Below are 144179 nucleotides of genomic sequence, written 5' to 3' on the forward strand. Positions count from 1 at the left end.
TCAATGGAGTGCAGGGGGTTGGCCGGCTGAATGGAGGCAGGCTGGTTTTACTTTCGAACTTGGTGTTGTTGGAACTTTTTCCTATTGTTTTGGCCACTGAGTTGTGGGGGGACTGGCTTAGGAATCGGCGGGTGCGTTTTTACTGCGATAACATGGGAGTTGTTCAAGCAATTAACAGTCAGTCGGCTAATTCACCGCCTGTGTGGAATTTGCTGAGGTACTTGGTGCTGAGGGGTTTGCGATTGAATGCTTGTTTTGTTGCGGAGCATGTCCCGGGAGTGGATAACTCATTGGCCGATTCCCTTTCTCGTTTTCAGTGGGAGCGTTTCCGCGGCTTGGCGCCGGGTGCCAAAATTCGGGGGTTGCCCTGTCCTCAGTGGCTCTGGAGCGTGGCCTTGGGGTGTCAGCGGGCCTGATTAGGCGGTCACTTAGTAACGGTACGTGGGCTGCTTACTCTTCTGTGTGGTCTTTGTGGGAGGAATTGATTGAGCAAGTGGGGGGTTGTAGCTCGCTGGAGGATTTTCGAACGTTATTGGTCTTTTGGTTAGGAACGTTTTATGCTGCAGGTTTATCTTTTTCGGTGGCGTCAAAGAGGTTAGCGGCTGTCGCCTTTTGGTTGCGGTTGCGAGGCATGGCCGATGTGTCTAAGTGCCGTTGCGGGGTACGGAGGGACAATCGCAGGCCGGTTTCATTTGCGGTGTTGCAGAAGTTATGGGCAGAGGCGGGATCGGTGTGTATGTCGGCATTTGAAGTGTGTTTGTTTAGGGCGGCTTTTTCTCTGGCATTTTTTGGAGCGTTTCGCATCTCAGAGTTGGTGGCAGCGAGTCGCACGAGCACTGGGGGGTTGTTATGGGAAGATGTTGGTTTGGTGGATGGTGTTTTGCGGTGTTGCATTCGCAGGTCAAAGACGGACCAGGAGGGTAAAGGGGTTGTTTTATGGTTGAGGCCGTTGGGAGGGTCAGTGCTTTGTCCTGTGCGTTGTGTGGAGGATTTCTTGGAAGTGCGGCCGAGTGGGAAGGGGACGTTGTTGATTCATCAGGATGGGTCGCGGTTGTCTCGTTTCCAATTTGTCGCTGTTTTCAGGAAGTGCTTGTTGGCTGCTGGTTTGCCCGCTATGGAATACGCATCCCACTCTTTTCGGATAGGGGCCGCGACCGAGGCGGCTAGGTGGGGCCTAGGTGAGGAGGTTATTCGGCGTATAGGAAGCTGGGAGTCGGATTGTTTTCGGTCATATATCCGGCCCCATTTGTTGTGAATGTCTGGTTAAGGGCTTTGAAGGGGTGGGATGTTGCTAAAGTATCTGACAATTTTGGATGTGGTTTTTAATTGTGTTTGTTTTGTTGCAGGGTCGGCGCCTTGTTTGGCTTGGATATTCGGGCACTCGTATGTTCATTGGGGGGCCTTGCGTGCGGACGTCAGGCGGAACGGACGCCAGTTGGGTTTTTCGGCGGAAGACATGCAGATTAGGTGGATTGGTTTGCGGGGGCTTCTTTGGGGAAGAGTTTTGCCGGAGATTTATTTGAATGTTCAGTTGGATCGTCCGCCGGACGTGTTGGTTCTTCATGTCGGCGGAAATGATTTGGGGGTCCGTCGGTCCCGGGATGTGATACGGGATATTAAGCTGGATGTGTTGCGTTTGCTGGCGGATTTTCCTGAAATTTTGCTGGTTTGGTCGGAGGTGGTGGCGAGAAGTAGTTGGAGGTTTGCCAGGTCTGTGGAGCGGATTAACAAGGCGCGGGCGAAATTAAATAAGGAGGTGGGGCGCTTTGTTCGCAGGCAAGGTGGGATAGTGGTGCGCCATCGGGAATTGGAGGCGGCGTCGCCTCAGTTCTTGAGAGCTGATGGAGTGCACCTTAATGATGTTGGTATTGACATGTGGGCTTTGAGCATTCAGGAGGGTTTGGAGACGGCCCTGAGGGTTTGGCGGGACGCCCACAGGTGAGGTGTCACCGGTGGTCTTCTCGTGGCTGATTGTTATGGGATCCTGGGGAAGCGATTCAATGGTTAAGAGATGCGGGACATGTTGGAGCCTGCATCTCATGTGGTTTCTGAATGCCGAGGATGGGGGCTCCTGTTTGGGCTAAAAGGCCTACAGGAGGAGATACTTGGTCACTTCAAGCAGTTGGTGCTCTTGGGTCGGTGAGTGCGGCCGAGGGTAAGCTTGAAGTACAAGGTGAGACGGTTAAGGAAGATGGCGCTGGTTTGGGTTGCCCTCCAGGATCCTTTGTTACTGTGCAGTGGGTCATAACGTTGAAGGTTGTGTTAATGTGTCGGTTGTTATTATTATTGTTATTATTTATTATTATTATATGTGGATAATAAAGTTCGGCCATCACGGTCAATTTCTCCAAAACAAGACGGTGTCGGTGTGGTTTATTGAAGGGGCAGGTTAGTGGTACAGACGGAGGAGATTCTTCCATCCTATTAAGTCATGAAAGCGACGGAATGAGGCGCAGCCATAATGGAGTGCGGATTGACTTAGGGGGAAGACCGTAGGACAGTAAAGGGTTAATGTTTGCTGGGGTAGGGGTTGGTCTAAGGGAGGAAGGGGAGGACGTGCAGTTTGGCGGGCAGTATATGTAGGTTGGAGGAGGGGCGTCAGTCAGTGGCTAGCATAGTGGAAGTGCGTTTCCCACCCTCCCACCCTATTTTTAGGTGGTTATTGGATGGCGTATGGTGGGGCTGATTGTTATGGGATCCTGGGGGAGCGATTCAATGGTTAAGAGATGCGGGACATGTTGGAGCCTGCATCTCATGTGGTTTCTGAATGCCGAGGATGGGGGCTCCTGTTTGGGCTAAAAGGCCTACAGGAGGAGATACTTGGTTACTTCAAGCAGTTGGTGCTCTTGGGTCGGTGAGTGCGGCCGAGGGTAAGCTTGAAGTACAAGGTGAGACGGTTAAGGAAGCTGGCGCTGGTTTGGGTTGCCCTCCAGGATCCTTTGTTACTGTGCAGTGGGTCATAACGTTGAAGGTTGTGTTAATGTGTCGGTTGTTATTATTATTGTTATTATTTATTATTATTATTATATGTGGATAATAAAGTTCGGCCATCACGGTCAATTTCTCCAAAACAAGACGGTGTCGGTGTGGTTTATTGAAGGGGCAGGTTAGTGGTACAGACGGAGGAGATTCTTCCATCCTATTAAGTCATTGTCTTCAGGTCATTTGAGAGTTGTTTTGAGACCCCCATGTTGCTACTCTTCAGAGAAAATTAACAGAGGAGGGAAACTTACAATTGACCCCCTTAAATACTCTTTCTCATAATTGGATTCACCTGTGTATGTAGGTCAGGGGTCACTGAGCTTACCAAGCCAATTTGAGTTCCAATAATTAGTTCTAAAGGTTTTGGAATCAATAAAATGACAACAGTGCCCAAATTTATGCACCTGCCTAATTTTGTTTAAACAATTATAGCACACTTTCTGTAAATCCAATAAACTTCATTTCACTTCTCAAATATCACTGTGTGTGTCTCCTATATGATATATTTAACTGACATTTTTTATCGTAACAACCAACGATTTATACAGGAAAATCATGATGATTAACAAGGTTGCCCAAACTTTCGCATTCCACTGTATTGTGCAATATGACATTTTACCTCCAATGACTGGAGAACACCTTGAAGAAATCTTCACTTTCAGAAGCTTCTGAGTGCGCTAATTGTACAATTTTATACTTTATTTTTCAAATTAATATGTAATATCATGTTTATTTGCAATAACAGAAATTAGACAAGAACCCATTAAGGGCATTTTACCATTACAGAGATAGTCATATCATATGCAATATTGCCCAAGACTGTCAACATAATGATGTTCTTCATTATTGACTATTTGTGAATTTGGAGGACCACCTTTTAGAAACATCTATCAAGGAGCTCATTATTGATCTTCTCTATACTGATATAAAAAAAATTGTACTATATCGTTGCTTGCAAGGTCAACATAGAAATGGTCCGCATTGAGTTTAACGTAAAACGCAGAATGCAGTGCCTGCCTGCTCTCTGGTGTCACCCAGTAGACAAGCCCATCAGAGCACTAGAAGATCCACTGGCGGCTCCAGTCTCTAATTCAATAATGAAAAAAAAAAAAACATCCAGCAGAAGACTATTTAAAGGGCTTCTGTCACCCCACTAAACTCATTTTTTATTTTTTGGGTACTTATAATCCCTCTACTGCGATTTATCCATACATAATGTGATTAATCATTTTGGTTCAGTAGATACTGCAAAAAACATACTTTTATAATATGCTAATTACCTGTCTACCAGCAAGTAGGGCGGCTACTTGCTGGTAGCTGCCGCATCCTCCTCTCATAAAGACGCCCCCTCCTCATGTTGATTGACAGGGCCAGCGGACGCGCTCGTTCTCTGCTGGCCCTGTCTGCATTCAAAATCTGGCGCCGGCGCCGTACCTGTCTTGAGTCGGCGCAGGCGCACTGAGGGGAGGACGCTTGCTCGGCCGCTCCATCCTCAATGCGCCTGCGACGGTGACGTCACATCTACACCCGGCGTTTATGACTAGGCTCATAATATGGTTTATTAAAGTTATGGTTAAAGTTTGATTTTAAATAAACAGGGCATGGCCAATTTTACCTCCACTCTCTAGTCTGTGTATTTACTAATGTCTATGTATACATGATGTTTTATTTGAATTGGGAAAAGGGGCATTATATGCCATGTATTGCCATGGTGTTTCTTTCCCCTCAGCAAGGATCTGTTAGAATCCTGCCCCCTGAATGGCTGATCCGGCTGTCTGTGAGCCTCTGAGCCAATTAAGGCAAGTCCTTCTCCACCTCCATGTCATGTGATCCTTCATCTTCATCCTCCCTCCTGTTTTCCCCACCAATTTTTACAATAAAATGACCCTTTTTTGCACAATTTAGCAAATCATTAAAAATTTGAATCTTGAATGTTAGACTCAATTTGCTCATCTCATATATATAATATCGCTTGCAAACAAAGCATTCACTAGGGGTCACTATTGTTCACTAGGACATGCTAACACTTTATGTTTGGTGGAGGTATGACCTCTGAGACCCAGCATTTTGTGGAAGACACTCTGCCACACTACCTCGATTATCATTTTGCTTAATATTTGTTTCTTTAAGGTCCCAGAGTGGCCTGAAGCACTAGCGTTGGCCTTGCAATTATCCTAGTGGGAACATGAAATAAAAGGTGCTACACTTGCTTCTTATTCCTGTATGTGCTGTGGTTACAGCATTTATCATGTAGGGAAAGTTAACACAAGGCACTTACTAATGTATTGTGATTGTCCATATTGCCTCCTTTGCTGGCTGAATTCATTTTTCCATCACATTATACACTGCTCGTTTCCAGGGGTTATGGTGATATGAGGTGGCTAGGACAAGAGCTGCTGTGCATGCGTGGCTATGTGCACTCCCATGATCCCAGAGACTGGAGAGGCCAGCGCTTTTTCCTATAGTGTACAAGGACGGCCACTGCTGCTGGATTGCAGGGTGGTCATAACTCCTGGGAACAAGCAGGGTATAATGTGATTGGAAAATTTTGGAAAAGTGAATGAAACCAGCAAATGAAGCATTGAGGATGGAGCGGCCGAGCGAGCGTCCTCCCCTCAGTGCGCCTGCGCCGACTCAAGACAGGTACAGCGCCGGCGCCAGATTTTGAATGCAGACAGGGCCAGCAGAGAACGAGCGCGTCCGCTGGCCCTGTCAATCAACATGAGGAGGGGGCGTCTTTATGAGAGGAGGATGCGGCTGCTACCAGCAAGTAGCCGCCCTACTTGCTGGTAGACAGGTAATTAGCATATTATAAAAGTATGTTTTTTTTGCAGTATCTACTGAACCAAAATGATTAATTACATTATGTATGGATAAATCGCAGTATAGGGATTATAAGTACTCAAAAAAAAAAAAAAAAAGTTTAGTGGGGTGACAGAAGCCCTTTAAATCTGACTTTGAAGACAATCACTTTTCCCTAGGGTTTATAGTTTTGGGTTGATTCACAGATTAACCAACCTTTCTGCTGCCTGAGGCAAAAACTGAAATGGTGACCCCCCATGCCAATTTCTTAACCTAACCCCTTTGCCACAATGAAAGTGCTCAATGCCCATGGCCCTTCTGCTGCCCCCCTTTTCCCCTTCCTGGTGCTGCCTGAGGCCTCACCTGGCCTTATTGGTGGTGCACCCATGCAGATAACCTATTCAGTTTTGCTGATGACATTTCCTGCATATACAATAATAACAATTAAATGGAAGCTAACTTTTAAAAATGATGTGCATCAATTCATAGTACATGTGAATATAAGAAACTTTGTAATATATTTAAGGCTGGGTTCACATCACAGTTTCCCCCTACCTTTAGCTTGTACGTCAGGAAACCTCCAGAAGTACACTATAAACATTTGTATAGGGCTCCATTAGTCATATGAGGGTCAAAAGAGTATTCTTTTGACCTCTATCTGTCTGGTACATATCAGTAAACTGCAAAAAAACTGTAAGAATAGAGCAGTAGACTGTGCTACTTCATCCTGCAGTGTACTCTAAAAAAAGGATCCATTTAACGCATTCTATAATGGCCTATGAGTGACTAATGCGTCATCCCCTGAGGCTGCGCTGCTTATGGTGGAAGGGATTCAATTCTGCAAAATAATTCAGTGAGAAGGGAAAATAGTGAATGCATGAATGTGTGGAGACCGTATCCCACTACAGAGTGATACGTTTGAGCCTTCCCCCTGCCGTCAGAGGTTAAGTCCTCCAGACATACACTTGTGATGTGAACCCAGCGTAATCAGAGAAAAGTGCATATATTTCCACTCCAATTCTCCATCTTGCACTAGAGGATCAGATTACGTGCTACCATAGAAGTCTATTGAGAGGCGATTGGGGCGGGAGGAGGAATGAGCTGACTGTCCATCTTGCTCAACAAAACAGATAGTTTATGTATTTCATAACACGTCAGTATTTATGCATATGGTGTGCCATGTAATAATATATATATAGTTTCTCCAGAGCGTAAAACAAAATATAATATCTGGCCAAAAGGTTGCTACTATAGCACCTACATTGCATTACAGAAAGCTAGCTAAACACACTGCAGACATACACATAATACGTCCCCATGATGATATACGTGTAGCATTTAAGTGGAAAGAAGTGCTGACTTCATGATAAAACACAGCATGGAAAAAAAATTGGGAAAGTGTCAACTATTTCTCCAGGTGTGCCAAGCTGCATTTTCATTTCTGTATTATTATAGGGATCAATGAACTCTCCCCCTGCATTGTTTCTGTGGTTTTCCAAATTAGTTGGAGAAAAGGTTAAAAATAAAAGTGCTAAAATAGCAACTCATTAAACATGAACATTAGCTGTATCCAGAGGCATACAGTAATGTACTTTTTACAAGGTCTACGGGCATTTCACATTGAGCCCAATAATTCTATTTCATGCATAAACAAGTCATTGTTAAGAGGCAAGAGCTTGTTAATAAATGTCCTCACATTGTAGATCTCACATTGCTTTCTTTATTACATTTCATTATTTTCAGCGCTGATCTCTTTCGTCTGTTACATTTTTAAGTAAACGATATATCTAAATCTGTGCCGCCTACAGATATTTTAATATATAATATCTATTGCTTAGGGAGGGCATCCCAAGTTTTAAGCTTCGGATACTTGCAGGGTAAAAGACAACAATGAACTTTACACTCAGGCTACTTTCACACGAGCGGCACGAACCTCTGGCAGGCTGTTCCATCGGGTGAACAGCCTGTCGGATCCGTCCTGCCGCTAGTGACCGTGTGCCTCCGGACTGCCGCTCCGTCCCCATTGACTATAATGGGGGCGGGGGTGGAGTTCCGGCGAGGCATGGCAGTGCACGGCGAGAGGCTGCCGGAATAAAACTACGACATGTCCGACATTTATTCCGGCAGCCTCTTGCCGTGCGCTGCTGTGCGTCACCGGAACTCCGCCCCCGCCCCCATTATAGTCAGTGGGGAAGTCGACGGTCCGTGCCGCTAGTGTGAAAGTAGCCTAATATCTGTATGTTTGCAGTGTCTTTGTTAAAAAAAAAAAAAAGAATACTTATCTGTTTTCATGATGACTTGTGTTCTGTCCCTCTGTGATCTGGTCTTTCTGTGATGTTTCTAGATAATTTAATCCTGGTGGCTCATTTTCTAGCTGGGTCTAGAAAGTAGCTAGTGTTCACCTTAGATCTATCTCACCCACCTTCGCTCTGTGGCTTTACCTGTTTATTTTCTACTGAATTTAATGCAATGCCTGAACTAGGTCAACCTCGGGGAGAAAAAAAAACTGCCAAGAAATGTTTCTTTTGTTCAAGCAAATAAACCATAATGTTTCAGTACAGTGCCTGAAAGGAGCAGTGGAGTACCATCAAAGGAGGCAGACCATGTAACTGCTATGTGGTCTGGGGGAAGGGGGGTCCGGCAGTGAACTTCTTCTCTTCCCGATATGAAAACACTGCATTTTTATGCATTTGCCACTTTAGGAAGCTCAGTGAAAAGAGATTATTACAGTAGCTGTATAAAATGCTATATAGTGTGCACTGATCTCCACCTAGTGGTGGCTACAGGCAGCCTGTTTAGTAATATGTGAAGAGAAGCAGTCATTTAGAGCTGTCTGGGGGGGGGGGGGGGGTAGGAGGGAGATTTATCAATGTATTACTAAAGCACCTATTCCACTTTTTTCAACATAGAGGATGGATAAAGCGGGTGACACCAGGGCGACCCCTTTTTTTCTACAGTACTTTTAATTACAATTTCTTCCGCTTGGTTAAAAAAAGAAAAAGAAAAAGTACTGTACTGGCAAACTGGATGGCGCAGGGAGGTCAATACAAAATTTTGCTATGGCGCCCTATGATATTTGTGTACTCCCCTGCCTAGAAGGACATACCTGCACAAATTCTTATACGCTGTACAAGAATGCCACCCATCTGTAAATTTCTGGACTAAAAACAGGAAAAATGGATGTCTGTGATTGGTTGAAGGTGAAGGAGCTTGTGCAGGTTATTGTGATTACAATCATTTGACAGTTCAGAATAATTGCTGTTGTTCATATTAGTGCTCTCAGCAATAGACTATTACTTGTATTCTTTATGATTTAAAATAGTTTTCCAGTGTATCCATAAAAAATGTCTGTCTATGATTTTTGGGTAAATTTTCAAGAAAAAAGAAAAAATTTAGATGCCTGGTTTGGTATCAATGACTGGAGATAACCTATAAAAATACATCTCGAAGGTTCTTGTAAACATCTCACCTCTAAGGCTAGGGCTACACTGCGAATGTCGATGAAGATGGCAGTGTCACGCTGCATGCATTGCAGCCAGTGAATGTGGTCACATTGAGTCTGGCGGGTTGTTGCAACCTTCACATGATATTCACCTGAAATATACAGCAGGTTCGGATTTCTGACTACTGTAGTGACATGTTTGCGGCAACTTGCAGGTCACAATGCAACCACATTCACTTTCATTAGCTGCGTTGAAGGCAGCACTACACTATGATCTTCGGCCGTATCTCTGTATACCATCATTTACATCACAAGAAGCAATATAAAACTAAGGAGATACTTTAACATTGACGTTTTGGCAGTGGCCCACCACAGTTAGTAAGCCGACATGTGCCACCTCCTAACTCTCCATGCCCAAGAAGTGCCATCCAGCAGAGGTAAGTTTGTTCATCTCATAGTATCCCCATAATGAAGAGTATACACCTTTGCTGCTTCACAGAAAAATGTTTTTGCACATGGCTTATTGTATGTATTATCAATGCATTATATGCTACAAAAATGAATGTTCCTCTGGGTTGATTAGGAAATGAAAATTGTGGAATGGGCACTTAAGCATAGCTTGAGGCATAAGATTCAACTTTAGTTTGCTGTCCTCTCTGAGAAAGGATAAGACTGACACTGACTAATGGATGTTTCAAAGTCCAGAAGAACCTTCTCAAGAGTGATTATCATTTCTCAAACCTGTCACACCTTGTCCTTGTTTCACATAGTAACCACAGTTTAGCTTTTAATTTCTAAACTGTACTGTAAAAATAGACATAACTGATATGGGAGACAACAGTTATGAAACAGATTTAATAGGTCCTTAAATAGACTTTTCCAAAACACAACCAATTGACCTTCTTGATAAAGTAATGCACAAACACATTTGTTTTTCTTTCATAGAGCCCCTCACAAGTTCCAAATCAGTTTTAGAACACAATCCGCTTTAAGTTGTTAGATGGTTTACAATCAGCAAGTCAAGACAAGTATAACCTCTCTCAAAATGAAGCAGACAGGGCTTCAGTAGATAGCACTCCAGGTATCAGATTAAATGACTCTCTCTCTTCTTCCTGCATGACTGCTGATGTATTTGGAATGATATTCTGTGTTGATGTGCCAGTCTTCCCCTCAAGCCAATATGTTGTCATATCTCCTTTGCCCTATGTGAAAAAATATACATTATATAGCGGCAAAAAATATACTTGATTTTCTGCAGAAGGGACTTGCAAAAAATACTTATTTAAACAGTTTTTTCATTATACTGACATTTTTAAATCACGTTTTACCGTATTTTTCAGCTTATAAGACACACCTGCCCATAAGACACACCTAGGTTTCAGAGAAGGAAAATACCCTCAATGTTAATCAGACCTCAGAACAGACCCCTAGTGTTAATAAGTTCCTCAATCAGACCTCAGATCAGACCTCCATGTGAATGTCCCCCAATCAGACCTCAGATCAGACCTCCATGCGAATGTCCCCCAATCAGACCTCAATGTGAATGTCCCCCAATCAGACCTCAGATTAGACCTTAGTAATTCCCCCAATCAGACCTCAGATCAGACCTCAATGTCCCCCAATCAAACATCCATGTGAATGACCCCTATTCAGACCTCAGATCAGACCTCCATGTGAATGACCCCCATGCTCAGATCTCCTGCTACTACTCACATCCAGAGCTCTTCTTCTTCCTGCTGCACGCTGTGCTGTGACCCAACGTCAGTCACAGCACAGTGAGGGACCGAGGACCAGGAAGCACTGAGTACAGAGCCCGGGTACCACTGCATTCACTGCTTCCCGGTCCTCCTGTACTAATGAGCGCTTCCATAATGGAAGTGCTCATTAGTATTCACCCCATAAGACGCAATGCAATGTTTCTATAATATGTTTCTTTATAATTTCTGTTATTTTGCTTTTACCTTTCACATGAAAAAAATATTTAAAGGCTATGTACACCTTCAGAGGCAATTTTTGTTTATGATTGCATTTGACAAATTTTTGGCTAAAAATCATATTTTCAATTGGCCTTTATTAAAAATATTGAGACATTCTGTCACAAAGGGTTAACTGTTTTTCTAACTTTGTGACTGGTACTTTCACTTTGTGCTGTTATCTAATAACCCTTATCTCTAAAGTACTAAGAGGTCATAATCACTTATTTAAGCACATTCTTATCAGTAAGACAAGAACTGAGCTATAAAGAGTGTTTATAATGCGATAAGGAGCCCGTCAGTTCCCCAACTGATGGAAAAACAGAGAAAATCCAGTGGCTGCCAAGTACAGAAAAAAGGGTTCCATATTTTTAATAAAGACCAATTGAAAAAAAGATTTTTTAGCTCAAAATGAGTACAATGCAATAATAAAAAAAATGCCCCCAAATGTTTACATAGCCTTTAAATATTCCAGTTTTTACTCTGACTACAAAATCAGTCCCAACAGACTGTCCATTCTTGTTTTATGTAACTCACATATCACTTTGCAGTACAGACTATGATAGGATGAGCAGAGTCATCTCATTATCATTAGAAGGTATAAAGTAGAACTGGCTTAGTTGCCCATAGCAACCAGTCAGATTCCACCTTTCATTTTTGACAGTTCCTTTGGAAAATGAAAGGTGGAATCTGATTGGTTGCTATAGGTAACTAAGCCAGTTCTACTTTACACCAGTTTGATAAATGACCCAATAGTTTGTAAGGCTGAAAAAAGACATCCATCCATCCAGTTCTGCCTGTTATCCTGCACGTTGATCCAGAGGTGGGTGAATTAATGGCAGCTAACTATTTGAGGTCTATGTAAGGCAGGATAGTAACACTGCACAAACAGACCTCTGTATGCATCTCCTTTGTTGTTCCTGTCTCTGGTGAGGGGGTTTCTGGAAGATGCTGTAACAGGCAGCTGGTGTGACTGGTTTGACTTTGGGCTAGTCCTAAAAGTGTTATCTGGTTTTCTTCCTTTAACCCTTATACAGGTATCTGGCGTTTGCTGCAGGGGACCCGCCACCTCTTTGAATAGTCCTGGTGTAGTTGGCAGCTGACAAACGGGGGTCAAGGACACTGTTGCAAAGCACCAAGGGGTCAGTCAGAAATCAATGAAACTAACCTGGGGTCAGAGCAGGCAGCAAAGGGTCAGTACAGAAGACAGGCAAAGGTCAGGAGAGGCAGGGGAGAAGCAAGTCGATTAACTGGCAGAAATTCAGTACATGAGCAGACAGAATAGCACACCTTCATTTGAATAGCCTTCCTGCAGAAGTGGTAGCTGCAAATACAGTGAAGTTTAAGCATGCATGGGATAGGCAAAAGGCCATCCTTCATATAAGATAGGGCCAAGGGCTATCCATAGTATTCAGTGTATTGGGCAGACGAGATGGGCCAAATGGTTCTTATCTGCCGACACATTCTATGTTTCTATGTTTCTATGTTAAACTAGTAAACTAGGACATAAGTTCAGACAGAGAGTAAGAAGGCAGACAAGCATTTACAGCAGAAGTTGATTAACAATTAGAGGCAGCAATGCAACTGCGCACAGTGCAAAAAGGGAGGGGGGGGGTGATGCCAAAATTGGAAGTAGTTCAATGAAATATGTTAATAGAAGTAGCGGGGCAGCGGCGGACAAGGGCTGCCAACATAACATTTCATATTCTGAGATTTCTCTGGCAAATAATTCCCATGTCATAAAAGCACACACCCTGCTGTACTGTTTATACAGAAAATATAGTAAGAAAGTGTTTATGTCCAATGTGGTTGAACCCAGAAAAGTTTGAAAAAAATTCTACAAATGATACAGGTCTGGCCCATGAAGTAGCCCCCCTCCAGCGATAGTATAACAAGATGAACAAGCAACTGGATTGTGTTTTTTAGCTGCCCACATGCCACAAAAGATGCTGACAGTGGTCCCCATTCACATCTATGCATCGTTGGGCAGGTCAGATTATGTTGGCTGATACTGCTTGTGATGCTGCGGATAGTGTTTGTGATGTTTTCCTTGAAATCGCATGTGGACAAGTGATGGCCATAACCCCTTGCTCACAGTTCACTCCTCTGTAAACAGTTCATGAACCCGTGCCAGTGAGTTCTGTCAGTTGTGGCATATTGCCCCATCTTGTTGGAAAAAGCAGGAGATTTTGTCTTCTCCAGCATCAGTGTTGAAGAGCTGCAAGCAGTATCAGCCAACATAATCCGATGTGCCCAAAGATGCATAGAAGTGAACGGGGACCGCTTTCAGCATCTTTTGCGACTTGTGGGTAATAAAAACAAAAACAATCCACTTGCTCATTCATCTTTATACTATTGCTGGAGGTGGGCTACTTTTTTGTGGGCCAACCTGTATAATTAAATTAAATACTGTTACCCTTTAAGAGGCAATGGGGAAGAACTGAAATGGACAAGAATGATAATATGTAGAAACATTTGTGTTCATAATAACCTTGACTTTATACTTTTGAAGTTTTTTGTTAAAGGAGTCCTCCCAGTTTGTATATATAAAGAATATTAAAGAAGTTCTCTGGGCGTTTCAAAAATCCACACTTTCTTCTGACCTGTGGAAGACAGACAGTTTAGTTAGCACTTACCCGTTCTGCCTCCATCTCACCTGCACTAACATAGAATACAGGCTCTTCTGCTCAGGTGACGACTAGATGTCTTCCCTTTTCATCCTGTTCAGATGCATTTACTATTATGCAACTGAACAGGACGAGACAGGAAGACAGCCTGTCAGGACCCAAGCAGAAGTGCCCACAGCCTGTTAAGTGCAGTGGAGATGGTGGCATCGCCAGCACGATGGAGGAGTAAGTACTAACTAAACTGCCTTTCTTCCACAGGTTAGAGAAAAAGTTTATTTTTTTAAAAGCCCGGAAAACCCCTTTAATATTCTAAAGCCTATGGTACATTAACATGCAAGTAACTAAACAGCCCTGTTTAAGTAGCCACTACGTCATCCACATCAATTAGTTTCTAGGAGCTACGTATTCCTCAATTATCATCTAAGACCTATATTGAACCTATGATATATATATATATATATATATATATATATATATATATAGATTACATAATATGAATGATAATAATTAATAATAATAATAATATAAAAAATAAGGGAAGACTCTTTTGGAGATAATCCCTAGTAAAAAGCGAAAATCAGGTGGCACTAATTATAAATTAGTGTAAATGAGTGAAAACTACTACAAAAGTGCCAGGCACTGAGAATACCGCATATGGAAATGCATAGCAAGGGCTCAAAAATACACAAGAATAATAATAATAATTCAGAATTATTGACATGTTACATTTAGTTCATTGGGTATTTCATATGTTGTTTTATTTTATTGTCTTTTTTTATAACGTACATACCTTAATTGTTAATGTTCCACGACATACCAGTTTATATCCTCCAATTTGTTTTAACAGATCATAAGCACTGGGGCTGCACTGAATTTTCAGTGCTGTAAAAAAATGTATAGAAACATTTTTGAAATATACAAATATATATGTCAAATATACTGTAGACAAAAAATACATAATTGAATTTGTAATCAATTATAATATACTTAAGGTGCTGCCTCACATTCAGATTTTTTTATGCAGTTTTTTAAAGCCAAAATTAGGATAGAATCCTCTCACCTAGCATGCGGGTCGGCAAGCATGCGGGTCTGCATTCAGCTCTACTGGCTCGTGGTGACAGGGATGATTAGGCCAGGCTTCTGTGTACAGAAGCCCCGGCCAATGAGAGAAAGTGCTGGCATGTCCAGCCCAGTGACATGTCATGTGACATCATGGTCATGTGGGTCGCGTCACATGATCGGGAGCATGGTTTATTTAAACAGGCAACTCCTGGCCACAGTTGCCTGTGATTGTTTTTTTGTATGCCACACTAGCCTGTTTCACCCTGCTTGGACTTCTGGATTTTTGGATTTTGGCCTTACACTATCTTTACCCCCCCCACCCCACCCTTTTGACTGATGATTTGGACTTTATGCAATTTCCTAGTTTTGGACTTCTGGCTTGGTACTGTTTCTGATCTATGGTTCCCAATTTGATACTGTTGAATTCTCCTGGTTTAGACTTCTGCTTGGTAATGTTTTCAACTTTGTCCATTGTTTCTTTGTGCCTTCCTGTAGTCATTTGTTATTTTTTTTATCCCCTGTATTCCTTTCCTGATTCACCCCTGCACATATCTAGGTAGGGATTGTCATCTAGTTGTGGCCTGCTGCTAGGGTGGATGATGCAATAGCTACGGACAGTGTTTAAGGCAATAGTTCAGGGTTCACAGTTCCCTAACATGACAAATCAATTCCTGATTTTGGCTTCAAAATTTGCTTTTAGAAAACCTGGACATGTGGCACACCCCTAAACCTGTTCACTGTTGGCAGGAACAGGTGACTTACAATAATTCAGTTCTGCAGGACTAATTGTCTGAGGCTTTTTATTTTGATTTGGGATTTGGGCAAAGTCTCTTCAAGGGACGTATTAAAATCTTAATGCTGCTGAATTGATGCAGATATTCATAACCATGTTCAAAATCTATCTAAGAGCTTTTCCCAAAGAGTGAAGGTACTGTAGTTATAAAGAACTGATGTTTGCTTTAGAGTCATATTTGTGATCATATACTGTAGCATGATTTTACAGATGATCGACATTAATATCCTATTACCTAGGAGTTATAAATCAGCTGGTCAACAGACATTGAAAAATATTTGGGGTAATTTATCAAAGATGGGCTTTTTACGCCAGTCTGTGATACCCCTGAAGTGCTAGAGGATGCACCTAATTTATGATGAGGCATGTGCATAATCATAATCTAGGAGCATCCTCCACCAGTCCATGTATCTACTTTGAAAGCTACTCAACTCCCTTACTGGAGTTTCAGTCGTCAAGTCCCTTACTGGAGTTTCAGTCGTCAAGTCCCTTACTGGAGTTTCAGTCGTCAAGTCCCTTACTGGAGTTTCAGTCGTCAAGTCCCTTACTGGAGTTTCAGTCGTCAAGTCCCTTACTGGAGTTTCAGTCGTCAAGTCCCTTACTGGAGTTTCAGTCGTCAGGTCCCTTAATGGAGTTTTAGTCGTCAAGTCCCTTACTGGAGTTTCAGTCGTCAATTCCCTTACTGGAGTTTCAGTCGTCAAGTCCCTTACTGGAGTTTCAGTCGTCAAGTCCCTTACTGGAGTTTCAGTCGTCAAGTCCCTTACTGGAGTTTCAGTCGTCAATTCCCTTACTGGAGTTTCAGTCGTCAAGTCCCTTACTGGAGTTTCAGTCATCAAGTCCCTTACTGGAGTTTCAGTCGTCAAGTCCCTTACTGGAGTAGATTTCAGTTGTCATTTACGCCAGTTTCAAGAGCAGAGTGAAAAAGTTGCATGCAACAATATTTTGTGGTACGCGCATAAAAAAGTAGCAAAATATGGTCTTATCACTTTTTTTTTTACCCCGAAAACTGGCATACACAGTCTTAATAAATGACCACCATTATCTCTTCCTTCTGAATTATTTTATAGTTGTTAAATAGTCTTTAGTGAAATTATGGCTACGTATAGAACCTTAGAAGTAATATACCATGTTGTATGTAGTTTACTACAGGATTGGTACTTTTTGGCACTCTAAAAGAGGCCCTGTGCCCTGAATTGTTTTTTACAAAATAAAACCATTTTACACAGTTCTGTCAGTGCCTATGGCTACCACTATATAGTTACTTTATGACGCTATGTTGCAATACCTTAACACCGTACCTATTTGTACAACCATATCATGTATTTTTCATGAACATGGCCACTTGATAGCACCAACTCCGCTGCAAGCTCCACCTTAGCTACCTCAGACCCTACAGCCCTGGTTTACTATACAGTTCAGTTACACAATGCACATTTTTAGTGTTTGTATTTTTAGTCTATGTGTGTGCAATGAGGCCCAATGCCTTCTAAGCCTAAAGGTTGCAGAATGCACTGTCAGTAGTCACTTATCACTTCTCCCCGCACTCTTGATAGCTTTGAAGTTATGTTTAGTCGGATGGTGTAAGAAAATGTTGCCATGGAACAGTAAGAGTCTTTTATCTTTTCAGCTTGTTACAGATATTTCATCCACTGCTTTTTACCTCACCCTCTTCAACTGGAATAAACAGCCCTCATAGATGTTACATAATTGTTTTTACATTCAGCTGCAACTTGTCAAATCAATAGTAGTAATGCCATTTTTGATCAAAATGTGATGAAGAGAAAAATGTAAAAATGTCACCTTCACTTGTGGATTCCATTCTTGAAGCAGTGTTCACTGTGTCTCCAAACAAACAGTACCTGGGCATTTTTGTTCCAACAACACCAGCGACTACAGGTCCTATAGATCATACACTTTATTCAGTTAAGAAATAGTACATATTATAAATGATGTACCCTTAAACTTGTGCAAATAAATAAGTCTATAAAAAGCATTAGGGTGTACAAATCTGTCCTTTCTTACCTTTTCTCCTGGCTCAAGATATCGCAAGATGAGTGGCACGATATGACCAGCTGTGAAAAATAGACAAACTTTTCCGTTACTCTTATGAGTAATGCAAAAATGTTATTTTCTTTCAAAGCTACTCATCCTTCGCCACTCATCTCATGGACTACATGGACAAAAGTATTGGGACACAGCTCTTAATCATTGCATTCAGGTGTTTCTGTTACAGTGGCAGCCCAGGCTGCCGCTGCTCTGTTGACCTACCCCTGCGTTCCTTTTTCCGGCAGTGTGGACCTGCCTCCTGCTCTTCTTTTCTTCCTGGTGGTACATGTTGTAGAAAACTGGCATATCTTTAACAGTAAATGACCCCCTTTGTGTCTTTTTTACATTTAAACCTGACAGCTGCTTGATTATACTGACTCTGAGCTGTCTGCACTGACATCAGGCTGTTTATCGGATTGCATATACTGTGCCTGCCTGGACTTTGGCCTGTCCCTGACTATGGTTTTACCTGATCCATTGGTGCTCTTCACCGGTGTCTAATGACCACTGTGTCAGCTGTCAAATAAACAGAAACTACTCCTGGAGTTAGCAGCCTGGTAGTTCCCCTGCAGCGAAGTTCAGATCCCTGTACATGGTTTAAAGGGTGAATACCAGGGGACTGCCAGGTTAATGCCCTTAGGAGAAGCCCCATGTCAAATTTGTTAAGTTGATACAGCAGTTCCACACCGAATGCTTAACATTTCATTCAGTCCCATTGCTACAGGTATATAAAATCCAGCACCTAGACATGCCACCTGCTTTTACAAACATTTGTGAAAGAACGGGTCATTCTAAAGAGCGTAGTATACCTTTAATAGGATGCCACAGCTGCAACATGTCCGTTTGTCAAATTTCTACCATCAACTATTGCAAAGTGAAAGTGTTTAGGAACCACAACAACCTAGCCACGAAATGGCAGACCACATAAAGTTACAAAGAATGGTTTCTGAGTGTTGAGGTGCATAGTGCATAAGAGTTGCCAATGCTGTGCTGGCTAAATAACTGCAGAATTCCAAAACCCCTCTCGTATTAACATCAGCACCCATGGCATGAGTTTCAATGGGCATGCAGCTGCATGCAAGCCTTGCATCACCAAGCACAATGCCAAGCATTGGATGGAGTGTTTTTAAAGACGCCACCACTGGACTCTGGAGCAATGGAAAAGTGTTCTGTGGAGTGATGACACGCTTCTCTGTCTGGCAGTTTGATGGACAAGTCTGGGTCTGGCGGATGTCAGGAGAACGTTACTGTCTTACTGCAATGTTCCAGTTTGGTGGATGTTGATGGTGTTTTTTCAGGGGTTGGGCTAAGCCTCTTAGTTCCATAGAAGCAAAATCTTAATGCTTTATCATGACGATATTTTTCACAATTTTATGCATCCTAATTTGTGGGAACTCTTTTCTGTTCCAGAATGACTGTGCCCCAGCACACAAATCAAGGTCCATTATGGCAATGCTGTTTGAGTTTGGCCAATATAGAACCCTGATTTCAATCCCACTGAACACCTTTGGGATGAACTAAAACAGAGATCGTGAGCCAGGTACATTTGTCTAACATCAGTGTCTGACCTCACAAATGCTCTTCTGGATGAATGGGCACAAATTCCCATAGACACTCTCTAAAATAACTTCCACTCCACTCCACTCAACTCCACAGAAAAGTATAAGGTGTTTTAGCTGCAAAGAGGGGACCAACTCTATATTAATAACCATATGGATTTAGAATTGAAAGCATAAAAGCTCCTGCAGGTGAAATGTGTAGGTGTCCCAATTCTTTTGTCTATACAGAATATCTCGAGCCAAGAGGAAAAGTAAGGAAGGGCTTTTGCTACACTGCAACTTTTTATAGTGGTACTAATTAGCTATAGTGGCAATCTAAATGAATGTACTGAGTTTTATGCAATCTTGTGGACTGCAGCAGCTACTTAATAATTACTCAATCAATCAATCAATCAGTGGCACTATAAAAAGTTGCATTGTAGCCCTGACCATCACACAACCATTAGGGTACAGATACACTCATTCAGTAAGACTGGCATTTCGTATGCCAATCTTAATAATCAGTGTCGCTTGCATGACTTAAAAATCTATACCAGTTCAGAACTGGTGTAGATTTCAACTATAATTTATGCCAGTTTTCTGATGTAAATTAAAGTAATTGTGCCAGGACACAGTGATTTCTGGGTCTAATATAGTAGAGAGAGTGGCATTGCCACTTCCTCTGTTCACTACATAGCATTGTATGCTCATAGGCAGAAATAGTTGTAAACAGCTTCGCTCTTCTCCTCTGGGTCTAAAGCTGTCTCTGATAGCTGGGTATCCAACCTGCTCTTGCTAGATTGCGGAAGAGGGAATTTTAAACCCTCTTTAAAGCCTAGGACCACATACCGTACACATGGCTGTAAACAGGTTAACAGAATGCCTAGGTATTTTATGGAGTTGATATTGTTTTTCTATTTGAACTTAAATATATTTGAGGAGATTTAAAGGGGTTTTCCATCTCAACATTTGGGACATAACGCTTGGATATGCCACAAATGTTAGATAGGTGCGGGTCCCACGTCTGAGACAGATTCCATTTTCCAGACAGGGGTCCCTGAAGTGAAGGATAGCATACCACACATGGGTAGCATCTTCTTCCTTCACTGCCATGAGACTTCTGAAAATTGCTCAGTATTTTTTGAAGTCCCAAAGCTTTTAAGTAGAGAGCAAGCCACGCAAGTGTGGCCAATCCTCCATTCACCGCTATGGGGCTGTGGGAAATAACCAAGCCAGCACTCTGCTATTTTCAGCACTCCCATAGCAGTGAATGGTGGATGGCCATGCATGAACATCTGCTCTCCCTTGACTTCAGGGGGCCCTATTCTGTAGATAGGAGTGGGTCCCAGAGGTGGGACCCTCACTAATTTGTTTGACCTTTGTGAATACCTGTGATTTATATAATTATATTTTCATCCGCACAATGCTCCGTTTTGTGTAGGATGCCTTTGTGGTGCATGTGGACCACGCCGGCATCCTCCATTGTACGCATTTTTTGCTGGGGATGGTCGTTTGGTGCAGTCCACATGCAGTGGGACTGCTCCCCCAATGAGAAACACGCTACAGTGTTTGGGGTTTGAGCAGTTCCCCCATATTTGTCACGATATTTCAGTGATTTTGACCTTTGTGAATATCCTAGTGATAGGAAAATACCTTTAAGAAAAACGGCCTAAAAGAAAAACTATCTTTGCTGCCCATAGCATTCATATCAAAGCTCAGCTTTCATTTCTCACGGTGCTCTTAAAAAATGAAAACGCTGTGACTGGTTTTTCTTTTAGACCATTTTCATAAACCTGCCCCATCACTTAATGACATATACAGGTTCATAATGTACTTGCTTCCATCTTCAAGGATTAAAGAGGCACAAAATGAAATGAAGTGAAAATGTTGTGAGGCAACCTCCTGAGTTAATATAGCCAAAGGAGAAGGCTTGCAATGTGCACGTTGGCCACCGCTGCAGTTGTTTAGTTTCACACATTGCCTAAAATGAACTTGGTATCTACAGAATATTTAGGAAATGTGCAAAGATGACTAGATTTTATACCTGTCTAGAAGCTTTAGACATTCTGCAGAATAAGTAGGCATATACAAATGGGGTCATTTATCAAACTGGTGTAAAGTAGAACCTGCTTAGTAGCCCATAGCGACCAATCAGATTCCACCTTTCATTTTCCAAAAAAGATGTGAAAATTGAAAGTGGAATCTGATTGGTTGCTATGGGCAACTAAGCAGGTTCTACTTTACACCGGTTTGATAAATGACCCCAAAAACCTTTATTTCACACATTGCCTGTGACAAATACACTGAATGTTGTGGAAAGATTATTATTTATACATGAAAATACCTGAGTGGATTCCGGCGCGTATATTTAGCTGTGTGTTGGGCTTATGTGGTATTCGAAAAGTCTTGCACACACCAACTAAATCTAATGCCATACTTGCAATTTCACTTGCATGGTAAATACCATTCTCTTTGGGAACTCCAGAAACAACCATATCTACAAAGAACATGAATGGAGAACAATGTACACATATTACTCGGTCACATAAAGTGTTTCCTCATTATCACATTATTCTGGACATACAACTTAAAAGATTTATCACATGAAAGGTACAGTATTATTATGCAATGAATCGGGGTTTCACACAAATTAGTATTGCAATATACATGAAATTAAAATATTTTTAGTCTTTTAATGTAGTTTACATCTTCTCTGGTAGTGTCTCCCTGCTGTTTCTCCTGAAATTCTGTGCTCACAAATGATACTATCTATCCTTAGAGGGATCAGAGTTCCCTTATGGCCCTTCACACAGCCATACAATTCCTGGATAAAATGATAGCTGCCTGCAGACACTACTAGTTGGCGCTTAGCACCTATTGCACACTATTTTATTACAGATTTATTTATAGGATTCAGTGCACAAACTATAAATGCAGTTCTTAACCACTTCCCATCTGGGCCATTTGCCCCCTTCCTGACCAGGCCAAATTTTGCAAAACTGACATATCTCACTTTATGTGGTAATAACTTTGGAACGCCTTTATTTATCCAAGTCATTCAGATATTGTTTTCTCGTGACACATTGTACTTCATGATAGTCATAAATTTGAGTCAAAATATTTCACCTTTATTTATGAAAAAATCCCAAATTTACCCAAAAATTAGAAAAATTCGCAATTTTCTAAATTTCAATTTCTCTGCTTTTAAAACAGAAAGTGATACCTCATAAAATATTTATTATTTAACATTCCCCATATGTCTACTTTATGTTGGCATCATTTTGGAAATGTCATTTTATTTTTTTAGGACGTTAGAAGGCTTAGAAGTTTAGAAGCAATTCTTCAAATTTTTAAGAAAATTGCCAAAACCCACTTTTTAAGGACCAGTTCAGGTCTGAAGTCACTTTGTGGGGCCTACATAGTGGATGACCCCATTGTACAAACTACACCCCTCAAGGTATTCAAAACCGATTTTACAAACTTTGTTAACCCTTTAGGCGTTCCACAAGAATTAAAGGAAAATGGAGATCAAATTTTAAAATTTCACTTTTTTGGCAGATTTTCCATTTTAATCAAATTTTTTCTTTAACACATCGATGGTTAACAGCCAAACAAAACTCAATATTTATTACCCAGCTTCTGCGGTTTACAGAAACACCCCACATGTGGTCATAAACTGCTGTATGGGCACACGGCAGGGCGCAGAAACAAAGGAACTCCACATGGTTTTTAGATGCCATGTTCCATTTGAAGACCCCTGATGCACCCTTACAGTAGAAACTCCCAAGAAGTGACCCCATTTTGGAAACTAGGGGATAAGGTGCCAGTTTTATTAGTACTATTTTTGGGTACATATGATTTTTTGATCATTCATTATAACACTTTATGGGGCAAGGTGACCAAAAAATTGGTTGTTTTAGCACAGTTTCTATTTATTTATTTTTACAGCGTTCACCTGAGGGGTTCAGTCAAGTGACATTTTTATAGAGCAGATTGTTACGGACGTGGTGGTACCTAATATGTATACTTTTTCTCATTTATTAAAGTTTTACACAATAATAGCATTTTTGAAACAAAAAAAATATGTTTTAATGTGTCCATGTTCTGAGAGCTATAGTTTTTTTTTATTTTTTGAGAGATTTTCTTATGTAGGGGCTCATTTTTTGCGGGATGAGGTGACGGTTTTATTGGTACCATTTTGTTGGACATACGCGTTTTTGATCACTTGGTGTTGCACCTTTTGTGATGCAAGGTGACAAAAATTGCTTGTTTTGACACAGGTTTTTTTTTTTTTTTTTAACGGTGTTCACCTGAGGGGTTATCTCATGTCATATTTTTATAGAGCTGGTTTTTACGGACGCGTCAATACCTAATATGTATACTTTTTTTATTTGTTTCACTTTAACACAATAATAGCATTTTTGAAACCAAAAAAATGATGTTTTAGTGTCTCCATGTTCTAAGAGCTATAGTTTTTTTATTTTTTGAGAGATTTTCTTATGTAGGTGCTAATTTTTTGCGGGATGAGGTGACGGTTTTATTGGTACCATTTTGTGGGACATACGCGTTTTTGATCACTTGGTGTTGCACCTTTTGTGATGTAAGGTGACAAAAATTGCTTGTTTTGACACCGTTTTTTTTTTGTTTTTTTTTACGGTGTTCACCCGAGGGGTTAGGTCATGTGATATTTTTATAGGGCTGGTTTTTAAAGACGCGGCAATACCAAATATGTCTATTTTATTTTATTTTTTCAATTTTTAACATTTTTTTTTTATTCCTTACTTGGGGACTTTTTTTTTTTACATGTGAAACTTTTTATTTTATTTTTTCAACCCTTTATTTTTATTTTCATTTTTTTACACTTTTCTGGAACGTCCGTTCAGAAATAGAGATCCACCCATAGGACGTTTATATCCTATGGGCGGACGGAAAGTGGTTAAATGTTTTTTCCATCATTTATAGTGTATGCACAAGGGTGTGACCTGTCCAGTTTCTGACCCAATCTCATGTCTGCTGTGAAAGGGGGCCCCACATACGTGGCTGTCTCCATTCACTTTGGGGTACACCCTGTGCATATGCCATAAATGTCCCAGACAGGAATAACCCTTTAAGCCCCCCATGGTGGTGCCTTCAGGTGGCCAGAATGTTTACATTTAAAGGTGTAACGGAAAGCCTAGCACCCCGACCGGGTACCTCCATCGATAGATGCTCCAAGTGCTTCCAGAGGACTCCAAGCACTCCACTTGACACTGTAAGCGCTGCAGCTTGGTTGAGGTCTCACCGTCTCCTACCCACCCTGGACCTATGACAAGGCTCCAGGCTCCAGTGGGTGAACCTCTCCTTAATCCAGAGAGCAGGAACAGCTCTTACAAGAGCTAGTAGTTATGCCAGGGGAGTATAGCAAATCTTCAGCGTATAGCAATCCCCCAGTGTTGATCAGTTACCCAAATACAAGCCTCAACTTGGTAAAGGGTAAAAACAAGAAGTCTTTATTGAGGGCTACCCGCCCGTATTTATGCAGGTCCCCATCTGGTGGAAACTTCCCTAGGGGACCAGATGGAAGACTGTGACACAGGACAGATATGCAGCAATTCAGGATACACAGACACAATACATCCCCACAATGCATCATGGTTTCCTCCTCTCTGCCCTGGAGACACCCGAGGAGTAATTCAATTATCTCTCAGGACAAAGGGAAATCACCAATACACATGTTGGGACAACAGGACAGAAATCACCATTTAAACATACAATGTCACAACCCTTACAGTAAACACAGACATTTAACATATCCCCAGATAGCTCAAGTCTGAGTGCATATTATTAGGTGAATGGCACTCAGACTACACGAATACAATAAAATTAGCTATCTGGGTACCCTCACATAACATACAATACAATTCCAAAGACAGATATGTCTGTCACACAACTCAAAACCCCACATATCCCCATAATGTATACATCCATGGATATCTCTGATCTGGGTGAACAACATATCCAAAAATCACCCAGATCCGAGCAGGGGTTCCCGAATTCCATGGAAGTCACATTTGGCCGACCACAAGCATGGCTTTCCTGCCCAAAACAGTTCCACAGATTTAAGCTGTGCGGCCGGTCTGTCTTCTCCTTTAAAGTTAGTATGGGCCATAATCCTGGGGCAGGAGGCTGGCAAACAACCCCCTCCAAAACACAGTAGCGAGGTTAGTTTCGCCACAAAAGGGATATTGTCCAGGATTACTCTGGTTCATGCAGTTTCTTATCTCATGTACAGTACATTCTTTTTTTCTCTTGATCTTTTTCACCATGAAGACAAATCACTCTGGTTTGTTTCCATCCTGTATGTAGCACTTCCTGTTGCTGCATCCAACCAAACCCGTGAGGCACCTCTTTCCCTACCACAGTTCCAGTACCACCCCTAACAACACCCAGTTAGTTTATAGCTCCACCCACCAGCTAGTTACATAGACACTCCCCTATCACTGCCCCTAACACCCAGCTAGTTTATAGCTCCTCCCACCAGCTAGTTACATAGACACTCCCCTGTCACTGCCCCTAACAACACCCAGCTAGTTTATAGCTCCTCCCACCAGCTAGTTACATAGACACTGCCCTATCACTGCCTCTAACACCCAGCTAGTTTATAGCTCCTCCCACCAGCTAGTTACATAGACACTCCCCTATAACTGTCTATGAATCTCTGTCCATAGATCCTAAATTTTTTTTGGTGAGTGTGGATACGGAAAGTATAGTGTTGCAAGGGTGGAACAAGGTCATGTTACTAGATAGTAACATTGTGTGTTCTTTGTGTCTTGTCTGCACAGTATGGTGCCGAGATATGTTTCATATTAAAATATCTTTACTGGGTGTTTATGAGGGAAGGTAGTGTGTTACGTGGATAGGTGGTGTGGGAGGAGTCTGTTTGGATTTTACATCTTCTTTTAGGCGCTTAGTTTGTGCATTTCCATACATGGGCAGTGTGAAGGACATCAATGTGGATCTGTATAGTAAATTATAACAATATGATATAATAAATTATAAGGAGATTAGTGTATATATGTGGATGTTTTTTCTTCCCCTAATACGGGAGCATTGGATTATGTGATCCATATATTATGGTAGTGGAAGTATTTCATGCGGTGATCTTCTTTGGGGATCAGTTATTATGGGATGGTTATTGCTAGGTGGAAGAGGGGTGGTGGCCTCGTATCGAGTGGGGGCATAGGTGCTGGTAAAACAGCCGGACGCCTACTCCCAGTCGAACGGAGTATGAGTGTGTTGAACTCAAAGATGAATTTCAATTCAATACGTGACATCTTGGCTATATGGTTGCCTCCTCTCCAATCTGTTTCTATTTTTTTGTCCTGCCGATATATTGTTTTTTGCAGGGGCATTGTATGATATAAATTACATTTGTGCTGCTACAGGTAAGAAATTCCTTTAATACGTATTCTAGGGAGGAAGTTGTAGAGTGTATTTTTTCTGTTTTCTTCTTGAATGAAGTGAGTTTACAGTTGAAACATTAGGTGCACCTGTAAAATCCTTTTAGTTTTTGCCATGTATTTAATGAGAATTTTTGTTTTTTGTTGTGTGTTTTGATGGATGGGGCAACTTTCAGGCCTAGATTTGGGGCCCTTGTGTATATAATGTGTGGTTTTGTGGAGATGGAGGGGCCTATCAATTTGTCTTTTTGGATATGGTGCCAATGTGTTCTAATGATCCTTTCAATTTTTTTGTATTGTGCATTGAATGGTAGTATGAGATTTTTAGTTTCGTCTTTTCGTGTTGTGGCTTTGTTTTCAGTATTGTCATTAAAGAAGGAATTTCTGTCTAGCTTCCATACTTTTGCCAGAGATGTCTCAATTTTGGTTAGGGGGTATTTTTTTTCAATGAATTGTTCTTTTAATGTTTTAGCTTCCTTTTCGAATCTGTCTTCATTGGTGCAATTATGCTTTAAGCGTCTAAATTGGCTTTCTGGGATGTTTTCCCAGCCACCTAGGAAGGTGGCAACTGGAGTAGAGGATAAAACTATTTCTTGCTGTTGGTTTCTAGAAGGTGTGGCATGTCAGTTTGTCATTTTCTACTTTGATATTTAAATCTAAAAATTCTATCTCAGTTTTGTTCATGTGGGCTGAGAAGTGTAGATTGATCTGGTTTTTATTGATCTCTTCTAGAAATCTGTGTAGATCGAATTCTCCTCTTTGCCAGATAAAGACAACATCATCAATATACCGCTTCCATAGCACCAGGTCTGTCCCCAGCCAATGCTGTAGCTACACAGATTACTATCTGAAACTCACTAACAACCACCGCTGAATGACCAGTATATTTTTTTCTCTTTCTGCAAAATAAGCGCCTAAAAGAAGATGTAAAATCCGAACAGACTCCTCCCACACCACCTATCCACGTAACACACTACCTTCCCTCATAAACACCCAGTAAAGATATTTTAATATGAAACATATCTCGGCACCATACTATGCAGACAAGACACAAAGAACACACAATGTTACTATCTAGTAACATGACCTTGTTCCACCCTCGCAACACTATACTTTCCGTATCCACACTCACCAAAAACAATGTAGGATCTATGGACAGAGATTCACACAGTCCCCTTCTATACTGTTAGCATACATCCATTAAAATTCCTCCTAAAGAAAGGCTCCTCAAAAGATATCGAAACATGTAACACATCTAGGTATATATTGTGCAAATTACACACAAAAAATTTACCAACAGTATAAAAAACGCAACAATACTGCTCAAGCTATATAGAAAATGCAACATTAGCGCACAAGCGATATAACTGTGTAAATTTTATCTAAATATTACAATACCGACCTTCTGCAATTATAAAATCAGTCCCCCATATCATTTAATCCAAAAAGAAGAGAAAAAAGCCGGAAAATATTGATATATTGTGTTTTACCGCATCAACACAGTGGAATCTAGTCCATGGGGAACATCCAAGACATGGAACACATTCAGAAGTATAATATGCAAACTAGCCACAAAAAACGCACCAACAGCAGAAAAAACGCAGCGGTACCGCACAAACGATACAACTATGAAATTTGTATCTAAATTTTTATCTAAATATTACAACATCAACCTTCCGTAAACCATAAAGCTCGCTTCCCTTACTATCTAACTAAGAAAAAAGAAGAAAAGAAAGAAAGAAAAGGAAAATTAACAATATGTGGTCCACATCCACACAACGAAATCCAGTCCAGTCCTTTAATATAACCACAGACAGGGTATAAAAGCCAATTCAATGGCAGACAGCGAGTAACCACTGATAAAGGAGGCAGTCTGGACCTCCGAAACGCGTATGGTGAAAACTCAACAAACCCGCAATTATATCACTGGATGGACACCATTGAACACTTTGGAAGTACTTCCAACAACTACCTTCCCCCTTCATTGGATTAAAAAGATCGCTACACAGTGATGGCGAATGCACCCGAGACACGTGGGACGCCATACATGTGACGTCACACCCACCACGTGGGATGCCGAAGGAAAACATCTGAACGGCCAACACAGAGTCCAGAAAGGCTCGCTAACAGCTGCGACATACGAATCCACCGGAGAAGGTAAACCACAGTTAAGATGTTCGGGCCTTTTCATTGTGTGGTACGCCACACAAGGCACAGCACCCGACTGACATATTAACATCTTTAACCCTGCTAACATCATCAGTAATAGTGACTGGCTACCAACTCATAGGAGGGAAGCACTGCAAATGATAACTATATTTACATATTAACTTATCAACGAACTGACTGCATTGGAAACTATCTGAAACTTACTAACAACCACCGCTGAATGACCAGTATATTTTTTTCTCTTTCTGCAAATCATTTTTTTACAGTGGCATCCAAAACTACCCAAAAGTCCCTCTTTCCAGGACAAACTCAGTGCATAATAGCACTATACCATGTATTAACTTCATGCACCAGTTTTATGCATTGTATTTTTACGATCCCCCTTTTACCCTCTTCTTTTTAAAGTATATCTTTTATGACACTCCTTTTGATTGCCCTTTATATGGAATAAATGCAAATTTTTATCTACAATTTTGTTTATATCGCTCTCTAAGTGTTCTACCAGATGAAGAGTGCTGGTTTTCCACATTTTTTTATTGTATACATTCCTTTTCTGATTGGGTAAATCAGTCAAACCTAGAGCACCTACACATTTTACTAGTCAGTGAGCCACCAGTAACCCATCTTCTTTTCCAAACATAAATATCTGCCACTTTCTGCTGACAACAGAACACTGGCCCAAGCTGCCTTCTGCTTTGTGTAGAGCTCTTTTCCACCTTGTTATGATGACCTGCAGAAGAAAAGAAACTGTTTCTCTACTGTACAACATTAATAAAAGTACTTACAGGCGTCACCTATTGTCTCCACTTTATAGACATCATAGTTGTCAATAATGTCATCAAATGTGGTGTAGAGTTTGTTAAGGAAATCCACCACCTGGTAAGGGGTACTGGTACTGGACAAATGAGTGAACCCAACAATGTCACTAGAAAGATTCAATAAACACAAGATATTTAATAAAAGATTGTATATTTTCAATAATTCAAAAACGTGATCCTATGAAAAGTCACACCTAGCTACAAATATTCATCTGATCTCCACTGAACATTTGTCATATGAGATATGGCTTGGACATCAATGCTCTGTAAATGTTATCAGTTGAAAGATTTGTCATTATAGGATGAGATTAGGTATTTAGCATTAGGCTATAATCAGTATATTGTCATGATTCTAGTACAGAATTATTGTAATTTTTTCAGTTTCTGAGAGGGCTGGTATAAAGACAGAGAGTGAGTACACAAATTATTAGATATAGTTCCTTCGAGTTTCTATTTTCCCAGAAATATTGTTTCAGTTTAGTTCATATCTGAAAGGGTAACTTGTATTTAAAGATACGATTTTAGAAAACCATTTCTATGTACCCTATTATAGAATTCTGAGTTATAGAAGGGATCCACTGTTGATCTTAATTTCTTGGTCAGAGTAGAAAGCATTCCCAGCAAGAATAGCGTCTCTTGCTGAGGTCTTTGCCAAAGAAACTTTCTAACAAGTGTAGATTGTCTTTACTTTAATTGCAGTCTCCTCCATTTTCAGCAGGAGCCACATAACATAGTCAAACATGGAGATTTAAGTTCTACTACAGTCACCTTGCCAGAGTGGACAACAGAATACTGTTTTCAATTAGAGATGAGTGAATTTTTTAAAATTCAATTTGCCGCTTGCCGAATTTTTGGGGAAAAGTTCGGTTCGATCTGAATTTATAAGCGGCGAATTACATTAAAAAACGTCTATTTCTGGGCTGCAGAGAGCTTTTATAGCTGTGTAGAACACTGTGCCTTGCAGTAACATGCATAGGGAGTCTGCTGGTGTAGTGAAATAATACTGTGAGTCCGTATGACATGCAGATGACAGGCGTCGCTCCTAGAATCACTGCATACTTCACTTATTTGGGCAGTCACTGGGCCAAAACTGACCAAAGAACTTAAGTATAAACTCAGCCATACAGGTCGATGTTAGTGTAAAAGGAGTGCGCTTCTTCTTGGCGCTGTCGTCAGCTGACTCCACATAGATGTCTACAGAATCTGTTCTAATAAACGCTTATACAAGTACAGCCCCCCTGACTGAGTGGAGAGGGTGTCAGCAGTAAGTTTGTGTTGATGTTACTGATTAATTTGCCATTTCTATGATCCGTCAGAACAATAACATACAATAAACGTATCCTATCTGTGGAGCCTACACCTTGACTCGGTCAGCATTTGCTCAATAATCCATCAGTATTGCTAATGCCAAAAAAAACAGGAGTGGATCAAAAACAGAGATGACACATGAATGGAATATTTGCATGTCTTCTGTGTTTTGTACACTCCTGCTTTTGGGTACCAAATCATAAGCCAATTCTAATGGGACCATACAGGCCTTACAGCTACTACACAGACAGGATCCGTTGTGTGTCTCATTTTTCCTTCCTTCTAAGAAAGGTCAAATATATGATGATGTCAGCCAGGCCAAAAGCCAAAATAGTGGACCAGTCATGAAGTGGGGAGGGTGGAAACAGCATGAGAAGTCCACAGAGTGGCCCAATGACAGAGTCTGGAGGTGGCGGCAGCATCAGGAGGTCACAGATTGGCACGATGATGAGAGATTGTGGAGGTGGCAGCAGCATGAGGAGGCCACAGAGTGGCACAAAGACAAAGTGTGGAGGTGTCAGCAGCATAAGGAGGCCAGAGTAGCATGATGACGAGAGATTGTGGAGTTAGCAGCATGAGGAGGCCACAGAGTGGCACGACAACGGGGATTGTGGAGTTGTTAGCAGCATGAGTAAGCCACAGAGTGGCACGACGACAAGAAATTGTGGAGGTGGCAGCAGCATGAGGAGGCCACAGAGTAGCACGACGACAAGAGATTGTGGAGGTGGCAGCAGCATGAGGAGGCCACAGAGTGGCACGATGACGAGAGATTGTGGAAGTGGCAGCAGCATGAGGAGGTCAGAGTAGCATGACGACGAGAGATTATGGAGGTGTCAGCAGCATGAGGAGGCCACAGAGTAGCACAACGACGAGAGATTGTGGAGAAGGCAGCAGCATGAGGAGGCCACAGAGTAGCATGACTATGAGAGATTGTGGAGGTGGCAGCAGCATGAGGAGGCCACAGAGTAGCATAATGACGAGAGATTGTGGAGGTGGCAGCAGCATGAGGAGGCCACAGAGTGGCACAACGACAAAGTGTGGAGGTGGCAGCAGCATGAGGAGGCCACTTCGGCTCTGCACAATTTAATAATACACATTCTCCAACACAAAAGGCTTGGGAAATTGATTGTCCGGGAATTTCCATCGAAGATTGGGATAATATATTGGCGAATTTAAGTTTAGTTTCTTATAATTTTAATCAATTTTTGGTTCCATTTAATATTAAATATTTAATAAATTTAATTTAAAAAAATGAAGTGTTGCCTAAGACGGGAGAGAATCTACTGTGATGGGGCACTAAAGGAGCATTATTACTGGGAAGGGGGCACTAAAGAGGAAAAACGACTACGTGGAGGCACTAAGGGGGCATTCTACTGTGTGGGAGCACTAAGGGGGTATTACTACAGTGAAAGGGGCACTAAGGGGGCATTCTATTGTGTGGGGCACTAATACAGGGTCCAGGTGGCATTCTGTAAAGTAAACTCTTGACCACTGATCCTGTCCTGCGCTAGTAAGCATTTTATTTTGATTATCTTCATATTGGGTGGGGGATTTTATAGCGGGTGTGAGCAGTCTTGAGTAGCCGCGGGAGGGAGGCGGGGTTCAGAGAAGCTGCTGGGGGCGGTTTTGTTCAAAAATTTGCTATGGGGCACAGCCTTCACTAGTTACGCCCCTGGATATAGGTGAAGTTAAGTTCTGTAAACAATTTGTGTTGGTATACCCACAAAGCACCAATTCTTGAGCATGTTTTCTTCTACCCTTCTGTTATACCTCATAAAAATGAATGAATAACTTTATTGTTGTAAAACACAGCCCCAACTGGTAACACATAGTTGTTAATCAATCATTTATACATTTCTAGTAGGAATAACTGGGGAATGAAACATAGATCTATCAGAAAAGAAGTTCCAGAACCGTTATATTATGAGAAATAAAATTATCTTAAACAGACATGTCAGGACAGCTGAAAGATCCTCTTTACTGGCCTGTCAGCAGAAGGCAGCGTCACTAGTGGGGCTTTATGCCCTTTTAGTAACAGCACCTTCAGCACTTTTCAAGTCAATTGAGCAGTTGATTTCATAGACATTTTTCTGAGCCTGAAAAGTGCTTCAAGCAGAAGTCATTTCCCATACACTGCTTCACTTGTCAAACACAGTTCTCTACTCAGCAGGGAAAACAATGGTCACAAAAAAGAACATTCCAGGGAAATCTTTCTACAACATATTTTTCCATATTCCATAAGTTACTCACCTTTTTAGGTTAGAAAGGTCTACTGGAGCTTTCCTATTGTCCACATACACCACCACAAGCATTTTTTTTTTTTTTACTGTACTAGGAGTATTTAAAGAATGCCATTCTAACTTATTGGTCTTATTTGAAGTATACATAAATTTTTAAAATCTCACCTGAAAAACACAGTTGCACTGCTATAACTCTGGGCTTGTGAATGTTTCCCTTGTCTCAGATCATCTGCAACCTGCCTTGGTAGCATGCCTTGACAAAAAAAAGTAATAAGTCAACTGTATTAAATAATACTGCTGCAAAAAATATAACAAACTAAGGAAGTAGAGGCTTTTGAACCACAAGAGATATTGCAAATCTGATTGTGGCAATTGATTTCTGAGAAAATTCTGGTCTTCTTTGATATGCTACATGCCCCATTTCCCATTGGAAAAAAATTGCCATTGATCCAATATGGTGGCTTTCAAGATGGTGGCCATGTTCCGAATATAGCCTAAAAGATAGGCCCCCTCACCCACTACGTGCTGAGGTATTCAGATATTTAATTTTCACTTTCAATTTTGAAATAAAAGGGTGTCCTGAGACTTTTGTCTCACCCTGTACAATAAACAAGAAAAAGTTAAACACACAAAAGGACAAAAATGAACAATGAAGGGAGTACAAACTTTCTTGAAATTCACTTGGGGTCAGATTCTAATGAATTGGTCAAAGGATTCAATACAGGTACGAATAAAATCTGCCTGAATTGAAAGTGCCCAGATTTCCCTAAAAAGTTGTATATGCAGGGATGGGATTCAACCGGTTCTGTCCAGTTTTCCCGATCCAGTTGTTAAATTTACAACCAGATCTCAGAACCGTTTGCTTGCCCATTCCCAATCCGTAGCTCTGTACTGATGTCAGCAGTACACTTGCAAAGCCAATTTTTTCACAGTTTTTATTTTTTTAAAGCATTAAGGCCTCATGCACATGACCGTTGTTGGGTTCCGTGTCCGTTGTTCCGTTTTCCGTGATTTTCTGCGGATCCATTGACTTTTAATGGGTCCGTTGAAAACTCAGAAAATGCACCGTTTGTCATCCTCGTCCGTGATCCGTGTTTCCAGTCCGTCAAAAAAATAAGACCTGTCCTATTTTTTTGACGGACAACGGTTCGCGGACCCATTCAAGTCAATGGGTCCGTGAAAAAACACGGAGGCACACAAGATTGTCATCCGCGTCCGTGATCCGTGTCCGTTTTTTTCCTATCATTTTCAAGGCAAACTTGACTTAGATTTTTTTTTCACTTTTCTTGTCTGGTGAGCCTCCAAAAATCAAGGAGGACACACGGAAAAAAAAACGGACACGAATCACGGAACAACGGAACCCTGTTTTGCGCATGAGGCCTAAAACACACAAGAAAACATAAAAAATGAGAGTATTGCTGTAATTGTATTCACCCGAATAAATAAATATATCATTTTTACCGCACAGTGAATGCCAAAAAAATAGTATATATATATATATATATATATATATAGTATATTTATATTATTATACAGTAAATAAAATTATGCCGGAATTGCATTTTTTCCCAATTTCACCCCATTTACAATTTTTTTCAGGTACTGTATGAGTGGAAACATATAAAAAGTTATGGCTCCTGGAAGGCATGGAGTAAACAATGTAAATGAAAAAAAAAAATTAAAATCGCTGTGTGTGGAGACAAAGCTGATCTGCTATCATATGAGGCCAAGCTCAATGATCTACCTTCCAGCACCTTCACAAGCACAGCCACGTTTACTGCAGTCCTGCAGATCGGTGAGGCTCAAGGGCATTGGATCCCCACCGATCACACATTGAAAGCATATCCTAAGTATAGGCTGTGGCGAAACCAACCTCGCCACTGGGTTTTGGAGGGGTCTGGCTACCAGCCTCTTGCCCCAGGATTATGGGCCCTCTCATCAGCCCATGCAAAACTTAAACCCCATGGCGATTTGACTGTGTTTGTGGCATCTGAGCGCTCAGATCCAAGCCATATGGGGACATGTGGGGTTTTGAGATGTGTGACAGAACCATCTGTCTGTGTAATTGTATTTTATGTTATGTGAGGGTACCCAGTTAGCTCATTTTATTGTATTCATGTTGTCTGAGTGTCATTCACCTAATAATATGCACTCAGACTTGAGCTGTCTGGGAATGTGTTAAATGTCTATGTATATTGTGTGGCCTGCAATTGTACCGTGTAATTTGTCTATTGGGGAATTTCCGTGGGTTTGGTGTCTGGAGACAGTTAAGTTATACAGTGTCTGGACTAATTGTCTCCAGGCAAACAAAGGGAGAGACCTGTGAAGATATGTGTATTGTGTGGCCTGCAATTGTACCCTGTAATTTGTCTATTGGGGAATTTCCGTGGGATTGGTGTCTGGAGATAGTTAAGTTATACAGTGTCTGGACTAACGGTCTCCAGGCAAACAAAGGGATAGACCAAACTGTAAAGCATGTACTATTGGTTGTCTCTTGCCTCCCCCTTGCATGGGGTACAGTATAAATATAAGTTCTGTTCAATAAAAGAGTGCCTGTTTTATCCTTCATCATGTTGAGGCTGATGTTTGGGTAACTGATCGGCGCTGGGGATTGCTATACGCTGGGAGATTTGCTATACTCCCCTGGCTATAACTACTAGCTCTTTTAAGAGCTGTTCCTGCTCTCTGGTTTTAGGAGAGGTTCACCCACTGGAGCCTTGTCGTAGGTCCAGGGTGGGTAGGAGACGGTGAGATCTCAACCAAGCTTCGGCGGTTCGTGGGGTCTGCAGTGCGTACAGTGTCAAGTGGAGTGCTTGGAGTCCTCGGAAAGCACTAGGAGCACCTATCAACGGAGGTACCCGGTCGGGGTGCAAGGAGTTCCGTTACATAGGCCATCCATGTATTTTCCTGGAAAATACCTTTATTATGTCTCAGCAACCAGCAAAACAATACATAGTGGTATTACTGCAAATGAATAGAAGATAAAATATGTCCACTTACTGTAGAGAAGACTGTCTGTTTTTTGTTTTTCATGCACCAGATCTTGTGTGCGTTCTGCAACTAATAGCTCCAGATGTTTACTATATTTTTCCATCTAACGTAAAGATTAAAATGTATTACATTATTCATTCATTTACCAGTTCAAGAACTGACAGTCTATGGTACTGTATATACGGTACAATCATACAAGCATTGTATCAGATAAGAAATGTCATTGCACCATCAAGCCATCCGACTCAAGGCTACAAACAAATTAAATGCTTAGAAACGAAAAGACCAAAAACTGTTCTTCTTTAATGAACAGGCTCTTTTGTCACCTAATGATTTATTTTTTCATCACATTGCAAGACCCATAATTTCTGCCATTGTGCTTTGTGTTTTTTTTTTTTTTGGGGGGGGTCATCATGTTAAAAACAATTGCGATGATACTAAATAAGTATTTTTTATGTTAACTCTTAAAAAAATTTTTTTTTCAGAATTCGTGTTTCTTTATGTCTCCGTCTGCTTTTTTTTCTTTGTGTTTTCTGGCTTTGCATTAGGCCTCCTGCACACGGCCGTTTTTTTTTTTACCGTTTAGTGGCCGTTTTATGTGTTCCGTATACGGTCCGTATGTGGAACCATTCATTAAAATAACGGAATGTACTCCGTATGCATTCCGTTTCTGTATTTCCGTTTTTCCGTTCCGTTTTAACATAGAACATGTCCTATTATTGCCCGCAAATCACGTTCCGTGGCTCCATTCAAGTCAATGGGTCCGCAAAAAAAACGGAACACATACGGAAATGCATCCGTATGTCCTCCGTTTCCGTTCCGTTTTTTGCTGAACCATCTATTGAAAATGTTATGCCCAGCCCAATTTTATCTATGTAATTACTGTATACTGTATATGCCATACGGAAAAACGGAACGGAAAAACGGAACAAAAACGGAAACACAACGGAAACAAAAAACGGAACAACGTATCCATGAAAAATGGACCGCAAAACATTGAAAAAGCCATACGGTCGTGTGCAATAGGCCTTATTTGGTTGCAAAATCTTGACAACCCATTTAAATGATAAAATTGTGGCTGTTTGCAGACTAAGGAGAGATTAAAGAGGTTCTCCAGAAACATGGCTGCTTTCATCCAAAAACAGCACCCCTTCTGTCCATGGGTCGTGTGTTCCACTACTCTACTCAGCTATCTCCGGAACTCCCATTGAAATGGATAGAGCAGCCGTGCGTTTGTGCGACCGGCCACTCCATTCATTTCAGGGGGGCTGCATGGGGCCCCTGTTCTCATGATCGGTGGGGGTCCCAGCAGTAGGATAGCATAGGATAGGATAACTTGAAACAACAGACATACCCCTTTAAAGGAAATATATTACCTGTGGGGGTTTTTTTTATAATAAAAAAAATATGCATATTTTATTTGTTTCTTATCTGCTTTTATTTTCTGACAGTAGATTTGTTTATTCTACTTTAGTACATGATTGTAGAGAGACCAGTCTTGTCTGATCTCTTATTATCTGCATTCAGAGATATGTTTTACAGCAGCCACATGGACCATAAGAACCTGTAGCCTGGAGATGTTCTTTGACTTCCATGAGAGAGTTTTCTAGACATGCTCTGTGACTTCACTGTAGGCAAGCTGTGACCATCGCCTTCTGCGAATGGTGGAAATGTGTTATCTATATATAGGTGCTATCTTTCCTTGTAATCCTGCTATGTGATGATGATGATGATAAGGTGACTGATAAAAAAGTGTCCTCTACCGAACAGGAAGTGTCACCTTTATGGTGAGTGTGAAAACTGCAAGATGTCATAATTTTTTTTAAATATACATTGTGACATGGAAAATAAAAGAAACTTGATTTAAACAATGGGTCATTTTCTGATGAAACATTCTCTTTAAAAAAAGGTTACAGGAATAAAGCAGAAAGATTAGGCATTCAAACTTATGTTACGAGCAACAGGGATTGCTCTGCTGCTTCATGTTTGCCTGTTTACTAGCATTGTTGGGATAGGTTATCATCTAGCTTGGCCTGGTTAATTTAGGGTGGATTGTGTGTCCTTTATGTGTCCAGGCCTTTGCTTCTCTGGATGCTGGGGATAGCACATGTAAGAATTTGTTTCCAGATTCAGCATCTTATTCCTGTCTGTTGTGTTGTATCAGTGTATCATGGGACCTGTGGTTCTCCAGTATTTTAGCTTGTCTGTTTGCTTTTTTTGTCTTGCTGTATTTCAAAATAGGGTCATTTGCATTTACTGTAATTTATCCATAACAAATAGTGTGACATTACCATCTCCCATCCACTCCATTGTCGAGCTCCCATCATTCATCTGTGGCTATCTTCAGGTTCTGTCATCTATTGGTGAGTTTATTTAAGTACCTTCATGTATGTCTCTTGCAATCAGTGTCGGACTGGGGTGCCTAGGGCCCAGCAGTAAAATTTATTTTGGGGGCCCACCATACTGATACATTCACATATTACCTGTTCACACAGCAGCAAGATGCTACCAGATGATTGAATATGGAGGTCCCTGGAGCAGCTTTGAGAAGGTAGGTCCTGAGGAGAAGAGGATACTGGTAGCTTTCCTCTATACCTAGAAGTCATCTCAGCTCTGATTGGGTCCATAATAATAAACTGGGGAGTTTCTTTAATAATCTATCACGTTTTTTATATGAACATAGGCTGGTTGAGGAGCTGTACATTGGATATATGTACGTAGTGCAGTAAGTCTACTGTGTTATGTGCCACTTGTGTAGGGGGTGGGAGATAAGGGGCCCACCTAGCTCAGGGGCCTACCGGGGGATTCACCCTTATGTAAGTCCTAGGGGGATGTGAGTACCAAGAGACATTGAGGGAGATTTATCAAGCTGGTGTAAAGTAGAACAGGCTTAGTTGCCCATGGCAACCAATCAGATTCCACCTTTCATTTTCCAAAGGAGCTGTGAAAAATGAAAGGTGGAATCTGATTGTATGCTATGGGCAACTAAGCCAGTTCTACTTTACACCAGTTTGATACATCTACCCTATTGAGTACTTGGAAAAGACAGCTCCTATAGGTGAAGTTCCGTTATGCCATCTTATGAAAAACTGGTCTGGCTACAACTAACCAACCAATAATACCAGCTGGACATATTGAAAATACTCAGCCATAAACAGCAAGTGATTACCCTCTTGCCTTTGGGTGCAGCTTTGAACTTTTATGATGTTTTTATTCTTGCAAATGAAATTGATATAAAGGTGACCTGTCCTATGGTACGACCCCAATTAGCAGTGGAAATTAAATTAGGTAGCGTATTAAGCAGTTTCACAGTGCAGGGTTAGGAGCAAACTATTAATCTTCTTACATCTTGACCTAAGGGATATAGTCACAAAGTGAAGATGCAATTCTAAAACTGCAAGGTAAGTCAAAATGTAGGTTCGAAGTGCATTAGGAGGAAGACTAGAGCTCAGGTGAACTGGTGATGGGAATATTACATAGACTAGAATGGAGCATTCAGCATTCAAGTAATCTCTGTAAAGTAATGTAGTAATAGAGGCTTTTATAATTAAAAGCAAATTATTGCGCAGCTTTTAAAGGACTCATTAAAGGACTTTTTAGAGATGATATATTATGAAAAACATGTAGAAGATAATAGTGGTCGCTATATTGAGCTTTATTTAAAATGATTTTTCCTGTTGTGAAAAGTTAAGAGCTGGGAAGATTGGTTCCTAAAAGCCAAATATAATGGAAAAAGAGACAAAATTTATTTTTCTCTCTCCAGATTAGGCACTAATACCACCATTTTGGCTCTTTTCATAGTCAATCTAGTTTTGGTGCAAGGAAGCAAAGAATTGATATGAATCTCTAGTGTCCAAATATGACCTGAATCTCATAGAAAATCTTTGGTGGGATTTGAAGATGATGAACAGGCCACTGACCATAAGGAATGGGCTAAGATTCCGCAGCAGGACATAACAAAGCGGTGCTCTGCTAAGTACTAAAGACCCTTGTCATGAAGGGGTTGAGTAATTCTGAGACTGCAGTAGTCATTACAAGTAATTTGGAGAAATCACGTGTTACATTGTGATGAGCTATTTAAATTGTTCTTGTTTGTTTTTTGCAATGGTGGCGGTGGTGGTGGTGTTTTGGGGTTTAAATCATTTTTATTGTGACTGTAAATCGTTTATACAATTCTGCTGGTATACCATATGGGCATGGTGCCTTATTCCAAGGCAAATATTCAATCGCTGATGGGAGCATTCAAATCACTGCGAGCCTCATGTGAAATACTTCAGAAATTCACTTCATCTAAGAATCTTTCTATTCAGAGGAATATATCCTAGCATAGAAATAACACATTATTAATCCCTTGAACATCTGAAATAATATCTCCCAATTTATCTTGTATAATTGAGATTGGTGTCTTGGATCTAAACTTCACCATCTGTGCTAAAAATCTTCCCCAATTCTAGCCAAGCCTTTTGCATCTCCGAAGTATTATCTATTGACGTTTCAAAAGTTAATCAAACCCTCAAAGCTGCATTAGCAGTTTGAAACAGAAGAGACTTGTGGTTATAGTGCTCGCTGCACGCACGAGTAGGCGCCATGTTTAAAGACCCTTGGGAGCCTAAGGGTTAACACGATGAATAGAATGAAGGAAAACATCTGCTCCATCGTGCTGGAAAATGCATTGTTCTTCACCAAACTGTTGTTGGATTGTTGGAAGAAGTTGCTGTTGGAAGGTGTTTTGGTACCATTCTTTATTCATGGCTGTGTTTTTGGGCAAAATTGTGAGTGAGCCCACTCCCTTGGATGAGAAGCAACCCCACACATGAATGGTCTCAGGATGCTTTACTGTTGGCATGACACAGGACTGATGGTAGCGCTCACCTTTTCTTCTCCGGACAAGCCTTTTTCCAGATGCCCCAAACAATCGGAAAGAGGCTTCATCGGAGAATATGACTTTGCCCCAGTCCTCAGCAGTCCATTCACCATACTTTCTGCAGAAGATCAATCTGTCCCTGATGTTTTTTTTGGAGAGAAGTGGCTTCTTTGCTGCCCTTCTTGACACCAGGCCATCTTCCAAAAGTCTTCGCCTCACTATAAATTGTTGATTGAGGTGCAATCTTAGTAGCCACAATATCCTTGCCTGTGAAGCCATTTTTATGCAACGCAATGATGGCTGCACGCGTTTCTTTGCAGGTCACCATGGTTAACAACGGAAGAACAATGATTTCAAGCATCACCCTCCTTTTAACATGTCAAGTCTGCCATTTTAACCCAATCAGCCTGACATAATGATCTCCAGCCTTGTGCTCGTCAACATTCTCACCTGAGTTAACAAGACGATTACTGAAGTGATCTCAGCAGGTCCTTTAATGACAGCAATGAAATGCAGTGGAAAGGTTTTTTTGGAATTAAGTTAATTTTCATGGCAAAGAAGGACTATGCAATTCATCTGATCACTCTTGATAACATTCTGGAGTATATGCAAATTGCTATTATAAAAACTTAAGCAGCAACTTTTCCAATTTCCAATATTTATGTAATTCTTAAAACTTTTGGCCACGACTGTACACACACACACCGTATTTTTCGCCCCATAAGAGGCAGTTTTTTCCTCTTGGGAAAAATGTCCCTGCGTCTTAGGCCTCATGCACACGACCATTGTTGTGTTCCGTTTCGCAAAATGGGGTTCCGTTGTTCCGTGATCCGTTTCCGTTTTTGTTTCCGTGTGTGTTCCTTTATTTTTGGAGGATCACCAGACATGAAGGAAAGCAAAAAAAAGTCTAAGTCATGTTTGCCATGCAAATGATAGGAAAAAAACTAACGCGGACGCGGATGACAATCTTGTGTGCCTCCGTGTTTTTTCACAGACCCATTGACTTGAATGGGTACGCGAACCGTTGTCCGTGAAAAAAATAGGACAGGTCATATTTTTTTGACGGACTGGAAACACGGATCACGGACGCGGATGACAAGCGGTGCATTAGCCGAGTTTTCAACGGACCCATTGAAAGTCAATGGGTCCGCAGAAAATCACGGAAAACGGAACAACGGACACGGAACACAACAACGGTCGTGTGCATGAGGCCTTATGGGTTGAATACTAATGAGCGCTTCCATTATGGAAGCGCTCATTAGTACTGGAGGTCCTGGAAGCGGTGAAGGCTCTGTACTCACTGCTTCCTGGTCCTCAGCTGTCGGCTGTGAAGGCTGCGAACAGCGTGAGGGCGCTCTGTGACCTCAAGCTGTGCGTGCCAGTTCACAGCACAGCCAAGCAGGAGGAAGAAGAGCACGGGCGGTGAGGAGCGGCGGCGTCCAGGAGCAGGAGAGGTAAGTGTTTTTTTAACTTTATGTCATCTGAGGCATAGGGCACATCTGAGGCAATGAGGGCTGATAAAAAGAGGCATGTGGGCTGATATGAGACTGGGGCTAGTCAAAAGAGGCATGGGGGCTGATATGAGGCTGGGGACTGATCAAATGAGGCATGGGGGCTAATATGAGACTGGGGGGGCTGCTCAAATGAGGCATGGGGTCTTATTTATATTGGGGCTCATGTCTGAGGTCTGATTGGGGGTCATTCACTTTTGGGTGTGAGCTGAGGTCTGATTGTGGGTCTGATCTGAGGTCTTATTGGGGTCTTATTAGCATTGGGGATCTGATTGGAGCTGTGATCTGAGGTCTGATTAGCATTGGCGGTCTGATTGCTGGTCTGACCTGAGGTCTATTGAAAAATATTTTTTCTTATTGTCCTCCTCTAAAACCTAGGGGCATCTTATGGGCCGGTGCGTCTTAGAGGGCGAAAAATATGGTATATATATACATAGTGGGGTTTCGCTCTGGTAGATAGGGTAAGCAGAGGTAAAATACAAGTTCTTAACTCAAAACGTCAGTGTTTATTCACACTTGAGGCAATTGCACAAAACAGCACGTAACTTTGCAGTCTTGGTGTTAATTCACACATAATAGAAAGTTCATATAACCCAAGTCACCTTGCTGGCTGTTCTGCCTTCAGTAGTCCACAGCAGGCTTTAGGGGGTCTGTTTCCCCAGCATGCGGCTCTCAGCCTTCCAGCATGGCACCAAGCCTCAGATCCCAGAACATAGACTCAGCTGCTGAGCCCAGCTGCCTATTTAATGACAGCCGGGTGTTGCCGAAACCCGGACCGGCACTTAAACTCTTGTCTGGTATTTGACCTCACCTGTCTGGAAACCAGCCCAGCCGCACATGTTAGGAGGAAAATACCTGCATTCCCAGACAAAACCCCTGAGGGGGTGAACACACGCCAGACAGTGTACCCGGGACAGGGCATCCGTGTTTCCCTGTAACCGGCCTGCCCTGTGTTCTACCGAGAACTTAAAGTTTTGTAAGGACAGAAACCATCGGGTGACCCGGGCATTTCTGTCCTTGGCTCATCCATTTGAGAGGGGGGTGGTCAGTCACCAGGCGGAACTTTCTCCCCAACAAATAATAGAGGACAGACTCGAGTGCCCGCTTGATGGCCAGGCACTCTCTGTCCACTATACTATACCTGGTCTCGGCTGGGGTGAGCTTATGGCTGAGGAAGACAACGGGATGCTCCTCCCCGTTAACTTCCTGAGACATTACAGCACCGGCTACTTTGGAGGCATCGGTCTGTACTATAAACTCCCTTTTGAAGTCGGGCGTCACCAAAACCGGGGACCGACACAGGGTCGACTTCAAAGTGGAGAAAGCCTCTTCCACCATCATTGACTTGTGTCCCTTCAAGAGCCTTGTTAATAGCATGGCCACCGTAGCAAAGTGGGGAACAAACCTCATGTAATAGCCCACTATTCCCAGGAATGACTTTACTTGCCTAGTGGTGACAGGTCGGGGCCAATTTCTTATCGCCTCTATTTTGTTTACTTGGGGTTTGATGACTCCACGCCCAATGACATACCCCAGGTACTTAGTCTCCTCTAACCCTATCGTACATTTTTTGAGGTTAGCGGTTAGTCCAGCCTTCCGAAGGGAGTCCACTACAGCCTGTACTTTGGGTACATGACTTTCCCAGTCGGTACTGTGGATGACAATATCGTCCAGGTAAGCTGAAGCATACCGACGATGTGGACGAAGCACAATGTCCATAAGTCACTGAAAAGTGGTGTGGGCGCCATGCAGACCAAAGGGTAACACCTTATAGTGATACAGCCCCTCAGGTGTGACAAAGATAGTTTTCTTTTTGGCAGCCTCCGTTAAGGGCACCTGCCAGTACCCTTTTGTGAGGTCCAAAACAGAAAAGTACCGTGCTTGTCCTAACCTCTCGACTAGCTCATCCACCCAGGACATGGGATACACGTCGAACTTAGAGATATCGTTAAAATTACGAAAGTCGTTACAAAACCGCAAAGTCCTGTCCGGCTTGGGTATCAATACTATAGGACTGGCCCACTCACTTTTTGACTCCTCAATGACGTGTAGCTGCAATATTAGCTGCACCTCCTCCGAGATGGCTTGTCGCCGAGCTTCGGGTACCCGATATGGTTTTAACCGGACTTCTACCTGAGGCTCAGTGACAGTGTCATGCTGGATTATGAAAGTGCATCCAGGGAGGTCCGAGAACACATCCGTGTTCCGAATAATGAACTGCCTGGCCTCCTGAGTTTGTATAGAGGAGAGGCTGTCAGCAATTTTTACTGTGGCAGCCGCTTCTCTTGCATCAGACAGATGGACCGGAACCTCTTCTCCTAGAAAACCCGGCTGCTGGTTGTCTTCAGTACAGGTTTCCCTATCTTTCCATGGTTTGAGTAAATTCACATGGTAAACCTGCTCCAGCTTTTGCCGCCCTGGCTGGTGTACCTTGCAGTTTGCATCTCCAATTTTCTCGAGTACCTCGTAGGGCCCCCCAGGTTAAAGATCCGGACCTGAGCCTGCTGATTATAGACCTGACTCTGGGCTCGCTGAGCTGCCTCCATATGCTCCCTAGCAAAAGGCAACACTGTCTCTATCCGATCTTGCATCTGGGTAACGTACTCAATGACACTTTTATGTGGAGGGGGTTGTTGTTTTCACACCTCTTTGGCCACGTCCAAGAGACCGCGAGGGTGTCTGCCATATAGCAGTTCGAAGGGCGAGAACCCAGTAGAGGCCTGGGGTACCTCTCGCACTGCGAACATGAGATAGGGCAGAAGGAGGTCCCAGTCCTTCCCATCTTTAACACTACCCTTTTCAACATATTTTTTAATGTTTGGTTAAACCTTACTACCAGACCGTCCGTTTGTGGATGGTAAACGGACGTCCGTAGTTGTTTTATGTGCAGCAACTTACAGAGTTCCCTCATCACCTTGGACATAAAAGGGGTCCCCTGGTCGGTCAGAACCTCTTTAGGTAGTCCTACTCGGGAAAACATCTCCATTAACTCCTTAGCTATGAATTTGGCCGAGGTATGTCGCAGTGGTACAGCCTCCGGGTACCGAGTGGCGTAGTCTAGGATGACTAAGATGTGTTGATGCCCTCTGGCGGACTTCGGTACTAGGCCTAAGAGATCCATAGCTATTCAGTCAAACGTTACCTCGATAATCAGGAGAGGTACTAGGGGACTATGGAAATGTGGCTGTGGGCTAGTTATCTGGCAGGTCAGGCAACACTTACAAAACTCTTCCACCTCTCTGAATATGCTGGGCCATTAAAACCGCTGTAGAATACGATCCTGAGTTTTCTGCAGCCTCAGGTGACCCCCAAGAACGTGTTGGTGGGCGAGATCTAACACGAGTTTGCGATAAGCCTTAGGGACCACCAACTGTTCAATAGGCTCACTCTGTAGTTGGTTTACCCAATACAACATATCATGATGAATCACAAAACGGGGAAACACTGACTCTGCCCCAGGTTGTTGTGGTTCACCATCTACTATTAACACATTTTTCCAGGCTCGGGATAGGGTTGGGTCCTGATGTTGGGTGGTACCAAAATTATCCCAAGAGACATTGAGGTCTGCCAATTCAGGACTCGGCGGCAAGTCCTCCATGTCTCCCACCATCACACTTAGCGGGGTTGTCTCCCCCTCTTCCACCAAAGTGGCGGTCACCCCTACCGCTGGCCCTTTGGGCCTGGAGTGGAGATTTCCAGGGTTTGACTGCCCTCCTCCCAAGAGTACCCCCTGTAGATTCCTGGTAGCCTCATAGCATTCCACCAGGTCCACCATCTCAAGGGCATTAGCAGGAGACACTTGGGCGATCCAGTGCTGGAGAGGGTATGGCAAAGCCCTCTAGAATACATCAGGCAACAGTCGGTCCAGCATAGAAGTGGAACGCAGCACGTCAGGCTGCAGCCATTTTTGCAACAGGTGTAATAGATAATAATACTGAGGACTCGCGGGTACAGCCGGGTTACACTCCCACTGACGCACCCGCTGGGCCCGAACCAACACATTCACCCCCAGTCTTTCCAGAATCTCACCCTTTACTGTCGGGTAATGAGCCGCTTGATCGTCCGCTAAGTCAAAATACACCTGCTGGGGTCCAGACGCCAGGAACGGAGCGACGACCTCAGCCCATTGCTCCCGGGGTAGCTTCTCTCTCACGACTACCTTCTCGAAGATCGCCAAATAGGTCTCGAGTGCTAGTAAAGAGCGGCATAGGCAATATTCAAATTCGCGATATTTGCCATAAATTAGCAAATTCGAGAATTCGTAATCTCCAGTCATTATTTTCTTGATTGCAAAAATCGGCAATGTAATAAATTTGCAATGAAAATTTTCAATTATAATATTCGCGATCAACACTAAGGGATAGGCAACTTTCCTATTCGTTGCTAGGAATGTTGCTAAGTGCCGATATTTGCGACAAATTCAAGCTAAATTCGCGATTAGAATATTCGCGATCAACACTATTCGCAAATACGAATATATAGCACTATATTCTAAATATTCGCAAATTATCGAAGGGGCGATATTCGTGATTAAAATTCGTGATTCGAATATTCGTGCTCAACGCTGGTCTCAACTTCGTCGGCGGGGGTCATCTTGGGGGACACTATGGGATGCTCCTGCTGCTTGTAAAGCCATCACATGTCACAGCAGCTGGTTTGTTTCCTGCTGCTGCTTATTGGCCTCCCGCTGTTGCAGGTTAGCCTCCACGAGGGCTTTCACGACATAGGATGTGAACCCAGTCCTAGTGTCAGAATAAGCACCAGTACACAGCGGAGCAGCGTGGCGGAGAGGGGAGGCCGCCATGTACTGACAGAGTGCTACCTGGTCCTGTTTGTCAGGGATGAGGACTGTGTTTCCCAAGGATCATTTTCTACTGGGAAATACAGGGCACAGTATAATACACTAGAATCTATATAATATAAAGATATTAGCCCTACCCCCAAATAATAATACAATTAAGTGGTCATTTATTATATAGAAATACGTCTATGTTAGGCGTATTTCTGACACAAATTGTGGTCGAAAACAGTCCTTAGCACCTCAATCTGCATATTTTTCCTGCTCATGCCAGGTCTAAAAAAGGATGGCGTTGACAGGGAAAGAGATGGCCATCCAGTTATTGGATACCACCGCCACATTGACCGGATAACACCTCTGTACAGTGACCGGATAATACTGCCATACTGTGACCCGATAACAGGGTATAAGAAGGCACAGTACAAGGAATGACTAGGGGCACTGCACAGGGTGTAGTAAGAGGGCACAATGCAGGGTAGTATAAGGGGCACAGTACGGGATGAGGGGCACAGTACGGGGTGGGGGGGCACAGTCACATAACCCTGTGACATTAGAAGGTCCTTATAATGAATGTGGTTCAAACGCCACAATAATGAGAGGCAGAGGAGTGAGACAGGGGTGTGATTATGTGGCTAGAGATAAAAAATTTTAACTGTCGGCCAGTACAGGCCCCAAATATTAGCCAAATGTCACGGCGGGCGTGCACTCAGACTCACAGATAACCCACCAACCAGGCTCTGGGCGAGAGACAGGGGAAGGGTCACCTCCTAGCTAATCCCTGACCTCTTTCCCTGCACTGCTCAGCCCACATGCAGACCTTTATGGTAGGTATGATGTGTCTCCGTGCCTGGGCTGAAACACCCTAAATTCCCTAAGATGGTGAAGAGGGGAAATAGGAGCAGCCTGCTCTCACAGAACCTGGATGGGAGAGATGACACAAAACAACCAAACTAGAAATCACACTTATCTTTTTGAGCTGGAACAGACAACCTTCCTTCCTAGCTTCCAAGACCACAATGATTCCTATAATCCGCTCAGAGCACTGGAATGGTGTGCTATTTAAACTAATGACCCCACCCAGTGCACCTGATGAGAGGCGGATCCAGCACGGCTCCAAAACAAACACTAAACTCATGCTGCTATCCTGGCCGACCTCCGCACATCGTCAGAGCGGGGCATGACACCAATAGGCATTCACCTGACAGCAAAGAACTTTGGATTCTGTGGCTGGAGGTACAATAGGCGGTCACAGGATAAATATGTAACTGTCGGCCAGTACAGGCCCCAAAAATTAGCCAATAGGCATTTACCTGACAGCAAAGAACTTTGGATTCTGTGGCTGGAGGTACATTAGGCGGTCAAAGGATAAAAATGTAACGGTCGCCAGTACAGGCCCCAAAAATTAGGCATTCACCTGTAAATACATAAGGCAAGGACCATTCTTTGTTCTGAGTGGTGGTGGGTATGTGTGGGCTGGCATGAGGAAATTCAATTACACGTGGTCATCACAGGTGTTGAATTCCTCTGAGATCCATGTGGTTTTTGGCAGAACTTGACTGTAGGGAACTTGGCTGGATGGAAGAGACCTGGAGAAATCGCACCACAATCACAGAAGCAGTCAGAACAGTCTCTAATACTGGAACTGCAGATAAGTGAACTGGAGACGCTAAAAGAGCTTGTGGGCAGGGTAGTGATGGATGCAGGAACAACGCAGGCAGAAACCAAGACTGTAGCAAAGACAGGGCAGATAGCCTAGGAGAAGTTAAACATGGACTTGAACTGAAAGCTGAACTGTGAGGTCAGGAGTACACAGGCGGTAAAGGTACACGGCATAAACACTCATGGGAACACAGATTGCATAACGTAGGTAAGATGCAAGAGAATTGCTGAAGCACTAAGTCTTCCAAACCCCTTTGCTGATCACAGTGAACCTTAAAGCTTAGAGAGGATGCACTATATAACCAAGGAGGTTTTGTAGTTGCATGCACTGGACCTGTAAAAGGTCATAGGGAGCAGAGGCTGGAGAAAAGGATACAACAGGTTGCAGAGGATGTTGGGCAGCAGTGAATAGCAGGGCAGTTGTGGGCATGAACCGTTGACCTAACAGAAATATTGTGGGTCAAGTTCCTGTCAATGATGCCTGTTTAGGAGAGACTCCCCTAAAGTACACAAAATCTAGAGGGATACTGAAGGCAAATGTGACTCCATGTTGTCTTCTCTGTGATGTACAGAATTGTTATAATATCTCACCTACGCACTTCACATCCTTCCTTCCCTGTGAGTTAGATTAACTTATCTGTCTCAGGACAGATTCTGGGAATCTCCCAGAATTAGAACAAATGTTCTAATTCACTCAGGGTCATTCGGCACAACAACGTACGTTCTTATATGTGACGTATTACATACCCATAAAAGGGATGTTCCAATTGTATCTGTATGGGCGTCAATGTTTATCATTTTATGATTGGTTTAACGCTGTTGTTGTGCAAACTTTTCTGTTGCCTATATGAGGCCAAGCAATAGCATAATAATATCAGAGATGTTTCTCAGTGATTGCCTGTGTGCGTGTCAGTGACATCAAACCAAGGTGGTCGTAGAGGTCCAGAAAGGTCCAAATCCTTTCAGTTGGGAGCTCCGTTCCGGGATAGAGAAGGCCATCCTCGTGTCCGGTAAGAGAGACATCCCTTTTGTCCACTGCCGGGTACGAGGGCACTGGCCACATCTCTACCCGTGAGTTTTTATTATGTATCCGGGATACATTGTTAAGCCTTAAAAATAAACTCTGGGAGTTTATAATGAGTACTTGGAGTACTTTCATGAATAAGGCCGGCACTTGGAGTGCCACGCACGGAAAAAAATCTCCGGGAGATTTGTTTTGTGTCAGGGACACATCATAGGATCACATGATCCATTCCATAAGTTGTTGTGTGTCAGGGACACACCATAGATTCTCCGGGAGAATCTATTTACTTTATCTAACTGTCGACAGAGATATTTTTTGTACCAATAGTACATGTAAGAGAACAGTCTCCGGGAGACTGACCTACCTTGGTTTGACGCATACCTATATTTAGAGTATAAGATACATAGAGTGTTAAGATTAATCTGTTTGTGTGAGAGCTATTGTTCTGGTGGTAAGTGTAACAACATATCTCCCTGTAATATTATCACTCTGTCATTTGATGCATTTTTTTACTGTGGGTGAAGGAAAATCTAAGTGTGAGTTTCCACCTCCCAACCAGAGACTGAAGGCTGCAAAAAAAACTGACAGCCAAATTCTCCTTCCTAATCTCATGTTGATTGTAAAGAAGCGCATTTTCTCATGGACCTCAGACAAAATACAAGACTTTGAGAAACATTTATATGAGAAGGAGGCAGCGGGATGCTTTGAGATCAGGAAGATACAGACCCCCACACATTGTTGCAAACGTTTAGGAAAACCGTGAGTAGACAGCCGAGACATTTCTCAGTTGCTCTCAGCCATCTACTGCAGAAGCTGTCTGTTTCAGCGTGATAGACTTGAAAAATGCTTTCTTCTCTATTCCGGTTGATAAGTGGACCAGACTCTCGTTTTGCTTTTTCCTTTGAGGGACGTAAACTCACCTGGTGCAGGATGCACCAGGGATATGCTGATTCACCTGTAGTGTACAGCATTGTCCTCCAAGCCAGTTTAAAACACCCCCCCAGGGTTCTGTGCTCTTGCAATACGTGGATTATTTTTTATTGTGCAGTATGTCAGAGGAGGCCAATGTAACAGATGGTTTATCTTTGTTGAAATGGTTGTCTGAATGTGGACACAAGGTGTCACGCAAGAAAATGCAATGGTGTAAAAAGCAAGTTGAATACTTTGGCTTTGTTCTCACAAAGGGAGAAAGGAGATTCAGCACAGAAAGAGTCCAGTCTGATTGCGGGCCTGGTCATCCCGCACACCAAGAAAGAAATGTTATCTTTCCTTGGTGTGATAAACTACTGCAGACAATGGATTCCTGATTGCTCCTACTATGACAATGTAATGAGACAAGCCACTCTGGCAGACATGCCAGATCTCATCAGGTGGTCTGAGGAAATGTTTAATGTATTTGATTATTTGAAATGTTCTTTTAATGACAAGTCCAGGTTTAGGCCTCCCTGACTACAAACTCACATTCCACGTATATGCTTGACAAAATTGTAAAACCATGGCGGGTGTGCTGACATAGTATCACGGAGGCAAGTTACGTCCTTGTGCTTTTTTCTCAAAGGTGGTTCTGGCATCCGTCCAAGGAATGCCGGCCTGTCTGAGATCTCTTGCAGCCTGTGCTGTGATAGCTGAGCTTGCAACGCCACTCACAATGGGACATGAGACTATCCTGTACACCACACATGATGTAGTAGGCCTTCTAAAAGGCGTACACACACAGCACATGTCTGCACAAAGACTATCTGGATGGGAGATTCTACTCCTCAGCAATCCCTCCCTCCAAATCAAATACGCAACACACACCTCAGGTCCAGCACCTATCTTGAATGCCCTATTAGGACTTAAAGGACCTGAGGATCACTTGACAGAGGTACATGATTGTATACACGCCATACAACATGAGACATCACCCCGCTCTGATTTACAATCAGTACCAGTAGAATGGGATCCTGATGTTTTTGTTGATGGATCCTGCAGCAGACCAAATGACAACACTTATCATGCAGGATATGCTATTGATATGCTACACATATTGTCCTGGAAGCCAGACCCATCACATACCAATCTGCACAAGCAGCAGAATTAATTGCACTCACGAGAGCATGCATACTACATGAAGGCAAGCCAGTCACCATTTACACTGACAGCAGGTACGCACATGAAGTGGTTTGGGACCACGGGGTCATTTGGCAAAGGAGTGGATTTATTGCAGCTGATGGTAAGCACATCTCACATTCACAACTTGTCATAAAACTTTTAGAAGCCATAAGATTTCCCTCACAGATTGCAATTATCCACTGCAGGGCGCATACTGGTGGTAAGGATCATGTGTCCCAAGGCAATGCCCTGGCAGACGCGGAGGCCAAGAAGGCTGCACTGATGGCCCCGGCAACATTGCAGATGGTGAAATTAGTACCTCCTTCACTTGAGTTAACTCAGATGCTTGTGGATCTCCAGTCCTCAGCTACTGACGATGAAATGGCCGATTGGTGTTATCCAATCTTGCAGAAGAATCCTAGGACAGGATTATTCTGCAAAGAGGGGGAAACATGCATACCACAGCACAGCTCCCCTCTGTTTATTGCACATTTTCATGGAGTAGGACACAACAGCTTTCAAACAACACACATGCTGCTAGCACAGAACTTCTATATTACAGGCATTAAACAGTTAGGGCAGTTTCACACGAGCGGATGCCGTGCGTGGCATCCGCTCCGTGAAAGAGTGCCAAGACCCGATGCAGACTGCAGAGGCACAGAGCATTAACATGACTGATTATGCTCCGTGCCTCTGTGATCTCTTTACTACGAAATCACAGTTGTCACTGTGATTTCGTAGTAAAGAGATCAGAGATGCACGGAGCATTATCAGTCATGTTAATGTTCCGTGCTTCTGCAGTCTGCATCGGGTCTTGGCACTCTTTCACGGAGCGGATGCCACGCACGGCATCCGCTCGTGTGAAACAGCCCTTAGTGTCAGATTATGTGGGAAGGTGTATCACATGTTTGAGGAACAACCCAAACACCAATGTAACCAGATTGATTAAAACCCTAAGTGAAATTAAGGAAAAAAGTTGCTTGTAAGTCTCCTTGTCTTCCACAGGAACCAACTCACCCATTCCAAGTGGGAGATCTCATGCTGATAAAGAAATTAAAGAAAGGAAAATTCGCAGGAGACTTCACCTACGGACCACTGACTACAGTGGTAGCCGCGACCCGCACAGCAGTACTCACGGAAGAAGCACCTACTTGGATCCACGCCACCAGAGTGAAACTGCTAAAGGAGGCACCCCAAAAGGAGGTAATAACGGGGACAGACAGTCCTGACCTCGAAAAAGGACAAAGTAAGGTACTAACAGGAGCAGACAGCTCTGACCTCAAAAAAGGACAAAGTAAGGTACTAACGGGAGCAGACAGCTCTGACCTCGAAAAAGGACAAAGTGAGGTACTAATGGGAGCAGACAGCTCTGACCTCCACCAGGATGCACTCCCTCAATTCTGGAAGATGGCACAGATGGTCCACTTGGACTGTGGGATTACTGACGATCCAAATGACTCTGCTGGAGGATAACAAAGCTGAAGTTACTATAACGCAGAAAGGTGGAATCATTACCTTCTGGTACAATTCCTCCAGTACTCACGTTGCAACTTACTCCTTCTGTTTATGCAGCATAATGAAGTGCAGTCCTTCCACGAGATGCGGCAACCACTATAAGAATGGACATACCCTCAGAGACAAACAAACCCCGTATCTTAACTTTTAACAATATGAGAGCAATATCTGACCCAACATATGAGGAGGCTCTTGCAGAAGAAACTGGGTTCTCTGATGCCAACCTATGGTTAGAATGGATGAAGTACAGTGCTGCTTCAGTAAATAAAAGTAATTGTTATATATGTGGGACCGCTAAGCCTCACCTAGGTACTTTGTCCTTAAAATTGCCCTATAGTGTTGAGGAATGTTTTTTGCAATTATTCTCAAATTCATCTAGTAACCAGTCTGCATGTGAAGAATGGAAGCAAAAATACCCACTCCTCATAAAAACTCCCGCCCTGGTGCAGGTATACAGGGAGTGCAGAATTATTAGGCAAATTAGTATTTTGACCACATCATCCTCCTTATGCATGTTGTTTTACTCCAAGCTGTATAGGCTCGAAAGCCTACTACCAATTAAGCATATTAGGTGATGTGCATCTCTGTAATGAGAAGGGGTGTGGTCTAATGACATCAAAACCCTATATTAGGTGTGCATAATTATTAGGCAACTTCCTTTCCTTTGGCAAAATCGGTCAAAAGAAGGACTTGACAGGCTCAGAAAAGTCAAAAATAGTGAGATATCTTGCAGAGGGATGCAGCACTCTTAAAATTGCAAAGCTTCTGAAGCGTGATCATCGAACAATCAAGCGTTTTATTCAAAATAGTCAACAGGGTCGCAAGAAGCGTGTGGAAAAACCAAGGCGCAAAATAACTGCCCATGAACTGAGAAAAGTCAAGCGTGCAGCTGCCAAGATGCCACTTGCCACCAGTTTGGCCATATTTCAGAGCTGCAACATCACTGGAGTGCCAAGGTAAGAAAGGCTGAAAGACGACCACCACTGAACAAGACACACAAGCTGAAACGTCAAGACTGGGCCAAGAAATATCTCAAGACTGATTTTTCTAAGGTTTTATGGACTGATGAAATGAGAGTGAGTCTTGATGGGCCAGATGGATGGGCCCGTGGCTGGATTGGTAAAGGGCAGAGAGCTCCAGTCCGACTCAGATGCCAGCAAGGTGGAGGTGGAGTACTGGTTTGGGCTGGTATCATCAAAGATGAGCTTGTGGGGCCTTTTCGGGTTGAGGATGGAGTCAAGCTCAACTCCCAGTCCTACTGCCAGTTTCTGGAAGACACCTTCTTCAAGCAGTGGTACAGGAAGAAGTCTGCATCCTTCAAGAAAAACATGATTTTCATGCAGGACAATGCTCCATCACACGCGTCCAAGTACTCCACAGCGTGGCTGGCAAGAAAGGGTATAAAAGAAGAAAATCTAATGACATTGCCTCCTTGTTCACCTGATCTGAACCCCATTGAGAACCTGTGGTCCATCATCAAATGTGAGATTTACAAGGAGGGAAAACAGTACACCTCTCTGAACAGTGTCTGGGAGGCTGTGGTTGCTGCTGCACGCAATGTTGATGGTGAACAGATCAAAACACTGACAGAATCCATGGATGGCAGGCTTTTGAGTGTCCTTGCAAAGAAAGGTGGCTATATTGGTCACTGATTTGTTTTTGTTTTGTTTTTGAATGTCAGAAATGTATATTTGTGAATGTTGAGATGTTATATTGGTTTCACTGGTAAAAATAAATAATTGAAATGGGTATATATTTGTTTTTTGTTAAGTTGCCTAATAATTATGCACAGTAATAGTCACCTGCACACACAGATATCCCCCTAAAATAGCTAAAACTAAAAACAAACTAAAAACTACTTCCAAAAATATTCAGCTTTGATATTAATGAGTTTTTTGGGTTCATTGAGAATATGGTTGTTGTTCAATAATAAAATTAATCCTCAAAAATACAACTTGCCTAATAATTCTGCACTCCCTGTACATATCTATCCTGGTAACTATACCTGCCACAGAGGAGGAGATCAAGGAAGATTCCTGGGTAATTTCACTGAAGGATACTGTGCAACTTACAGTGAAACAGATACCTCCCTCACACAGAATCAAGTATACTCGATTGGAGATGTATATTGGATCTGTGGGATGGAAAGATAAGATCTAGACTAGAGGGTTTCTGGAAAGGTGAATGTGCCCTTGCTAAAGCCATCATGAACATACACATCTTCACTGAAAATGAAAAAGACACCAACACACATATACGCAACAGTCGCGCCCTCCCAAAAGGTAGCTTCGACCCACACGTGTATATTGATGCAATTGGGGTCCCAAGAGGGTCCCTGATGAATTCAAGGCCAGAGGTCAGGTGGCAGCAGGATTTGAATCCATAATTCCCCACATAACAATCAACAAAAATGTAGACTGGATCAACTACATTTACTATAATCAACAAAGGTTTGTAAACTACACCAGGGATGCGTTACAGGGTGCAGCAGAACAGTTACAGGCAGATTCCATTATGACATTTCAAAACCGCATGGTACTCGATATGAAAGAGGTGGTGTCTGTAAGGTATTGACGGACCCCTCATCCTGCTGCACGTTCATACCCAACAACACCGGCCCTAATGGTAAGGTCACACTGGCAATAAAGAAACTCGAGGATTTATCACTCGAGCTCAAGAGAAACTCAGGTATCGATAACCCTTGGGATCAGTATTTTGGCTGGTTCACTAACTAGAAACAGGCACTTGTACAGTTGGGAATTATTATCCTGATAATTATTATAGTAATAGCAATACTTGCAACATGTATCATACCATGTGTACGGAAACTGATAATGAAAGGAGTATCAAATATGTCATTTTATGAGACTCTGCTGCCTAATCCTGAAGACAACTCACATGAAGGATATAGAAAGTATCTGGCGGTATACAGGGAAAAGGGCAAGGGTAAGAACCATATTATCTAAGAAATTTGGTTCTAAGAGGGGATTGAAGGCAAATGTGACTCCATGTTGTCTTCTCTATGATGTTCAGAATTGTTATAATATCTCACCTACGCACTTCATATTTTCCCCCGCTGTGAGTTAGGTTCACTTATCTGTCTCAGGACAGATTCTGGGAATCTCCCAGAATTAGAACAAATGTTCTAATTCACTCAGGGTCATTGGGCACAACAACGTACGTTCTTATATGTGACGTATTACATACCCATAAAAGGGATGTTCCAATAGTATCTGTATGGGCGTCAATGTTTACCATTTTATGATTGGTTTAACGCTGTTGTTGTGCAAACTTTTCTGTTGCCTATATGAGGCCAAGCAATAGCATAATAAAATTAGAGTGTTTCTCAGTGATTGCCTGTGTGCGTGTCTGTTATTGCCAACTGAGAAACATCTCTCCTGACGTCAGTGACATCAAACCAAGGTGGTCGTAGAGGTCCAGAAAGGCCCAAATCCTTTCAGATACCTTGAAGGGATATCTAAGGACGGCCTCTTACAAGGCATAAAGCACCATACTGAAACACAGTAAGATCTAAATTACTCCATATTGTATGTGCAGAATTGTTGGAGCTACTGTTTAATTGTGATTTTTTTGTTAATTTTTTACGCAGTGAGAAAGTAAATTTTAACTTATTTTACTGACATGATTGAAGGTTAAGTTTCAGCTTCCCAACCAGTCAATTAGGCCCTATGCAAATGACCATAGTGCACTCTGTGTCGCGGTGGGGGCTCATTGACTTCAATGAGTCTACGATTAGCAAGATGTGGTAAAAGATAGGACATGTTCTATTTTTTGTGGTTTGGGGACACACACCCGGAAGCCCAGGGAAGGGCTTCTGTGTATTTCCACGGGCTTCTGGGTCTGTGCCTCTGCACTGCAAAAGATAGAACATATCCTATCTTTCACCACATCTTGCGGATTGTGGACCCATTGAAGCCAGCGGGTCCCCACCGCGATGCAGAGTGCACACAGCTGATGCCTGTGTTTTGCGGTCCACAACATAGGCACGACAGCGCCAGGGTCGTGTGCATGGGGCCTTAAGCTAATCATAAGTGGAAGTAGTAAGGCCTGGTGAATTTTATAACTTCACTATTTGTATTACGCTACAGACCAGACAAACCTAATTCTATATAATTACACAAAACTGACACCCGGCTCAAACTGAATGCGTCATAATGAGCTATAATCCACTGCTATACCACTTCATTGTTATATGTGACTTTAAATTGTTCAAGAAAAAAAACTTCTCGTGTGTATTGCCTTTTGAAGGAAATCTGCCAGGTCCCCCAAGCACTGGGGCTACAATTTTTATGATACTCCCCTTCCCCGTTCTCCTGCTGTGCCTCCACAAACCTCCGCTGGAATACATTGAGAGATCTCCTGAGCTTCCTTATGATCTTAGATGTTCTCTGAATGTTTTCCTGCAGCGCTTTGTGGGTGCTCAGTGGAGAACAGAGGGCATGTCCTTCTCTGCTGCAGCTCTCTCTATGTCAAGGCTCAAGGGGGTGTCCTTTATCAAGGAGTGTGCTCTTTCTGCTGCAGCTCAGCGAACATGCCCTGTCCTGTCACAGCTTTGAACAGTAGATATGACTGGTGACAGTTGAAAGATGGAACTGAGCATGTGCGTCCACCTCAGTGATGTTACTGAGGTGGACAGAGAAATAAAGAAATGAACAAACACCAGGTGGTGCTATACAATCAGTGTCTATACTACATTTTTAATTACATGCAATTACAAAAGTATTCAGATCCAGGTGCTGCTTTGAAAAGTGTGGAATATTTTGTGGGGAACAAATCCTTTCAGGGAAAGCTTGGTGACCACTAATATACCTGCCATTCTAGTTCCCACAGTAAACTAGCATTTAAATGAAAGGCTCATACACCAAAATTTATCCTATTAAGGCCCATTGCACGCGACCGTATGGCTTTTTCAGTGTTTTGCGGTCCATTTTTCACGGATCCGTTGTTCCTTTTTTTGTTTCCGTTGTGTTTCCGTTTTTGTTCTGTTTTTCCGTTCCGTTTTTCCGTATGGCATATACAGTATACCGTAATTACATAGATAAAATTAGGCTGGGCATAACATTTTCAATAGATGGTTCAGCAAAAAACAGAACGGAAACGGAAGACATACGGATGCATTTCCGTATGTGTTCCGTTTTTTTTGCGGACCCATTGACTTGAATGGAGCCACTGAACGTGATTTGCGGGCAATAATAGGACATGTTCTATGTTAAAACGGAACGGAAAAACGGAAGTACGGAAACGGAATGCATACGGAGTACATTCCGTTTTTTTTGCGGATCCATTGAAATGAATGGTTCCGTATACAGACCGCAAAAAACGGCCAGTAAACGGGAAAAGAAAACGGCCGTGTGCAGGAGGCCTAATGCTGTTATATACTGGAGTAAGAGATTTATCCCTTCATTAGGGTTATGTACAAGAGACTTTTTTGCAAGGTATACATTTACTCTAGACATCTGCTGCTTAGGATTTCTGAAAATCTAGTTGACAACCCTAGTGATAGCTGTAATGGCAGGTATATTGGTTGTCACCTATCTTTCCCAGACACAGATATAACGAACGTATCAAGAGAATTATTTGCAATAAGTGTTTGCTTAGTGCACTGAAATTATCAGTGTTTGGTGAATTGGTGAGACGGAAGTCTTTCAGGGAATAAATCAGACTACCTCTAATACAGGCTGAAAGACTAAGCTGCATAATTCATACAGTGTAATGTGACAGTGCCATCTGCTTTTCCCACATTTCACTGCTGTCATAAATACTACATTATAACTGGTACATAAATGCCATAAGACAATCAGCACCATCTGTGTTTCATAAAACAAAGGATTTGTTCTGTAAATTTTATGCTGTACGCCTTTCAGCTTCAAGATAGGAATGTATCAAAGGATTAAATAAATTTTAATGCGGAAATAAATTCTTATGGTAAAAAGTTTATTGCACAATTAAACGGGGTTTTCCAAGATTTTTTTTTATTTTTTTTTACAGATGACCTGCATACACCTAGGACCCCTGCCAATCAGCTGTTTGAGAAGGCCGCGGCACTCTTAGGCCAGTGAAGACACGTTCATTGAATACGTGGCCTAGGAGCAGCTCAGCCCCATAGAAGTTAATGGAGATGACTGCAGTACCAAGCACAGCCCCTGTACAATGTACGGCACGGTGCTTGGTAATCTGCGAGAAGGCCGTGGTGCTCACAGGAGCGCTGCTGCCTTCTCAAAACAGCTGATAGGCGGGGGCCCGGGTATCAGACCCCCTATCCAGGGGATAGTTCATCAGTAACAAAAATGTTGGAAAACCCTTTTAAGAACACTGTAATTTTTAATAAGAAATATACTAAATCATACATTGATGACATATAATAAAATTGTGTATTGCTCTGAAATATTTGAGCAATATATGGCTAACTTGGTATGTATTAAACAGAGGTTCATGGTATTACAGTAAGAAACTTTACTGTGATAACTATCAAAAGGCAGTGGGTACATCTTGAAAGGACATTTTAACAGTAGCTTCTTTTAATACTCACATGCCCTACATACTGTCAACCAATGCAGATTCCTGCTGGTTATTAAAGTTGAGCAAATCAAAGCATCCGAAAAATTTCATTCGCCAAGAAGCCATATTTCTTAGCGCGTCGCTGTAACGAATCAGATTTTTTCTAAAATGGCTGCTGCATGTGTTACACAATGAAAGTAAGAAGCTCGGGAACGCAATATGGCCCATAATGCTGTGCAGCTAGCCAGTCAGCAGATAGCCATGTCCTGTGATGTCACAGCCCTAAAAGAAAGCCTCATTCCACACAGGCTCCTCCATTTCACTATGAGCTGAGTGAGCATAGGGAGAGATGTGACAAGCGGTTATGCGCTGTTGCTGAAAGCTTTTAATTGAAGACTATTGGATGGGGAAAGTGCAGGGACAATGTAGGGAAACAGTAGGGAGAGTTTGTAGACACTGTAGGGAGAGCATAGGGAGACTGCAGGGACAGTGCAGGTTGAGTGTAATCATCGTGTGAATCTTGTTAGTCTCCACAGATTTTTATACATAGAAATGTGTAACATGTGTAACATGAACTTGAGAAACATGTGCCTCAGTATTAGTATAAGTGTGGTGTAATATATCGCCGTCACTTATTTTATATATAGAATAACTGTGCTGCAGTATTAAAGGAAGGTCTAATATATTTCCGCATTTATCTTGTTCAACTGCTACGACATTTATAGTCAATCTGTTATATTACTGATACAGTTACTGTACACTGTTGCCAACAGACAGTTGCCTGGGCCCTCCAAAGGAACTGACAGTGGAAAAATGTTGTTGTAGCCAGCACAAGTAGCAGCAGAAGAAGGATTGGTGGTAGCAGCAGCTGCAGCAACAGGCCAGAGCTGACACTGTCATCCAGCGGTCGTGTTTTGACCAACAATCCACCTGTACTGGAATGGTTGACTAGCTCTGCAACATCATCTCAGGTGACAACAGAAACACACAGCCAGGAATCGGTGGGTTTCTCTGACACCATGCTTAGTTGGCATGGCCCAGGAACTGCCTGTGTGCCCTCACCTGTTCTGAACCTGCCTCTTGCTTTTGCAGCTCCTTCTGCTAGCCAAGTAATGTATGCTGCTGGCTCTGTTTTTCAGTGAGCTTTTTGAGGAAAGTCAGCAGTTACAGTCCAGCATAGATGTGGAGGAGAGGTCAGCTGCAGTCTCCTCTAGGCATGCAACTACCGATTATAAAAGTTGGGTGGGAGCACATGTTGTGAGAGGTCAGGGAAGTGTGCAAGAGGCAGGGGAGCGTGACATCAGTGAGGAACAAATCGATGTAGATGTTGTCGATTGCACATGGGAGCCAGGTGAAGAGAGGACATTGTCATCATCAGGGTGTGACAGTGGATGCATGCCCGTGAGATATCAGGGTGACAATGTGCCCGTGAGATAGCAGCGTAGAAGCAGTGGGAGATGTGCAGTCATAAGTGGGAGGGGTACACCCTGTGAGGAACCCACTAGCAGTGCAGGGGTTCACAAAAGCAGTGGCAGGCATCACGCAGTGGTGGAAGAAAAATGCCATACTCGGCAGTGTGGGAATTTTTCAGCAAATCACTAGGGGAAGTTAGCATGGTTGTACACAGAATATGTTGGCGGAAGGTGAGGTGCAGCCAGGGTACTAATGTTGGCAACACTATTGTTGAGCGATACAAAGTGGAATTCAATCCGAAGTTTACCATGATTTGCCATGAATCCGAATTCGATCCCACTTCGTGGTAACAAATACATTTTTCCTAAAATGGCGGCTGCACGTGTTACAAAGTGAAAGCAAGAAGCCCAGGAACATGAAATGATCCATAATGCCGTGCAGTCAGCCAATCTGCTGTTAGCCATCTCTCTCTGATGTCGCACTCCTATAAAAGACTCATCCCTTGCGGTCTCCGCCATTTCGGTGCGAGCTGAGCATAGGGTGAGACATGGCAAGTACTCATGCGCTAGGGACAGTGTTGCTGAAAACTGGTTTAAAAAAGAATACTGGAGAGGGCGGGTGCAGGCACAGTGCAGGGAGACTGTTATGAGACTGTAGGGAGACTGCGGGGTGAGTTTATCGCCATGTGCATGACGTTCTACAGAACCCACAGTTAATCCATTACTTTACTCATACAGTTAGTGGGGGAGATTTATATAAACTGGTGTAAAAGAAAAACAGCTTAGTTGCCAATAGCAACCAATCAGGTTCCAGTTTTCATTTTGTAGAGCTCCTTTGGAAAAAGAAGGTGGAATGCTATGGGCAAATAAGCCAGTTTTCCTTTGCACCAGTTTTGATACATATCCACCAGGGTGCCTCAGTATCTAAGGCAGGTGTAATATAGCGTCATGTGCAGCACGTTCTACTGCACCCACATTCAGAGTTAATCCGTTATGTTAGCGAGACAGTTATGTCCGTATTCCAGGACAGTGTAATATTTCACCCTGTTCTACTGTGCAGTGGAGCCAAATCTATCATAGCAAATGCATTCTAGTTTTCTAGTTTTTCACTTTTTGGAACTATTATTACTGTCATTGTGTCCTCCTCTAGTGATGTCGCCATTTTCACTGCACTTGTTTTTAAATATTTTATCTATATGAACTTTGCAAATAAAGATTATTATTGATGTCATGCGGTCTGGCAGTTTTTTTTATAGGTATTTATATTGTTTTTCACCATAGGCATGTGCTCACTCGAGCAAAACATGATAGCTTATATTATGAGATACTTCTCTCATTGATTTTTTGTATAGGTGGGCTGACCTTCTTTGTTTGGTTTATATCCCTTCAGTGTAACGCACATGCAGCCCTGGACATCTAAGGGCATCACAGACCTGTTATTGCTGAATGCCACTTGTCCTTTGAAGATGTTGGACGTGGACCGCCTAGGGTCAAATAACTACTTAGCATGGAGGAGTGTTTCTCAAGGGGCGTCTGCTTTTCCCTGGCTGTGAGCTGCCCAATCGCAGCAGAGAAAGTAAGCTTTTTTTTTCTCTCTGGCTATGACATGCACCGCTGCGATTGGGCAGCTCACAGGGAGAAGGAGACACCCCTTGACAAACATGGCTGTCTCCTCCTCCCTGTAACAATGCTATTAATTAGCATACAGGGCTGCAAAAGACAACAAGGGTGGCACAGCGGGGGAACAGAACAGCGCATCTGAGAAAAAAAATTCTGCACGGACATCTACTCATCATGCCCTACACAGCCAGGTACTAATATTGTAATGTCAGGGTCAGTGAAAGGTCCTCTCTGATATTCAAGTATATTTAAGTATATAGGAACAAGCCGTCCCACTGAAATGAATGGGACAGCTTGTAGTTGCTCGTTACTGCACTGTTGATGGTGAGCAGGTAAACAAATAAGTTTACCATGGAGCATGGAGCATGGCCTTCCCTTCATCCAGCTGATCAACAGGGGGTGCCGGATGTCAGACCCCTGCCGTTCTGATATTGATGATCTATACTGAGGATAGGTCATCAAAATAAAAATCCTGGAAAAGCCTTTTAACTATATTTTTTTTAAAATGGCTAAAAACCCTGCAGTTTTCACACTGACCACTGAGCCTTATGTAATATATTGAAACTTCCTGTTCTGTACAGATCACTTCTCAGCAGTCATCTCATTATCATCACAGGAGGATTACAATGACAGATATCACATATATATATATATATATATATATATATATATATAACATGGGATCCACCATTCATAATATACACACACATATATACAGTACATAACACAGGATCTACCAATCACAATAAGTGGTGGTCACAGCTCTCTACTCCCTTTCCATGAACAAAGACCTCTGTATAGGTCACCGAGCATGTCTAGAAAACTCTTCCATAGAGGTCAATGAATATCTCCACTCTTTTGTGTGCTATGGTCCATGTGGATGCTGTAAAGCTTATCTCTGAATGCTGTTAACAGCATTTGGTTATACATTCATATACTGTTGAGGACAGATAGCTATTGTAGAGTTATTTAACATAATATGTCTTAGGGTACTTTCACACTTGCGGCAGAGGATTCCAGCAGGCAGTTCTGTCGCCGGAACTGCCTGCTGGATCCGTCAAAACGCATGCAAACTGGTGGCATTTGTCAGACGGATCAGGATCCTGATCTGTATAACAAATGAATTGAAATGCCGGATCCATCTCTCCGGTGTCATCCGGAAAAATGGAAAAATATGCCACAAGTGTGGCGGGATTTTGGACGGAGATAAAACCGCAGCATGCTTCGGTATTACCCCCTTTCCTGAAAAGTCAAAAAGAATGAACTCAAGACATTCCTGATGCATCCTGAATGGATTGTTCTCCATTCAGAATGCATTGGGATAAAACTGATCAGTTCTTTTCCGGTATTGAGCCCCTAGGACGGAACTCAATGACGGAAAAGAATAACGCTAGTGTGAAAAGTACCCTTAGGAAAACATTCCTCTAGGTTTGTATTATATACTTTTGTATCAGTTGCCATGGTTTTTTCATGGTTTTCTCATTGTGCTGATGTTGCCTTGGGGGTGATTTTGCTTTGGAATCATTGGAAGCAATTATAACACTGGAGGGGCATTGAAAACTGACACTTTGGCTGTTTCAGATCCAGAATATCTTTTTGTGGTCTTATTGGCTTTACCCTGCTAAAGAGTGTCTGTCTACTCTCTCGCAACCATAAAGCAGCAGGGGCACTGTGGTTGTGCCACTATAAAAATCAAGAAGAAGTGCAAAACTTTTTATTCTTTTCTGTTGATATCCAATTTTATTTCTGGTAGCTGTACATGTACTGTGATAGCACACGGCACAGTATTATCTTGGTTTCCTTGACATTCTTTACTTAACACATCGTTAACCATCAAGTTTATCTCGGCTGCATCTGTATATCTGGACATGCTTTATTCTGGCCTTAGCGTAATGCTATGTTTGGCTGCATGATGGGGGTCAAAGGTCACATTTGTGTCAAGTTGACCACAACTGGTCTTGAAAGCCCTTCGACACTAGGCCAATTTTCAGTTTTCGTATAGTTCTCCAAGATCCATAACTTAGAGAAATTCATGAAAACTGAATGAGGGCTTGTTTCCTGGGGACACGTTGTATCTTTTAATTTAAAATAACTTGTATAAAAATTTTTTTTTCAAATAAATTCTTTGTTGGGTGAAAAAAAATCACTTCTACCAAAAGTCTTTCAGCTTTTGTTTATATGCATTTCTGTGTGCACTAAAAATACAGCCTTAGGGTCCATTCACACATCCGCAGTGTTTTGCGGATTCGCAAACTGCGGATCCCCAAAACACCGGGCTGGCACCCCAGTAGAAATGCCTATTCTTGTCCGCAACTGTGGACAAGAATAGGACATGTTCTATTTTTTTGCGGAGCCGTGGACCGGAAGTTCGGAAATGCGGATGCGGACAGCACACTGTGTGCTGTCTGCATCTTTTCCGTCCCCATTGAAAATGAATGGGTCCGCACCCGTTCCGCATAATTGTGGAACGGATCCGGATCCAAAGTGCGAACGTATGAATGGGCCCTTATTCTGTGTGTCAGTGTGATTACGGTGATACCAAATCTCTATATTTTTATTTCTGTCTACAGAACTTTCTTTCTTTCTTGATGGGCAAGCTGTAGTTTTTACTTTCGAGTACATACACAAGGTGACCAAAAAAAAAGAAAAAAAGACAAATTCTGGCATTTTGATTTTTCCCCATTGCAAATACTTTTATATTGTAATAGATTTTTTTTAATTTTTGGCCAAGGTGATATCAATTATGTTTATTTATTGATTATTTTTATGTGAACAATTGGAAAGGGGGTGATTGAATTTTAATCTTATATTTAAAAAAATATATATTTTTAAATGTTTTTCTTAGCTTTTTTAAGTAACCATGGAAGACTTGAACATGCAATAAATTGATTGCTTATTCCAGAGGCTTCTGTTGCATACTATTGCAGTCTACGAGATTTCTGCTAGCTCAATAGACATTTTACTATGGCAGAACTGGGAGCCTTCACAAAGCCATAGGCTGCCATAGCAACTGATCGGCACCCCCATGGTTTCACTGCGGGGTGCCAATTGGAGGTTAGACAGAGCTTCTGACTAACCTCTCCGATACTGTGGTCGCTATTCTCCACAGCATTTCAGGGATTATGTGACTGTCACCTGCCGTGTATGGAGTGGGCTCAGCTTGCGAGCCTGCTCCATACACTCCTCCTGCACCACTGATGTACAGTCGTGGCCAAACGTTTTGAGAATTACATAAATATTGGAAATTAGAAAAGTTGCTGCTTAAGTTTTTATAATAGCAATTTGCATATACTCCAGAATGTTATGAAGAGTGATCAGATGAATTGCATAGTCCTTCTTTGCCATGAAAATTAACTTAATCCCAAAAAAACCTTTCCACTGCATTACATTGCTGTCATCAAAGGACCTGCTGAGATCATTTCAGTAATCGTCTTGTTAACTCAGGTGAGAATGTTGACGAGCACAAGGCTGGAGATCATTATGTCAGGCTGATTGGGTTAAAATGGCAGACTTGACATGTTAAAAGGAGGGTGATGCTTGAAATCATTGTTCTTCCATTGTTAACCATGGTGACCTGCAAAGAAACGCGTGCAGCCATCATTGCATTGCATATAAATGGCTTCACAGGCAAGGATATTGTGGCTACTAAGATTGCACCTCAATCAACAATTTATAGGATCATCAAGAACTTCAAGGAAAGAGGTTCAATTCTTGTTAAGAAGGCTTCAGGGCGTCCAAGAAAGTCCAGCAAGTGCCAGGATCATCTCCTAAAGAGGATTCAGCTGCAGGATCGGAGTGCCACCAGTGCAGAGCTTGCTCAGGAATGGCAGCAGGCAGGTGTGAGCGCATCTGCACGCACAGTGAGGCGAAGACTTTTGGAAGATGGCCTGGTGTCAAGAAGGGCAGCAAAGAAGCCACTTCCCTCCAAAAAAAAACATCAGGGACAGATTGATCTTCTTCAGAAAGTATGGTGAATGGACTGCTGAGAACTGGGGCAAAGTCATATTCTCAGATGAAGCCTCTTTCCGATTGTTTGGGGCATCTGGAAAAAGGCTTGTCCGGAGAAGAAAAGGTGAGCGCTACCATCAGTCCTGTGTCATGCCAACAGTAAAGCATCCTGAGACCATTCATGTGTGGGGTTCTCATCCAAGGGAGTGGGCTCACTCACAATTTTGCCCAAAAACACAGCCATGAATAAAGAATGGTACCAAAACACCCTCCAACAGCAACTTCTTCCAACAATCCAACAACAGTTTGGTGAAGAACAATGCATTTTCCAGCACGATGGAGCACCGTGCCATAAGGCAAAAGTGATAACTAAGTGGCTCGGGGACCAAAAAGTTGACATTTTGTGTCCATGGCCTGGAAACTCCCCAGATCTTAATCCTATTGAGAACTTGTGGTCAATCCTCAAGAGGCAGGTGGACAAACAAAAACCCATTAATTCTGACAAACTCCAAGAAGTGATTATGAAAGAATGGGTTGCTATCAGTCAGGAATTGGCCCAGAAGTTGATTGAGAGCATGCCCAGTCGAATTGCAGAGGTCCTGAAAAAGAAGGGCCAACACTGCAAATACTGACTCTTTGCATAAATGTCATGTAATTGTCGATAAAAGCCTTTGAAACGTATGAAGTGCGTGTAATTATATTTCACTACATCACAGAAACAACTGAAACAAAGATCTAAAAGCAGTTTAGCAGCAAACTTTGTGAAAACTAATATTTGTGTCATTCTCAAAACTTTTGGCCACGACTGTATATTTACTTGGAGCAGTCCCTAAAGGGATTCAAAATTACAGTAAATAAAACATCCCCTTTCCCAATTTTATATATAAAATAACAAACATAATTAGTATCTGTGCATCCAAAAATGTCCGAACTATTAAAATATAAACATATTTATTATGTGCAGTGAACATCATGACAGAAAAAATATGAAATGGCAGATTCGCAATTTTTGGTCACTTTGCCCTACAAAAAAGTTGAATAAAAAGTTATCAAAAAATCATATGTACCCCAAAATGGTACCAATAAAAACTACAGCTCACCCTGCAAAATCAAGCCCTCAAGATGGAATTTTTACAGTGGAATTGTGTTTCCCCCCCCCCAATTTCACCCCACAATTTTTTTTTTAATGTTTTCCCATGCAAAATATGGTACTATAAATGATTTGATGCCGTTAAAATTGACAACTTGCCCCACATAAAATAAGCCCTATGTGAGTGGAAAAGTAAATGAGTTATGGTATTGTAAATGGGAGCAGATAAAACGAAAACAAAAAATAAATAAAAAATAAGCTGTATCCTGAAAGGGTTAAGCTATGGTTGTTTAGACTGAGACAACTCTTTCATGTTACAGTATATAACGTGCCAAATGTAAAAAAAAAAATTTGCCACAGAAATGCAGACTTACCAGAGTCATCATCATGTCCACCGGGCTTACTTTGTTTGGATTCATCTTGTACAGCAGTTTCTTTACTTGCTCAAATGTTGGTCTCTGAGCTGGGTTCTGACTTCGACACTGTCTGATCAGCTGCAGTAGAAATTAAATAAAAAGGAAATCCAGGGTCTTTTCAGTGCTAGAATTGTATGAACTGCAAATCCACAATACAGATACATTACAGCATCCATGTGAGGGAGAACTGTCTGCTTTCATATCACTGAAATAGGTCACCTTGGATTAACTTAATACACAGGCATAAAGTGATCTAAGTATTAGACAGCACAAGTGCTTCCGACTGGGGCCTTCTGTTTTCCTATATCTTTCTCACATATTCAAAGCATATTTGTATTCAAGACGTAAAATAATAGTTGTAGCAATGATTACATCCTATATAAATGTTATCATATCCTCTGTGGCAGTAAAAAAATGAATGATTATTACAGCTCTATTTCCCTACTTCGGCTACAAAAATATAATACAGGAGCAATGACAGATAGTAAGAGGGCTGCGAACAATAATGTACTAGGAAGGCAAATGGATAGGTTATCAGTATCTCATCATTGGGGGTCCAACACCTGGGAATTCCGCTGATCAGCACCAGCGCTTCTGTGAGCACCACGGCCTTCTCTCTGCTTTTCCTAGGCCGAGTGATGACATATTCATGTGTCATGTGACTTTTAAGCAGCTCAGCCCCATTCAAGTGAATGGGGCTGAACACAATACCAAGCACAGCCGCTATACAATGTGCGTCGCTGTGCTTGGTAAGCTGAGAGAAGGAGTGCTGATTCCATCTGCCCAGGAGCACTGGTGCCTTCTCAAAACAGCTGATCAGCGGGCGTCCCAGGTGTCGGACCCCCCACGATCAAACACAATGAAATACTGATAACCTAGGATAGGTCATCAGTATAAAAATCTTGTAAAACCCTTTTAAAGAAGTACTCAAGCAATTTTTTGGACATTTAATAATGGTAATTCAAAAACAATATTCAGTCAGTGCAATGTTGTTTCATCCCAGCTCAGCTACATTCCTGTGTGTAACTAGAAAAGGCTGGACCCCATAGCAAACTATTTAATGGGCGCCTCCCCCAGCAACCTCTTCATAACCCCCCCTCCAATGGTTTGTAAAGACCACCCATGCTCACCAGACAACCCTCCATCTACTCAGTCATGTAAAACAATATGAAAATAAAATGCTTACTAGACAGGGACGAAGAGATTTCTTTACAGAATGCAGCCTGGGGCCTGTATACCCTGTTAGTGTCCCCACACAGTAGTCATGCTTGTTAGTGCCCCCCCCCCCCTTATAGTATTGCTGGCCCCTTAGTGCCCCCATACAGTATGGTGGCCCCTTAGTGTCCCCCTTAAGGTCGTGCTGCCCCTTCATTGCCACCATTGCAATAGTAAAGCTGGACTCTGCCCCAAATTCTGGGCTCGAGTCCAACTACTGTCTCTGTCATTAATTACAGCCCCAGCCTTGCCTGCCTGTACTCATACACACACAACTTGCTCTGTTTGGATGACTTCCTGTGAACAACATGATTACATCTTCATTTATCAAATGCTTCCTGGATGTACTCAAACAGTACTATATAGTACTATAAAATTTCCATTACTCATAGTAACTATTTCTATTTTCTGTGGGTGCTGTGTGCAGAATGTTCAGTGTATCCTATGAGACACAGCTTCACACTGCTCTCCCGTGTGTCCATCTTGTAAGAGCTGACAGGGAGGCAATTATCAAACAAAAGTAGGAGGCAGGGGAAACTAAATCTCAAAGAATACACTGGAGATTCTCCAGTGATTCTCCAGGGAAGTTTTTAAAACTAAAGGACATATGTTTTATAGCACTAAGATATATCATTAGCTTCCCTTAAATAAAACAAAAACAGAGCAAGTGCAATGTGATGAGACTTCTCCGTAAGGGGAACTGTAGGGCTGCACATAAGACTGCTTTATGGCAATCAAATCAAGAGGTGAAAACTGAGCCAACATGAGAGCCCCCTACATACAGTATATGTATACATAAGATCGCCCTACACTATTCTTTAATAATAACCTATGGTCACTAGGTAAGCAAAATCATTTTTTATGGAATGCTTCTTTAAAGGGGTTATCTGAAGTTTGAAAAAAGGCTCTGCATTTTTTCCAGAAACTGTGCATTCATGCCCATGGGCTGTATCTTATATCAAATGACTGGTAATGAACTGCAATTCCTGACACAGCCCATGGACAAAAAGGGTTGTTTCTGGAAGACAAAAAAAAATAAGCAAATTGTTTTATCATATTGTAAAACCATAGGTAATATCCATTAATGAAGAGACTACTGTGACAAAACTCTAAATTAAGTGTGCTTTGAAATACAAGACATTGTCCTGGGAGGCTTCATTATATAAAACATATACAGTAGTGGTTGTTACAGTGAACTATGGTCAAACTATTATTATAGTGACTTACATCAACGTATTCAGACGGACATGGACAGGTATTGTCAGCTTTGCCTTTAATTAACTCTGGTAGAGGAAGGCAGCAGTACTCTGCACTATTGGATTCATCTTTCTATGTAACAAAAATAACAAAATAGATAGCAAAGTAAATTATAAGTTACAAGCATGGCACAAAAAACTAGTCAACAATTGCCGTATTCGTCTCCCTTCCTTGATATGTGGAAAATCAAGCAATATATGTGATCAAGTGGCAAAAATTAGGACAGAAATAAAATACATTTACATTTCTAGCACTGTAGAGGCTTTACTAAAAACAAAATAATTGGTAAAGACAATGTAAAATCATTCCTTATGCACATCTGCTTGTCAGTCCTTCAAATAATATCTATATACTACAGCAAAAGGCATATATACTTTTAGAAAAAGGGTCCTCTTTTTGTTCCAGAATTAGAGCAACGTCAAAACCAGACATAGTCCATAGTCAAGCAAGGTGTTATTTACGGTGAAAAGACCTTTCCTAATACAAACCCATTAATCCTCTAAATTCAGCTATTTCAATCAGTTCAATCCATGACTAGTTGCACACATGCGGCAGAGCCTGGAGAGGAACAGCCAGCTAGAGTTCTCCATATCCGGCTAGGCCGTTCACTGCTGGAACCCATCCACTGCAATGGGAATTAGCTGGGATCCACCCATCATAAATGCTCGGGTGCGGCCAGATTCCCGCTGGATCCCATTATAGTTTATGGGGTTCGGCGGGCACCCAGACTATACAGCACTATCTCCATCTGGAGAACTCCAGCAGGCAGTTCCTCTGCAGGAACAGCCTGCTGGATTGCTCTACCACTTGTTGAAAGAAGCTTTAGGCTACTTTCACACTTGCGGTAGCCTTTTCCGGCAGGCTGTTCCGTCGGGGGAACAGCCTGCCGGATTCGTGCTACCGCAAGTCCACTGTGCCGCCAGAGGTCTGCTCCTGCCCCATTCACTATAATGGGGGTGGTCCGGAGGTCAGGCCGCAGCACGGCAAACATGCCGAGAGGCTGCTGGACAAAAACTACATCACGCTGCGTTTTGTTGTCCGGGCGCCTCTCGGCATGTTTGTTGTGCTGCGGCCAGACCTCCGTAACGCCCCCATTATAGTGAATGGGGCCGGAGCAGACCTCCGGCGGCACGGTGGACTTGTAGTAGCACAGATCCAGCAGGCTGTTCCCACGCCGGAAAAGCTACCGCAAGTGTGAAAGTAGCCTTATTCATAACTATACTGCAGACTCTACCTCTCCTTGTTCTATGGTGTAGCCATCAACCAAACTCTGTCATCTACTTTAAACTGGAATATGTCTGTATTTTTATCTGCAAAGAGACTTTCAAGACAGTCAACGACCTCTTACATTAACAAGATTATGTGGGTTCCCCTTTAAAATACCCATGAGACGATATACTGGGATCCTGTGAACTAAAGCTTTCTAAATAGATGTTGCCAACCACATAAGGTTAAAGGCCTATCATAGACATCATCATGTTCTGGAGATTGTGCAGATCCCACCTCCTGTAGAATTGCCATAAATATATATAATTCCTAAGCATAGTCAGTGCAGAGCAGAGATCTTACAATCGTACTGATTTTCTACTATGGGAACACTTGGAAACCACATAGGAAATAGCTTGCAGTCTATTTCTGTTCTATTCTACAGCAATATCGATTTTATGCAGCTAAATGTGTCCCATGTTTGATAACCTTCTTTGACCAACACAGCAAAACAGAATCATTTGACAACTGTTTAACACCATACACTCTTAGATTATGCTGCAAATAATTTTACTGGCCAGATTAAAACGGTTTCATTTCAATTCACAGCTGTTCGTCATACATCTCTTTAGTACATGTGTATAGGTATACAATAAAACATATTTCTTACCGAAGCAGGATCATTTCTGATGGCTATTTCCAGTAAAATAATGGCATAACTGAAAAGTAAATGAAAACAAAGACAGAAACAAAACAGGCTAGGTTTACTTCTGCAGAGCATTTATCTTTCTGTTCTGGTATAGGAACAGAAATATTTTTTTACAAATAGAAGTGACGGATCTGGTACGGTATACATTGGATATCAACATCACCCACCAGACCCCATTTACTATGATGGGGTCTATCAGGTTTTGTTATAGTTTGCGGTCTGGTGTCCTGTATTTTTGCTGGAATCATATGTGAACCTAGACTCAAGAAACAAGCAGGTTATTGGGTATTGCGTTACACACTTTCCAAAATATTTTGTGGGGTTGTCTTGTAAAAAAGACTACAGTGGTGGGTGGACGTTTTCCAAAGTGGACGTTTTTGGGGTTCATAAGTAAATTGGAGGTGGGCTTAAAATGTCCTTTGTATAGGGATTCATATGTTAAAATGTATAAAGTTAGGATGGCTGAATAGATGAATGAATGTCTACTGAGATCGGAGTCAACAGGTGCTATGTATCAAATAGGTGTCACAGTGAAGACAAAGGCCAAGGTGGCTAAGCAGGAGCTTGTACACAACATGCCTAAGGATACCAGAAACGTCTGCCATTAGCCAAAAGATACAAAAAGGCAATAAAGCGTGCCATGTGTCAGATGAACAGCTGTGTTAAGGTTGAAATAGAGGTACAAATTTCCACCAACCTCTTGTGTTTCATGATATGCTATACCTGTGCATGTCAAGAGCTGCAGATTTCTCGTGACAGGAGGCAGTCTCCGGGGGTATGTACGCTTGAGCAGGATGATCTTGATAGGCATTATAATCACCCACTGAAACTGGTTTGCGGAAGAAGTTCAAACCATAATCTGAAAGGAAACATGTATGTTGACGGATAGATACAGTAGGATATAAATAAGATGCCTTCAATTGAGTGTACCAGTGATATCCTGTGTTTACATACATAGCATTTAAAATGGCTTTCAGAGATCTAAATACTGAAGACTTAACCTCTGGATAGATCATCAGTACCTGATCGGTGGGGGTCCGACACCCGGGACCCCCATGATCAACTGTTTGAGAAGTCACTAAGCACAGTGGTATACATAGTATAGAGGCAGTGCTTGGTATCATGCTCAGCCCCATTCTCTTCAATGCGGCTAAGCTGCACATAGGCCATTTGACCGATGACCGTGTAGTCAATCGGCCTAGGGAAAGCAGCAAGAAGGCCACGTGAGCACTGCTGCCTTCACAAACACCTGATCGGCAGATAGGTCATCAGTTTGTAAGTCAAGGAAAACCCCTTTAAAGCAACTGTCCAATCAAGAGCTCAAAAATAATATATAGGTCACTACCATTTAGGGATGATTACCTTCTATTTATTTTTCTCAGAAGTTGCTGCCTGATTGCTTTCTATGTCAGCTCCATAAGGCAGAGCTGTGATCAGCTACAAAGCCTGCACATAGAGTCTGAGGTACGGTAGTTTTAGATTAGCTACTGTATATAAAGTCTATCACATGTTCACTAGAAAGTCAATGCATGGAGAGTGCAATAATATTACAGCAAGGACTTGATTGTCAGGTAAGTGCTATGCATATACCAAACAGAAAGGGCTCTAGTAAGGGGGAGCCTGGTGGGCCACTTTAGGGAGTTCAAACAATTTTGAAATCAACAAATTAAAAAATTTCTACACAATATAAATTTAACAAAAATCCAACCTTTTCTCACTGCAACTATTCACAGAGCTGTTTTCATATTTTTAGAGCAGTTTGACAAATGTTGCGCTGTGATTGGTTGCTATGCTTACAGTAAATTAATATTTTTGCTTTCAGGATTTTACCAAATTTCCGTGGCAACACACGTGGGACAAGAAACAATAAAAGGCTGAATGTTGTTTTTAACAATAATGGAAGAAAACTGTACTGTACATTTAAAGTACACTATAAAAAGTGACAAAATAAAAAAATGGTGGGGGTCATTTATCAAGTCCCTCTGTGCTGCCAGAGGAAGCGTCAAAGTTATGCAGAGGTAGACTTAACTCAACCAAAAACTGGTGTAGAAAAAGGAATCAATCGGGCCCACTGGCCCGCCCGCTTCCCCACTGACGCCCTCTTTTCTTGGCACTTTGAATAATTTGATTAGAAAAATGGTGTGTAGTGATCCATTCTGAATTGTATGGTAGCCGTCATGGTGTTAGTGTGAGTATAAAGCTTAGCCTGCTCTCCCTCACTCACTGGAAGCCATTTGGCACCAGGAGAGGTGTGGAGTGGGCCCGGCATGCATTTTGGTACCTGTATTCCCTGGATATAATGGAGGCCATTTTGGCACCAAAGATGGTAAAAATCAAAGTGGGCCCAGCATGCATGTGCAACCTACACTCCCTGAAGTGTATGGTAGCCGTCATGGCACATAACAGGTATTATTTAGTGTTAGGACCCTTCTTACAGAGATCGCCTTTACGTGCGGCAGACGGGCTCAAATAATTTTGTACAAAATGTATTTGCCGAGCATCTCTAATTTATAAGCATAGCATTAGCAACTATAATGCATTTTTGTACTTTATTTGGTTTGCAGAGAGCTGTTGCACTGTATGTTTTGTTCTACTGTATGTTGTGTTTTCAGCGATAGCAACGTGCACCTGCGCATTGGGATGTGCTGACTGACCCCTTTTTTTTTCTTTGCAGTGATCCATTCTGCACTGCAAGTGAAATTGGATGTCACATCCCAAGTCTAGGATGGCAACCAGTGTCTACACAAACCATCATAAGAGGTTTGCATGACACTGAGCTATAAACCAGATATCCAGCTACAGGTGTTGCATTGACTTCACACCACAGTAATCAAAGGATATTATAGTTCCCAGCAAGGTGGTAATGGAGGCTGGACTGGAGGTATATCGTCTTCAGCAGAGAAATCAGCTTTAGTCTCTGAAGCAACAATAGCCAGAGATTAGGCTGGAGACCATATGCGCAACACCATAAGGAGGCGTTCACAAGGTAACGTCACACCGGTCCTTCTCACAGGATTATGGTGTGGCATGGCATAATGTACAGTAGCTGGGACCCTCTAGACTTCTTTTCAGGTACACTAACAGCTTGGCATTAGATTGCATTGGTTGTGAAACCACTGATACGGCCATGTCTCCAAAGTGTCTCAGGAGCCATTTTGAACAGGACAATACCAGGCTGCATGTTGCTCTTGCTGTGATCAGCCTGCATGGGCTAAACATGCTACAACAGCTTGCTTCATCTCCAGATTTCTGTACCATGGAGCACATCTGGTAATATTCTGCCATACTACAGTAAATGTACTTGGGCACATAAATTATCAAGATCCGCTATTGGCAGCTCTTTTTGTAATTGCCGACCAATGATGGTCGGCAATTGCAAAAAAAGCTGCCAGCAGCTGATCTTGATAATTTGTGTGCCCAACTACATTTAGCATGGCAGAACATTCCTCAGCCAACCATTAATAACCTCACTGATAGCATACCAAGGTGTGGAAGTGCATGTATTTCTGTGCATGCTGCTCATATGCGATTGAGATGTTTTGAATATTTTTTATCATTTGCATATCATTAGCATATCTATTGATCCTGTGACTTCAATAATTCGATGACTTTTTTTATATTGGTGTTCCAATTTCATAGCTGAGGAGTGTAAATTTTTTTATTTTCAAGTACTGGAAATATTTTGTGTAGGTGATTCCTAGAAAAGGGGGATCTACAGGCAATTAAAGGTTTCACTTGCTTTTTGTTTTTTTTTTAGCAATGTTACACATACCGGTATATGCCTCTGTGTGTCTATACTTTGAGAAATCTTTCTGATGCATACCTCTAACACAAGACAATTATTAAGTGTGTACAGAGCCTAACTTAGTTCCTTTTCTTTAGTTTTGTCTTGCAAACCCATCGGTCATTGTTAAAGGGGATATTAATTATTGGAATTTATGCAAATCTAAATAATTTATATTCATAAATAGGCGTGAATCGTCTAGTGATGACTCCGCTTATTTATGCCTAAATCAAATATAACTAGCTATACTAGGTTAACTAGCTAACTACCTCTGTTACCTATACACTCCACTGAACTACACTACGTGCGACTTAGGGTACTTTCACACTTGCGTTGTTTGATTCCGGCAGGCAGTTCCGTTGCCTGAACTGACTGCCTGATCAGGCAAACTGTATGCAAACGGATGTAATTTTTTCTGACTGATCAGGCATTTTTCAGACTGATCAGGATCCTGATCAGTCAGAAAAATGCCTGATCAGTCAGAAAAATGCATTGCAATACCGGATCCGTTTTTCCGGTGTCATCAGGCAAAACGGATCCGTTTTTTTTTTTTTTTTTTCATTTTTAAAGGTCTGCGCATGCGCAGACCGGAAGGACGGATCCGGCATTCCGGTATTTTGAATGCCGGATCCGGCACTAATACATTCCTATGGAAAAAAATGCCGGATCCGGCATTCAGGCAAGTCTTCAGTTTTTTTCGCCGGAGATAAAACCGTAGCATGCTACGGTTTTCTCTTTTGCCTGATCAGTCAAAACGACTGAACTGAAGACATCCTGATGCAAACTGAACGGATTACTCTCCATTCAGAGTGCATGGGGATAGGCCTGATCAGTTATTTTCCGGTATAGAGCCCCTGTGACGGAACTCTATGCCGGAAAAGAAAAACGCAAGTGTGAAAGTAGCCTAACTACTATACTACGGCGGCGACTACTAAAAACACTATACGCTGTATATGAACAATAAAGTATTTATTATACAATACAAGTCTAATTATACGCTATATCTATATATATTTATAGATCAATGGTTATAAATATATATACATATAGACGCACACACCACAGTACAGCAATAACACTACAGTAAAACACAATACAAACCTAACTACACTAGACAATACACAATTCCCAATTCCACCCCACACACTAGCTATACAATACACTTACATACATTCATTAGCAGCAACCCACCCGCCTGGCTAATCACTGTCCCTACGGGGTAGACAAAGGGTTGACACACACTCAGCTGCTGCTGGGGTAAGCAGGCAGCAGTGAAGGGGTAAAGGATAACAGGGCAGCTACAGGGGTAACTGGGGCTGCCTCAAGGGTACAGGGCTGAGGGTAATGCTGCAGGAGGTCAGCAGCCAGGGTTAGAGGATGGTTGGTGGAGCAAGGATAATGCAGGGGTTATGCAGTGCTGGAGGGAAAAGGTTACTCAGCCATCTCCAGGGGCATGTGGCCTCTCTTCCTTCAGGGAGCTGTTCCCATGTGTCTCTGTTTGTAGTCCAGTTCCAAGAGTGCGCGCCTTTGTCCTGGCTTCGGCTAATATAGCCCAAAAGCAGCCCACCCCCCCCTTCAACAGGAGGGTGATGACATCATCGTGGGCGTGTGACGGAATGCTTGAACTGAATAGAAGGACTTCCTGCCCAAAGTTTAAATGAGAGCATCCCCCCCAGCTGCCACACCATAACATCACACACTCCCACGTCATAACAGAACCAGGCTGATCAATATATATATATATATACAGTACAGACCAAAAGTTTGGACACACCTTCTCATTCAAAGAGTTTTCTTTATTTTCATGACTATGAAAATTGTAGATTCACACTGAAGGCATCAAAACTATGAATTAACACATGTGGAATTATATACATAACAAACAAGTGTGAAACAACTGAAAATATGTCATATTCTAGGTTCTTCAAAGTAGCCACTTTTTGCTTTGATTACTGCTTTGCACACTCTTGGCATTCTCTTGATGAGCTTCAAGAGGTAGTCCCCTGAAATGGTTTTCACTTCACAGGTGTGCCCTGTCAGGTTTAATAAGTGGGATTTCTTGCCTTATAAATGGGGTTGGGACCATCAGTTGCGTTGAGGAGAAGTCAGGTGGATACACAGCTGATAGTCCTACTGAATAGACTGTTAGAATTTGTATTATGGCAAGAAAAAAGCAGCTAAGTAAAGAAAAACGAGTGGCCATCATTTATTTAAGAAATGAAGGTCAGTCAGTCAGCCGAAAAATTGGGAAAACTTTGAAAGTTAGGGCTATTTGACCATGAAGGAGAGTGATGGGGTGCTGCGCCAGATAACCTGGCCTCCACAGTCACCGGACCTGAACCCAATCGAGATGGTTTGGGGTGAGCTGGACCGTAGAGTGAAGGCAAAAGGGCCAACAAGTGCTAAGCATCTCTGGGAACTCCTTCAAGACTGTTGGAAAACCATTTCAGGGGACTACCTCTTGAAGCTCATCAAGAGAATGCCAAGAGTGTGCAAAGCAGTAATCAAAGCAAAAGGTGGCTACTTTGAAGAACCTAGAATATGACATATTTTCAGTTGTTTCACACTTGTTTGTTATGTATATAATTCCACATGTGTTAATTCATAGTTTTACTGCCTTCATAGTCATGAAAATAAAGAAAACTCTTTGAATGAGAAGGTGTGTCCAAACTTTTGGTCTGTACTGTATATATATATATATTCATATATATATATACATACATATATACACACCACACAACCTGGGGATCATATCAGTGTATACATATATACCCACCCAACCTGGGGGCACTTAGGTATACATGTATATACATACACACAACCTGGACAGATTCATATACTGGGCCCACATTTAGGTATATACATCCATATAGATGTTTGGGGCACATCTACCTGCATGTATATATACACACAATATAATTCTGGGGCATAAATGGGCAGTAATAAGCCCACCTGCATATGGATATATTATACATAGAGATGTATGCTGACAAGGGGGCATACATACATCTCCATGTATACACCCATACCACCTGGATTGGCCCATGCAAAAGGGTCAATACATATGCATATATGTAAGGGCATATATATACATATATTTTTAAATCCAACACTTCCCTCAACAGTCATCAACTACACAATTAGTATATAAAAGTTACCGGTAATTTTGCAAACCCATCGGTCATCAATTACACAATTTGTAGATTTAAGACGTGAATGATATATTTTATGTTGATGCAGATATGCCATGCCGTGAGCTATGTCAGTAGCAAAAGAAAACCTAAAGAAACATGACATCAAGATATAAAGAGACTGAAATAAGTAGATACTTCTTACATACATAAAGAACTATTAAAAAAATAAAATGTAAACTATAAAACACCTTTGTAAAATGGAGTCACATGTAAAAGTAGCCAGACTTGCCTGTGAGCACAAGTAACCAATTTCTTAAGAGTAAGAGTCTCACACTTTTTGCTATGCAAAGCATAACTGAAAGGCTCCCTTTGACGCATAGGTCATCGGCCCCTAACCCTTAGGCTACTTTCACACTTGCGTTCAGAGCGGGTCCGTCTGATGTCTGCACAGACGGATCCGTTCCTATAATGTAGACGTTTGGAACGGATCCGTCTGCATTATAGTTTAAAAAAAATTCTAAGTGTGAAAGTAGCCTGAACGGATCCGTCCAGACTTTACATTGAAAGTCAATGGGGGACGGATCCGTTTGAAAATTGAGCCATACTGTGTCAACTTCAAACGGATCCGTCCCCATTGACTTACATTGTAAGTCTGGACGGATCCGCTTGCCTCCGCACGGCCAGGCGGACACCCGAACGCTGCAAGCAGCGTTCGGGTGTCCGCTTGCTAAGCGGAGCGGAGGCTGAACGCTGCCAGACTGATGCATTCTGAGCGGATCAGTTCGGGGCCGCTTGTGAGACCCTTCAAACGGAGCTCACAAGAGGAGCCCCGAACGCAGGTGTGAAAGTAGCCTAAGTAAGCAAGTACAAACTCTCTGTAGAGACAGTGGTGTGTCAACACAAAGTGCCTGGACAAGTATATTTTGATGTATTACTTTCGTTACCCTCCCAACTTCCAAAAAACCCTTTCTCCTACTTTATATTTTCCAGGTAGAGGTGAGCATCATACAATTATGACTATATATTTCTATCTTTATATTCTAGGGGTAGCATGGCTGCTGAAATGCATTTTTTTCAAATGTTTGCTTTTTTTTGCAGTCATTATTCATCTTATGCATAATTGCAATTTTCTACTACCGCATTGCTAAAATAAGCAACTTTTCTGAAGCAATACCATGGGGGGTAGCCATTTTGCTTGTTCTCATTAGATACTGCTTAAAATTAGTATATTTGCACACAAGGGAAGTCGTGATATGAGTTACCTTTACTTAAATACATGTAGCAGTAAGATTGGTAGGATACTGTTCACTCAAACTGTTTTGATATGCAGAAGTCTGAGCATTTTTATACCATTTAGGTTGGCCATTCAGGGTGATATTTGTCACTGACCTATATACGGTATATGGTTAATGAGAAATCTCATGACAATAAGAATTTCTACAGCATTGTTCACATTTGATTGCTCTAGTAGACAGCTCACATATTGGTCCTGTCACATCAGGACTGAAATATCTATGGTCAGGAAATTATTATTGAGACTAAAAGTTTATAAGTATGATTAACCCGACATAGTCAAGTCACATTATTATGACCGCCAGCTAATATCCAGAGTAACTGCTGTGTGACTCAATAGGGTCATGGTAGGTTGTCACAGGTATCTGGAGCCATGCTGACTGCAGTGCATCCCACAGCTCCTGGAGAGTGTGTGGGGTTGGATCCATAGAGCGAACACAACGATCAAGGTGGTCCCAAAGATGCTCAATAGAGTTCATATCTGGGGAATTAGGGGGCCAGGGTAGTACTTAGAAGTCTTGTTCATGCTCTTCTAACCAACATCGGATGTTTCTAGCTATGTGACACATCGCATGGTCTTGCTGGAAGATCCCATTACCCCAGGGAAGACAATCAGCATGTATGGGCATTTGTGATTTGTAAGGATGGATTCATACCCAAACCGGTTGAGAGTGTCTTCTACATGGATGGGTGGGCCCAGAGAATGCCATGAAAACATTCCCCAGACCAATACACTGCCCCCACCAGCTTGTGTTCTTCCAGTATTGGTTGCAGAGTATTTGTTCTCTGATGTTTCTCTCCTGACATGCCAATGCCAATCAACAATTTTCAAAGCTGAAAAAGTGACTCATAGTAGAAGACAACCCCTTGCCAATTAGAGGAGATTCAATTCAGGTACTACCACGAAAAATGCCTTTTCTGATGTGGCATCTTTGTTAGCAGGGGTGCAGTAACCATCCGTCTGCTTAGGAACCCCATACACAGTAGGGTTCACTGAACTGCTGTTTTAGACACACATCTGGTAGCCCCTAGGTTCATCTTGGAAGTCAACTGATCCACTGTAGAGTGTCGGTCCACCCTCACACATCTTTGTAGCCGAAGTTCACCTCTCACATTAATGGCATGTTATGCTCTGCACTTTCCATGCCACTTATTTGCAATGGTGCCATTTGTCCACTCATGATACACTTTCACCACAGCAGCATATGAACAGTTCACAAACTGCACAGTTTCAGAGATACTGCCAGCCTTGGCCTGAAAACCAATAATCATCTCTTTTTGCAACTCTGATAAATGGCCCCCTTTACTCATGACAGAAACAAGGGATATGTCTGCAGACCGCCTACCACACACCTTATATACCCACCAAGCCAGCTTACGACAAGTGACTTCTTTCATGAGCTACACGCTGCTGACATCGAAAGTAGTAGGTGGTCATAATAATGTGACTCAGCTGTGTATATGAAATGATGCAACGCAAATTAAATGCAACTGTGGTGCAAATCCGTCCCACATTTCATATTGTACTCTTGAGTTATTAGAAATACTCTAAATTATGTGACTTGTCTGCATCCTGCTTGGTTTTTTAACCTGATCTTGTATCAGTAAGTATAGCCTTTTGTTTCAGTGATATACAAATTCACTTTCTGCAATTTGTTTTCAACTGTAATTGATAAATCTATGTATTTTCTAATTTATTAGATATGTAATATAAGCATAACACAACAATAAAATTACCTGAATCCCCAGTTCAGAGGAATGTCTTCATTTAACAAAACATCATTCAAGCTTCCCTTGGGACAATACTCTGTAATTAGAGCCACATCAGGAACTTCAATGCAACCTCCAATAAATTTGCAAAGATTAGGATGATCCAGGTCCCTATAGAAGTGGTATAGGCTGAATGAGTCAGTGTCAATGCAAGGTACAAAAGGCTTGCCGTGGCTACAAGGATTACACATGTGAACAAACACCACAAGACTGAACACAATAACTACGGCAGCTACTGTACTTCTACTCTACTGCTTGAATGCAGCAACATTTACCGAATTTGCTTTATTTCCCTCCGTATTGTTTTGGAGAGTGTAAATGTCTTCTTTGGGATTTTCTTTATAGCCACTATTCTGCCATCACTAAGAAATATAACATTTCAGATGTAACAATAAAAACTACGCAAGATAAACATTCAAATCTGAAATGCAATCGGTAAGACAGTAAGAACAACCCTTTCTGCACACACCCATATTACTGGGTGCTGTATCCTGATATCATACAGCAGTTCTGGAGACTGATGCCTGGAGTTTATGTAGCCAAGACACTTGGCTGATCGACCTATCTATCATTAAGGCTGGAAGCCATGCCAATCAGGTTCGTCGCTCAGCATCCAATCCTGGAGCTAGGCAGGGGATGTAAGCCTGCTACTCAATCATTGCCAGCTGCCAGTGGTTGTGTAAAGTATCCTGGCTCTGTTTGTGCCTATGTGCATTATACTTGTACTCAAGACTAGCTTGTTAACCCTCTGTGTACTGATGTTGGCTTGTTTTCTGGATTAACCATTGATCTGTTGTTTTGGCTTCCACTGATTCGCCTAGTATCAGGACTGTGGCTTCTTTCTGGATCAAACCCTCATCTATTGTATTAGCTTGTACTAATTCTCTTAGTATTCTTATTGTGGTCAGTTTCTGGATTAACCCCTCATCTGCTGTTTTAGCACTGTCCAGATTTAGCTCTGCGTGTCTACTACTCTTTGCACCCTGTTCATTCTGGTAGGATTGCTTAGAGCGAGCTTGCACTAGTTTTCTGCTACCTTGCTCTGCAGATGTAACCTGGGTCTCTAGAAGCCAGCTTTTGGCAGGCTCTGGTGAAGAACTCAGGGTTACCCTTAGTTTTCTACCAACCAGTAGGGCCATATTTACAGTTAGGAACCTAATGGCACATGCACAGGGCACCATTCAGAAAGGGGGCAGTACCACAGAGAGTATTTTTTTTATTCATTTTTCTTTTTTATTCACACTTCCCCTCCCTCTGCCAACCTGATCACTGGGAGGGGAGGGTGTTACTAATACTAATGGTTGCTAATGGCTGGTAACAGAGAGAAGAAGAGAGCTCAAAATACAACAGCAGCAACTAGAGCAAAAACTGAAGGACCTGTGATGACATCAGTAGAGGCAGAGCTCAGCAGTGGAGCGGAGAAGTGGTGGCGAAGGTCCTGTGATGACATCACCATCATGTGATCAGTGCAGAAGTTGACAGAGCTCAGCAAAGACCAGAAGTGGTGCTGAAGGACCCCTGATGATATCATGTGACATGAGAATAAAGTGGAGAATGATGAATTCAATGTGATAGCCAGAGAAATGCTAGGAGTTATAGTTCTCTTATACTTACCCCCTCTCTGCCCAGAGGGAGAGGAGTGATGTAATTTACCTGGGACTGAAAGAAGGAATGAAAGGAGGGGAATGATGTCATATACGTGGAACTGTATTGTTGGAGGCAGTTGGGGGAGGGGAGTGCTGTTACTTAAATGGGATTATACGCTAGAGGCACTGAAGGGAGGGTAGTTCATTTATTTACATGGAACTGTATACTGGAGACACAGGAGGGAGTGATGTTATTAGCATGAAATTGTATGTTGGAAAGGGCTGATGGGAGGGGATTGATGTTATTTATATGGGACTATATGTTGGAGGGGGTTGCTGGGAGAGGAGTGATGTTTTTTACATGGGACTGTATGTTGGAGGGGGCTAGAGGAAGGGGAGTGATTTTAACTACATGAGACTGTATGTTAGAGGTGGCCTGGGAAACGGGAGAAATGTTATTTACATTGGACTATATGTTGGAGGTGCTTGGAGGAAGTGATGTTATTTACATGAGACTGTATGATGGAGGCACTGGAGGGAGTAATGTTATTTACATAGGACTGTATGTTGGAGTTGCTGGAGAGAGGGAGTGATGTTATTTACATGGGAATCTATGTTGGAAAGGACTGAAGGGATTTATAATATTTACATGGGACTGTATGTTGGAGGATGGTGGAGGGGTGATGTTATTTACATGGGACTATATGTTGGAGATGCTGGAGGAAGAGATGTTATTTGTATGGGACTGTATGTTGGAGGAGACTGGGGGAGAGAGTGATGTTTTTTTTTACATGGCACTGTGTGTTTGAGGGGGCTTGAGGGAGAGGGGTGACATTATGTACCTGGGACTATATGTTAAATGAGCTGAAGGGAGGGAAGTGATGTTATTTAAATGTGATTGCACATTCCTACTGGTGCTCTATAACAATGCCTTATAAATCAAACTTATTTCTACTGGGGTTTTAAAGGGATGCCTTAGAGAGGGGTCTTGGTGAGCGTAATTACTATTGGGGGCACTGTAGGGGGCACTATTACTAATAGGGGCAATTTGGGAGGGAATTACTATTGGTGGGATTTTGGGAAGCACTATTACTATTGAGAGCAGTCTGGGAGCACTGTAACTATCTAAGATGTCTGTGTTAAAAAGTCTGCATATACAAAATGCGGCAGAAGGACGTTGTCATGGCGGTTTTGGCCGAATGAAGAAGGAAAGAGAACATCTATATCAGAGGAGGAGACATCACTGGATGTAAGAGGTATATAGTTCCTGTATGTTTTGTTGCACAGTATGTAATGTCCATCTAAATATGTCTTTAGCAGTAAGCTGGGGGGATGGGGTTGGCTTGAGAATATGACACGGAAAGGAGGAGCGCCATTACAATTTTCGTCTCAGCCGCAGAAAAGCTAGAATCGGCCCTGGCTGCAGCATCAACAAGGCAGAAGAGGAGGAGAGAGAAGAGTGATTTCCCTCTCTCTCCTCTGCCATGCTAAGTGTTAAGCTGATTGGTGAAGCAGCAGTGAGGGACAATTGCATGGAAGAGGTGCCTAACTTATTAAGAGGTGTACACATAACGGCCGTGCCAACCAGGGTGGTTAAGGAAGACTTGTAGCAGTTTCTGAGTTTGGTGGCTGTGATTCTGCACGGTGACCATAATATTTCCTAATAGCTGCATGCCAACTTTAACCACAATAAACTGGTGGCAGATGTGTTGGTGGTACAATGTAATTGCTACCACTTTCTGTAATATGGAAGGTGACCCTATACTGTCCTCCAGTGTGGAGGTTCAGTGTGGTTATCTTTGGAGGCCAACCATCTTGCTAGGGAGCTGACTTATTAGAATTTGGTTTAGGAGATGAAACTAATTCAATAACATAACTCTACATACTAGCAATACCCCTGACATGCTGCAGTTCACATCACAACTACTTGGTGGTTACAAAGACAGATATAGAATAGACATCTCGTGTCACAAAATATATATATATGTGATCTCACTTCACACATTTTGGAATGTGTTGAGCAAGAGGAAAGATAAGGAAGAAAACATCTGCATATTATGGAAACCAATGATTAAGGTTTCTGTAAATTCTATTTATTTCAGTGGAAAGAAACTGCAGCCATTTCTCCACTAAATCAGGACATGTCATAAAAGTCAGATTGGTGGACTGGATACAATGGATTATGGATATCCATAATTTTTAAGTATAGACAAAGATATCTTTTAAATCTCTATCTCCTGCAATGGAGAACATGATTGTGCTCATTCATACCAACTGTCTGAATACACTGCATATGAAATGATTTTTAGCATGTTGAGAAATAATTCTGATAGATTCTGATATTTTAAAGGAAAAAAATTGTTGTTTTCACATTTTCACTCGGGAAATGTCCCACTAAGTGTTTGTCAAACCATCTTCTGCACTATGTCCATCACTAGAAATAACTGTCTTACAATTTTGGTTGGTGAAGAAGAGCAGCATCAAGACGGGTCACCATTGCTCCTTCATTGGTAAAAGCTTTAATTACCATTGATATGTGCTGTATTGGTTAAAATTTCCACTACTTGTAGAATTGAAGATGTGTGCCATATCAACTGCAAACATACAGTAGAAATGTGAGGATCAGCCAAATTCTGATGAGAAAATCCACCATTCGGGCATGCTTTTAGATTTATTTTAGCTATGTTTTGTGTGGTACAAGTGTTATTGCCAGTTTATGAGGATTTAAACTAGAATGGATTATTCTGATATTATTACGATTAACCTACAAGGAAAGAAGGGTATATCAGATTTAACAAGATTGATGACTGTGCAGCAAGGAAAAAGATTTCAATTGAATTACAGCAGTAGAAAAGAAGATTGATAAAGACATACTATCTGCCAGTCTTGGTGAAGAATTGCTTTCTAGATGTGCTGACAGGTGCTGTGCAGGAGCTCAGGGTAGTGATACAACTTGCATTAGATGTGCTGGCAGCTTGGAGTGCGCTTCCTGTAAGATTCCCAGCTGTGGAGTCATCTGAAGATAGGAATTTAATCTTTTAATTGCATCACAAGGGTCATTTGACACAATGTACACTTATTTTAATATAATAACAGTTATACAATGATAACAGTACCAGAGATGCACATTATACTGCCATATATAAACATACATTTTGTTGTTTGTTTTTTTGCAAACTCATCATGAAATCAGAGTGCTGTGTTCAATATGAATATGCAGTATGGTAGGTGGCTTAACTTGTTATGTTAATCCATCCATTGCTTCCTCTGGGACGGAAACCCTTAGATGGTTGTCCGGACTCCTGGAGATGGAAGGGCACTGCACTATGCTATAACACTGCTCTATTCAAATAGGGACACAAAGCCCCTGTTCTCATCATCTCAGCTGTTAGACCCCCACCTACCAGACACTCATCACCTACCTCATTGATAGTTGTCATTCTGGGACAATCTCTTTAACATGATAAATCACCAATTGTTCTCTGTAGTGATCTGTCACTTAGCACCCTATTACATGGGCAGATAGAGCAGGCGACTGTTAAGAGGGAAGCACTTCCTCCCGTCAATCGCCTGCTCGCTGCCGTTACATGCAGTGATCTCCTCCTCAGTATAGGGACGAGTGATCGCTAATGCATTGCTGGTCCCTATACTGTCTCATTGTATGCCCAATGGCCCCATTAACTATAATGGGGAACAGTGGAGATCTGGCTGCAAGCTAGCATTTATGCTAAGAATAGCTCTACTAAAACCACTGCGTGTAACAGCATTTTTCTGACCGATTTTCGGCATATTGCGATCTCCACCGCTCCCCATTATAGTTAACAGCTAGAAGCTCATTATCAGCATGAATAAAAAGATAGATAGATAGATAGATATAAGAGAGAGATTTGTGAGAGAGCGATATGAGAGATAGACAGATAGATTAAAATATATGAGGCAGAGATGTGAGAGATAGATATAATATAAATAGATAGATAGATAGATAGATAGATAGATAGATATGAGAGATGAATAGTCAGATATGAGTTATGCATTTACACAACCGCATAAATGAGTCCGCATCCGTTCTGCAATTTTGCGGAACAGGTGCGGACCCATTCATTTCAATGGGGCCGCAAAAGATGCGGACAGCACACCGTGTGCTGTCTGCATTCGTTGCTCCGTTCCGCGGCCCTGCAAAAAATATAAAGCATGTCCTATTCTTGTCCACAATTATGGACAAGAATAGGCATTCTCTATTTAGCGCCGGCTATATGCGGTCCGAAGTTTATGAATAAATTGCCAGCAGTTTGCAATAAAAGTCGATATGGGTGTTATCAGTGGGGGTGGGTTCTTGCACAATCGGACACTATCCAACCAGTGCTACCAGTGATGGACTGTATGGACACAAACCTAAATGGAAATACAGAGATGGACCTACTGTGGACTGCTGGCAGTTGATTCATAAATTACTTGTAGGACTAATAGAGGAATTGCACAACTTAAAGTTATATGAAAAGATGCTCTAGAATTGTTATTACATGAGGAATGCAAGTGCAGCGAGCGACTGGGAGCCGCTGCAGAGGCTGGGAGTGGTAGAGGTCATGATGAGATTACACAGGAAATACAAGTAGTTACCAAAACAGACATGTCAGAAGAGCTTACAGGTCCTTTTTAAAAGTAAAAGCATTCCTGAATTACTACTTTTTCACAGCATGGTACCAGGTGTAGCCTTCTCTATTCTACTCAGTTATTCTACCTCCTCAATGCAGCTGATAGAAGTGTAGAGACAAAGTTAGCAGTGTGGTCATGTGTCCTTCGTTTGGCTTCCTTGGAACCAACTTGGATGTGGTACCAAAAAAGTACTAGGTACTATCTGCAATTATGGCCTAGTGGAAAAATGGAATAATGGTAGAACTGGGTAGAGTCAGTTGGTTCTAAGCAATGGAAAAGGCCATAAAGTTAAAAATGTATCTGTGAATGACTGTGAATATCTAGTTATCAAAACGGTTTCAATTTAATTGAAATAAAATGCATTTGAAAGAGCTCTTCAAGCAAATGTTCTATTCTAGACTATTCTAGGCCAATAGCAAAGGCTGCTGCATTATCTCTACTCTGAGTAACAACAGATTCCTGATGTACAGTACATTGCACTGATCAGATTAATATACTATTGCTTAAAAGGGTCGCAACAAGAAAAATATTCAACTTTTTCCAAGCCAGCACCTTGATCTGAATAGTTTTGTAATTGCATGTAATTAACCCCTTTGCTACCAGCGCTGTACATGTACGGTGCTGGAGCAAAAGCCAAACGTGGCACCCATTCGCACGTGCAGCGGGCAACATGGTCGGCGGTTCTCCGCTGTTTAAATGCCGATCGCGGTCATTAAAGCCCTTTTCAAGTGTGATCATGGCATCTAAAGGGTAAAAAACCCAGAAGCTCACACTTTTGGGCTTCTTACTGGCATCGTCTGCGGCACAATGAGGATGCCGATAATTGGTTTTAATATGCTGGGTCTCTCTGAAGAGATCCAGGGTATTGAAGCTGCAATTCTTATTTTGGCCAGCAGGTGACAGGCCAACATGACAAATGAGCAATTCTAGTACCAATATGGATATATAATAAACATAATGGTACAGAATAAAAAAAACAAAAACAAATGCAGAGCCTTAAACACAAGCTGCAAAACCATTTAATAAAGTAAAAAAAACGGGTAAAAATATATAAAAAATATAAAATGTTCATTCACCCACCTTTCTGTAGAAAAAAATAAAAAAACATAAATAACAAAAAATATAAACATCATGGACATCACAGCGTCCGAAAACACCCATACTATTAGAATATAAAAATATTTCCCCAATGGAAAAAAGGGTCAAAATGGCCAATTCGCCATTATTTCATCGCTTCTCTTACCCAATTTTTTTTTTATAAAATGTGATCAAAAAGCTAGACACACTCCAAAATGGTATCAATAAAAACTACATATCGTGCCTCAAAAAATTAACCCCACGCAGCTCAGTAGATATAACAACATAAAAAAGAATATAGTGATGTAAAAAAATATTTTTTTCAAAGTTTTAATTTATTTTTACACTATTTAAACATATAAAACCTATACATTTGTGGTATCATTGTTACTGTACTGACCCAGAGAATGAAGGACACCATAGGAGCAAGTTTTTTTTTCCAATTCCACCCCATTCAGAATTTTTTCCCCGCTTCCCACTACATTGTATGCCATATTAAATGATGGCATTAGAAAGTGCAACTTGTCCTGCAAAAAATAAGCCCTTATATGGATATGTGAATAGAAAAATAAAAAAGTCATGGCTAAAGAAAGATAGGAAAGAAAAATGAAAACTAAAAAACCTACGGTATCCTAAGGGTTAAAAATTTACTATAGCCACTGAGTTATTCACTGAAATCTATTTTTATAGTGCCATCTGCGGTTTGCCCTTTTTTCTAAATTCTTTGTCCAGCTCACTGAGATGTAAGCACATGCTTAGATCCATTCTTCAACTGCCAACAGCTACAATAGAATGGACATACCCCTGAGAAAGTGCACCCCCCTTCAGCTGCCAGATCTTTGGATCCATGTGAGGTACAGGGCTGGTTCTAAGTTAGTTAGAACAAAGCTGTCATGTACTTTATGATATCTTATTTCATTTTTTACATTACTCATGAGATAACCCCTTTAACTAATTAACAAAATATATAAAATGTACAACTTCTGTTTTATAGAGCCGTAATAGAGATGCACGTGTACCTCTGTGTACCTGCAAATGAATACAAGACCATGTACAGATCTCTGATACTGTAGGTTCTCCATCACATGTTGTAAAAGAGGAATTCTCTAGTGTTGATCGAGCACCAAAGTGCTCGGGTGCTCGAGTAGAACACTTTGGGATGCTCGGGTGCTCGGCAGAGCCCCCGAGCACAATGGAAGTCAAAGGGAGAACCAGAGCATTAGACCAGGCACCCCCTGCTCTGAAGAGGGGAGGGGGTCTGGTTCATAGGAAAAGGGCAGAAATTGATGGAAACACCACTGAAATGGTTCGGGAAAGAGCATGGGGAGGATGTCTGGATGCATCTTGGACTCCCAGGTCGCTGCTGGGAACGATGTTGTCCGAGTAGTAAGCCACTTTTACAGACTGACAATAATACGCACCAAACCGAAGATAAAATCGATTTTAGAGGAAAAATTTGTTAGGAAATATTCTTTCCTGTATATTTACTTGTATATAAAGTGCAAGCGCTGCCAAAAATTACAAGGAAGAGGCACTCCGATACAACCTGTATATCACATAAAGGAGGGCCTCATTCACATTGTGGTACAATTGTTCAGGTAGTGGGACTCCTACACTCATAAAGCCTATGCACTAAGTGAAAGGGCTGCCAAAAATTACAAGGCACTATAATACTCCCTTTATTACACACAAAGCAGGGCACCATATACACCCTTAAGAAAAATTATGATCGATGGCCTGCTGGTGACCCTCGAAAACATTAGGAGCAGGGGCCTGCTGGTGACCCTCTAAAACATTAGGGGCGAGGGCCTGCTGCTGTTCTGACCATCTAAAAATTTGGGGTGAGGGTCTGCTGCTGATCTGACCATCTAAAAAATTAGGGGTGATGGTCTGCTGCTGATCTGACCATCTAAAACATTAGGGGTGAGGGTCTGCTGTTGATCTGACCTTCTAAAACATTAGGGGTAAGGGTCTGCTGCTCAGCTGACCATCTAAAACATTAGGGGCCAGGGCTTGCTGCTGTTCTGACCATCTAAAAAATTATGTGTGAGGGTCTGCTGCTGATCTGACCTTCTAAAACATTAGGGGTGAGGGTCTGCTGCTGAGCTGACTATCTAAAAAATTTGAGGTGAGGGTATGCTGCTGAGCTGACCATCAAAAAATTAGGGGTGAGGGTCTGCTGCTGATCTGACCTTCTAAAACATTAGAGGTGAGGTTCTGCTGCTGATCTGACCTAAAACATTAGTGGGGAGAGTCTGCTGCTGAGCTGACCATCTAAAACATTAGGGGCGAGGCCCTGCCGCTGAGCTGACCATCTAAAAAATTAAGGGTGAGGGCCTGCTGGTGACCCTCTAAAACATTAGGAGTGAGGGTCTGCTGCTGAGCTGACCTTTTAAGACATGTAAACATGTTGATATGATGGAGGAGGAGGAGGATGAGAAAAGGGAGTTTGAACCATACAGCCTTTTTTGTGGTGGAAAGGGTGCATGGCAATACAGTGTATTCAATACACCATAAAAGCCACATTTAAAGTGCCTTTATGTTCAGCCGCTTTCCTCTGGTGGAGTAGAGAAGTCAGGAGCAATCCAGGCCTTGTTCATTTTGATAAGAGTCAACCGGTCAGCATTTTCAGTTGACAGTCGGATGCGCTTATCAGTTATTAAGTCCCCAGCAGCACTAAATACCCGCTCTGACAAAAAGATGGCGGCAGGGCAGGCCAGCACCTCTAAGGCGTAGAGCGCCCGTTTGTGCCATGTGTCCAGCTTGGACATCCAATAGTTGTAAGGCACAGAGGGATCATTGAGGATGCTGAAACCGGTCTGCTACGTACTCCTTCACCATCTTCCAAAACTTTACTCTCCTTGTGACACTAGGCCACGCATCAGGGTGAAGGTGCTAGCGGAGTGTCATGAAACTGTCCCAGGCTTTGGAGAGTGTTGTCTTGCCTCTGTTGGAACTGCTGTATGTTCCCCTCCCCTCCTTGGTTGCCCAAGGAACTACGCACTCTGCCGACAGCGTTGTCAGCTGGAAATTTTTGGAGCAATTTTTCCACAAGGACTTTCTGGTATTACACCATTTTGCTAGTCCTCTCCACCAAAGGAATGAGAGGTGAGAAGTTCTCTTTGTAGCAGGGGTCGGGAAGGGTGAACAATCAGTAATCGGTGTTGACCAAAATGCGTATAACGCGAGGGTCACAGGAAAGGCAGCATAACATAAAGTCAGCCATGTGTGCCAGAGTCCCAACAGACAAGACTTCGCTGTCCTCATCAGGAGGATGACTCTCAATCTCATCATCCTCTTCCTCCTTTTCGGCCCATCCACGCTGAACATATGGAATAAACCTGCTATGGGTACTACCCTCTGTAGCGGAGGCAACCGTCTCCTGTTCCTCCTCCTCATCATCACCCAATTCGCGCTGAGAAAACGAACGGAGGGTGGTCTGGCTATCATCCTGTGTATTGTCTTCCCCCATTTCCACCTCTTCCACAAGCAAAGCGTATGCCTTCATTGTGAGCAGCGAGCGTTTCAGTAGACACAGAAGTGGAATGGTTACGCTGATAATAGCGGCATCGCTGCTCACCAACTGTGTTGATGCCTCAAAGTTGCGTAAAACCTCACAGAGGTCAGACATCTATGCCCACTCGTTGCTTCTGAAGAGTGGAAGCTGACTGGAAAGATGACGACCATTTTGCAGCTGGTATTCCACTACTGCCCTCTGCTGCTCACAAAGCCTGGCCAACATGTGGAACGTGGAGTTCCAGCGCGTGATCACGTCGCACAACAGTCGGTGTGCTGGCAATTGCAAGTGCTGCTGCAGCGTTGCCAGGCCGGCGGCAGCTGTAGATGACTTTGGGAAATGGGCACACACGCGGCGCACCTTCACTAGTACTGTAGCTCTGGCAAATTGGGGTAGGTTTTGAGAAACCGCTGAACCACTAAGTTTAAAACGTGGGCTAAGCATGGTATGTGTGTGAGCTTGCCGAGCTCCAAAGCCGCCACCAAGTTACGGCCATTATCAGACACAACCATGCCTGGTTGTAGGTTGAGTGGCGAGAGCCACAGCTCAGTCTGGTCCCTTATACCCTGCCACAGCTCTGCGGCGGTGTGCTGTTTGTCACCTAAGCAAATAAGTTTCAGCACAGCTTCCCCACTGCAGTGCTACACTGCTTCCAGCTACCGACTGATGGCTGACTGGTGCTGCAAGATAAGAACTCAGAGGTGGAAGTGGAGGAGGAGGTGGAGGAGGAGAAGGGGGGTTGCGGCCTGTAATGTAGGTGGTGGCGGAAATCCTGATGGAAGTAGGGCCCACAATCCTTGGCGTCGGTAGCACCTGTACCATCCCAGGGTACAACTCGCTCCCAGCCTCCACAACGTTCACCCAGTGTGCCATCAGGGAAATGTAGCATCCCTGGCCACAAACACTTGTCCATGTGTCAGTCGTTAAGTGGACCTTCCCAATAACTGCGTTGGAATATATAAAAACAGGTCTCGTCTGCACTGGATACGTGCGGCGAGCCAATGGACTTAAGGCGCAAATCACAACCCGAGCTTGGATACGAGATTTTTTATTTTGAATAGACGACGCGTTTCAGGGTACTCAGGACCCCTTTATCAAGTCTGTATCCTTGGCACCGTGAGCCCGCTGGTGCACTCTCCTGGATGTCCTTTTCAGAAGGAATGCTGATGATTGATGCTGGAGAGTGTCCTGTTGTTGCGGCGCTGCTGTGCTTGTGTTTACCCTCACCTATGAGCGCCTTCTCTCCTCTCTTGGCCATCTGATCACAATAACTGCGTTGGTCAGCGCACGGGTGATGTTACGGGACACATGCTGGTGTAAGGCGGGGACGGCACACCAGGAAAAATAGTGGCGGCTGGGGACTGAGTAACGAGGGACGGCCAACGTCATCAGACTGTGGAAAGCCTCGGTGTCCACAAGCCTAAATGGCAACAATTCCAGGGCCAACAATTTGGAAAGGTGCACATTTAGTGCTATGGCCTGTGGGTGGGTGGCTGTGTATTTGTGCTTTCATTCATAAAAGGCGTGGGGTGTGGACATCTGTACACTGCGCTGGGACACAGAAGTGGATGTGGTAGATGAAAGTGCTTGCGAAGGTCCAGGTGCAGGGCGGGATGCATCCAGGCCTGCGTCTTGGACAGGGGATTGGCCAGCACGTAACACAGGGGAAGAGTAGGCAGTGGTGTGACCCGCAGACACTGATTGTGGACCCAGGCATTCGGCCCACCTATTAGGCTGCTTTGATGCCATGTGGCAGATCATGCTGGTGGTGGTGAGGTTGCTAGTTTTAAAGCCCCTGCTCATTTCGGTACGGCACAGGTTGCAAATGACAATTCTTTTATCATCCGCACTTTCCTCAAAAAAGCACCAGATTGCAGAACACCTACCCCATGGCAAGGGAGATTGCCGCAAGGGGGTGCTCCGGGGAACAGTTGCGGGTCTATTTGGTGTTGCCCGCCTTCTCCCTTTTGCCACTCAACTGCCTCTTCCTGCCTGTTGCGGTGCTGCGGATCCCTCCCCCTCTGTACTGCTGTCCTCGCTAGGCTTGCCACCTACCCAGGTTGGGTCAGTGATTTCATTGTCCACCACCTCCTCTTCCACTTCCCCACTCTGGTCATCCTCCTGGCTTGTTGACCTAACATGAACCTCACTTATTGACAACTTTGTCTCATCCTCATCATGAACCTCTTGAGACACTAATTGCGGTTGACTTATTGGCAACTGTGTCTCATCATCATCATCCACCTCGTGAAACAATAATTGCCGTTCCCCACCGTCATCTTTTTCTGACTGTGGATGCTCAAGAGTTTGGGAATCAGTACACAAGATCTCCTCATGTCCCTCTTCAAGTGGACTTGGCGAGAGGGCCAAATCAAGGAATGGCGATGAAAAGAGCTCCTCGGAATATCCAGAGTGTGGGATCACTTGTTTGCCAAGACTCTCCATGGTGGGAGGAAGGAGGATCAGGGTGAGGATTCTGTTGACCAGACTCTTGGCTACTGAGACTGGACTTTGTGAAAGACAGGGTGGTGCTTAACCGACTGGAAGCATTATCTGCTGCAATCCAACCGACCACCTGGTCGCACTGGTGTGACGTCGAGAGTGGTGTCCTGCGCCGCCCTGAAAACTGGGACATGCAGCTAAGTATCATGGATGAGTATGTTTCTTGTGCTCTGGCAGCAGGCATAGTTTCACCGTGCACAGGGCAATGTGTAGTGTCCCACTAGGTAAAGGTGGGCACTACACAAGGGTCAATTGGTGTGCATGTTACTTCTACTCACAAGGGACAGAAATGTTATATTTAATTATGCATTTAATGTATTTTCTAATGTGTTTTTATATGCAATGTTCCCTGTGTAAATGCTTAGCAGGCCTAGTTGGGTGTAGTTAGACATCCCAGACACTAGAGGGAGATAGGGAGCCCCTAGTATAAATGTCCAGGCCCAGACAGGGAGAGTTAGTTCAGAGTCAGGAGTCTGTGAAGACAGAAGTTAGAAGGCACCAGCCAGAGATATGCTGAGGGCCTCCTCCTGACATGCAGCTTGATAGCCCTGGCTGCTAGCTATGACCAGGAGGCTAGTGAAGAGTCCTAGCCTGCCTGTAGTCCAAGAGAGCCTCAGTTAGCTCTGAAGACACCCCAGTTGCAGGACAGAACCTCCTGGGAGAAACCCACAGTCCTTCACCAGTCAAGCAAGGATATTACAAGCAAAGATAAGTAACACTGATAGGCAGATGCTTTAGGAAGCAAAGCAAGGATTTAATACGAGAGGAAGATATATATATACCAAGGATTTAAGCCAGCATTTAGGCATCCGGGCCTTGGGATTGAAACCAGACAGGAGTTCTAGAAAGGAACAGTGTGCACTGTTTCCGAGGAGGGGTGCAGCCTGGTTCTGAGTGTGTTGTGGATTTGCCCTCTGAGTATCTTGCATAATCAATACCTGCCATCTTGTGAAATAAGCCTGCTTGTGATCTAAAGGACTGTATTACCATCTGCATGTACAAAGTTGGACTGTTAAGTAAAGCAACATTTGGTTCACTATACCACCTGTGTACCTCACTTATTCCAACTATAAATCGGTGTGCCACCGTTACAGGCACTGGCGTCACGAATCCAAAAGGGACGTTGCTTCAGGCACTCAAAATACCTGTAACATCCAGGGCACCTCATCCACCATCAGGCCTGGTCCCTACATACCGAGTGTGCCCCAGAGGAACTGTGTCTACCTCTCCTTCACTGCCGCATGCCTGCCCAGGGTTCTCCAATACAGTGAGCAATCCTCGATTGCCCATAACCGTGACCTCACTTCGCTATACCCTGCAGGTCTGGCGTGCTGCAAATGGCCTTTGCATGCACCATCAGCATCACGGCCACTTCCCCGTCCCTTACTGCTCACCTTCAGCATATTAAATGGTATATATGCTTGCAAGTATGTCACACATACAGTAGCACAGGTTTTGTAAGTGTATGCGCAAATAAATTAGACTGAATGTCACTGATATTTAGGATGGGTAAACGTTATACAGGAGATGTAGCACAGGTAATGTCGCTGCCACCAGCAGCGAAAAAATTACTGTCAATGTCACTGATATTTAGGATGGGCAAATGTTATACAGGAGCTGCAGCACAGGTAATGTCGCTGCCACCAGCAGCGAAAAAATTAGAGTGAATGTCACTGATATTTAGGATGGGCAAACGTTACACAGGAGATGTAGCGCAGGTAATGTCGCTGTCACCAGCAATGAAAAAATTAGAGTGAATGTCACTGATATTTCGGATGGGCAAATGTTATACAGGAGATATAGCGCAGATAATGTCGCTGCCACCAGCAGCAAAAAAATTACACTGAATGTCACTGATATTTAGGATGCACTAACTTTATACAGGAGATGTAGTGCAGGTAATGTCGCTGCCACCAGCAGCGAAAAAATTTGAGTGAATGTCACTGATATTTCGGAGGGGCAAATGTTATACAGGAGATATAGCGCAGATAATGTCGCTGCCACCAGCAGCAAAAAAATTACACTGAATGTCACTGATATTTAGGATGCAGTAACTTTATACAGGAGATGTAACGCAGGTAATGTCGCTAGCACCTGCGGCAAAAAAATTTGACTGAATGTCACTGATATTTAGGATGCGCTAACGTTATACTGGAGATGTAGCGCATGTAATGTCGCTGTCACCAGCGGCCAAACAATTGCGCAACATTTCACAGCGCAAATGTAACACAACAGATGTAGAAGAGGTTTTGTAACTGTCAGCAGCGGCCAAACAATTGCACGCAATTTAGTGCAGGTTGCGCTAATAATATATATGGCAGCCAGATACAACAATAGTCCTTAAAAGGAATTTTGGGTCTCTAACACCATTCACCAGTAAAACCTGCCTAACAAACAAACCAATTCCTGTCCATACACTATCTGTCCCTTCTGCTGCAGCTCTCCCTGACTAAGACTGAGCCGAACCACGTGTCATCGGGTGCTATATAGCACCCGATTACGATTTCCGGCTAGCCAATCACTGTAATGCCAGTAGCCAACATGGCTACGACATTACAGTGAGTGCCAGTACCCCCGTGCAGGTTAATTGGCTATGCAGCAGCCAACAAGCGTGCGGGGAGGAGACTCGAGCATCGCGCTCGAGCACACACGGTGTTCGGCCGAACACCGCGGTGTGCCGAGCATCGCAATGCTTGAGTAAAAAAGTGTTAGGCCGAGCATGCTCGCCCAACACTAGAATTCTCTCCTAGATGAATTTCTTGTAGAGCACAATATGCCTGTATACGGTACTATACAGAAGAACCATAATGTGGTACATGGAGGCTGTATGTCTTTATAGCAAAAAGTTATATACGTGTACATAATGCCTTATTCCACAAATGGATGAGTTAAAACACCTTTGGTTTGTACAAAATGTATTTAACCGTGCGTATTTAACCCTTAGGATACCGGAGGTTTAATCATTTTTTATTTTTCATATTTCTTCCCTATCTTCCTTGAGTCATAACTTTTTTATATTTTCGTTCACATAGCTGTATGAGGGCTTAATTTTTTCTGGACTTTTTGATCACATTTTATTAATTTTTTTGGGGTAAGAGAAGCACTGAAAGAAGGTAAATTGGCCATTTTGACCCTTTTTTCTGTTACGCCATTCGCCATATTGGAAAAATATTTTTAGATTTTAATAGTACGGGCGTTTTCGTCACGGTGATACCCATGATGTTTATATTTTTTGTTATTTAGGTATTTATTTTTTATTATCTGGAAAGGGGGGTGATTTATTTATTTTTTATTTTTTTATATATTTTTTAACAGTTTTCTTTACTTTTTTGTAATGATTTTGAAGCTCATATTTGAGTGTACAAAATCCAATTTTTTATTTTTTATTTTGAACAGTCAGGGTTTTTAAAATGCATCTATTACTGACTATTGCTCATTTCTTAAGAATTGCAGTTGAATGCCCTCAGCCTCTTCAGTGAGGCTGAGCGCATTTAAATCAATTACCGGCATCCTCATTGGCCACAGAGGATGCTGGTAAGAAGCCCGGAAGCGTGAGCTTCCAGGTTTTAGACCCTTTAGGTGCCGTGATCTCGCTAGCCAATTGAGGTAATTAGCCGCGGGTTTCTGCTGTTTGAAACAACAGAGACCTGCTGGCCATGACACCCTCTGCACATGCGAGCGGGTGCCATGTTTGCCTATCGCTCCAGCACCATACATGTACGGCGATGGCAGTGAAAGTGAAAGTGAAAAAACATTTTAAAATAGGAATCCAAAGAAGGCTTTGGTACTTGCCGGTACCTCGGTACCACAGTCCACTTCGAAATTCCTATTTTAAAATGTTTTTAAATACTCAGATAGGAATACCGTAGTCATTCGCGCAACTTCAGCCAAGACGAAGTATGGCTACACGTAGCCAATACATCTAAATGCTGTCTGGAAATAGCATTACCAACAAAGTTTTTTTTACAAATTTAGGATGAATGGATGAATAGGTGGGGGACACTCTATATCTGGCAACACATGGACACGCCGGGTGGAATGGGTTAAGAATAATTTAATTGAAGTAAAACTAATATAAACAAGTATGCAATAGATCAATAAACTCGACGGTTAAAAAAGGTATAAAATACAATCGCACTCAATATATAAATGCATAAAAATGTATAGAAATGTATAGTATGCGGCATATAGTCCAAATGGAAACAGGGTAGTAGGCTCGCATATAACATGTGGGTGGCGATGCCAACAGATGTGTGTGAGACCAAATCAAAGTGTGATCACTGTACACCTGTTGGAAAAGATGCTCTGTGTCACGGTAGCCAGTGCTGGTGCCTGGCAAATGAGGTGAAAGTTATTCAAATCCCTGTGGAATATAGAGTGTGCAGGTCAAAGAATATAATGAGGTATTCGTACTCCGGAAACTCCAACACTAACTCTAATACGACTGTCAAATTCCGGAGTACGAATACCTCATTATATTCTTTGACCTGCACACTCTATATTCCACAGGGATTTGAATAACTTTCACCTCATTTGCCAGGCACCAGCACTGGCTACCGTGACACAGAGCATCTTTTCCAACAGGTGTACAGTGATCACACTTTGATTTGGTCTCACACACACCTGTTGGCATCGCCACCCACATGTTATATGCGAGCCTACTACCCTGTTTCCATTTGGACTATATGCCGCATACTATACATTTCTATACATTTTTATGCATTTATGTATTGAGTGCGATTGTATTTTATACCTTTTTTAACCGTCGAGTTTATTGATCTATTGCATACTTGTTTATATTAGTTTTACTTCAATTAAATTATTCTTAACCCATTCCACCCGGCGTGTCCATGTGTTGCCAGATATAGAGTGTCCCCCACCCTTTCATCCTAAATTCCTCTCACAGCACGGGGGGTGCTGAGGTGCGTGCACCTGCCCATCCGGATAGTTGGTGAGCCACTAGTACCATCCTTATCTCCCTTTTTTAACAAATTGACTTCGGATCTATTTGATTCGCTCAAGCCTAATCACTATTATGACAGCTCCTGACATTTGTGCATAATTTTATTTCCAAAATACATGTATAAATGTGTGCTATTTCAAGCAAAACCTATAAATTCATTTTAGACGACCGACAGTATTATAATAAGCCTTACAGCTCATTGCTCACGTACCTTGTTTTATATCACTGTACTTGATGATCCAACTTTCATCCCAAAACATCCTTTGCCGTTGGTACTGAAATCCCTATAAATAGGAATAAGAAAGAAATAAAATAAAAAATACTAACCTTCAAGCAAAAGTGAATTGCTAATCTTTGCACACACATAAAACAATGCAATACACTGTATACAGTAGATACCAGCTAACATAACAATATTTTAGGATATAGTTGAGTTTGACACATTGCAAAGGCTACATAATAAATGGTGATGAATTAGTTGCTTTAAAGGGTCAAACCTTCGAAATCCCTTCTTGTTACAAAGATCCCTTGATAATAAAGCTATTCAAAAAATAAAAAGTCTGCCTGCTACAATTCCCAGAAATCAGCTGTAATCTGAGAGGGATTGTGGAAGCATGTGCTTAATTTCCCTGCAGCGCCACCACAGGAAAAGTAAGCATTATACAGTACTCAGTCAAATTAAAACGGTATTCCGGTCTAATGATATTTACGTGTATGATCTATACTCAGGATAGGTCATCAATATCAGATCAACAACCAGCATCCCCACCGATCAGTTTTTACCATTGCCACTGAGGATGGAGTAGGAGGCACAGCCCAATATAGTGGCCATGCCAGGTTATTGCAGTTCAGCTCCTATTGAAGTAAAAGGCAGCAGAGGTGCAGTAACCTGGCATGGCCACTACACTTTGAAAAGAGATGTACTTCTTGCTGCATTCTCAGTGGCAATTCTGTCGGCAGGTAAAGGCTGATTGTGGGGGTTCTGGATGTCGGACCACCACTGATCTAATAGTGATGACCAGGAGCGTAGCTCAAGGCTCATGGGCCCTGGTGCAAGAGTTCAGCTCTGAAGATAGGTCATCAATATGTCCTGACTGCACAGCCCCTTGAAATCTGCACTGCTGATCAATTTCCCCCGTGGATTGTTTTCACAGTTTGTGTATGAGATTTTGTAAAAACTTTCTGCTGGTACAGTAGCTGCAGATTTTCTGCCTGCAATTTGCCATGCATATCCGCCACCTGTGGACATACATACTTTATAGCCACTCTCGTTTAAAAAGTATAATTACTAGCTTATTAAAATTGTAGACAACAGAATATAGATATTTACCACAGCAGATAAAATGAAGCCTGCTATAATAATTGCCACAGGAATTGCTATTGCCATTCGAATGTCAGATGGGAGACTGCATTCCCCACAGTCTACGGGACATGTAGCACATGCCTCTTCTTCTTCACATATACTATTGCCACACACTGCGGGAGAAAAAAATACACATTTGTTTTTTCAGATCCTGACTGAATGGGTTTAAACTGATACTGTGCCTGGAAAAAGCATTTATACTCATTGAACGTTTCCACATTTTTTTCATTTTACACCCACAAACTTAAATTTATTTTATTGGAATTTTCTGTAATCGACCAACACAAAGTAGCAAGTATTTTCTATTTTTTTTTAGAAATCAACATCTGAAAAGTGAGCCATGCATTTGTATTCAGCCCCCTGTACTCTGATACCCCTAAATCAAATAAATAAGAAGTCACCTAATTAGTAAATAGAGTCCACCTGTGTGTAATCTATTCTCATTATAACTGCAGCTGTTCTGTGAAGGCCTCAGAGGCACAACTGAGCATGGCACAACTGCAAACCTACCAAGACATGGCCTCCCTCCTAAACTGACAGCCCAGGCATGGAGAGCACTAATTAGAGAAGGTCAGATGAGACCAAAATTGAACTTTTTGGCCTAATTGCAAAACTCTGTGTGTGGTACAAAACTAACACTGCACATCACCCTGAACACCCCACCCCCACCGTGAAACATGGTGTTGGCAGCATCATGCTGTGGGGATGCTTTTCTTCAGCAGGGACAGGGAAGCTGTTTAGAGTTGATGGGAAGATGGATGGAGCTAAATAAAGGACAATCCTGGAGGTTTGTCCTGTTAGAAGCTGCAAAAAACTTGACTAGAGTAGAGGTTCAACTTTAAGCAGGACAACCCTATACCTACAGCCAGAGCTACAATGGAATGGTTTAGATCAAAGCATATTTATGTGTTAGAATGTCCCAGTCAAAGTCCAGACCTAAATCCCATTGAGAATCTGTGACAAGACTTAAAGGTTGCTATTCACAGACGCTCTCCATCTTATCTGACTAAGCTTGAGCTATTTTGCAAAGAAGAGCGGGCAAAAATTTCAGCCTCTAGATGTGCAAAGACATACCTTAAAAGACCTGCAGCTGTAATTGCAGCGAAAGGTGGTCCTACAAAGTATTAACTAAGAGGGGTTGAATATTATTGAAAACCATGTCTCATTTTCTTTTCACTTCACACATACTTGCTACTTTCTGTTGATCTATCACATAAAATCCCTTTACGTTTGTGGTTGTAATGTGAAAAAATGTGGAAAGTTCAAGGGCTATGAATATTTTTTCAAGGCACTGTCAGTGCTCCAGATGGTGACCAAAATGGTCGTCAATGCGACGTAGGGTTTGCAAATGGCAATAAAACTTTTTCGTTTTTTTGCCATTTGCGACTAGAGCCAATAGTTCCCTACCCCTCCAACAATCACCCTTATAGCCCTAAGGCTTCAGGCCTAGTAGGCCTGCGGCCTCTGTGGTAGTAAATCCCAGCGCAGGCGGGCCTGATGACATCATTGCATCTTTAGCTTTTGGCTTTTTTTCCCCAGTGCCTACTTGTGGGACATTACTGGCCGGGCCGATAGGAGAGCACTGCTGGGGGCACTGGGGGACATAATACTGAGGGAACATTTAGTGGGATATTACTTAAGTGGAGGAAGAGGACTTTGAGGAACACTGTGGGGACATTACTATTGGAGGGGCACTATGGGGGACATGATTACTACTGGAAGGGCACTGTGAAAGACACTGCTATTGGGGGGACATGGCTATTGGGGGCACTGGGGGACATTGCAATTGGGGAACTGTGGGGACATTTCTATTGGGGGGCACTCTAGGGGGCATTGCTAATGGAGGGGCACTGTGGGGACATTACTACTAGAGGGGAACTGTGGGGGACATAACTGGCAGCATTATTGGAGGCACTCTAGGTGAATTTTTATACTGCGAACAGTATAAGGGACATTACTGGTGGAGCTGGGTACTTTAAATATTGAGGAACTATAGGGGGCATTACCGGGGCGTTTTTTAATATGAGGGCACTATATAGGGCATTACTGGAGGCACTGGGGGCATTTTAATACTGGGGCACTATAGCACAATTCTTTGTAAAGGGGCATTATTACTGGGGGATCTATAGTGGACATTAATAATACTGGGTTCACCATAATGGCATTTTTACTGGGGGGTAAAATAGTGGATAATACTGTAGGCACTGTTAGGGCATTTCTATTACAGGGGCATATTAGGGGACATTATTTTTGGGGACACTATACAGGCTTTATTACTGGGTGCACAATGTAGGGTTTCATTATTATTACTAGGGCATTTTAGCAGACATTATTATTACTGGGGGCACTCTAGGGGGCATTTTAACTGCTGGAGGAACTCTAGGGACATTATTTATACTGGGGTTACTATTTATGCAGCAGTATAGTATCTGGGGCCATTGGTGAGAATGGTGAACACAGTATTGGGAGTGGCAGCAGGATGACATTGTTGGAATACTAGGATAGGGAGTTTGTGTTGAAAAGGTGGGGAGTTTGGTGGAAAAATTTAGAAATCTTGAGAAAACATGTCTGTGTAACAAACTCTGCAGAGACACGGCTGAAAGAATTTCTCCTGGTGGTCTGGATCAAAAGGAGGAGACGAGGAAAGAGAATGTCTACATCATAGGAGATGACACCGGATGTAAGGGGTATGTGGTGGTGTATTCTACTATATGTTTTGTAGTGCTGGAAGGCAGTATGCTGTAACTATAGCTGGCTCACTACTGTAACCTGTGTCTCACCTCCTCCTCCAAGTCTTTAATTATAATTATATGTATTCTAAATTTGGCGACTAAAACTTTAATTTGGCTCCTAAATTTTTCAGTTTAGGAGCCAATGGCTCTTAGGTATTTTTTTTTAGTCTGGAGCATTGATTGTACATTTAGAATGAACCTAGACAAACCAGTGACTGATAAACCAGTTCCTCTAACCAGTTTTACATTTTATTCAATCCCTCAATTTACATGTATAAAACTCCACTCTTCGGGCATTTTCTGTAGAAATAATGTCCTTATATTATGCGCTTGATATATTAATTATTTACCGTAAAAGGTTTGACTGTTGGCATGTCACATTAGTTAAGTGGGCATACTGTAGTTAAGATTAGGCAAATATATCAAATCTAAAGTCACAAACTGTACTAAAACAAAAGCAGTGTGCCTTCTCCAATATAAAATGTGACAAACGGATTCTGCAAATCTGTCCTCTCTGTTAGTGAAATCTAGTTTAGGACTGCATGTTAAAGGGGTTGTCTAGCTTCAGGAAATGGCTTTTATCATGAAGAGAAAGTTAATGCAAGTCACTTACTAATGTATTGTGATGCTCCATATTGCCTGCTCTGTTGGCTTCATTCATTTTCCCACCGCATTATGCATGGCTCGTAACCAGAAGTTATGACCACCCTGCAATCCAGCAGCGGTAGTCATGCTTGGACACTATAGGAAAAAGTGGTGGCCTCTCGGGTGGCCGGGATCAGGGGAGTGCACATAGGCTGGTGTTTTTTCCTAGAGTGTGCAAGCACTGCCACCGTTACTGGATTGCAGGGTGGTTGTAATCCATGGAAACGAGCAGTGGATAATGAGATAGAAAAATTTATCCAGCCAGCAAAGGAGGCAATATGGACAATCACATTACATTAGTAAGTGCCTTGTATTAACTTTCTCTACATGATAAATGCCATTTGCTGAAGTGAGACAACCCCTTTAATTGTGAATAATAGATGATAGTTTATTGGTTTATCATTGATCTTTTAGTGCTTGGTGACCCCACTGATGAAAGGTGTTATTAGAATCTGTGTAGCATATTTTGAAGCTACTGCATATCCCAATTTTTGTAGGACTGTTTTCCAAGTGTCGGCAGCTAAGTTATTGTTCTACTTCTAGAGTTAAAGCATCAGGAGCATCCTGTTCCAAGCTATTGTGCAGAGTAAAGTATATCAAAGTACATCATACCTACTATAGGCAGCACCAGTGTTTTTGCTTCAAGAGCAACTTGCATGTTACCAATGCGTATATGGGCAATTAATGAAGTTACCCCAGCATGAACTAACGCAACCTGGTAATTGAAAAATACACAATTTTACATGCTGTAAGTGAAAACATTGCATCTGAATTTATCATTCAAACAAAAGCACATTCATTGCTAAAATTAAATGTCAAACTGAAATTCATATTTTCAACTCACAAAAGATGGAGACAATTGTCAATAACATAACATAAAGAAACACAGAGAATGAAAGCCGTGGGTTTGTGTGGATTTTATGAACATCCAACGACCAAAGCACGTCTACTTCTTCACAAATAAGAAATGTCCACAAGATTTCCACAGACAGTTACTCAATAATGTCTAGCTGCATTGAGAGTTTTTGTTGCACAACTGATTGATTTTAAGCAAACCGTCAAGCTACAGGTGGAGTTCAAAGTATTACATTGAGATGTACAATGATGTATGAACTGTATACTTTATGAACATGTAGACATCATTGGTACATAGTTTAAAGGGGTTTTCCAGAAATCCACTAATCAGACTGATCAGATATTGGTGACCTATCCTGAGGATGATCTACATGCCACCAGCTGCCATCCTAGGCATGTAGTCAGAAATATCCCAGTCAGGGAATTTATGATATGCAAAGTGCTGTTGTAGCGATGAGAATTCTTTTCAAACTGTACAGTGATCACATCTTATGATACATTTTGTCTCCTGGGATTAAATTTGTAGCCAGGAGGGCTACAACAGTGGGTAGTTTGGTACTTTCCAGTCTCTACCTTAGTCCAAACAGGTCAAACAGGAATACTTTGTCTAGAATGGTAGGTTCAGAAAGTTGCGGTATTAACCTGTAGACTGTGCCACTACATGACAAGAACTAAGGCGACTGTATCATGTAGCATGGGTCACAGTTATTCACAGATATTCATAAATTGCAACACGTGAAAAGTGCAGGCTAACATATATTGGCTGCACAACTAGGATTCTAAAGGTCCCTTTACACGGGATGACGATCTAGCAGATTGTCGGGAAGGAAGCATTCCTTTCCAACAATCTGCTAATCGCTAGCAGAGGAGACCAGTGCATTTACATGTAGCAATCTCCTCCAGAGTATGGGGAGGAGTGATCGCTAATGCCATCGCTCTTCCCCCTATTGTCTCATTATTTCCCGGCAGCAGATTGTGTTTGCACAGCACGATCCTCCACTGGGAAATGATCATCTTTTGTGCTGCACAAAAGATACAATTACCCAATGAACCAATGTTTTGCTCATTCATCAGATAATCGGCGGTGCATTTACACCGCAAAATCATCGCTAACGAGTGTTACTAGTAAAGCTGGTTAGCGATGATCTGTTCAATTGTCGGCCCGTGCAAAGGGCCCTTTAAGGAAATGAGGAGATGTCTGAAACATATAGGTTAGGCATTCATCAGTCTAATGTGCTCTTATCTTGTTTTTAATATGATCGAAGAAAGGATTGCTTTTGTGCTAGATAAGACATTTTTCTCAGTAAAAAGGTCAGTCTTTCCTGTGTGTCTGACTTCCTGTGGACTACAGGAATCTTTCAAATCTCTCCTGGCTACTGTCATATACTGCGACCTGATGAGCTGCCAGAGCAGAGAGAGCATTAGCGTTTCTTGTGGAAAGAAATACAGTGACCTGAATCAGTGCCAGTTCCGAATGTATGGATTGTGCTAAGAGAACAGCTGCATGGACTGTAAGGTAGCAAAGGCATCTTCATTTCTGTCAACCAGTTGGAGACTCGAGATTAGTGTGGCATCATGCAGGGAGGTTGGGTGTAACGCCTGCGGAGAGACTAAGCCTGTCTCCTCTCAATTTGCCAACCTGGTTGCCACTGACTAAGGGCTTGTTCATACGACTGTATGGCTTTTTCAGTGTTTTTCTGGCCTTTTTTAACGGATCTGTTTTTCAGTTTTTTGTTTCAGTAGTGTTTCCGGTTCCATTCTGTTTTTCCGTATGGCATATACAGTAATTACATAGAACAAATTGGACTGGGCATAAAAATTTTCTATAGATGGTTCTGCAAAAACAGAACGGATACGGAAGACATACGGAGTACACTCCGTATGTGTTGTTTTTTTTGCAGAACCATTGACTTGAATGGAGCCGCGGAACGTGATTTGCAGGCAATAATATGACATGTTCTATCTTTGAACGGAACGCAGTTTTTTTGCGGAACCATTGAAATGAATGGTTCCGTATACAGACCTTATACGGAAGTAAAAAAACGGCCCGTATACGGAACGCAAAAATGTTCGTGTGAACGAGCCCTAAGGCCTCTTTCACGCTACCGTTTTTTTTTTTTCGTTTAAGGGCCGTTTTTTGCATATTTCCGTATTTCCATTTTTTCGTTCCTTTCGTGCCTAATTTCTTCAGCCAGCCTACAGTGGGAAGCCGAGTATACCACTCACAGATATAGATGAGTGAATCGATTCTAAAATCAAATTTGTCTTGAATTTCCAAAAAATCTTCCACAAATAAATGAAAATTCTTTGGTTAATTTTTCAACTTTAGAATGCAAAAAAAAAATATCTGACAATGCAGTGTGTTTTTAAACTGGTAGTTTGTTGCTGGTTACCATTAATTTACCCTTAGTCATATATGTCACTGTCACTTTGACATTAGTAATAGTGCCTTGGGGTTAACCCCTTAGTGGCTAGCCTGTTTTGGGCCTTAAAGGGGTTTTATCACTTCAGCAAATAGCATTTATTATGTAGAGAAAGTTAATACAAGGCACTTACTAATGTATTGTCATTGTCCATACTGCTTCCTTTGCTGGCTGGATTCATTTTTCCATCATATTATACTCGTTTCCATGGTTACCAACACTCTGCAATCCATTAGTGCTGCTTGCACACTATAAAAAAAAGCACTAGCCTATGTGAGCCGCTATGGTCCCGGCCACCAAAGAGGCCGGCATTTTTGTCCCATAGTGTGCAAGCATGGTCACCACTGCTGGATTACAGGTTGGTCATAACCATGGAAACGAGCAGTGTATAATGCAATGGAAAAATGAAATCAGCCAGCAAAGCAGGCAATATGGAGAATCACAGTACAATAGTAAGTGCCTTGTATTAGCTTTCTCTACATGAGGAATGCCACTTACTGAAGTGACAAATCCCTTTCCAAGAGCTATAACATTTTTATTTTCCTGTCAATGTAGACATAGGAGGGCTTTTTTGCAGGACAAGTTGTAGTTTTTAATGTCACCACTTTGGGGTACACATAACTAGAGATGGCCTTGCGGTTCGCCTGGCGGTCATTTCGCGGCGAACTTTGCACGATTGCGATTCACCGAACATATGGCGATATTCGCGCCCGCCATATTCTTTTACATTGTGAAGAACTTTGACCCATGACACATCCATCAGGTGGTACAGGACAGCCAATTGAGACGTTTCAGCACATTGACATACCCCCTACCTTATAAATAAACCCGATCTGGCCGCCATTTTACATTCAGTCTTTTGCCAGTGTAGGGAGAGGTTGCTGTGTGGAGCAGGGACACCAAACGCTAGCTAATAGGGCCACAAAAGTCCTTTTAAGGACTAATATAGGTGTGCTATCGATAGGTGTGACATACTGAGGGGTGTAATATACTTATTATATACTTTCTAACATAGAATTTTATTGTGCAGCAGTTGTGTGCGGTTCTGCCGCGATACTGCAGCTAGTTAGAGGGATAAACACTATTGGAACAAATAATTTCTACTGGTGGGATTTACCAGTTGCCCCCCAAAAAAACTGATTGAAGCAGGGGTGTTATATACCAATAATATACTTTCCATATAGTGCATTTGGGTAGTGCAGCATTTGTTTGCGGTTTTGAAAGTGACAAACGACATTGGAACTAATAATTTCTACTGATGTGATATACCAGTTGCCCGCCCAAAAAAGTGGAAAAAAAAAATGGCCTACAGTAGAATTGGTATTCAGTGACCGCATAATGTACCTCGAGCCACATAATCACAATTTCTTTGGCCATAATCCTGTGGCCTAAAATATAAATTTTCTAGACTCCAACAGGGGCACATTTCAGAGAATTTCCTTTTAAGACACATAAAAATGTCCCCTGATTAAGATACATATTTTTTGTTGGAATTTTTGTCATTGATCCCCCTCTAATATGTCACTGTCCATGTTGTGGACTATTTGTACACATCTACTAAGTATTTGGTGGCTGCAAATATGACCTGAAAGTTTTTCAGGTTCGCCTGCCATTAAAGTGAATGGGGCTCGCCGAGAACTTGTGGTTCGCAAACATTTGATCGCGTTCGCGCGATCGCCTTCGCAATCCATCCCCGCCGATGTTCGTTCATCACTACACATAACTTACAGATTAACTTTTCAATTCTTTTTAGAGGGATGAAAAAAACAGGTCATTTTCTAAAGGTGTGGTTTAACTGGGTATTTCCACAAGAGAGCATAAAAGTGCTTCACCAGCTTTTAAAAAGGTCCTTAGAGGGTACTTTTGGGAAGTGTATGAAGTCAATGAAATGCCCATCTAGGCTGTTCTGACCCAGTTGGAGGTATCGGGAGCAATGGTTACAAGAGGGCTTACACACACAGTGAATTGATTCCGGAGGGCCCAGACAGACCATTAGTAGAGAGGATCATTTCATCTGCTGACAAGCACGAACAACTCCCACAGTTTCACTGTCCATCATCTAGACACAGGTGGCACCTTAATTACACACCCCTTTCTCTGCCTTGACCATTTTCTGCTTAGCAGAAGAAAATTTCGTGTCACAGTGGCCATCACATGCAGTGCCGTTGACAGCCAGTCACCATCATCTTTGTTTGCAGTGGTATTGTGAACAAGAAATCTGGATTACTACTGACTGGAGGCATATTTTCTTTAGCAATAAATCTAGGTTCTCTTTGGCATCAGATTATGGTCAAGTTTGAGTATGGAGGCCTCATGGTGAGCTCTTCAATGCTGCTTGCAGTGGAGTGACACACTGCCCCAACAACTGGTGTGGTGATCTGGTGAGCCATTGCATACAACGGTCACCGCTAATAGTGATACCAGGGAAACTAACAGCTCAGAGATATATGCAGGACATCCTGTGACCACATGTTGCTTCTCATGATAGGGCTTCCAACTGGCATTTCTCAGTAGGCTAATTCTCAACCACACACAGCAAGGGTTTCCAAAAAATGTCTCTGCCAGATTGCAACACTTTCTTAGCCAGATTAATCACCAACCAAACATTTATGGGACCAGCTGGGATGCCAGCTTCGATAACCTGAGGGTGTGCAGGATCTACAGGCTCTGCTGCAACATCTGTTAACAAATTGTCACAGAATACTATATTGAACCTGTATGTCCCACTGTATCTCATCTTATATCCAGGCTAGAGGCAACCCAACACGGTGCACAGTTTTCCTCAATAAACTTATGCTTTTCCCTAAGGCTACTTTCACATGTGTGGTACAGTCGGACTGTTCCTGCACAGAATTTTCACCCGGACCTATCAGGCTGTTCCAGCATTAGAATGCCTGGAATCGGCTGGACAAAAACCACTTCACGCGGAAAGTAGGAACAGCCAACCAGAATGCTGTGCCTCAGGTGTGAAACTAGCCTAATATTGTAATCACTTACATATATCATCATTACATTAACACATATAAAGTTTGATTTGATTCCAACAACTCTTTATCGTGTTATTCTTTGTTAATAAGTATAGGACAATAGATGGCATGGGCGTAGCTAACGGCTCATAGGCCCTGGTGCAAGAGTTCAGCTTGGGCCCCCCTTCCCTCAGTGCTTTGTGTGTCTTATTATGCGGCACAAGGGTCTTTGGGCCCTGTCAGGCTCCTGGGCCCGGTAGCGACTGCTACCTCTGCACCCCCTATAGCTATGCCCATGGATGGCAATAGTTATTTAAAAGTAATCATATTAAGTGATGTACACTAGTGTACCTTTGCAGACCAGTTCCCTTGTGTCATTTGTCCAGAGACAGATAAGGTGTGTGTGAATATCTGTCCATCATCTGGTATCCATGGACCACAAATTCCACCATTCCCCTAAATGAATAAAATAAACATTTAAAATCTACAAAACTGCACTCTTGAATTAGTTCTAAAAATGATGATAGGAAACATGATAGACATACTATTTTTGACAGGTAGCCTTTAGAATTCTGGATCATCAAAGTTCGGTCCACTTACCATAAAAGTTATAGGGCAGGAGTGGATATTAGCATGATGAATACAGCAGTTTTCTCCATTTGTATCTTTCCAATTGGCAGGACATTCTTGCTCCTCACAAAATCTTTTTGCTGACTCAGCATCCCTTATTCACATACAAAAGGAAATTATTTAATTGTAATATATTTATTTGATGAGCTCTTATTATTATCATAGTACTAAAGAGCATTTCCTCCTATTGTGATGAAGAAATAATTAATGCATGGCCTACTTTTGTCAAGGTAATACTAATTCTATTCATTCATGGACAACCAATATGTTCACCATTAAAGCTCCTTTACAGGTTCTCCACTCTTACACATTCTTGAATAGCAGTTTTGCTAAGTTACTATATGTAACAACGGAAGTTGGGGTTGTAATGGCTCCCTTGTTGGTTGTCTTGTCACCCTTATTTGCCAGAATAAATTAGAACTAAAAAGTAACAGATAAGAGATGGAGAAAATATATGTCGACAAGATGACAACTCAGGGGCCTGAATTAAACTAGTTATTGGTTTTACGGAGGCAGGCTTTAGATAAAAAGTTATTATTCCCAGAGAATCCTTTAAAATAGTCAGTTGCTCAGAATGTTGCGTTTTCACATGTATCTATGCAGCAAGCCCCTGAGAAGCTGGAATGGAGGATAGGAGTGATTGTGGAAAGTATATAATGGTGAAATGCACCCTAGGGCCAGTACGTTGTAAAGTAAGTAACCAGGTGTCTAGGTGGTGGTGTAGGAGTCAGTAACCAGACCAGATTTAAGAAAATAAATGTTTCTATTTACGGTAGTGCAAAATGAGGGTTGTAGTACTCTCAGAACACAGTTCCAACAATGTACAGTGCAAATCTTCCCCCAGATGGTTTTGTATGGGTATATACATAGGACATGTTTACATTCAATGTACTAGTTCACTCTCCCTCTGCAGAATCTGAGGCTGGCAGTAATACTTTTGGTAAGATACTGTTTCTAAGTGTGGATGTTATCTTAGCAGTATTCCACTCACTTGGTAGATCATGAAGAGGTGGTTAGTCTCTGTGTCTTGAGACCTAGTACTGAGGAGTACATAGACTTTTCCTCCTATCTCCTTCCCTGCTAATACTAGTCTCCCTAGACTGAGCTATGGGTGGAGCTAACAGTCCACACTTCAGCTTCCCTAGGGGCTGTGGTTAACTCTGTCACTCCCATACATTACCATACTGGGTATACAGAGCATAAAATGACATAACATAAATGAAATAAACAATTTGCAAGTACCCCCCTGCTCTAGGGTACTGCATCTATAATCTGTCAGACAATTATTTTGACTTGATGACTATTCGATCCTATGTATGCATCTATATTGTGGCTCTGTACTACACAAAAATTTCAAAGATGCCATACCGTTCCTTTGTTTGCTTCTAATTTCACATAGAGACTTACAGAGATTTTTTTGTGCTGAATTCCATATGAATCAGAGTGAAAAAAACATGACATGCTTTATTCCAGAGGTGCACAACCTGCCTCCCGGGGGCCACATGCGGCCCTCTATACCATTCTGTGCAGCCCCCAATCATCTGGGGTATTTTTCATGTATTCTCCCATTAGATGGGAGTACTAGAAGTGTAACTAGACATTAATGGTATATACTTTATGTTCAATATGCCATAAATATAGTATTTCAGTTGGTAATACCCCTGTAAGTTTTATTTACGGCCCTTGGAATTGGTTCAGGCTGACAATGTGGCCCCCAACAATAAAAGGTTGTCCACCCCTGCTTTATTGGATGCCATATTACATAAGGCAATATATTCCTATAATACAGTGGTATACAAAAACCTATGGCTACATAGTTCGGAGTGGTTACCTGGCATACATGGCACTGGTGTGCAGGAAAGAAGCATTGCAGCCACAATTCTTTCTCCTTTTAAATTTAAAACTACCACTTCTCTGAAATGTCTACATAAATATTTTGCAAACAGATATTATATTTGCATTAGAAATCTTTATAAAGTTCTTGCTTTAATTTCAGCCTTTTTTTTTTTTTTCTTCTTCTTCGTTATTGCTGAATTCATAGTCCACTTGGGTGTTAGCCTGATTAAGGTGAAGTGATGCCTGACTGATCTCCTATTCCCCTACTTTCCCTATTTCACTCTCCCCTCACCCTCCCCTTCCTTCCTTGTTTTGTCTTCCTTTTTACCTTTTGTTTTTTTTGATTATATGCCACATATGATGCTACATCATGTATAGGATTTTTGTTCGTATTACAATGTTATTTTGTATCAATTTGAGTGTTGTAACTCAAGTAAATTTTGATTTATGATGCTACTGATTGCTTGTATATATTTTAAATAAACATAATTTACAAGAAATCTTTATAATATGGCTTTTGCATTTACAGTCATCACATAGAGATTACAATGATCCATCCATATAGTCTAATGCAGAGGGGACCAAATTAATATGCCATAAAAGTATTCCCTCAATAAATGTGGACACATTATAGATCAACATGTATTACCAAACAGCAGTGAAAATGTAAGAGCGTGTTTTATAGATGAAATATTGAGATAAAAAAATAAGAGTATGCCATCATTGAACATATGTATTTATTAGTGAAAGGTGTACATGGTTATTACTTCATATCTATTACATTATACTGATGAATATACATACAAAAGATACAAATGATGAAGATGTCTACCTGTGTGATAGGATTCCGTTTGCCACTGCATACACATAAAAGTCATCAGAGGCTGACACAGAGTAGATGACGTTAAAGGTTTCTCCGCTATACACTTTTGCAGGAGGCCGGAGCACCCATGCCATCTCCAGACCTATAGAAAATATAAGTTGGATGAAAACGTAGCATGACTATACATCCAGACAGATAATTTTCTGAAGATGCTTAGACTTTCTGAACTGGTTAAGAATTTTATTTAAGAACTGCGGATTGCAACCACCCTCATTCGTGTTGGATTGCCATCACTTGCTTCACCTAAAGGGGTAGTACAATTCTATGACGACCTCTAGCATCTAGAGACAATTGGGGCTGGAGATGGAATTTTCTTGATTGACTTCCTTTGAGTACAGTAGACTGTATGCACACATTAGTAATAAGCAGAGGTGTGTGTGTGTGAGTGTGTGGGGGTGGTTAGTAACATCAAAGGAAGGTTGCATTACAGCTGCCATCTTCTCTGTTGTCATGAAATCTAAGTTGGAGCAGGATATTGTTTCATTGCATCATCAAAAGAATAATGGGGCATGTATTAGTGAAGAGATGGCAGTGGAGCAGGGGAGGCAGGAGGATTAAAGTCCCGACTCTAAGGCCCCATTCACGCAACCGTATTTTTGGTCCTCATCCGATCCGTATTTTTTGCGAACTGCATGCAAACCTATTCATTTCAATGGGTCCTCAAAAAATTCGGACAACACTCCATGTTCTGTCCGCATCCGTATGTCCGTTCCACCCCAAAAAATGTATAATTTTCACTTCTAGGCGCTCACTCATTTCCGCTGCTCCTATTCCTGTGGCTATGCCATGCATGTCCAGATGGGGAAACCTCTTTAAATTATAAGTATTAATAATCAGCATTATTGCTGCTACAGTGCACCTTTGATTAGGTTTCCAGGAAAAGTTACCTTTTTCAGAAGTAAATATGTGCATAAGTGTTGATTCAGGTTGTCTATTTTTTATATAGAAAATCAGAAACTGGAAGCCGTATTATAATGAAATGTAATTAAAAAAAAAACACCTCTGGAAGGGGGCAAATATTTTTGTAACTCCACCCTGGCTTTTCACTAATGACAGAGTTTTAAATTCTCCATAGCCTTGCAGGGTTATTACCAGATTGCCTTCACTTGCAAGGAAAGTTATTCCATTAATATAATAATACATTGTATTAGTTGCAAATGATTCAGTTCTCAATATAATTTTTAAAGTGGCTCCAAACTGGTAGAAAGATGTAGAGTTATATTTCTAGGAAAGGCGAACGTGAGTTATGTGCCTGAATGGGCAAAATCAAAGCACTAGGCGTAGGGTAATTTTTAGTGACCAGTTTCAGGCATCGATATGTGGAATTACAGGGCACAGAGTTGGGCATCTGCTGGAAGAAAACAATTCTGCACATTCACACTTCCCATTGCTCATTAATGTCACCAACTTCCTAAATTCATTCCTTACCTCCACAGTCGATCATATTCAATTCATCAGGCTTTTCCAGTGGCCAGCAGTCATATTCTGTGTTGTCCAAGTCATGCCATCCTTGAGCTGCATTCGACATTATGATGACCTAAATCAATACAAAAATAAATGACTTTAATTCCAATGTTAAATTCAACCCAGTATTTTATAGATAAAATGTGCTTTGAAAATGTATCAAAAATCCAATATTTGCAGATGTAACACACTTTATTGCTCCCGTCTGTATACCACGCGATCATTTGTGGGAATAATCGGGAAATGAAGGCCCTAAATGAAGCTATTTTACTTATTTGTCAGCAAAATGCGAGTCTGGTAAATCAATGTTTTAAAGAAGCAAAGTAAACCAACAAAGATTGAATATCTAAGAAAAAAAAACAGAACTCTGCCAGGAGATGTGATTTAACAAGTGTTTAATAAGAATGGAAAAAAAATATATAATAATAATAATTTTAAAAAAATCAACACAATTGTCTCATTTACTGTTGTGTGCCTAAAAACAGTATATGGTTCTAAGTATTATAATTAATATACAGCAAATAAAGTTTAGGCATAATATATGCACTTACCATTAAGCTCCCAATGAGATGCAACAGAAAAAGAAATGATTTGAAGCCTTTCATAGCAAAGCAAATTATTACATCCAAGTTCAAGGTATTTACTTAATGGTCTCAGGGGAGCTTTTTAGAAATGGTGCTGTGCCTGCGATACACAGCCAGATGCGATGCTGTTCTTGCTGTTGCTGCTGTAATTTCTCCCCTAGGACTGACTATTGGATGGTAAGAAAGAGAAAGTTGGATGTGCTCAGCTGGAAAATCAATTTACTTTCAAGGAATCATTGCATTGTGTCTGTATCATTCAACTTGATCTCCATCTAGTGGACATGTCTATAATTACATAGAAACATGTATCTACTAGTATTTAACCATTTAACCAGTTCAAGACCGCCACATACTGACCGGGCTCACTTTCCATTTTTTTTAGTATGTGCGTCTTTGAAAGCTGTAACTTTTTTTTCATCCAATTATGTAAATATTTTTTGCCTTTTTTCGGTTATAAATGGGCTTTATTTTTATGTTCTTTTTAGTTTATTACTTTTGTTGTTTATAACCAGGAAAATGGATAAAAATGGGTGGGGGGGATTTTTTTTACATCTTTATTGTTTTTGTTAAGAGCACATTGGGCAACTAAAATATTATTTATTATGTCCCCTTTCCATAAGGGTCACTTTGATATGCGGGATATATGGGTTATGGTTGCTGGGGACGGGGTAAAAGCTGCGTGCTGCATGTGATGGCATTATTTTTCATTTAGATTTGATTTATTTAGTATTTATTTTTACACTTTGTTCCCCCGTGACCACGACCAGAGCAGGACTATTGTATATTAGCGTGCAGCTGTGATCAGCACGAACATTTTAAAACATTATTGCAGAGATATGTCTCGACCACTCAGACATATATAGTCATTAGGATAGTAAGTTGACTAAAACATAGGGCTCTTTTATACCCTTAGGTTACCACCACACAGTTAGCTTTCCTGGTGCAGTTTTGGAAGCCAAAATCAGAAGTAGATCATAAAAAGAGTGAAAGTAAGAGAACAGATATGACTTCTCTTTTGAATAGATTTTTGGCTTTTGCTTCCAAAACTGCATCAGGAAACCTTACAGTGTGACTGGACCTTTACTGGCCAACTTAGGCTAAGTACACACTAAGTATATCGGGAAGAGTTCCAGGAGTATGTGTTAAACGTTTTAGGCCCCCATAAACCATCTAGCCAGTATGTGACAGATACCAGGTTGACAACTGTATAGGGAAGAGTATCAGGTGGTGCTTTGCTATATAGAGGGCCACCAGAAAATAAGTATACAGTGCAGTAAACCTTTTTTTTTACATGGCAACCTATGAGTGATAGAGGACACTGTATTGCATCCATCATAAGCCAACATTAGATGTAAATGTCTTGAGCGCACAGAATCTGGAAATGTAGTATATACAGAACCTTTAAAGTAAATGCCCAGCCTTAAAAACTGTCCATGTTTATTTCCATCTAAAAAGTCCAAACATTCTGTGAAGAATAATTTCTTAAAGGGGTTGTCCGGGTTCAGAGCTGAACCTGGACATATCTCCATTTTCACCCCGGTAGCCCACCTGACAGGATTTGTGACTCATTTGCTGCCATCACCAAAAGAGGGGGAGTGGACTCCTCCCAGAGGCCAGGAGGGGAGTTGCCGGCTACAGGTCAAAAGGCTCATTCACGCTGCATACGTCTTTGGAAGGGACCTGGAAACGGCTGACATCACTGCCTCCCATGTGACTACAGCCAAGCCTTACAGAAACCCATTATTCATCACCACCTAAAGGACTCATCCATCTGGTAAACTGACTTTTGTTCTGCTTAAGGGCTCGTTCACACGAACGTTTTTTGAGTTCCGTAAACGGTCCGTATACGGAACCATTCGTTTCAATGGTTTCGCAAAAAAACTGAATGTACTCCATATGCATTCTGCTTCCGTATGTGCATTTTTCCGTTCCGTTCAAAGATCGAACATGTCCTATTATTGCCCGCAAATCACGTTCCGTGGCTCCATTCAAGTCAATGGGTCCGCAAAAAAAACTGATCACATACGGAATGTGCGTATGTATTCCGTATCCGTTCTGTTTTTGCGGAACCATCTATTGAAAATTTTATGCCCAGCCCAATTTCTGTATACTGTATATGCCATACGGAAAAACGGAATGGAACCGGAAACACTACTGAAACAAAAAACGGAAAAACGGATCCGTTAAAAATAGCCAGCAAAACACTGAAAAAGCCATATGGTTGCTTAAACGAGCCCTAACCCTGTTGTACCACGCCATCTGTATTTACCACTCAGACCACTGTATATATTTTCTGTGTATATTGTGTTATGTCTAGTGTGCCCTTAAGGCAATTAAATATATAATTTAATCTTGTGCTGTTATGGTATCTCAATCACGAATTCCCACGTCCGTGTTTAGGCCTAGTTATACGCTACTGCGGGTTGATTTCTCACCCTATATAATCCCATTAGTGGATCGGGCTTATATCAAACAAGAAGCTGGTGGCAGTCTTCCCGGGCTGAGTATGCTGATAGCATTCTTTAGAAATGTTGGCCCATATTGATAGGATAGCATCTTGCAGTTGATGGAGATTTGAGGGATGCACATCCAGGGCACGAAGCTCCCGTTCCACCACATCCCAAAGATGCTCTATTGGGTTGAGATCTGGTGACTGTGGGGGCCATTTTAGTACAGTGAACTCATTGTCATGTTCAAGAAACCAATTTGAAATGATTCGAGCTTTGTGACATGGTGCATTATCCTGCTGGAAGTAGCCATCAGAGGATGGATACACGTTCTCATTCTGTTTACGCCAAATTCGGACTCTACCATTTGAATGTCTCAACAGAAATCGAGACCAGGCAACATTTTTCCAGTCTTCAACAGTCCAATTTTGGTGAGCTCGTGCAAATTGTAGCCTCTTTTTCCTATTTGTAGTGGAGATGAGTGGTACCCGGTGGGGTCTTCTGCTGTTGTAGCCCATCCGCCTCAAGGTTGTGAGTGTTGTGGCTTCACAAATGCTTTGCTGCATACCTCGGTTGTAACGAGTGGTTATTTCAGTCAACGTTGCTCTTCTATCAGCTTGAATCAGTCGGCCCATTCTCCTCTGACCTCTAGCATCTACAAGGCATTTTTGCCCACAGGACTGCCGCATACTGGATGTTTTTCCCTTTTCACACCATTCTTTGTAAACCCTAAAAATGGTTGTGCGTGAAAATCACAGTAACTGAGCAGATTGTGAAATACTCAGACCGGCCTGTCTGGCACCAACAACCATGCCACGCTCAAAATTGCTTAAATTGCCTTTCTTTCCCATTCTGACATTCAGTTTGGAGTTCAGGAGATTGTCTTGACCAGGACCACACCCCTAAATGCATTGAAGCAACTGCCATGTGATTGGTTGACTAGATAATTGCATTAATGAGAAATAGAACAGGTGTTCCTAATAATTCTTTAGGTAAGTGTACATGTTGTGACACAGCCGTGTCCCTAACAGTTTCAATATCGCCCAAGTGTTTCCCTATACATCGGCGGAATTCCCGTCTGGTCTTACCAAAGTACTCCTTTAACCACTCACAAGTGATCTTATAAATTACTCCCCTAGTGCGGCAATTAATAAAATCCTGGATGGGGAAAGTACTATTTGTGCTATAGATTTGTGCTATAAAAGGTTTTTCTGCATTGTATGGTGCCGCAGGCCACACACCCACTACACCTAAAACAGCCCTCAGGTTTTCGGTCCAGCCAAGTCCCGCTGCAGGGTGCAGGAGTGTAGTGGCTATGGACCCAAAGATCCCTGAGACTGTGGCCCTTTTGAAAAGTAATCTGTGGGTATTCATACATTTTGTCCCTAATGTCAGGGTCCATAAGAAGGATTGGCCAGTGTTTGTTAAGAATCTTTCTAGCCTGGCCTGCAGCACCATCAAAAGTGGTGATCAGACGTATTTTATGCTCGACGGTGTCTTTCTCTTTGGTTATCAGCAATTCTGTACGATCTTTTTCTATAGCAGTTTGGTAAGCTTTTCTCAGGACATTGTCAGGATAGCCGCTTGACTGGAACCTTACTCTGAGGTCCTTGGCCTGTCTGACAAATTCAGATTTTTCGGAACAATTTCGACAGAGATGCAAGTATTGTCCGCGTGGAATCCCCCTCTTAAGGGGGAGCGGATGACTGCTATTCCAGTGCAGGACCGAGTTAATAGATGTCGGCTTTCTATAGATTGTAGTAGAAAGTTCACCCCCATCCTTTATGGAGATACAAAAATCCAAGAAAGGAAGGGTTTCGGTGCTGGACTCATGTGTAAATCTCAGTCCTATGTTGTTAATATTGAGGTTGGCTCACAAAGCTGAAAAATGCATATTTAGTATAATTTCAAATAATGAAAATGTCGTCAATGTACAGGGCCCATAAGGCAATGGCCCCGGTATCTAAAGACGGACAGTCTCCAAAAACAATGGTAGATTCCCACCAGCCCAGGAGCAAATTTGTATAAGATGGCACACAAGAACAGCCCATGGCTGTGCCCCTGAGCTGGTGGTACAGTCTACCATTGAAAGTCAGTAAATAATGGAGGAGTTTAAGGACAATGCTGTTATGTTCCAAAAATTGGCTTCCCCTCATGCTTAGATAGTACTTCACGGCACATAGCCCGACCTCGTGGGGGATGGAACAGTAAAGTGCCTCCACATCTATACTGCCCAAGATGGACTGGTTGTCTATTGTAATCCCATCTAGTCTCTTAAGAAGGTCCATGGTGTTCCTTGTATATGAAGGAAGGGACACCACGAATGGCATGAGAAAATGGTCAATGTACACTCCCAGGTTTTGGCCAATTCTACCGATGCCAGAAACTATCGGCCTATCCCGCAGTATTTGTTCACACAAAGTTTTATAGTGATCGGAATTCATAATTACTGTGTTTCCCCCTTTGTCAGAAGGTTTGATTATAAAGGAAGGATTGTCTCTCAGGGAGGTAATTGCTGCCCATCCCTCTCTTGTACAGTTTGCTGATGTTGTAGCTGAAGATAATTTAGAAAGATCTGCCGACACCACCTGAAGAAAAACATCTATACACGATATCTCACCAATGGGGGGCATTTGTTTACTCTTATTGTGTAAAGGAGTAAACAGGTCCTCTCCCTCTGATCTATTGTCCCCTTTGGCCAAACTCTGTAACAGTTTAACGTCTGCTAATAAGTCCAAGGGAATTCCCAAGTCCCGATATTGTCGCTTATCATAATTTCTTTTTAAATTGTGCAATTTAAGTTTAAGGACAAAAAGATGTAGATCTTTTACCCAAATAAACAGATCAAAGCGGCACGTCGGGACAAAACAAAGTCCTTTACTCAAGACATTTCAACAGGTTTCAAGGTTCTAGCTGATAAGTTGATTATCTCTGGGCCTGTTGTTCTCGTGTTTTGGACCGATTCCTCAAGGGGTAAAAACGATTTACAAGTTCAGGGAAAGATTAGTCAAGGTGTAGGAAAGGGATAGGGAGGCATCATCTACACTATAAAAGGAGAATAGGGGGCAATAGGAGAGTGTACAGCCTGGGTAATAGGAACGATTACTATTACACCTTGCTGCACTAATTGGGGATCCAAATTGCAGTTATACTGCTGCTTTTAGGTTGTTTGCACTATATGATACATCAGTAATTCCAGCAAACCTTGCTTGTGATTGGGGTGCAAATTCTGAGTGCAAATTCTGTGTGATACAGCCCTTTATGGGGTGTATTAATAGAAAAGATACGTACGCCCTATTAGCCGTTCTGCATTGATTTTATATTGTTTTACATTTTTTTGGGGGGTGTTTTAATAGGAAATTATATATTATATAATTGCTGTTTAGCAGTGAAGTTACATTGTACTACAGCCATTTACAGGTTTTATTAATAGGAAAGATACGTACGTCCTATTAGCCATTCTGTGTTGAATTGTGATTGTTATATTTTTTTTTTAGGGGTGTAGTACTAGGTAAAAGAATACGTCTTAAGTGCCGTTTAGCGGTGAAGTTACATTGTACTACAGCCATTTATGGGGTGTATTAATAGGAAAGATACATACGTCCTATTAGCCGTTCTGCTTTGAATTGTGATTGCTATATTTCTTTTTTTGGGGTGCAGTAATAGGAAAAAAAAATACGTCTTAATTGCCGTTCTGTGGTGAAGTTACATTGTACTACATCCAATTACGGGGTGTATTGAAGGGAAATAAACCTACTTTCTATAATCCGTTCTGCGCTGAATTGTGATTGTTATTTTTTTTTGGGGGGGGGGAGTTTATTAATCCGAAAAAAAAAATCTTAATTACCATTCAGCGGTGAAGTTACATTGTACTACAGCCATTTAAGTGCTGTATTAAAACGAAATATATGTACATCCTATTAGCCGTTCTGCGGTGAATTGTGATTTTTATATTTCTCTTTTTGGGGTGTAGTAATAGGAAAAATAATATGTCTTAATTGCTGTTCTGCAGTGAAGTTACATTGTTCTACAGCCATTTACGGGTTGTATTGAAGGGAAATAAACGTACTGTACTTCCTATTATCTGTTCTGCGGTGGACTGTGATATTTTTTTTGGGGGGGGAGTTTATTAATCAGAAAAAAAAAAAATATGTCTTAATTGCCGCTCTGAAGAAGAAGAGGGTGGCAGCTTGTGCGTGAGGCAGTTGTTGAGCCAGCAGGGTGGTATCGTGGCTTGAGTCAGCAGTAGTGATGGGTGACCATCGGCCGGGACGGTTCGCGAACGCGATCAAATGTTCGCGAATCGCAAGTTCGCGGTGGGCCCCATTCACTTTAATGGCAGGCGAACCTGAAAAACCTTCAGCTCATATTTGCAGCCACCAAATACTTACAAGAAGTGCACAAATCATCCCACAACATGGACAGTGACATACCAGAGGGGGATCAATTGCAAAAATTCCCACAAAAAATATGTATTTTAATCAGGCGCCATTTTTATGCGTCTTAAATTGAAACTATCAAAAATTTGCCCTGCTGGAGCCTAGAAGAATTTTATTTTAGGCCACGGGAGTACAGGCCCCAAACATTAGGCATTCACAGGACAGAAAACATCAATTGATTATGTGGCTAGAGGTATTTTAGACGGTCATTAGATATCAATTTTACTGAAGGCCAGTGGAGTACAGGCCCCAAAAAAATATTCATTCAATGTACAAAAAAGAGCAAGCTTTGTCTTCTTCTCATTGTCTGTCGCTAGTAGAGGCCTAAGCATGGCAGGCAGGTTCCCCCAGAAGTATCTTGCTGGATGAGCAGCCAATACCGCACCTGCATCAATCTTGACAGGATTCAGCTCCAGGTGTTTTTTTAGAATGCTTTCTCCATCGCAACACCCTCCATGTTGTTGAATAAACTGAAGACTGGCCGATTCTCTCCTAAGAAAAAAATTTAATGTTACTATTAAATTTATTAAACATTTTATTATGAAATTTATTCCAAATATATTATAAAATTCTGTCTCTCCATGATCAATCTTCAGCGTGGGGGTCCCAAACGGGTTCTACACACTTCCAAAATAAAGTGGGGCGAATAGATGATGTCCCGCTCCATGATCTTCCCAGGAGCTGCTTTTGGGAGCCGCGGTTCATTTCTGAGATGTCTGTGTGGGAATCCGAAGACCATCTCCATCTCCGTGCACCACAGGATGTCCTCCTCCTTCTGCATTAGGAAAAATTTAATTTTAATTAGAAAATGTATTAAATATAATAAGGATGCCCTCCTTTCCATTCCATGATAACTGGGAACCCCTGACGAAGAGATGGGCCCTGGTTGGTTTGAATCGTGACTAAATTCGCAACTCTTCCGGGCTCCAAGCAATCTTGAAGGTTTGTCTAGTTCTCATTGTCTGTCGCTAGTAGAGGCCTAAGCATGCCAGGCAGGTTTCCCCAGAAGTATCTTGCTGGATGAGCAGCCAATACCGCACTTGCATCAATCTTGACAGGATTCGGCTCCAGGTGGAGAGTAATTTTTTTTTTGGAATGCTTTCTCCATCGCAACACTACGTCGTTGAATAAACAGAAGACTGGCCGATTTTCTCCTGTCTTACACAACATTAAATTTTTATTATTAAATGTATTAAATATTTTAACATTGATTTTATTAAACCAAAACTTGATTAAAATTATAAGAAAGTATACTTACATTTGCCAAAACTGGCCTAATAACTCAAGTATGAACTCTGCCTTATAGGTCAATGTTAGTGTCAAGAAGTAGTGCACTCCTTTTATACCCTTGTCAGCTGATTCCACATAAATGTCTACAGAACCTGTTCTATTACACACTAATACAAGTAGAGTCCCCCTGACAGAGTGTAGAGGATGTCAGCAGTAAGTTTGTGTTGACGTCACTGATTAATTTGCCCTTCCTCTGATCCGTCAGAACAATAACACACAAAAAAAAATGGATCCTGTCTTTGGAGCATACGCCTTCACCCGGTCAGCATTTCCTTAGTATTGCTAAAGCCAATAAAAACAGGAGTGGATCTAAAACAGAGATGACACGTGAATGGAATATTTGCATGTCTTCTGTGTTTTGTACCCACTCCTGCTTTTGTCTACCAAATCATAAGCCAATTCTGATGGGACCATACAGGCCTTACAGCTGCTACACAGACATCCAGGATACGTTGTGTGTCTCATTTTTCCTTTCTTCTGACAGATCAGAAGAAAGGTCAAATAAATGATGATGTCAGCCAGGCCGAAAGCCAAAATAGGGGCCCAGTAATGAAGTGGGGAGGTTGTGAACAGCATGAGAAGTCCACAGAGTGTCCCTATGACAGAGTGGTGAGGTGGAAGCAGCATGAGGAGACCACACAGTGGCCCAATGACAAAATCTGGAGGTAGCGGCAGCATCAGGAGGCCACAGAGTGGCACAATGACAGTATGTAGTTGACAGCAGTATGTGGAGGCCAACGAGTGGCCAGGTTACATAGTGTGGAGATGGCAGCATTTGTTCTGTCCCCACATGAAGGCGAATGAAGGTGTAACTGATAATGACTTTGTGACTGTCCTACCTTCGTATCCAAGCAGTGGAGCAGACCGGACCGGCAGATGCTCGGGTTAGATGGATCCAGACGTAGACATGAGGATGCAATCAAACGTGGGTTTATTTGATCCAGAGCAGCGACATACTGTGATGCAGTAGTAGGGTAGATACTGTCATGTGGATGTCATTCCTGAGGCTAACTGCTGGTCAAAAACTGATGCCTTCACAAGCCGAGGTGTGTGTCTCTAGTCACAAAGGAATGCAGCACTGAAAATGGCTACAGGAAGTGACAGGGACCAAGGCTGCTAAAACCACGCCCAGAGAGAAAAACTTTATTTAACAAAGAACAAGGCGTGCAGCATACGAATTCCGGCCAGCAGATGGCAGCAGAGAACAATACATTGAAACAACATGGTAAAAGGAGATAATAATGCAGTGCAGAAATTCAATTTGAAAAGAACAGCACAGCATTAGGAGGCCAGAGTTGCAATAGTGACATAGTGTGGACATGGCAGCAGCATGATACAACAGAGTGGCACTGTGACATAGTGTGGACATGGCAGCATCAGTAGGCCACAGAGTGGCAAGGTGGCATAGTGTGGAGGTGGGTGGCAATTCTAGTACTCGCTGAAGATAGTGGGTGAAAGAAGGAGCACTTGGCATCAGATGTTTGGCATCAGGCGGGTAACAGCATCAGAATAGTAGCTGAGGCAGGTAGCCAGAAGAAAACGGTCTCTTTTGTCAAAATGTTGGTGTGGCACCATGGATGATCTAGTCTGAGCCATCAGGCATTGGTGTGTTGAAATCCTGGCAGATCCACGCCTGATTCATCTTGATGCAGTGTCCCACTATGTGCTATATATGGGCACTTTAAACTCTTGCTAATAATGCGATTCGTTACTACGAAGCATGAGGAAATTTGCATTCGTTCCTAATCAAATTTTTCCTGAAATTCGGAATGAATTCGACTTCGTCAGCTTCGATTCGCTCATCTCTAATCTCAACAGTTGCAATTAGTTGTTCCAATAGCGTTTGTCCCTCTGTATAGCTGCATTATCTCAGCAGAACTGCACACAACTGCTGCACAATACAAATGCACTATATATAAATTATATTATAGGTATATCACAACCCTGCCTCAATCAGTTTTTTGGGGGGGCAACTGGTATATCACACCAGTAGAAATTATTTGTTCCAATAGTGTTTGTAACTCTGTGTAGATGCGGTAACGCAGCAAAACCGCAGACAAATGCTGCACTACCTAAATGCACTATATAGAAAGTATTTTTATTGGTATATAACACCCCTGCTTCAATCAGTTGTTTGGGGGGCAACTGGTTAATCACACCAGTAGAAATTATTGGTTCAAATAGCGTTTGTCACTCTGTGTAGATGCGGTAACGCAGTAAAACCGCAAACAAATGCACTACCTAAATGCACTATATAGAAAGTATATTATTGGTATATAACACCCCTGCCTCAATCAGTTTATTTGGGGGGCAACTGTTAAATCACACCAGTAGAAGTTATTTGTTCCAATAGCGTTTGGCACTCTGTGTGGCTGCAGTATCGCAGCAGAACCGCACACAACTGCTGCACAATACAATTGCATTATAATATACTTTCTATGTTAGAAAGTATATATTAAGTATATTACACCCCTCAGTATGTCACACCTATCGATAGCACACCTATACCAGTCCTTAAAAGGACTTTTGTGGCTCTATTAGCTAGCGATTTGTGTCCCTAACAGTCTGTCCCTGCTCCACACAGCAACCTCTCCCTACACTGACAAAAGACTGAATGTAAAATGGCGGCCAGATCAGGTTTATTTATAAGGTAGGGGGTATGTCCATGTGCTGAAATGTCTCAATTGGCTGTCCTGTACCACCTGATGGATGTGTCATGGGTCAAAGTTCTTCACAATGTAAAAGAATATTGCGGGCGCAAATATCGCATATGTTCGCCCACGTTCGGCGAATAGCGAACGAGCAAAGTTTGCCGCAAAACGACCGCCGAGAGAACCGCAAGGCAATCTCTAGTCAGCAGGGTGGCAGCAGTGGGAGGTTGGGAGCCAAACGTGCCCTGGGTAGACCATCCGCTTTGCAGGAACCTACCGGCCCGGAAAGTAGAGGCACAAGGGTTCACGGAGGTAGCGGTAGCAGGCAGTCAGCGCGGAGTGTTGGGGGGAAAATGCCATGCTCGGTGGTGTGGCAATTTTTTGTTAGGTTGCCGGAGGAGGTGAACATTTTGGGCACAAGGTGAAGCGTGGCCAGGGTGCCAATGTTGGCACCATGGCCCTGCGTCAACACATGCAGCATCACCATAAAGTGGCCTGGGAGAACCGTGGCTCCGATGTGGTGGTCCACCCTGCCGCAGCACCCAGTGGCACACACCCAATTTAATGCAGTCAAGGCTCCACCACCCCAGCCGAAGGGAGCTGTCTGTCCTTCCCATCATCTGCTGGTTCTGATGCTCCTGCTCCTCGTCCTCCTACTCCTCATCAGTCATTCCGTCAGCAATCAATCACCGAAGCGATTGCCAAGAGACAACAGTATGCATGCACTCATCCAACGGTGCAGAAGCTGAACGTACTACTGGCCAAGTTGCTGGTGCCGCAGTCCCTCCCTTTCCAAGTGGTGGACTCTGCACCTTTCAGAGATCTGATAGCTTGTGCCGAGCCGAGGTGGAGAGTCCCAAGCCGTAATTTCTTTGCAAAAAAGGCAGTACCAGTCCTGCACACATATGTGGGCCAGTCCTTGAGCCTTTCGGTAAAGTGCACAGCAGCAACGACGTGTGGAGCTGTAACTTCGGTCAAGGACAATATGTGTCCTTTACGGCCCACTGGGTATATGTGGTTCCTGCACAGCCACACCAGCAACTTGGCCAGGTGATGCAGCTTCCGCCTCCATGATCTCACGCCATTGGTCCTGCGACAATGTCCGCATCTGCCTTCTCATCCTCCACTGCGTCCTCAGCCTCAACTGCAGGGACAATTCATAGTGCTCCTCCAGCATACCACATGTGCAGGACAAGGCAGTGTCATGCTGTTCTGCACCTAGTTTGCCTGGGAGAACTGAGTCACACAGGGGCGGAACTGTGCCGCATCCTTCATCAAGAAATTGAATCCTGGCTTTCTCCTCGACAACTCAAAATCGGAACTATGGTGACCGACAACAGGAAGAAGATGGTGTAGGCGCTGCGTCAAGTAGGGCTGAGCCATGCGCCCTGCATGGCTCATGTGTTCAATCTGGTTGTAAATCGGTTCCTGAAGTCCTCACCCCATCTGCAAGACATCCTGAAAATGGCCATGAAACTATGCATGCACTTCAGCCACTCATACACCGCAAAGCACACCCTCCTTGAGCTGCAGTGGCAGAACAGCGTCCCCATCATAGGCTGATAAGCAACGTTTCCACCCTTTGGAATTCCACCCTCCATATTTTGGACCGAATATATGAACAGAGAAAGGCCATAAACGATTTCTTGATTATACAGGTGGACAGAGGTACTCCCCTGTGTAACTTCGATGTTAGCCAGTGGCAGCTCATGCGTGACACCTGCCATTTGCTTGGGCCCTTTGAGGAGGCCACTTTATTTGACAGGACTATGAGATGAACAAGGTCATTCCACTGATTCATGTCCTGGAGCACATGCTGCTAAATCTGGCTGACCAGAGGACAGAAGACATGAAAAACAAATCTCATGGCCACATGAGCCCTGTGGGGGCTGAACTAGAGGAGGAGGACATTCGAGCACAAGCAATGTGTAGAGAAATGGGTGGTTTTTCTACACAGTTCACAGGAGAGGAGGAGCAGGATCAGCAAGAGGAGTTACAGGGCGATGAGAAAGACGAGGCAGAGGACCCAGACACACCGTGGCAGTATGCAGTGGAGATGGAGGCAGGGAGTCCCTCCGAGTCACTTGCGCAAATGGCCTGATCCATGCTCACTTGCATGAGTAGTGACAGCTGAATTGTCACCATTCGGCAGAGGGATGACTACTGGCTCTCCACCTTGTTAGATCCTCGCTACCGGTCCAAAATAGGGGCCTTTTTTACACCCGCTGAGAGAGAGGACAAACTGAACTACTATAGAGACATCCTATGTAGTCAGTTGGCCGCTGCCTATGTGTGCCATCGCCCATCCTCACGTAAGTCTGACCGGGGGGGGAAGGCCCTCTGCACTCACGTTCCACTGCCATGGCTGTTGGGGGGAGGGTGGGGGGGGGGGAACAGGAGTAGTACCAGCTCCATCAGCAGCAAATTAAGCCTAGAGTCGCTGATGAGCAGTTTTCTTCACCCACCTACTGAAGAAACTACTCACCAGCAGCAGCAGCAGCTAGACATAGAGCAGAACCTGAACCAGCAGGTTGTGGCATACTTGGGGTGCACCCTGCCACCTCACATCGAAGATCCCTCAGTGTCGGACTAGGTACCTAGGGCCCACCAGTGTAACTGATTCTGGGGGCCCACCTTAGGGCTCCTTCACACAAACTTATTTTTTTCCGTGTCCGTACCATTTTTTTTTTGTGGCCTGTATGTGAAACCATTCACTTCAATGGGGCAGCTAAAAACGGAAATGACTCCATGTGCATTCCATGTCTGTATATCCGCATGGCTGTTATGCAAAATTATAGAACACATCCTGTTATTGTTGGCATTACAGACAAGGATAGGACTGTTCTATTAGAGGCCAGCTGTTCTGTTCCGCATAATGTGGAATGCACACACCCAGTATCCATGTTCTGCAGATCCGCAATTTGCAGACTGCAAAACATCCAACAATCGTATTCATGAGCTCTTACAGTGATAAAAGAAATATTAAAGATGAAGTATGATGGTAGACACTCACAGCAAAATGCACAAACATACATGTGGCAGAATTTAGGCTACTTTCACAGTTGCAGTAGCAGGGTCCGGCAGGATGTTCCAGCGGGAGAACAGCCTGCCGCATCCGTGCTAACGTTAGTCCTCTGTGCCGCCAGAAGTCCGCTGTAGTTTTTGTCCAGCCGCCTCTCGGCATGTTTGCCGTGCTGTGGCCGGACATCCGCCCTGCCCCCTCTATAGTGAATGAGGCCCGAGCAGACCACCGGCGGCACGGTGGGCTAGCGTAAGCACGGATCTCGCCGGCTGTTTCCCCACTGGAAAAGCCTGCCGGACCCTGCTACCACAAGTGTGAAAAAAGCCTTACACATATATTGATATCCTGCTCTTAAAGAGGACCTTTCACCGATTCTTACCCTATGAACTAAGTATACAGACATGTGGAGTGGCGCCCGGGGATCTCTCTGCACTTACTATTATCCCCGGGCGCCGCTCCGTTCTCCTGCTATGCCCTCCGGTATCTCCGTTCCCTAAGTTATGGTAGGCGGAGTCTGCCCTAGCGCTGGCCAATCGCATTGCAGAGCTCACAGCCTGGGAGAAAATAACCCTTCCAGGCTGTGAGCTCTGCGCTGCGATTGGCCAGCGCTAGGGCAGACTCCGCCTACCATAACTTAGGGACTGGTATCTCCGCCTACTATAACTTAGTGAGCGGAGATACCGGAGGGCATAGCAGGAGAATGGAGCGGCGCTCGGGGATAATAGTAAGTGCAGTGAGATCCCCGGGCGCCGCTCTACATATCTGTATAGTTAGTTCATAGGGTAAGAATCGGTGAAAGGTCCTCTTTAAGTCAGTCAGAAACAAGACACATGCAGTTCCTATCACACATAGGAAACATACAATGCATGCACCAAGACATTTTTTGCCTAACCCTATTAAGTGTAGCCCACTTAAAGGGGCTGCCTCACTTCAACAAATGGCAATTATTATGTAGAGAAAGTTAATACAAGGCACTTACTAATGTATTCTGATTCTCCATATTGGCTCTTTTCCATCACATTATACACTGCTCGTATCCATGGTTTTGACCACTCTGCAATCCAGCAGTGGTGGCCATGCTTGTACAATATAGGTAATGGTGTTGGTCTATGCGCACTTTCAGCCTTTCCCTATAGTGTGTAAGCACGGCCACCGCTGCTGGATTGCAGGGTGGACGTAACCACGGATACGTGCTGTGTATAATGTGATGGAAAGCAGGCAATATGGATAATAACAATATATTAGTAAGTGCCTTGTATTAACTTTCTCTACATGATAAATGCCATCTGCTGAAGTGAGACAACCCCTTTAACCCCTTTAAGAATAAATTTCTGGCCTGAAATTTATCAAATCTTAATCTCCTCATATTGCACCTAATCTACAGTATATTTAAAAGGGTTGCCTTACCATAATGACCTATCGCCTATCTACAGGATAGGCAGTGGCGTAACTAGAGCGTTATGGGCCCCAGTGCAAACTTTGGATTGCCCCCCCCCCCCCCCCCATTTTTACAAAGAAGCGGCAGATTTTCTTACTAAGGGCTCTTTCCCGTGCGGCTAGTCCGCTGCGTGAATTAGGGCCAAGCCCCGTTCCGGACAGCAGAGACACGGAGCAGTAACATGATTGACAACGCTCTTTGCCTCTCTGTGACCTTTTTACTACAAAATCACAGTGAGATAAAGTTGTCACTGTGATTTTGTAGCAAAACGATCATAGAGAGGCACGGAGCATTATCAATCATGTTACTGCTCCGCGTCTCTGCTGTCCAGAACGGGGCTTGGCCCTAATTCACGCAGCGGACTAGCCGCACGGGAAAGAGCCCTTAGTAAGAAAATCTGCCGCTTCTTTGTAAAAATGGGGGGGGGGGGCCCGATCCAAAGTTTGCACTGGGGCCCATAACGCTCTAGTTACGCCACTGCCTATCCTGTAGATAGGCGATAAGTCATTATGGTAAGGCAACCCTTTTAAATATACTGTAGATTATGTGCAATCTGAGGAGATTAAGATTTAATACATTTCAGGCCAGACATTTATTCTTAAAGGGGTTAAAGGGGTTGTCTCACTTCAGCAGATGGCATTTATCATGTAGAGAAAGTTAATACAAGGCACTTACTAATATATTGTTATTATCCATATTGCCTGCTTTCCATCACATTATACACAGCACGTATCCGTGGTTACGTCCACCCTGCAATCCAGCAGCGGTGGCCGTGCTTACACACTATAGGGAAAGGCTGAAAGTGCGCATAGACCAACACCATTACCTATATTGTGCAAGCACGGCCACCACTGCTGGATTGCAGAGTGGTCAAAACCATGGATACGAGCAGTGTATAATGTGATGGAAAAGAGCCAATATGGAGAATCAGAATACATTAGTAAGTGCCTTGTATTAACTTTCTCTACATAATAATTGCCATTTGTTGAAGTGAGGCAGCCCCTTTAAGTGGGCTACACTTAATAGGGTTAGGCAAAAAATGTCTTGGTGCATGCATTGTATGTTTCCTATGTGTGATAGGAACTGCATGTGTCTTGTTTCTGACTGACTTAAGAGCAGGATATCCATATATGTGTAAGGCTTTTTTCACACTTGTAGTAGCAGGGTCCGGCAGGCTTTTCCAGTGGGGAAACAGCCGGCGAGATCCGTGCTTACGCTAGCCCACCGTGCCGCCGGTGGTCTGCTCGGGCCTCATTCACTATAATGGGGGCGGGGCGGAGGTCCGGCCACAGCACGGCAAACATGCCGAGAGGCGGCCGGACAAAAACTACAGCGGACTTCTGGTGGCACAGAGGACTAGCGTTAGCACGGATGCGGCAGGCTGTTCTCCCGCTGGAACATCCTGCCGGACCCTGCTACTGCAACTGTGAAAGTAGCCTAAATTCTGCCACATGTATGTTTGTGCATTTTGCTGTGAGTGTCTACCATCATACTTCATCTTTAATATTTCTTTTATCACTGTAAGAGCTCATGAACACGATTGTTGGATGTTTTGCAGTCTGCAAATTGCGGATCTGCAGAACAGTGGTTATGCCAGATTATGTGCCTCACATTAGATATGCCCACATATGTGCCCCTCACAGTGGTTATGCTAGATTATACAGTAGTTGATATATGTGCCCCCTCATAGTTATGCCTTTATATGCCCTCACAGTAGTTATGGCAGATTAGTTGCCCCCTCAGTAGAGATGCCCAATTTTGTGCCCCCCTCACTCTAGTTGTGCCCATCAACCCCCCCCCCCTTCCCCTTTGCCCCCAGTCTGCAGTGTTAGGAAAAGAAAAAAAAACACATACTTACCCTCTTCCCTGATGTTGCGCTGCCACATTCACATCGCGCTGCTGGCTGTACTGAAGGCAGTTTCCCGGGCCTTCAGAGCTCCTCCCACAGCCAGCAGCGCGATGTACGGCCAGCAGAGGGAGCGCTAGAGCTCCTGCTTTACTGATGATCTGGAGACAGCCCGGCAGTGACAAGAACTGCCGGGCCGAGTGTATGTGAGTGAGTGCGCGTCCACTGATCATGAAAAAAAGGGGTCCTGAGTAGAGATGGCCTTGCGGTTCGGCAGGCGGTCTTTTCGGGGCGAACTTTGCTTGTTCATGATTTGCCGAACATGCGAACATATGGAGATATTCGCGCCCACCATATTATTTTACATTATGAAGAACTTTGACCCATGACACATCCATCAGGTGGTACAGGACAGCCAATTGAGACGTTTCAGCACATGGACATACCCCCTACCTTATAAATAAACCTGATCTGGCCGCCATTTTACATTCAGTGTTTTTCCAGTGTAGGGAGAGGTTGCTGTGTGGAGCAGGGACAGGCTGTTAAGGACACAAATCGCTAGCTAATAGGGCCACAAAAGTCATTTTAAGCACTAGCATAGGTGTGCTATCGATAGGTGTGATACACAGAGGGGTGCGATATACTTATAATATACTTTTATAATGAGTCAAAAACACATAGATCTATAAAGTGATCACCTGGAAGTCAGGAGACTAGGGGCTTACTAGGGCCATTTTTATATAGGGTAAGGTTCCGGACGGGGTCACTCTTATCAGGGCGGTGTCACCACCAGTTCTGTGAGAAGGTCTGGCAGACGTTCTTCTCTACCTCTTGTATGATGTTCTTTGTTTTGGTTTCACTTCATCTCCTTTCCTTCTGCCAGGTGTCACTTATTTCGACTAATCGTCTTCCTTTATATTTCATCCCATACTGCCTCACTTTGCAGTTTATACTACTTCCTGGATGAAGTGTTCACTGCTGGAGGCTGCTTCTGCTGTTTGTTCAGATAAGTCTTTTCCTTTATTGTGTTTCCTTGCTGGATTGATTCTAGGTGACCCTGACTCCGTCCGTATTAAGTGCAGGGAGCCGTGGTCGTGTCCCCTCACTATTATAGGGTTTTCAGGTGTCACACAGTCTTAGGTACGTGGGCATGCAATCGTCTACCATACAGACCCTTGCATGTGCATAGTAGTCAGGGAGAGCTCTTAGGGTTTTATAGGGCTCACCTATAAGCTCCTTAGTTTGGGATCAAGCCAGTTGCTCGTTTATTTATATGTTCCAGCTATCTGCTAACTTCATCCGTGACAGGCGGGTGGTCTGTGGTTAGGCTATCAGGGCCAGAATTGCACCCCCCTGTAGAGCAATATCAGGGACAGTTCTTTGCCCACCCTGTCCTTCAATACCACATCATCATCTAGCCCAGGGATAGATGTTTTTTGCTTTCCCTCCGGGATTCATGGATGTGCACTGGAACCCCCCGGATTGTAATAGGACATATGGTTTCTGATTTGGTGCCGCCGAGCACCTGATTTAGTGCCACCGAGCACTTGTTATTGCCTACCACATCTATGCATTTTGCTTAACTTTAATAATTTAATTTGTTTTCATTTTGAGGGATATATTTTCCATTCACACGTTGGCAAAATCGGTCCACATCCGTTCCGCAATTTTGCGGAATTGGTGCAGACCCTTTCATTTTCAATGGGGCTGGAATGTGCTTTCCGCATCCACATTTGCGGATCCGCACTTCCGCATCCGTGCTTCCGTGCAATTGCAGACAAGATTAGGCATTTTCTATTATAGTGCCGGCGATGTGCGGTCCGCGAATTGCGGAATGCACATTGCAGGTGTCCGTGTTTTGCGGATCCGCAAAACACTTACAGACATGTAAATGGACACTCATAGTAACATTATTAAAGGTTACGTTTTATCTTTATGTATATTCTAATAGATTGCCTTCCTTGTACAATGTTATAATATACTTTCTATGTTAGAAAGTATATTATAGTGCATTTGTATTGTGCGGCAGTTGTGTGCGGTTCTGCTGCGATACTGCAGGTATATAGAGGGACAAGCGTTAATGGAACAAATAATTTCTACTGGTGTGATGTACCAGCTGTCCCCCCAAAAAACTGATTGAAGCGGGGTGTTATATACCAATATACTTTCTTTATAGTGCATTTGGGTACTGTATAGTGCATTTGCGCATGCGCGTACGCGAAAATCATATTGCCGATATTTCGCATTGAAAAAAATAATGAATGGAGATCGCAAATTTGAATAATACATCTGGTATGTCACTGTCCATGTTGTGGTACTATTTGTGCACTTCTAGTAATTATTTCTTGGCTGCAAATATGAGCTGAAGGTTTTTCAGGTTCCCCCTCCATTAAAATGAATGGGACCCGCCGCGAACTTGTGGTTTGCGAACATTTGATCGCGTTCGCGAACCGTCGCGGCAGATGTTCGTCCATCACTAGTCCTGAGACATTGAATTACAATTCCGCCAATCTATGTACACAAGGGTCTTAAAGGGGGTTGTTAAATATTTACAATTGGTCACTAAGACCATTAGTCTCTGGGTTGACACGTGTTACTGAAATACTAATACTAAAAATTAACATTTATTGCTTGTCCTTAAAATTATCTGGAACTGACATGGTTAAAATTAGCCCATACCCCTGAAGACGCCAAGTGTTTGGCGAAACATGTTGAGGGGCAGAGAGTGATATGTGAGATTTTAGCCAGCTAGTGCCATGCCAAATAAGGAGGTCTGACACAATTATAAGTAGCAAAGTGAACACAGGAGGGCACCGCTATCGATAGGTAATGCACTGTGAAATAAACAGTGTGCACCAAATAGAGCACGGAAGTGGCTATGTGGAGGTAGTGGAGATAGCTAGGGAGATATAAGTGAAGGTCCCCCCCTAGTGGTTCACAATAATATTCAGACAAAAAATACTGTCAGCAATAGGGCAGGCACAGCTGATAATTTTAACCATGTCAGTTCCAGATAATTTTAAGGACAAGCAATAAATGTTAATTTTTAGTATTAGTATTTCAGTAACACGTGTCAACCCAGAGACTAATGGTCTTAGTGACCAATTGTAAATATTTAGTTATTGCGTCTCAACACGTGTTAGAGGGTCAATTGTAAATAAAGTTAAAGGGGGTTGTGTCACTTCAGTAAGTGGCATTTATCATGTAGAGAAAGTTAATACGAACAACTTACTAATATACTGTTATTATCCATACTGCTTCCTTTACTGGCTGGATTCATTTTTCCATCACATTATACACTGCTCGTTTCCATGGTTACAGACCACCATCCTATAGTGTGCAAGCACAACCACCACTGATGGATTGCAGGGTGGTTGTCACCATGGAAATGAGCAGTGTATAATGTGATGGAGAAATGAATCCAGCCAGAAAAGGAAGCAATATGGATAATAACAATATATTACCGTAGTAAGTGGCTTGTATTAACTTTCTCTACATGATAAATTCGACTTACTGAAGTGAGACAACCCCTTTAAGACCACGTTTTTTTAGGCGTAAAAAAAATGATTAAATAAAAATTAAAAATCTGGCCCAAAATATGTGTCAAACTAAAATAGAAATGCTCGCCTGTAAAAGAGCCTGTGTCCACTTTTCTAGTTATCCTCTATCCACAGGATCGGGGATAACTAAATGATCCCTGGGGGTCTGAACGCTGGAGCCCCCACTGATCCCCCTTCTTGACTGAGTGGCAGGTCAAGCATATGCCCTGCCTCTCAATCCATTCTCTATGGGGTCACTGGAGATGGCGGAGTACAGCGCTGGCTAATTCCAGTGGTCCCAAAGAGAATGAATGGAGCAGCAGGTCGTATGTGTAGCCTGTCACACCATAAAAAGAGGGAACAGGACCTGTTCCTGGGATCAGTGGGGGTTGCAGAATCGGACCCCACTATTCATATAGTTATGCCCTATGGTATGGAAAGGATAACTTGAAATCCTGCACAATCCCTTTAAATCCTCCACCACTCCACCACCAGTATTTCTTTACATGGCAGCAGTGATGCCTGAAAATAAGCAATATTATCACTGCCGCCATGTAAACCATACATGTCAAAACTGGAGAATATGACGCACTGTGCAGAATTTTTTGGGCATAAGTCCAACCCCCTTTGGAGGTCACAACCTTTAACAAAGCCCAAGCAAAGGTGCTAGAGGAGCAACGTGAGCAAAGGGCACAAACGGAGGGTCATAACTGAAACAGAGGCATTAGGGTCACCTGAGTCAGGGTAATAGTGGGGATCCTGGATCAGGGGTAACTGGAGAAGAGGCAATATTAGTGGGGGCATCTGGAGCTGGGGCACTTATGGGGGTGCACCTAAAGCAGAGGCATTAGGGTCACCTGAGGCAGGGTAATAGTGGGGATCCTGGAGCAGCTGCAGGGCTGTTAGGGGGGCAACTGGAGAAGATTCAATATTAGGGGTGCTTTTAGAGTGGGGCATTGGGGGGGCATCTGGAGCAGAGGCATTGGGTGGGACATACTGAAGAGTGCCCCCAATGCCACTCTGCAGAGAGCAGCCCACATTCATAGATCTCAACAAATCCCCTATTTCCCCCTTACAGTCTCCTACAGCTCACTAGTGTCACACACCTGAGAAATCAGTCAAGCACCACTGTCACGAGGGTATCGAGAACCACGCCTGACTCCGTTATACCCAGGGTCAGGAAGTCGCAGCGGTTGGCTGCACGCTCTATTTAAGATAGGGCTGTTTCCTTATGATAGCTTTCTGGGTTTGCTTTGCAAACCCTTTTGGCTCACTCAGGGATCCGTAGCTCCTTCTCCTCAGCTGTTCCTTGTCCAGCACTCCCAAACCTCCTTATATTCCTCTCTCACACTTCTCTGGTTGCCAGAAATAGAACTTCCTGCCTGGACATCTATTCTGACCTTCTGGAGCTGTGTTGCTGCGTTCTCTGGTAGTTGGTCCAGAACGCTACCCTCCGGATCCCTGTTGGACCTTTGTGGTCTATTGTGATCGCCCACCTGGGTGTATGTGTTTGTCTGTTTTGTCTGTCCTCTCCCTGGTGTTTCCCTCTTAGTGATAGTGGTGCGGACTAGCGATCCCATCGGCCCGTTCACTATCTAGGGCTCATTTTAGGGAAAGCCAGGGTTTAGGCACGTGATCGCCGCACGGGTGAGGAACCCGTCTAGGGACGTCAGGGCAGTCAGGTGCCAGCCGCAAGGTGAGTTAGGGGTCACCACCTTTCCCTCTCCATTGGGCAGGGCTTTCCCTTTTATCCTCCCTGTGCGTGACGTCGGTCATTACAACCACAGAGGAGTCCTTCTATCTAGCAGCCACAGTTTCCTGACAGCAAGGAGGGCAGGAGGAGGCAGACACCTTCTCTCCTTCTTCACAGCCAGCAGCCCTAGAAGTCTAGAAGATACTGCGGGGCCTCCTGTACAATGTGCACCATTAGGATGCTGCATCACTGTGGAATACTGCCACCTAGTGGTTACAATAATTATCTCTCCTAAGAAAGGAGAAAAAATTACTCCTCCATATTATCTCTGGCGCAGGAGACTGGGGGCCCACCGAGGAATCCCCCGCCTCCCCGGTGGGCCAGTCCGTGCAGCCTGGACTACTAGTCATCCAAACTCGATTTGTGGCCGCAACTGGCCGAGTTTGCCCTGGACAAGCTTTCCTGCCTGGCCAGCAGTGTGGCATCAGAGCAGGTGTTTAGTGCGGTATGGGCCATAGTTACCCAAGAAGAGCTCGCCTGTCCACCCAAAATGTGGAGAAACTGACCTTTGTGAAGATGAATCAGGCGTGGATCAGCCAGGATTTTCAAACACCAGTGCCTGATGCATCAGACTAGATCAGGGGTCTCCAAACCCCGGCCCGCGGGCCAGAACCGGCCCGCTTGTGCGTTCGATCCGGCCCGCCCGCAGCTGGCAGGTTGCAGGAACGAAAGCCGCACAACCGCCCATGCTGTCACGCTGTGCTTTTTGATTGGCTGCTGGGACCGCCGATGTCCCGGCAACCAGTGACGTCACAGGTGCGGCACCTCCCCTCTTCCCGCCCGCTGTTTGAAATAACAAATCCACGTGTGTAGCAGCGGGCGGGAGTCGGGACTCAGGAGTCCAAGAAGAAAAAAAAAAGAAGAGGAGCAGAAGCCGGCTACAGCGGAGGCAAGTGTTGCACAACGCTGATGGGGACACAATGGGGAACGCTGACATTGCTGTGCTGCGCTGATGGGGACACAAGCTGCTGAGGACACATACTGATGGGGATATTGCTGTGCTGCTGGGGACACTGCTGATGGGGACTTTGCTGTGCTGATGGGGACATTGCTGTTCTGATGGGGACACCGTTGATGAGGACACGGGTGTCCCCATCAATGGTGTCCCCATCAGCACAGCAATGTCCCCATCAGAGGTGTCCCCATCAGCGATGATGGGCACACTGCTGATGGGGACAATTCTGTTCTGATGGGGACATTGCTGGGGACACCGCTGTTTGGCACACTGCTGATGGGGACATGGGTGTCCACATCAATGGTGTCCCCATCAGGATAGCAATGTCCCCATCAGCGGTAACCCCATAATCGATGTCCCCATCAGCACAGCAATGTCCCCATCAGAGGTGTCCCCATCAGCGGTGATGGGGACACATGCTGCTGGGGACACCGCTGACAGGGACATTGCTGTGCTGATGGGGATGTTGCGGTGGACACTGCTGATGGGGACATTGCTGTTCTGATGGGACATTGCTGGGGACACCGCTGATGGGGACATGGGTATCCCCATCAGCGGTGACCCATCATCGGTTTCCACATCAGCACAGCGGCGTCCCCATCAGCAATGATGGGGACGCTGCTAATGTGGAAACTGCTGATGTGAACATTGCTGTGCTGATGGGGACATTGCTGAGGACACCGCTGATTGGCACACTGCTGATGGGGACAAAGGTGTCCCCATCAATGGTGTCCCCATCAGTACAGCAATGTCCCCATCAGCGTCCCCATTCTGATGGGGACATTGCTGTTCTGATGGGGACACCACTGATAGGGACACGGGTGTCCCCATCAACCGCGTCCCCAAAGGCAGTGTCCCCATCAGTGGTGTCCCCATCAGCTGCTAATGGGGACTCCGCTGATGGGGACATTGCTGTTCTGATGGGGACATCATTAATGGGGACATTGCTGTGCTGATGCTGACATTGCTGTTCTGATGGGGACATTGCTGTGCTGATGGGGACACCGCTGATGGGGACATTGCTGTGCTGATGGGGACACCGCTGATGGGGACATTGCTGTGCTGATGGGGACAACGCTGATAGGGACACGGGTGTCCCCATCAATGGTGTCCCCATCAGTGGTGTCCCCATCAGCACAGCAATGTCCCCAACAGCAGCGTCCCCAACAGCAGTGTCCCCATCAGTGGTGGCCCCTATCAGCTGCTAATGGGGACTCCGCTGATGGGGACATTGCTGTTCTGATGGGGACATCGTTGATGGGGACATTGCTGTGCTTAAGGGTGACACGGCTGATGGGGACATTGCTGTGCTGATGCTGACATTGCTGTGCTGATGCTGACATTGCTGTGCTGATGCTGACATTGCTGTGCTGATGGGGACATTGCTGTGCTGATGGGGACATTGCTGTGCTGATGGGGACATTGCTGTGCTGATGGGGACATTGCTGTGCTGATGGGGACATTGTTGTGCTGATGCTGACATTGCTGTGCTGATGCTGACATTGCTGTGCTGATGGGGACATTGCTGTGCTGATGGGGACATTGCTGTGCTGATGGGGACATTGCTGTGCTGATGGGGACATTGCTGTGCTGATGGGGACATTGCTGTGCTGATGGGGACATTGCTGTGCTGATGGGGACATTGCTGTGCTGATGCTGACATTGCTGTGCTGATGCTGACATTGCTGTGCTGATGGGGACATTGCTGTGCTGATGGGGACATTGCTGTGCTGATGGGGACATTGTTGTGCTGATGCTGACATTGCTGTGCTGATGGGGACATTGCTGTGCTGATGGGGACATTGCTGTGCTGATGGGGACATTGCTGTGCTGATGGGGACATTGTTGTGCTGATGCTGACATTGCTGTGCTGATGCTGACATTGCTGTGCTGATGCTGACATTGCTGTGCTGATGCTGACATTGCTGTGCTGATGCGGACATTGCTGTGCTGATGGGGACATTGCTGTGCTGATGGGGACATTGCTGTGCTGATGGGGACACCGCTGATGGGGACATTGCTGTGCTGATGGGGACAACGCTGATAGGGACACGGGTGTCCCCATCAATGGTGTCCCCATCAGTGGTGTCCCCATCAGCACAGCAATGTCCCCAACAGCAGCGTCCCCAACAGCAGTGTCCCCATCAGTGGTGGCCCCTATCAGCTGCTAATGGGGACTCCGCTGATGGGGACATTGCTGTTCTGATGGGGACATCGTTGATGGGGACATTGCTGTGCTTAAGGGTGACACGGCTGATGGGGACATTGCTGTGCTGATGCTGACATTGCTGTGCTGATGCTGACATTGCTGTGCTGATGGGGACATTGCTGTGCTGATGGGGACATTGCTGTGCTGATGGGGACATTGCTGTGCTGATGGGGACATTGCTGTGCTGATGGGGACATTGTTGTGCTGATGCTGACATTGCTGTGCTGATGGGGACATTGCTGTGCTGATGGGGACATTGCTGTGCTGATGGGGACATTGCTGTGCTGATGGGGACATTGTTGTGCTGATGCTGACATTGCTGTGCTGATGCTGACATTGCTGTGCTGATGCTGACATTGCTGTGCTGATGGGGACATTGCTGTGCTGATGGGGACATTGCTGTGCTGATGGGGACATTGTTGTGCTGATGCTGACATTGCTGTGCTGATGGGGACATTGCTGTGCTGATGGGGACATTGCTGTGCTGATGGGGACATTGCTGTGCTGATGGGGACATTGTTGTGCTGATGCTGACATTGCTGTGCTGATGCTGACATTGCTGTGCTGATGCTGACATTGCTGTGCTGATGGGGACATTGCTGTGCTGATGCTGACATTGCTGTGCTGATGCGGACATTGCTGTGCTGATGGGGACATTGCTGTGCTGATGGGGACATTGCTGTGCTGATGGGGACATTGCTGTGCTGATGGGGACATTGCTGTGCTGATGGGGACATTTTTGTGCTGATGGGGACACCGCTGATAGGGACACGGGTGTCTTTGCGTTGTTTTGCTAAAGTTTTTTCTCTTTTGTTCTCAGTCATATCATGCTGATTACAAAAA

General features: G+C 42.9%; 1 protein-coding gene across 1 annotated transcript; it reads right to left on the reverse strand.

The window, feature by feature from the left end:
- Nucleotides 1–10266: 10266 nt before the first annotated feature.
- LOC120990897 (atrial natriuretic peptide receptor 1-like) lies at nt 10267–117227 on the reverse strand. The gene is made up of 23 exons (XM_040419783.1): nt 117128–117227; nt 115649–115781; nt 112951–113074; nt 112702–112806; nt 106719–106821; nt 102697–102842; nt 101578–101650; nt 90388–90391; nt 83825–84223; nt 83344–83430; nt 83036–83179; nt 80030–80151; nt 73811–73946; nt 73049–73097; nt 71143–71244; nt 68659–68778; nt 36240–36333; nt 33405–33492; nt 29659–29798; nt 21610–21762; nt 17482–17580; nt 14617–14708; nt 10267–10428 (listed from the first exon to the last, which is right to left on the reverse strand). The coding sequence occupies exons 1-23, from the start codon at nt 117225–117227 to the stop codon at nt 10267–10269; spliced, it is 2775 nt and encodes a 924-aa protein (XP_040275717.1).
- Between the last annotated feature and the right edge of the window lie 26952 nt (nt 117228–144179).

This window comes from Bufo bufo, chromosome 2 (assembly GCF_905171765.1).
Source record: "Bufo bufo chromosome 2, aBufBuf1.1, whole genome shotgun sequence".
In the NCBI taxonomy this organism is placed as follows: Eukaryota; Metazoa; Chordata; class Amphibia; order Anura; family Bufonidae; genus Bufo; species Bufo bufo.

What these genes read in the sequence shown, in the direction of transcription:
- LOC120990897 (XM_040419783.1), bottom strand. Translation starts at nt 117,227, where the DNA reads ATGTCGAATGCAGCTCAAGGATGGCATGACTTGGACAACACAGAATAT. An exon ending in AAGGGAACTGGTCTGCAAAG is followed by an intron (nt 106,822 to 112,701) that starts GTACACTAGTGT and finishes TTCAATTACCAG; the next exon opens with GTTGCGTTAGTTCATGCTGG. An exon ending in TCAGAAATGATCCTGCTTCG is followed by an intron (nt 71,245 to 73,048) that starts GTAAGAAATATG and finishes TTTGTTACATAG; the next exon opens with AAAGATGAATCCAATAGTGC.